At 50.4% G+C, this 138,151-nt stretch overlaps 11 protein-coding genes across 20 annotated transcripts in view; 6 read left to right on the top strand and 5 right to left on the bottom strand.

The window, feature by feature from the left end:
* Positions 1-2,216: 2,216 nt before the first annotated feature.
* On the bottom strand, positions 2,217-12,377 carry cdh15 (cadherin 15, type 1, M-cadherin (myotubule)). Its single transcript, XM_007907932.2, has 14 exons — positions 12,254-12,377; positions 10,237-10,404; positions 9,723-9,878; positions 9,112-9,256; positions 8,824-8,981; positions 8,420-8,548; positions 8,082-8,267; positions 7,340-7,593; positions 7,046-7,188; positions 5,680-5,913; positions 4,371-4,610; positions 3,966-4,093; positions 3,562-3,726; positions 2,217-3,307 (listed from the first exon to the last, which is right to left on the bottom strand). The coding sequence occupies exons 1-14, from the start codon at positions 12,302-12,304 to the stop codon at positions 3,107-3,109; spliced, it is 2,358 nt and encodes a 785-aa protein (XP_007906123.1). The 5' UTR covers positions 12,305-12,377; the 3' UTR covers positions 2,217-3,106.
* A 988-nt stretch (positions 12,378-13,365) lies between these two features.
* On the bottom strand, positions 13,366-18,300 carry acsf3 (acyl-CoA synthetase family member 3). Its single transcript, XM_007907931.2, has 10 exons — positions 18,075-18,300; positions 16,443-17,160; positions 16,199-16,354; positions 15,941-16,104; positions 15,577-15,722; positions 15,184-15,296; positions 14,816-14,942; positions 14,087-14,221; positions 13,735-13,846; positions 13,366-13,640 (listed from the first exon to the last, which is right to left on the bottom strand). The coding sequence occupies exons 2-10, from the start codon at positions 17,139-17,141 to the stop codon at positions 13,514-13,516; spliced, it is 1,779 nt and encodes a 592-aa protein (XP_007906122.1). The 5' UTR covers positions 17,142-17,160; positions 18,075-18,300; the 3' UTR covers positions 13,366-13,513.
* A 1,417-nt stretch (positions 18,301-19,717) lies between these two features.
* trappc2l (trafficking protein particle complex subunit 2L) lies at positions 19,718-22,236 on the bottom strand. The gene is given in 5 exon segments (NM_001292511.1): positions 19,718-20,583; positions 20,744-20,823; positions 21,136-21,223; positions 21,586-21,758; positions 22,183-22,236. Coding segments are annotated over 5 exon segments (420 nt in total). The 5' UTR covers positions 22,216-22,236; the 3' UTR covers positions 19,718-20,537.
* A 187-nt stretch (positions 22,237-22,423) lies between these two features.
* galns (galactosamine (N-acetyl)-6-sulfatase) lies at positions 22,424-29,568 on the top strand (the record flags this gene model as incomplete). Its single annotated transcript, XM_042340375.1, has 14 exons — positions 22,424-22,489; positions 22,581-22,704; positions 23,246-23,320; positions 23,609-23,711; positions 24,212-24,355; positions 24,584-24,650; positions 24,725-24,855; positions 24,997-25,136; positions 25,232-25,335; positions 25,950-26,089; positions 26,440-26,542; positions 27,393-27,514; positions 27,759-27,876; positions 28,114-29,568. Coding segments are annotated over 14 exons (1,524 nt in total), but the record flags the coding sequence as incomplete, so codon positions are not given.
* Positions 29,569-30,679: 1,111 nt separating this feature from the next.
* Positions 30,680-73,595, top strand: zc3h18 (zinc finger CCCH-type containing 18). Of its 5 annotated transcripts, none has more exons than XM_042340241.1 (21): positions 30,680-30,769; positions 33,507-34,246; positions 35,470-35,554; positions 38,214-38,362; positions 39,646-39,660; positions 40,717-40,809; positions 40,957-41,108; positions 41,816-41,848; positions 44,349-44,460; positions 44,961-45,214; positions 55,016-55,117; positions 59,846-60,031; positions 62,227-62,364; positions 63,938-64,063; positions 68,137-68,286; positions 68,835-68,963; positions 69,278-69,438; positions 70,181-70,356; positions 71,133-71,229; positions 71,465-71,588; positions 71,986-73,595. In XM_042340241.1, the coding sequence occupies exons 2-21, from the start codon at positions 33,527-33,529 to the stop codon at positions 72,209-72,211; spliced, it is 3,228 nt and encodes a 1,075-aa protein (XP_042196175.1). In that variant the 5' UTR covers positions 30,680-30,769; positions 33,507-33,526; the 3' UTR covers positions 72,212-73,595. The 5 variants fall into 5 exon arrangements, with proteins under 5 accessions (XP_042196175.1, XP_007906118.2, XP_042196177.1 ...); XM_007907927.2 differs by having other exon boundaries at positions 30,681-30,769; positions 71,483-71,588; XM_042340243.1 differs by lacking the exon at positions 41,816-41,848 and having other exon boundaries at positions 30,681-30,769.
* A 7,697-nt stretch (positions 73,596-81,292) lies between these two features.
* On the top strand, positions 81,293-82,400 carry il17c (interleukin 17c). Its single transcript, XM_007907924.2, has 3 exons — positions 81,293-81,313; positions 81,452-81,735; positions 82,086-82,400. Exons 1-3 carry the CDS (start codon positions 81,293-81,295, stop codon positions 82,339-82,341), a joined length of 561 nt encoding a protein of 186 aa, XP_007906115.2. The 3' UTR covers positions 82,342-82,400.
* A 14,485-nt stretch (positions 82,401-96,885) lies between these two features.
* On the top strand, positions 96,886-111,814 carry kiaa0513 (FA core complex associated protein 24). Of its 4 annotated transcripts, NM_001292489.1 has the most exon segments (7): positions 96,886-96,958; positions 97,219-97,296; positions 98,207-98,287; positions 98,960-99,054; positions 110,005-110,144; positions 110,612-110,764; positions 111,125-111,814. In NM_001292489.1, coding segments are annotated over 5 exon segments (705 nt in total). In that variant the 5' UTR covers positions 96,886-96,958; positions 97,219-97,296; positions 98,207-98,222; the 3' UTR covers positions 111,377-111,814.
* Positions 100,660-107,290, bottom strand: tinf2 (TERF1 (TRF1)-interacting nuclear factor 2). The gene is made up of 7 exons (XM_042340376.1): positions 107,119-107,290; positions 104,159-104,367; positions 103,632-103,730; positions 102,845-102,946; positions 102,394-102,501; positions 102,074-102,218; positions 100,660-101,504 (listed from the first exon to the last, which is right to left on the bottom strand). Exons 1-7 carry the CDS (start codon positions 107,222-107,224, stop codon positions 100,660-100,662), a joined length of 1,614 nt encoding a protein of 537 aa, XP_042196310.1. The 5' UTR covers positions 107,225-107,290.
* On the bottom strand, positions 111,483-117,985 carry rhpn2 (rhophilin, Rho GTPase binding protein 2). 2 transcript variants are annotated; one of them, XM_007907920.2, is made up of 15 exons: positions 117,766-117,985; positions 117,017-117,132; positions 116,491-116,619; positions 116,063-116,138; positions 115,882-115,959; positions 115,611-115,735; positions 115,155-115,321; positions 114,693-114,880; positions 114,238-114,394; positions 114,032-114,130; positions 113,284-113,466; positions 113,133-113,209; positions 112,890-113,036; positions 112,622-112,780; positions 111,483-112,273 (listed from the first exon to the last, which is right to left on the bottom strand). In XM_007907920.2, the coding sequence occupies exons 1-15, from the start codon at positions 117,814-117,816 to the stop codon at positions 112,058-112,060; spliced, it is 1,968 nt and encodes a 655-aa protein (XP_007906111.1). In that variant the 5' UTR covers positions 117,817-117,985; the 3' UTR covers positions 111,483-112,057. The 2 variants fall into 2 exon arrangements, with proteins under 2 accessions (XP_007906111.1, XP_007906112.1); XM_007907921.2 differs by lacking the exon at positions 116,491-116,619.
* A 2,777-nt stretch (positions 117,986-120,762) lies between these two features.
* On the top strand, positions 120,763-131,432 carry gpatch1 (G patch domain containing 1). 2 transcript variants are annotated; one of them, XM_042340473.1, is made up of 20 exons: positions 120,763-120,879; positions 121,501-121,632; positions 122,053-122,138; positions 122,289-122,449; positions 122,883-122,983; positions 123,439-123,497; positions 123,998-124,240; positions 124,534-124,684; positions 124,776-124,855; positions 125,348-125,552; positions 126,460-126,720; positions 127,631-127,809; positions 128,018-128,145; positions 128,311-128,459; positions 128,710-128,888; positions 129,079-129,256; positions 129,438-129,572; positions 129,856-129,989; positions 130,139-130,236; positions 130,670-131,432. In XM_042340473.1, exons 1-19 carry the CDS (start codon positions 120,798-120,800, stop codon positions 130,205-130,207), a joined length of 2,712 nt encoding a protein of 903 aa, XP_042196407.1. In that variant the 5' UTR covers positions 120,763-120,797; the 3' UTR covers positions 130,208-130,236; positions 130,670-131,432. The 2 variants fall into 2 exon arrangements, with proteins under 2 accessions (XP_042196407.1, XP_042196408.1); XM_042340474.1 differs by having other exon boundaries at positions 129,859-129,989.
* A 1,177-nt stretch (positions 131,433-132,609) lies between these two features.
* The window catches only part of LOC103188102 (WD repeat-containing protein 88), an 8,665-nt gene continuing 3,123 nt past the window's right edge, over positions 132,610-138,151 (top strand). Inside the window, exons 1-7 of the mRNA XM_007907951.2 lie at positions 132,610-132,761; positions 133,613-133,723; positions 133,954-134,042; positions 134,184-134,247; positions 136,252-136,390; positions 136,865-136,994; positions 137,944-138,125. Coding sequence (XP_007906142.2) covers positions 132,657-132,761; positions 133,613-133,723; positions 133,954-134,042; positions 134,184-134,247; positions 136,252-136,390; positions 136,865-136,994; positions 137,944-138,125 — 820 coding nt within the window. The 5' untranslated portion in view covers positions 132,610-132,656. The remainder of the gene's footprint in view (positions 132,762-133,612; positions 133,724-133,953; positions 134,043-134,183; positions 134,248-136,251; positions 136,391-136,864; positions 136,995-137,943; positions 138,126-138,151) is intronic.

Below are 138,151 nucleotides of genomic sequence, written 5' to 3' on the forward strand. Positions count from 1 at the left end.
ACACACACACTGACCCCCCCACACACTCACTGACCCCCCCACACACACTGACCCCCCCCACACACACACTGATCCCCCCCCACACACACACTGATCCCCCCCCACACACACCCTGACCCCCCACACACACCCTGACCCCCCACACACACCCCGACTCCCCCACACACTCACTGACCCTCCCCCCACACACACACTGACCCTCCCCACACACACACTGACCCCCACACACACCTCGACTCCCCCACACACTCACTGACCCCCCACACACACACTGACCCCCCACACACTCACTGACCCCCCCACACTCACTGACCCCCCCACACACACTCACTGATCCCCCCCCACACACTCACTGATCCCCCCCCACACACACCCTGACCCCCCACACACACCCTGACCCCCCACACACACCTCGACTCCCCCACACACTCACTGACCCCCCCCACACACACCCTGACCCCCCACACACACACTCACTGATCCCCCACCCACACACTCACTGACCCTCCCCCCCATATACACTGACCCTTTGCCCCCCACACACACACAGACCTTCACACACATACACACAGTGACACACACACTGACCCTCATATTGACCCGCACATACCGGACTTGTGTCTCACAATCACTCTTCACTGAAACACTGAGGAAAACACATTAAAACATTCACAGCCGCAGAATAAAACTGCGCCGCCACTCATTGGCGCACTCCTCGTTCACCTCAATCTCACTGTCAGAGTTAAAATGAATCCTTTATTATACTGTAAGTTGCTGTAATGTTCTGAGACCCTCTCTCCTGGTGTTCCCGGAGTGACGCGGTGACCGTCTGCTTTCTGGGGACCATTCGCTGTGCTGATGGGATGACGTGTGGGCAGTCGGGGCTGAGGTCCGGGAGCGGAGCGGAGCGGAGCCTTCACTTCCCCTTCGAGCCGCTCATTGCAGCGGATAAAGGCGATGGTCTGTGCGGCTCTGGAACTCTCACTCCACCTGTTGGCCACGAGCTGTAACTACACGCTGAGCAGTGACTCCACACAGAGCGGCGAGTGTGTGTGTGTGTGGAACGAATGTGCGAAGGAAACGACGAGGCAGATTATGTCGGCAAATTCAACTGCGAATTAGTTAGCTATTTTATCAAATAAATTAATAGCATGAACGACGAAGTAGTCCAGGATCGTGTTTTTTTCTAAGACCAGTTGGCCAGTTCCTATATAGATATATATGTGACCCCAGTGAGAAGGCATTTTAGACGGATTCTGACCTCCCTAACATGTCAATGTAAAACGAGTGTGTGGTATGTAGGGTACTGTGGGAGGACAGGGTGCGGCAGGTCTGCATTCTGCTGCCCTGTTGCTGGGCTGCACATTTTCCTGGGTCAAGGACTCCAGCTGTCCTACTCTGGTCCCAGTGGGATGAGTTAACACCAACATGTGCAGACAGCTGAGAGGTTCAACAATGGAGCCGCAGATACCAGAGTTCCGATGATATTTTCATGTATGTATTTGGTTTCAGCTATGGTTAAAACCGCTCCATGTGGGATGGCTCAAATCTCCATCCTCTTCTCCCAGGCAGCAAGTAACCCGGCACCATTTTACAGAATCCACTGGCTTCAAGAGAGAGCAGGAACCAGAATACATCAATGCCCCCCCTCCCCCCCACAGACCCCTTTCCAAGACACCGACCCCCCCCCCCCCCCCCCCCCCCCCCCCCCCATAGACAATCCTCCCCACACACACACACACACAAACCTTCCCGAGACTCTTTCCCCTCAGCACAGGATGTTGTTTGATCAGCCGATGACCACGTGTGGAAACCCATCACTGCTTAAGAGGATCGAACCAAACAGCATTCCATCGAGTCACGGAAAATGCTGACTAGAAATGGAATACTCACTCTCTCCCAGAGGGATGCACCCTCCTTGTTTAATTCTGGAGAGTATTTAGGTGCAGGTTTGGGACCACGGCCAAGTGTGCATTGGGGATAACTGCTGGAGTCCAAACAGTTAAAACCACATAGCTTGCCCATCGATATCGCTGTCTGGCAAGGATCCTGCTACTTGTCCAGTTAGGACTACCTTACTGTTAGGGTTAACAGGAGCCCAGTGGCAAGAGGGGCGATTGACTGGGAAACCTGGGGATGGGGGATTATTGCCTTCTGGAAGCTCCGGCCACGGTTTTAGGGGGAGCTTTTCCTCCTCACTGACTCACTGCGTGGAAAAGATTCCAGCTTTTTAATGATTAAAGTTGAATGAAACTTGCACAGAAATATCAGCAAATGTTCAAAAATCTCAATGCATTAAAAAAACTCATGAATATACACTCAGGGCTGCAAGACACTGAAATATACACTCAGAGCCTGTTACACTCTGAATATACACCAGACCCCGTTACACTCTGAACATACACCCAGACCCCGTTACACTCTGAATATACACCCAGACCCTGTTACACTCTGAATATACACCCAGACCCCGTTACACTCTGAATATACACCCAGACCCCGTTACACTCTGAATATACACCCAGACCCCGTTACACTCTGAATATACACCCAAACCCCATTACACACTGAGTATATACCTGGGCTGAAAGACACTGCATATAAACCCAGTTGGTGTGAAACATTGAATGTGTGAGTGAATTGTGCACATTCTTCCCAGTACTTTCTGCATAATTTACAACTAATATATTGTGTACATTGTGCATCTGTACACTCACATCCCCTCTTTCTCTCATTCCTCTCCATCTCCCACATTCCCCCTCTCCCACATTTCTCTTTCCATCTCCCACATTCTCTCCCATATTCCTCTTTGTCTCCCACATTCCCTTTCTCTCTTCCACATTTCTCTATCCATCTCCCACATTTCTCTCTCTCCCATATTCCTCTTTCTCTGTCTCCCACATTCCCTCTCTCTCTCTCTCCCCTGCCTATAAACAGCAAACCCCAATATCCATCCCCATAAGCCGACCCTTTAGAGCAGACACAGCCACCCACCCACCCCCCGAGCAGGCTGACTACAGTCACAAGCAGTGTCCAGGCTTGGGATAGGGTCAGAGTTCAGGATGAGAGTTTGCATTGCTATTGGGAATCAGCCCGGGAGCGGGCATTAGTGTTCTCCATACATGTCGGCCAGCTTCCTGAAGCGAGGGCCCCAGTCATTCAGGTAATCGTAATCATGCTGGTCCTCGGCGGAGGCGGAGGCGAGGGAGCTGAGGGTCCCAGCCACAGAGCCCTCACCCTCATAGTCATAGATCAGAGCCATGTCATAGGGAGGGGCGTTGGGGTCATTGTCAGCAGCATCCAATCCCTGCAGGCAACAGAACACAATGATTCGTGTTTGGGAGGACAGATTTTCTCCATTTGCATAAAAAGGCACAAATTCTAAATTTGCTGATGATGCAAAAATGATGTCACTAACGTAGAAGAAAACTTCAGGAGAACTTTAGAGAGATGGCGGATACAATTTAATATATTCCCCCTCTAACCCCTCCCCCATATTCCCCCTCCCCACATTCCCCCCCGCACACACCAGCAATCCCCACTCTCCCTCCCCACACTTACCCCATTGATGAAATCCTCTATATCGCTGGGATCAGCGGGTGGCCTGCGGGGGTACACTGCGGGGCTGTGGTTGTAGGGAGCATCCCTGCGGAGAGGGGGCTTCCCTCTAGCGGGAGCTGGGAACACTCTGTCCGGGTCCCGCAGCTGCTCCAGATTGTAGGCTTCCTGTAAAATCAAACCAAGCCCCAAGACAACACCTTACATACAATGTAACACACACCTTACACATAGCCAGAAGACAGCAGCTTACACACAGCGTCACATGTCACTTGAGGGAAAAACATGTGAAAAGCAAGAGATGGTACAGGAATGTGGGGGGGTGGTCGCTCGCTCACCGCATGATCCCCTCCCCTTGACCTCGGTGCCTGACCCCCATCCCCCATGTGGTTGCCGTGGTGACTGACCTGGTCCTCCTCGCCGCCGCCCTGCTCATCGTAGTTTAAGACATTGTCTCTGATGTCACTGTCAGAGTCGCTCAGCAACGCCTTGTGTCCCCGTCGCCCGTTCCAGCACAGGCTGACCATCACCATCACTAAGGGCACAACACAGTCACCTCGGCTCAACCCCCACCATCCCGGCTCAACCCCCCAATGGCCAGCCCCAGCCAATATGGCCAGCTCCCCCATATGGCCAGCTGCCCCCTCCATATGGCCAGCGCCCCCCACCCCATATGGCCGACCACCCCCTCCCCTTGTAGCTAAACCCCCTCTCTCCCCCTCACCCCGTGGCCAGAACCGCCCCTCAATGGCCAGAAATGCCTTCACCATGGCCTGCCCCCACCGCTCTGATACATTGCAATAGTGGCTTACAGAACAGCAGAAAGAAGCTGGTGAGGATGATGATGGCGGCCCCCAGGCTGACGCCCACATGGGAGCCATGGAAAGCGGCAGCGATGGCTTCACAGCGGCCTCTGTCCCCACAGACACACACCGTCACATTCAGGCTCTGTTCGAACTCCTGGCATGGCTCCCCCGAGTCACTGACTCTCACCCCCACCTGGTAAAACCCTTCAGGCATAGCACTCAGCATCCCCAGCACGGCGTGTGTGTCTGGAACCAGAGCAACAGCCTCAGCCACACCTACGCCAGCACTGGGATCAACCTCATCACATCCTCCACTCACCGACAAGCTCCCCCCACTTACCAACATTTCCCCCCCCCCCACTCACCGACATGCCCCCTCACCGACATGCCCCCTCACCGACATGCAACCCCCCACTCACCGACATGCAACCCCCCACTCACCGACATGCAACCCCCCACTCACCGACATGCAACCCCCCACTCACCGACATGCAACCCCCCACTCACCGACATGCAACCCCCCACTCACCGACATACATCCCCCCCTCACCGACATCCCCCCCCTCTCACCGACATCACCCCCACCGACATCACCCCCCTCTCACCGACATCCCCCCTCTCACCGACATCCCCCCCTCACCGACATCCCCCCCCCTCACCGACATCCCCCCCCCTCACCGACACCCACCCCCCCTCACCGACACCCCCCCACTGACACCCCCCCTCACTGACATCCCCCCCCTCACTGACATCCCCCCCTCACTGACAATCCCCCCTCACTGACAATCCCCCCTCACTGACACCCCCCCTCACTGACACCCTCCCCACACTGACACCCCCCCCTCACTGACACCCCCCCCCGCACTGACATCCCCCCCCGCACTGACATCCCCCCCCCGCACTGACACCCCCCCTCACTGACACCCTCCCCCGCACTGACACACCCCCGCACTGACACCTCCCCCCCCCCACTGACACCCCCCCCCTCACTGACATCCCCATCACTGATACCCCTCTCAAACTCTCAGTGTAAATCACCCCGAGATTTGGGGGAATGAATGTCAACAAATTATTTCAATCCATTTCACATCACGTGGCCCCGCCCCACGCAGACCCAGGCCCCGCCCCACGCAGACCCAGGCCCCGCCCCACGCAGACCCAGGCCCCGCCCCACGCAGACCCAGGCCCCGCCCCACACCCAGGCCCCGCCCCACGCAGACCCAGGCCCCGCCCCACGCAGACCCAGGCCCCGCCCCACGCAGACCCAGGCCCCGCCCCACGCAGACCCAGGCCCCGCCCCACGCAGTCATCCAACCGTTGAGCGCTGTGATCGTCCAGTTGTGCAGTGGTTCCGAGTCAGGAAGTAACTGGAAGTGGAAGGGCTCCGCGTGCGGCTCCTGATCCTGATCCGTGGCCCAGATCAGCATTCCAGCGCCCGCGCCAGTCCCGCGGCACAGGGTTCCCGCTCCGGGGAACAGCAGCGGCGGAAAGTCATTCACTTCGGTGATGTGTATGTTCAGAGTCCCAATCACCGTGTGCGGGGGGAAGCCTTCGGACACCGGAAAACACTCCCGTTACACCTCACACAGTGACACTCTCACACACAGTGACACTCTCACACACAGTGACACTCTCACACACACAGTGACACTCTCACACACACAGTGACACTCTCACACACACAGTCACACTCACACACACACAGTGACACTCTCACACACACAGTGACACTCTCACACACACAGTGACACTCTCACACACAGTGACACTCTCACACACACAGTGACACTCTCACACACACACAGTGACACTCTCACACACACACACAGTGACACTCTCACACACACAGTGACACTCTCACACACACAGTGACACTCTCACACACACAGTGACACTCTCACACACACAGTGACAGCTCTCACACACACAGTGACAGCTCTCACACACACAGTGACACTCACACACACACAGTGACAGCTCTCACACACACACAGTGACAGCTCACTCACACACACAGTGACAGCTCACTCACACACACAGTGACAGCTCACTCACACACACAGTGACAGCTCTCACACAAAAAACACAGTGACAGCTCTCACACACACACACAGTGACAGCTCTCACACACACACAGTGACAGCTCTCACACACACAGTGACAGCTTTCACACACACACACACACAGTGACAGCTCTCACACACACACACAGTGACGGTCTCTCACTCTCACACACACACAGTGACGGGCTCTCACACACACACACAGTGACAGCTCTCACACACACAGTGACAGCTTTCACACACACACACACAGTGACAGCTCTCACACACACAGTGACAGCTCTCACACACACACACACACACACACACACACAGTGACAGCTCTCACACACACACACAGTGACAGCTCTCACACACACACACACACAGTGACAGCTCTCACACACACACACACACACAGTGACAGCTCACACACACACAGTGACCGACACGTTACTGCTCAGACTGAGGTGACGTCCACACGAGGAGTGGCGCTGACACACAATCCGGAACATTCTGCTCTGCACTTAAATAGTGAGCATTCGATAACTCACACCCGATGAATCTGATGTCTGAGACGAAATCGAAATCACTGATACTATGTGATCCGAACAGGCGCCAGACAGCGGCACAGCTTACCGTGGTCGACGGCGGCGATGATCGCCGTGTAGCGGTTGTGCCGCAGGTACGGGGAGCTGCGCAGCACCACCTGCCGCAGAACAACTTCACCTGTCTCAGGATCAACCAGCAACCAGTCAGCCGGGTCATACTGAATACTGTAACTGCAACACAGCAAACAGTGTTACGTTGGAGACAGCACGTACCGAGATAGTGTACAGAGAGTGTGAGAGAGAGTGTGGGTACACACGGGGAGAGAGAGAGAGCATACACACACGGGGAGTAAAAAAGTGTCTTGGGAAGTGTGAAGCTGACCTGATGTTGTGCTGTTGTTCTCTGTCAGGGTCAGTCACTGTGTATACAGTCAGGACGGTTCCTGCTGTTGATCCCTCGGGGACCAGCAGGTTGCGGGGGTCGTCCTGAAAGCGGGGGGGCTCGTTTACGTCTGTGATCGTGATGATGACCCTGGCCGAGGGCTGACTTGATGGTGAGGCTCCAGCCCACAGTTCTGCCCAGTTCTGCACCGTCACAGTCAGGCTATAGTCGGCCACGGCTTCGTAATCCAGGCTCTGGGACAACGTAACCACAGAGAAACTCAATCTTACTCCACAATACCCTCATCTCAGTCATATACACAATAATAATCCTTGCATTTGATATAGCGCTTTTTACGTCTTCTAGACATCTCGAAGTGCCTCACAGAATATACTGTAAAGTGAATTGACTGTATATTTTGTGGGTAAAAACGCTGCAGCCAATTGCGCACAGCAGCGTCCCACAAACAGTCGTGGATTGAAGTGACCGATTTATTATTATTTTCTTTTCTTGAGGAATTATTAGAGAGAGTGTACACGGCAAGAGGCAGTGTACACTGGGAGAGGGAGTGTACCAGGGAGAGGGAGATTATATACAATGACAGGGCAGCTTGTAACACTGAGATTGTTAGTCAGACAGACAGAGAGACACAGTGGTATGTGTGTGTGTGTAAGGGGATGATATGGGGGTCAGGGACACGGTTCATATTTACCCAAACAATATCATCCTCAAACCCTCTCACCTTCTCCACCAAGACGATACCCTGGTTGGTGTGGGGGTCGGTGCTGATGCTGAAATGCCCATCCTGGTTGCCGCTGACGATGGTGTAGTTTGCCAGCCAGTTCCTGGTCCCAGCCTCATCCTTGTCCTCCACACTAACTCTGCCCACCTCCTGTCCCACTGTGTCCTCAGTCACTGCCACAGCAAACTGCACAGCAAAGGGAAACGTACACAGCTCCTTACTGCCAGGGTTCCACTAGCCGACAGACACACACCGTCTCCCCAGTTTGCAAGAGACACACACACACTTCCTGGTGTGCGAGACATACATAACACACACGTATACACATACACACGCACCTCGCTGGCAGTGAAGTGTGGGGCATTGTCGTTGAGGTCAGTGATGAAGATGATGGCGCTGGCTGTGTTGGCGAGGCCGACCCCAGAGAGGTCAGCGACCTGCAGCGTCAGGTTATATGTGGAGATGGTCTGCAAACACACAGCAGCAACACTATACAAACAGCAACAGTCACAGCAACTGGGTGCGGGGGTAGGTCATTAGGGGGAGGTCAATGGTCTGGGGGGAGCCAGGGCGGGGAGTGGTTCAGGTAGACGATCGGTGGGGGGGGGGTTCGGGGGGATGTTGGGTGGGGCCGGGGGAGCATCCCAGGGGGTGTCGAGGAGGCGCCTCACGGTGGGAGTCGGGGGGGCCTCACGTGGGAAGCGCCTCTCGGGGGCGGGGAGCAGACACTGCAGACACTCACCTCTCGGTCTAGCCCCACCCCCACAGTGCGGATTTCCCCAGTGACGGGGTCGATACGGAAGAGGCCTTTGCTATGGCCGAGGATGGAGAACTGCAACGCGGCGTTGTCTGTCTGAGGGTCATCAGCGTCAGAGGCAGCGATCTGCATCACCAGAGTTCCTGCAGCCACAGCACAGTCACCAGTCGCACACACACGCGCACCCCCCCCTCGGCGCGTACCATCCCCCCCCCCCCCCCCGAAGCACCATCCCCACCCCCCACACCGGCACACCTCACGCTGCCCACTCACCAGGGGGAGATCCCTCCAGGACATGGCCAATGAAGTGCTGCTGGTCAAAGACGGGCCTGTTATCGTTCTGATCAATGACAATGATCTCCAGGTCGGTGGGATCCTCAAGGGGATTCCCCGACATATTCACAGCGTAAGCTTTAATCTAAACACAGAGTGAGTCAGGTGTTGGGTCATACACTGGGGCAGACACACAGCCATCAACAAAAAACATGACATTTACACAAAGCCTTTCACTTTGGGAGGACGTGCCAAGGCACTGGGCGGTCAAGGGTTTTCACCCAAGCTGTGGGCTGGAGACAAGAGGTGAGGGGTGGTGGAGGTGGAAAGAGGACGAAAGTTGCAGTCGAAGAAGAAGGTATTGAGATGGGCCTTGAAGGAAGCGAGGGAGGGGGCGAGGCGGAGGAGCTCTGGGATGGAGTTCCAGAGGGTGGGGGCAGAGAGGCTGAAGGAACGACTGATGATGGTGGAGCACGGGTAGGTCCAGGCAGGGAGGGGCGCGTGGGGTTGGGCCAGGCGGCGGCGGGCAGCATGGAGCAGGCCAGGGGTTGGGGGAGCAGGCCGGCACCTGCCGAGAACTTGATCGAGGGGAAGCCAGGCCACGGTCCTACCTTATAACTGGATTTCTCCTCGCGATCCAGCACCGTCATCAGCAGCACCTGCCCCGAGTCAGCGTCAATGGTGAATATCCCTCTGGGCTCCTCATCTACACCAGGGCCTTTAATACTGTAAATCACCTCCCCGGGGATCAGCTGGTCTGACTTAATCTGCAGAGAAAACAATAACTGTGTGTTGGCGCCGGGGCAGGGCCACCCAGAGTGAGGTCAGGAACCTGGAGTGGGGGCGAGGAGTTGGAGAGGGTTAGTGGGGAGCAGATTAGTGGGGGGGGGAAGGGGCGGGATGAACCGGGGGTGACGGCGTGAGCCAGGGGGACGGGGATATAGCCGGTGTGGGCGGGATGAACCAGGGTAGTGAACTGGTGGGGTGGGGGGTTAGCCGGTGGGGAATAGCGGTGAGTATAGCGGGGTGGGGTTAGCCTGTGTGGGGGGGTGGGTAGTGGTAGGGGTCACACACATTCCTAGCAGACACTGCTTGGTGAGCTCAGGGCAAGGCTAGGGTAAGTACCTGCACTAAGGGGAGGGGGATCTTGCGGGTGTTCTCGGAGACGCTGATGGGGGGAATGACCCAGGCTCTCTTCACTCGCTGCAGCCCATCGCCTCTTGCCACCGGCCGCCATGGGTACATGACAGGGACCTGGGCATGCGGGGTGTCCTTCACTGGCACTTGATTACACTGGGGACCATCGGCAGCACAACCACATGGAGGGAGAACACAAACACAGCTCAGGCTACAGGCATTTCCACACTTTGTACACAGGAGGATTGTTGTGAGTCAATGAATGGAATATTCCCAAGAAAGTGTAAATATTGTCCAGCGCGTTTACCCCTCCCCCCACCTCCTGAAGGGTAGCAGCCTCCACCCCCCACTGGCGGCCTTGATGATGTGTGCACTGTGGGGATATGGTGAGGAGATAGTGAGAAACCCCTCAGAATATCCCCAGCTGTCCCACTGCCCAGTCCTGCAATATACACAGCACCTGCCACAATCCTTCCCCCTCCCCCGCTCCTTTTCCCCTCTCCCCACCCCTCCCATTCTCCTCTGCCCCTCCCCCACCCCTCTCCCCCGGTTTGTTGCCCAGGTAGAATTCTCCTCACGCTGTATGAGGAATGTGTGCAGGAGTGTGTGTGAGCAGTCTGTGTGCAAATGGGCTGCTGTGTTTGCTCAATTGCCAGCAGTTACCTGTGATGTGATAAGAAGTTTGACTGTTGTGGGCACTCTATGTGAGTGTTACATCAGACGGCAGCCCAGAGTGACAGCACCACATGCAGTGGGCAACCTCTCCTTTACACACACTCCACATTCAGGACAAGCAAAGGCTGGGGAAGAGCAGCTGAAATGCTAATTACACGGCATCTGTTACTGAGTGCAATCAGCTGTTGTATCAACTTTCTCATTTCTACAATCGAGCTTTCCCCGCGTTGTTCCTCCTCCCTTCCTGTTCAATCTGCCCGAGACACAGCCGGGGGCAGGCGGCTGATCACGGCATCAAATTAAAAGCAGATTTCAGTCCTATTTGATGGATACTAGTTACCAACAGGCTACTGTGGGAGCTGCAGCTTGTCACAGAGATTAGTTGTTTGTTTAAACAATGTGAATGAAATTTCCCTCAAGTTCAATCAAATTTCTCTTAAACAAGCCCCAACTCAAACCCTCAACCTAACCCTAAATCCAGCCCCAAACCCAATATATTGCACAAATTAAAATCCCGGTAAACCAGGTCCCCCTGAAAGGAATCCCATTCTCCAATGGGAATTTAAACCCAGCTTTTAACCCTCAATATGAGAAAAACAACATTGAAGCCGGAGGTATTTCATACACGACTGTAGCCCCTCATGTTCCCAGAACCCCCCCACCAAACCCTAGCCCGTCACAGGGGGCGCAACGACAGCAGTGATGTAACGGGGGGGGGGGACAACAACAACACATTACATTTTGTGTAGTATCGGTGGAAACAATTCTCCCAGCACCTGGGCACATCGCCACAGAGACATTCTGCACCACTTTAAACTGGTTTCACGGGTATCACTGGGGCTGAGTCGGGTCTCAGCTGTTAAGCCTCACAGTGAGTTCGTGTTGGGCTGTGAGAGAATGGCTGGGACCAGCGGCTGTTTCAGTTTAACTTACTTTTATCAAAGTGCAGCCAGCACGATCAGGACAGCAACAGCAGAACACAGGAAGCTGTATCCCAGATTACATCCACAAAGTACAGTCACTACACTTTACAGTATATCCTGTGAAGTGCTTTGAGACATCTCAATAATGTGATAAGGCACTATATCAAGGATTATTATTCTCATTATTCTGGAGCTCAGTCTGTGTCACATTCAACCCACAGCTCATGTTTTAGGGAAGTGGAGCTGGGCTGGGTGCACCAGCAAGAGTGCGACTGGGCACACCTCTAAAGCACACACCCACCCTTGCATACACACACCCTCTCACACACACACCCTCCACCCTCACACACAAACCCTAAAGCTAACACCCACCCTCACACACACACCCTCACACAAGCTTCACATACCTGTACCAGCATCACCAGGGCGAGCAAAGTGAAGATTTCTGTGTCTCTCATAGCACTGGAGAGGCAGAGAGAGAGCAGGGGCCGGGCTGGAGAGGCAACAAGAAATTAGGGGGCGAGCTGGAGCTGTGCTAGATGAAGACAGCTGCCTGTGGGACACCAATTATCTGACAGCTTATTGGTTATCATAGGGTCCGAGAATGCAAGTGACTGACTGCACATGTGCTTAAGGGAGGCAAAGTCTGAAATATCTGTCTCCTGATATAGAGCAGCAACTGTCTAGAGAGACAGCAAACAGCTGCTGCTGCTCTGGCGACCCCACTCCCCCCCACCCCGCATGGGGCAGGTCACAGGTCATGAGACAGGGTTTAGTGGCGAGAATGTGCCCCTCCTGAGCTTGTGGTCGAGAGTATCTGGGAAGTGATCCTCACCCAACAGCTGAAGTTTGGCATCTCACAGACATTACTGAGCTCCGCAGCAATGAGGAAAGTGAGACAGACTGAAGGCATCTCTCTGACAGCATCCACATCAGTGGCTGAAATGTCTTGAGTGTCAAGCCCCAGATCCAGGTTTTCATCTTAGTCTCCCCTAATGGAGAACAAGAATAGTGAAACAAAAACAGAGAGAGCTGGGAAAACTCAGCAGGTCAGGCAGAATCTATGGAGAAAGGAAAGTGAGTTAATGTTTCGGGTCCACGATCCTGTCAGAATGTTCTGACGTAGGGTCGTGGACCCGAAACGTTGACTCACTTTCCTTTCTCCATAGATTCTGCCTGACCTGCTGAGTTTTCCCGCTCTCTCTGTTTTTGTTTCAGATTTCCAGCATCTGCAGTATTTTGTGTTAAGAACAACAGTGACACTGATCCAACACCCCCAGTCCTTGGTGATGAGATAAACCCTGAATCTTGTTGGCTCAGCTGCTTGCTGGGCAGTAATTATGTGCTGTTGCATGTCGTGGACAGACAGACAGAAAGACAGAAAGACAGAGACAAATACATTGAATCAAAAGAAGTTGGGTGAGGTCTTGGTGTGAGCCAGTCGCTTGGCATCTCAGACATTGTTTCGGGCAAATGTTTTTGAGCAGATACAGGATATGTAACTCCTGGAGAGTGAGGGTTAAAGGGCAATATTCTGTTTATTAAACAAAACGTAATGTCGCTTACTCGTGGTCACAAACTCTGAGCCGTGGGATGTGCACATAACCAGGTCAGAACACATACTGGTAACCATGTCTAGTTGCTGGTAACTGCACCGGTAACCATGACTACTTGCCAGGCTGTGGGAAGAAATGTTTCAATAAATCTTTTTTGTTAACTTTTCCCATTGGGTTGCGAGGAATTTCATCCACAAGAATCAGCTCAGAGGGGATGCTGTATGGTGCCATCTGTTCCCTGTAATGACAAATCAGCCTCACCTCAGCAACTTGTTCCTGTTTCTGTCCTCAGCACATTGACTGCAGCCCCCCCCTTCCGATCCCTCACTCACCTTGCCCACCCCTTCAGCTCCCCCAGAGACAGCGAGACTCCCTCCTGTACCGTCACCACAGCCGTCACCTTCTGACCCCAGGTAACATCAGGAACACCGATCACCGCCACATCTGCAGAGCAAAGAGACCGACCAAGTCTGTAACAGCAGCGACTCAGCACTACCCTCCCCCTGGCAAAACTAGACCCACACAATGCACACAGAGAGACACACACACCCAGTGACAGGGCGAGAGAGAGACACACACACACACAGTGCCAGGGGGAGAGAGAGACACACACACAGTGCCAGGGGGAGAGACAGAAACATATTATTTCAACGTGGTTCAATATAAATTTGTTCAGTGGCTAACCTGCAATATGCGGGTGTGCCAGGAGGTGGCGCTCCACATACAGAGCACTAATCTTATAGCCACCACTTTTGATGATGTCGACAGATGTTCGTCCCAGAATCCAGTATCGGCCGTTCTTATACACCGCAGTGTCTCCTGTAACACACACACACACTCCTTATACACCGCAGTGTCTCCTGTAACACACACACACACTCCTTATACACCGCAGTGTCTCCTGTAACACACACACACACTCCTTATACACCGCAGTGTCTCCTGTAACACACACACACACTCCTTATACACCGCAGTGTCTCCTGTAACACACACACACACTCCTTATACACGCAGTGTCTCCTGTAACACACACACACACTCCTTATACACCGCAGTGTCTCCTGTAACACACACACACACTCCTTATACACCGCAGTGTCTCCTGTAACACACACACACACTCCTTATACACCGCAGTGTCTCCTGTAACACACACACACACTCCTTATACACCGCAGTGTCTCCTGTAACACACACACACACTCCTTATACACCGCAGTGTCTCCTGTAACACACACACACACTCCTTATACACCGCAGTGTCTCCTGTAACACGCACACACACTCCTTATACACCGCAGTGTCTCCTGTAACACACACACACCTTACACAGCATGGCGCCCCCTACGAGAAGGTGCTAATGGGGGTTACCGTCCAGTAAGCAGTAGATATCAGCTCTCCAGTCATTACCTGTCTTGAACCAGCCGTCGTGTGTGAATGATTCCTTGGTTTCCTCTGCTTGGTTCCAATACTTCTGAAATACTGAAGCTCCTCTGACCTGTAACTCTCCCTCTCTCCCTTCCATGCCAGGCGTGACCTGCCAACCACAACAGACATCAGGCACAGCAAGCTATAGCCACAGAACCAGTGTGTAACAGTGTGCAGTGATTCACCAATAAAAGACATTACACACCATGCAAGGTCAGAGGTCACTACAGCGGAGAACAGGAGTGATGCCAGGCTTCTCAGCTCATACAACTGTCAGCCTAGTGACGTGTATGTGTGTGTGTGCATGTGTCAGCCTCAGTGTAACTGAGTCTCTGACGGCCTGACCTTACCCTCGTCTGGTCACTGTTGCTCTCTGTGATGACGGTACAGGACGGCTGGTATCGTGAGGAGGCTTCCAGTGCGATGCGGACCTCGACCCCGGGCAGTGGGTTCCCAACCGACCCTGAGCACAGACCACACCCACCCTGAGCACAGCCACACACCTCGGCCCGGCCAAAGAGCCTCACAGAACCCATCCACACTCCAACAGAGCCACACTAAGTTCTATGTGCGCACTCGCGTCTGTGTGAGTCTGCGTGCGTGAGCCTGTGCGAGTCTATGTGTGTTTCTGTGTGTGTCTATGTGTGTGTGCTCATGGTAGTGTGTGCAGACAACTTGGGTGTGTCATGTACTGTGACGTGTACAAGACAGAGAATGTCAGTGTGTGGCACAGGATGGCGTACCTGGCACACGGCTGCCATGCAGTGGGTTGGAAAGCGCCATCCCGACCTCCGTCATCCCATAGCGCTCCAGCAACGTGTGGCCTGTCAGCTTTCTCCACATCTCCAGCATCGGCTGAGGGAGAGCGGCCGATCCTGACACCATCAACCTGCAGTCACAGCAAAGGCAGAGCCTGATCAGCCCCTCACAGCTCCAGCCCCCACCACCTCACAGCTCCCCCACTCACAGTTGCAGCAACCCCCACTACAGCAGTCCCACCTCACAGCAGGCCCGACCCCTTGCAATAGGCCCATCCCAGTCACACCCCCACATGCCACAGCCCCGCCACCAGTCCACTGTGGTTAGTCTGCTTGGCACCCACCCCACCTGATTTTGTCCTTGCACACAGCGTGGATAAAGTCCTTGACGTGGCACTGGGTGAAGTGTTTCTGGTAAAACTGGATCAGTTTGGCGTAGATGGTTGGCACGGCCATGAAGACATTAACCCGAGGCGTCCGTGAGGTGTCCGTTCTCAACAACTGCTCCCAAACCTGCAACAAAGGAATCATTAACCGGGAGTGAGCGATGCCCTGGCTGAGCCTTATCTCTATCTGCTCTGCTTTGTGCTAACTGCAGTTAAAGTACCTTCTGAGCGTTGAAGTCTGGCAGCATCACACAGGTGGCGCCCACCCAGAGCGGGCAGAGCAGTTTGTTGAGGACACCATGTAGATGGTGCAGAGGCAGCACGTGCAGAATGACATCGTCCTTGCTCCAGGCCCACAGCTCCACTAGGGAGGTAACCTGCAGACAGAAAAGCTGTCATAATTACTGAGCCACAGACAGATTGTGTTTGTGTCCATGTGGGGGGGGACTGATTACTGAAGCTAACCTGGTGCCGCAGAGTCTGGTGTGTGGTCAGGACCCCTTTGGGCCGCCCTGTAGTTCCGCTGGTGTATAATATCAGGGCGCCTCTGTCCTTCCAATCAGCAGGGAAGCCCGTGGTGGTGAGCTGTGGATGTAGGTGTGTGGAGCCTGGTGAGGGTTCCTGGGACAGGCTGCCACTCTGCAGCACCAGCCATTTAACACCGAGTCGGTCAGCGATGGAAGTCACTCTCTCCGCAAATGTCTCCTCCACAATGACCAGGCTGCTTTCACAGTCTCTCAGCGTGTACTCCAGCTCTGGTGCTGGGTGGCTTTTACACAGAGGGACACCAATCCCACCGCTCATCCAGGCGGCCCACTGCGCCACCACATAAGAGGCGTCGTTGGGGCACAAAAAGCATACTCGCTGCTGTGCGATGTCTCCGCTGGAACAGTCTAGGGCCCTCAGGATATCCCGGGACAGTGACAGGCTGATGCTGTACAGCTGCCCATAGGTGTGGTGTCCGAAGCTGTCTACAATCGCTAGTCTGTCAGCAAAGCTGGGAGCTCTGGTGAACACAAAGTGTCTGTGAGAAAGGGCTGTCAGGTACAGCACCTTCCTCAAACATTTCACAGGCCTGCGGATACCCAGCCGCCAACTGTGCCAGCATTGAACACAGCCTTGTGATGTGAAGCCAGGACTCTGTCGCAGGAGAGTGTACAGCATCCTGCAGCTGGTCCAAACCCTTCGATAATCCAGCAAAGAACAAAGGTTAGGTTTACATTAGTAACTGGGAGTCAGAATGAGAAGTTTATTAACAAGCACCTGCAACGTCAAAATGGCTGAGCACTTCACAGGTAATTGTTATCAAATATAGTCAATCTATTTGTGGAGTCCTGTAACTCAGTGGTTAGAGCACTCGCTTTGCAAGCGAGAGACCTGAGTTCAATTCCCGGCAGAGGGCGAAACCTTGGGCAAGTTTCCTTACTCCACACAGAGCCTAATAATAATCCTCCAAAACCCAAACAATAATAAATTGGTCATTTTGAATCTACGACTGTTTGTGGGACATTGCTGTGCGCAATTGGCTGCCGCGTTCACCCACAAATATACAGTCAATTCACTTTACAGTGTGTTCTGTGAAGCGCTTTGGGACGTCCTCCCGACGTGAAAAGCGCTATATCAAATGCAAGGATTATTATTATTATTATTAATGTGGGCAAACACAAGGCCAATCTGCAAACAGCAAATCCCACAACAGGGATGAGGTGAATGACCAATTGTATCTGTGGGGGATTGTTGGCCACGACACCACGAACGAGAAATTCCCTTCTCTTTTCAATGAGTGTGGAGGGTCTTATTGTCCACCTGAACAGCGCACAGACATGACCTTAGTTTTATGTCTGGAGGATGGCAACGGCTGACAATGCAGTGACAGCCTGGACTGTGAGCTCAAGTACCAACCCGAGCCCTCACCCCAGAGGGAGTGAGAGCTTCTCAGTCAGATTGACACCATTTCTTTTTTGGTCAACCATCACATACTCCAAACCAAACAGTTCCGTATAAACCGCCTATATGTAAATTCACAAGATATTTATTGCAATGGAATGCGCTCTCTCTCTCTCTCTCTCTCTCTCTGGAGGGAGACCTCCCGCTCACCTAATTCCGGAGAGTATTAGGCGCAGTGGCGAGAGCCGAGGCTCGGGGGGAGCCCAGAGTGTGCGTTGGGGTAACTGCTGGAGTCTAACCCACACAGCTTTGTCATTGGCAGCTTTCCCGCCGCTTGTCCAGTCGGGACCTGTTGGCAGATTATTATCGTTGTGCCGCTGAGGCCATTGCGGATGATTTTTATTCTCACTTTCCCGCTGTTTCAGGGACCTGTGCGGACCGGAAATGAACCTGACATCCGGTGTGTCCATCGCTAACACCCGTCCCCGGGGCCTCGGGGCAATGAACGCTGAGCTGCAGTACGTGCTCTCCACCACCAGGCGGCAGCAGTTGATTGTAGCTGCTCTCTGGCGCCATCATGTGGCGAATACTGACATTGCAGCCAAGTTGCATTACCTGCTGACCGCAGCACATAGCAATGTTGACCTCAAGACCCAACTCCTGGAGCCCAGAACCCAAACAAGTGGTGTGAGAAACTTCAGAGACAAATTCACAGCTAATTGTAATACCCCGGCCTGGCACAATTACTAGAACTCTCGCCTCAAGGTCAGGAGGTGCCTTCGGACGTCCTCCCGACGTGAAAGGCGCTCTATAAATGGAATCTTGTTGTGGTTGTTGTTGAGGTGGATTTAAATAGAAAAAAAAATTGATAAAGTACCTTTCATATCATCCTCAGTGCCTGAGGTAAGGAGGTGCTGACGGGAGACGATCAGGAGAGTCTTGGTCTTGTTGACGTTCAACTTAGCTCTTATCCAGGACTTGATGTCTGACAGACATTCAGTCAGGACAACAGTGGTCCTGAAGTCAAGGGTGGAGACAGAGAGGTACAGTTGGGTGACATCTGCATGCATGTGGAAGTTGACCCCATGTCTGCAGATGATGTCATCAAGTAGGAGCATATAGATATTGAAGAGGAGGGGACCAAGGACAGAGCCCTAAGGAACATTGCACGAGACAGTGCGGGGGCTAGAGGAGAAAGCGTTTGTGGAGATGAAGTGGAGATGATATGAGAGATACAATCTGAACCAGTCAAGGACAGAACCCTGAAGGTTGAGGTGAGAGGAGAGGCAGTGGATGAGGATAGAGTGGTCAACGGTGTCAAAAGCAGCAGAGAGGTCAAGGAGGACGAGAAGGCAGAGGGAGCCCTGGTCGCAGATGGACAAAATGTCACTTGTCATTTTGACCAAAGCTGTTTCTGTGCTATGGGTGGCATGTAAACCCGACTGGATGGGTTCGTGACAGGAGTGGTGGGAAAGGAAGGAGCAAAACTGGGAAGCAACGAGTTGTTCCAGAACCTTGGAGAGGAAAGGGAGGTTGGCGATGGGGCGGTAGTTTGAGAGCAGGTGTGGGTCCAGGTAGGATTTTTTAAGGGGATGGGAATGATACCAGTGGACAGGGAGAGGTTTATGATGTCTGTGAGTAGGGGGGGCAAGCAGGTGGAGCTGAGAGGTAAGGAGAGGGTTAGGGATGGGGTCAAAGGAGCAGGTGGCTGGTTTTGGTGGGTTATGGTAGTGGTGAGAGGAGGGGAAGGCAGGTTCGAAGGTATGGAGAGTAACACAATGTTACAGTCAGCAAGAGCTGGACGGAGGTAGTGAGAGCATTTCCTGCCAACAAACCACAACACAAATCAGCATGGAGACCCAACAGCTTTATTTAGTTACATCCATTGAGGACAAGATATACAACAGTCTAAATCACGTACATTACAAATTACAAGGTCCCTGCTCCAGGCACCCACTACAGCCGTGTGCACACACAAGCTCAGCACAGCCTGAAAAGAGCCTTGTGTAGTGGCACATAATGAGCCTAAAACCTTGATTGGATTTATCTCTAAAGCGATTTTCACAAACACAGAAGTGGAACTTGAGGATCAATGAACAGGACAATAAAAAAATCAACTGAAATAAGTGGCATTTTCATTGCATTTCAAGATTAATAAAGTTAAACCAGGAAAATGATCTGAGAGCTGTATCCTCCTCACCAGAGGCAGAATGGCATCTATTACATTTAATAAAAAATTCCACCCTTTATAGCCCCTTCTCTCCGCCCTCTGTTGTGTTTACACACCACTTCCCCATTGACTACAGTCTGATTAACAAGACTGGTGACTGTGGCAAATAAGAGTACACTCAAACCCCAAAGCCAACTTGAACCCTGATCCCAGACCAGGTGATCAGACTGAAAAAAGGCACAAGAGCTTCCTCAAACTAACCCGAAAGTAGGCAATAAACCCTGAGCAGTAACATGTGCTCAGGCCTTCAATTAACACATGGACTAAAGTCAATTCATCTGTTACAAGAAACAAGTCTATAAAATCAGAGATTTGAGGTTCACAACAACAGCAGCAGAGAGAGGCCACTGCTGGAGAGCGTGCGATGGCCATGGTTTGTCCCCAAGTCCAGCAAATATAAGAGCTTTAGACATGACCTGGAACTATCAGCAGCATGGCCAAAATCAACAGACTTGCACCATCATCCCAGAGACAAGATTGTCAAATACCCTGAAAAACAAGAAAAAATGTGTGAGAGAATGAGAAAGCACCAGAGCATGAATGACACACAGAGATAGAAACGAGTGAGATGAAGAGGGAGAGAGTGAAAGAGAAGCGTAAGCTAGAATGAAACAAACAGAATACTTCTACCCCCAACAGCCCTCCTTACGTGGACTGGATGGGCTCCCCTGGGGTGTAGAAGGGATTGCACATGATATCGGTGTAGGAATTGTGCAGCTTTCGGAACATCTGCACAGAAATAAATAAATCAGATTCAGAGTTACGAGTGCTGGACAGCCAAGCCCACCCACTCCCAAGTCAGTGACAGCACATGTTAGAGACACAGTAACGCTCCCTTACACTGTGTGTCCACACTCCCAGGTCAGGGTTAGAGACACAGTAAAGCTCCCTCTACACTGTGCGTCCACACTCCCAGGTCAGGGTTAGAGACACAGTAACGCTCCCTTACACTGTGTGTCCACACTCCCAGGTCAGAGTTAGAGACACTGTGAATGGTATTGGTCAGACTGCAGGGGCTATGTGTGGTGATCAGGTACTTACACTGCGGATCTCGTTGTCCCTCAGTGCAATGTTGGAGGAATCCACCACGATGATAAACTTGACTTTAGTGTTGGTTACATAGCCATACCTGCACCAGAGCTCAGGAAGTCACACCCAATCACAACACCAGTAAACAGCCACATTTGCCACATTAAATATCAAATGCAAGGATTATTATTCTTATTATCAAATAACGTTCACAAACGCAACCGAGTCCAGGCACCGATGTGGGCTTCCAATTACTGACCATCCACTCTCCCAAAATTGCACAGAATATGCCCCCCCCCACAGGAACGCGGTGAGAAATGAAAAGTTGCCACCTGCCTTGAGTGCGTGTGAGTTGGGAACAGGAGTTACATGGGAGTGAATGTAGGGAAGGGGTCAGAGAGGATGACTGATCACTAACTGACTATCCCTCGGCATCAGCACAAGCCACTGAGTTGAGGATACACCTTGTAATCCTCGGTGGGGTACAGCAATCCCAGGTACAGCTCTCTCTGATCCACCAGCGCTTTCCCCACCGCCGAAATCTTCTCCTCCACCACATCCAGTGACGTGTGAACCGTGTAGTGAAACTTCAACTGCTTCTCCATCGGAACAGTCTTAATGTACAACGGGTAATTCTGTACACAAACAGGTGGGATTAATGCACACCCAGTCCCGCCCCCCCCCCCACACCCCCCACACCCCCTCCCCCACACCCAGCCCCCCCCCACACCCCCTCCCCCACACCCCCTCCCCTACACCCCCTCCCCACACCCCCTCCCACACCCCCTCCCCACACCCCTCCCCTACACCCAGCCCCCCCACACCCCCTCCCCCCACCCCCTCCCCCACACCCCCCCCCACACCCCCTCCCCACACCCCCTCCCCCACACCCAGCCCCCCCCACACCCCTCCCCCACACCCCCTCCCCTACACCCAGCCCCCCCACACCCCCTCCCCCACACCCCCTCCCTACACCCAGCCCCCCCCCACACCCCCCCCCGCAGCCCCCCCCACACCCCCCCCCGCAGCCCCTCCCCCCCCCCCCACACCCCCACAGACCTGTTTGGCGATCACTGAGACACAAACCGCCATCTTGGGGGCCGCTCTGGTCATGTGACGAGTAAAGATGGCGGCGGCGGTTTCAGCTGCGCTTCTGTGTCTGAGCCTCACCCCGACCTCCGGCCTCCCCCCGGCCCGCGGGCCGCCACCGGCCCCGGCCTCCCCCGGCCCCCGGCCTCCCCCGACCTCCGGCCTCCCCCCGGCCCGCGGGCCGCCACCGGCCCCCGGCCTCCCCCCGGCCCCCGGCCTCCCCCCGGCCCCCGGCCTCCCCCCGGGCCCTAACCTCCTGCTGCTGCTCATGGATGATGTGAGTTCCCGCCCGTGTGGCCGCTGTTGACTTTCTCTCGTGTGAAATGCGCTGAATCACATGGTGTTGAGGTCGCGCTGTTTGTGTGCAGATGGGATGGGGGGACCTGGGAGTGCTCGGCCAACCCGCAGAGGAGACCCCGAACCTGGACAGGATGGCGGCAGAGGGGATGCTGTTCCCCAACTTCTACACTGCCAGTCCGCTCTGCTCCCCGGGTAGGTCACTACACAACACCCCGGGGCTGTCAGTGTGTGACACTGTGTGTGTGTGTGACACTGTGTGTGTGTGTGACACTGTGTGTGTGTGTGTGTGTGTGTGACACTGTGTGTGTGTGTGTGTGACACTGTGTGTGTGTGACACTGTGTGTGTGTGTGACTGACACTGTGTGTGTGTGTGTGACACTGTGTGTGTGTGTGTGACACTGTGTGTGTGTGACTGACACTGTGTGTGTGTGTGACTGTGTGTGTGACACTGTGTGTGTGTGTGACACTGTGTGTGTGACAGTGTGTGTGACACAGTGTGTGAATGACTGTGTGTGTGTGACACTGTGTGAATGACTGTGTGTGTGTGTGACACTGTGTGATTGACACAGTGTGTGTGAATGACAGTGTGTGACACAGTGTGACAAAGAGGGCTGCACATCACAGTGTTACAGTCCAGATTTATCAGACACTGTTATAGTGAGGGCTTTGATACAGTGAGGTGTGATACCTGGCAGACTGACTGACAGACTGATGTCTATTCTCCGTTGTGCAGCTCGGGCGTCTTTGTTGACAGGACGGTTACCCATCAGGAATGGCTTCTACACCACCAATGCTCACGCTCGCAATGGTGAGCACCTCACTTGCTCTTTGTGTCTTTCGAGAAGTTTGAAGTCTGACCTAAGCCAATGGTGGGAGAAGAGGCCAGGGTTAGCACGCCCTTCCCCCTCCCGTGCCCCGCTCTCGCCTGCCCCATGGCCCCCACCTGCCTATGACACCCCCCCCCACCCATACCCCTGACCCCCTGCCCGCCCATAGTCCAGGTTGGCGCAGGTCAAGAGAAAGTAGCACAGAACTGATACAGCGCTGAGCGGAGCTACTGCTGAATCCCCTGTTTCTCTATGTGTCCTGTCTGCAGCATATACACCACAGGAAATAGTGGGAGGGATTTCAGATGCGGAACTGCTACTACCAGAGCTCCTTAAGAAGGCTGGATACACAAACAAAATCATCGGCAAGTGGTCAGTGGGTGGGGTGTGTGTGTTGGGGGTATGGGGAGAAGGTTGAAAACATTTATTAAGATTCCAGCTGCCCACTGAATGAATCCTCTGTGACTGCCTCTAGTGAAGTCCTGTAGCTCATTGGTTACAGCACTCACCTGACAAGCAAGAGACCTGGGCTTGATTCCTTGCAGGGCGAAACCTTGGGCAAGTTTTCTTACTCCACACGCCTGTTTACTTAGCAGTAAGTAAGAACCCGGTTGTTAGTCGATTGGCGGATCGCTTTTGTGGGGATAATAATTCCTTCAAATAATAAATAGTAATAACAAATTGGTCACATCAATCCACGATTGTTTGTAGGACACTGGCAATTGGCTGCCGCGTTTCGCCCACAAAATATAGTCACTACAGTCTACAATATATTCTGTGAGAAGTCTCGAAGATGTGATAAGGTGCTATATCAAATGCAAGGATTATTATTACCCTCAATTCCAGCATCTTGTTTTCTGTTGGTTCCACAGGCACCTTGGGCACAGAGAGCACTTCCACCCCCTTAGGCACGGCTTTGATCAGTGGTTCGGGGCCCCAAACTGCCATTTCGGTCCCTACAACAACATGGTGAAACCCAACATTCCCGTGTACAACAACTCCGAGATGGTTGGCAGGTAAAACACACTGAGCACAGCATAAGCACAGATCCAGAAATCAGCCAGTGAAATGTTTCAACACTGTTGCTCAATCACTCATGGCTGTGTGTGGAACATGGCTGTGCACTAATTAGTTGCCAGGTTTGCTCACAAGTACACTGTGAAATGCTTTGGGACAGTTTGATATAAAAGGCCTCCCTCCGTTGCAGGCACTGAAGCACTGACTTGTCGTCTCTCTTCCTGTAGGTATTATGAAGAGTTTGACATAAACTTAAAAACTGGAGAGTCCAACCTCACGCAGATCTATTTACAGGTGAGGACTCTGGTGACTGCTGTGTGCTGTGTCCCTCCTGACTCCCTATAACCCTGTTTTTGTATTGCTTACAGGAAGCGCTTCAGTTCATCAGGGATCAGGCGCTGAAGAAGCTAGAGCCATTCTTCCTTTACTGGGCCATTGACGCCACTCACGCTCCCGTCTATGCCTCAAAATCCTTCCTGAAAACCAGTCAAAGAGGCTTGTGAGTACTCGACTCAGAGATTGTGGTTGTAAACTGCTTTACTGTGTCGCTAACCTGGGAGTGTGAATGAGCAATTTCAGGTTGAATGGATGTGAATTGGGAGCAGACGGGATTGTGACCCGGGTATTGATATTGCGGTAGGTATGGCGATGCTGTCCGTGAGATTGATGACAGCATTGGGAAAATACTGGCTGAGCTTCGGACACAAGGCATCGCAGAGAATACCTTTGTCTTCTTCACATCTGATAATGGCGCAGCTCTAATCTCAGCTCCCACCCAAGGTAGGTACCCGACAGTTCAGGCTCTGTGTTTGTGCGCGCATGCGTGTGTAGGGGCAGTGAATGAGCTGAGTTAACGTTGGCTTGTGCTTGTGTAGGGGGCAGTAACGGGCCTTTCCTGTGTGGAAAGCAAACAACATTCGAAGGTGGGATGCGGGAGCCGGGGATCGCCTGGTGGCCAGGACACATCGCCCCTAAACAGGTGGGTCTGCAGGGGAACAGCCCCTAAACAGTTGGGTCTCGCGGGGGAACAGCCTGTAAACAGGTGGGTCAGGGGGGACAGGGAAAGAGGAGGTGCCCTGGGCTTTAATTGGATCTGAATGAAATGGTGGGCAGGGAGGGAGATGAACATAAGAGCCTTCAAAGAGGTAGATTTGAAATGGGAGTTAAAGACAACAGGAGAGTCATGAGGATTTGGAGAGGTTTGGGGACTTTTCATCACATAATAATATAATAATAATAATCCTTGCATTTGATATAGCGCTTTTCACGTCGGGAGGACGTCCCAAAGCGTTTCACAGAACACACTGTAAAGTGAATTAACTGTATATTTGTGGGCGAACGCGGCAGCCAATTGCGCACAGCAATGTCCCACAAACAGTCGTAGATTGAAAATGACCAATTTATTATTGCTTTTGGTTTTGGAGGGATTATTATTAGGCTCTGTGTGGAGTAAGGAAACTTGCCCGAGGTTTCGCCCTCTGCCTGGAATTCAACTCAGGTCTCTCACTTGCAAAGCGAGTGCTCTAACCACTGAGCTACAGGACACATTAAATAGACTCCCAGTGCCCAGCCTGACATACCCTCTGATTGTAGGTGAGTTACCAGCTGGGCAGTGTCATGGATCTGTTCACCACCAGCCTGGCACTAGCCAGCCTGCAGCCCCCCAGTGACCGGGAAATTGACGGCATTGACCTGTCACCTGTGCTGTTGCAGAACCAGACTATTATTGAGAGGTGTGTGACCTCCCCTAGGGGAACTTTTTGCAAGATTTGCTTTAAACTCTGATGCTCTCTTTCTTATCTCCTCGTCAATATCTTATAAATAATAATCCTTGCATCTTATGTAGCACCTTTCACATCGGGGGGACGTCTTAAAACACTTCTCAGTAAAGGGTAGTGACTGTGTTTTGCAGGTGTAAGTTATCTGTTACTATTTTCCTTCTCAAACCCTCCCCTTAATGCTGAACAGTGCCATTCAATCCCTTTAACCTTCTCTGCTCCAGCATGTTGCACTATCCCAGATGTCTGTGAACTTGAAGTTGTGAGATCGAGTGTTTGCTTACTCACTCGTTCTGTACCCATAGGCCAGTGTTTTACTACAGAGGAAATGAGATGATGGCAGTGCGTGTGGGGCTGTACAAAGCACATTACTGGACATGGAGCAACTCCTGGGAGGAGTTCAAGCAGGTGAGTCATGGCAGAACGAACGAGTAAGTGGCGTGTAGCTGGTGTGGAGGGGAATCTGTAGCTTGTGGGGGGGGTCTTTATCTGGGGGTAGAGTCTATTGCTGGGGGACAAGAGAGTCTGTAGCTGGGGGTAGGGGAGTCTGTTTAGCTGGAGGGATGGGGGGGTCTAGCTAGGGGGTGGAGATCTGTAGTTGGCGGGGGATGTCTGTAGCTGCGGGGAGGAGTCAGTAGTGGGGTGGGGGGAAGGGGTGCGGTTGCCTGGCTTCTCTTCTTCCTCAGCCTTAAACACGGTGCATGTATTTCATTGGTCAATCATTTTACGTCTTTTTGTGGGATGTTGCTGCGCACACATTGGCTGCCAGATTCGCCTACAAAAACACACAGTCACTAAACTTACAGCATATCCAGTGAAGCACTATGAGATGTCCTCCCGAGGTAAAAGGCTCTGTACCAAATGCAAGGATTACTATTATTACTTCTTCTCTGTACTTGCATCTTGCTCACTGCTCCACCGCTTCTGTTCAGAATATTTGCTAGCTGCTTTGGGAAGTCCTCCCGACGTGAAAGGCGCTTGTTGTTGTTGTGTTGGTGCTGGTGTGAGCAGCCTGTTGATTGCTGTCTGTGATGGTGCGCTGGCTCTGGCTGTTGGTGCAGATGATGCAGAAAATAATGGCATCGGGGATGGGCCATGCTGCCAGACAGGGCTCCGAGGCTTTGCCACACGTGCCTGGTTTGTGAGCCCTGCTGCCGGTGAAGGACAGACCTCAGTCTGTCTCCTGTCAGTCACAACAGTGTTGCTGTATTTCCAGATGTAGGAACATTACAATAAAATGATTCTCCCCTGATTGAAGGGAATCGACTTCTGCCCTGGACAGAGTGTGCCTAATGTGACCACACATGATCAGCAAGACCACAGCTCCCAGCCCCTACTCTTCCACCTGGGCAGGGACCCTGGAGAGAAAGTTCCAATCAGGTGAGATTTCTCCCAGGTAACCCTCAGATGAGCCTTAGCCCATAAAAATGTGATGCTACAAAACAGGAAACAGACTCCCCCCCACTTCTCCCTCCCCCTCTCTCTTCCCTCCCCCCTCTCTCTTCCCCCCCACCCTCTCTATTTCCCCCCCACCTTCTCTCTTCCCCCTCCACCCTCTCTTTCCCACCCCCCCACATTCAGGCTCCATTAGTCTAACCTATTGTTCTCATTGGCTGTGTTGCAGAGAGTGGCATCGCGAGTATTCGGAGATCATGAATCTAATCCACCCAATCGTTCAGCAGCACAAATCCTCCCTGGTGCCCGGAGAGCCTCAGCTCAATGTGTGTGACTGGGGAGTAATGGTTAGTATTGTCTCAGAGACGGTCAGTATTGTTGACTGAGCAGAGACTGAATGTTTGTAGATCACCATGATGATAATCTGAACAAAGCTTGATTTGCAGTATAGTACCACCTCCTGCTGGTTCCGGCAGCCTGTCTCAGATCTCTCCACCACTCCCCTCTTCCCATGAGTGTCAAGTGTGAGTGAGTGTGCAGGAACAATGATGAATCTTATTGGTTGTTCATTTTTCTCCCATCAGAACTGGGCACCTCCAGGCTGTGCGAAGCTGGGCAAGTGCCTGAAAGGCCCTGGCTCCAATCCGTGGAAGTGTGACTGGCCACATTAATACCACCTGCATTTTGGATCCCGGAGCTTAATATGGACTGAGTTTGTTGGAGCTTGCTTAACATGTGTGTCTGAGCTGCTCTCTTCCTCTTTCTCTCATAGCAGAACATATTCATAAAGTCAACCCATTGATGGGAAAATACACAATGGTTGAAAATCATCCTAAATTGTCTGGTGGTTAAGCAGGATGCTCTGAGGCTGACTCACGAGAGCTTTCCCATTGCAGTCTTTCAACCAGAGGCAAATCAGCACATACTCAGAAAAATTGAGATAGTCAATCAGATAAACTCTTATTCCTAAGATTGGGAGGGTTACAGTAAAGGAAAAGGTATGTTGTATTTGCACTCTGGTGTCTTCATGATGCTGGCAGGCGGCATCCATTTTACACTTTGTTGAACCTTTCGAAGGTCGAGGTTCATTCTTCCAACAACAACAACTTGTATTTATATAATGTCCTTTCTCACAGGGTAGCGTCCCGGAGCGCTTCACAGTAGCAGAGTCTGATGAGCCATGTTTCCAAAACCTTAGACAAACATTATTGAGAGGTAGGAGCCTTGTGCTTCTCATTGCTAATCTCACAACTATTGATCAGTTTCTGGCTGGTCCATGTTATTCCCCATCTCCTGCAAAGGCAGTTCATTAGCTTATTCATAGCTGGCTATCGTGCACTGGCGCTCCAATGTCTCCCGAGTGTCTGTTGATGGCACTGTGGCAAGTCGTTGTTTGGAGACCATATATCGCCAGTTGGTGGCGCTGTTGTACAAACACCCACTGCAGTACCACAGACAACCTGTTGAAGACGCTATCTACCAAGGCTGTAGTACCACACACGCCTGTGCTGACATGGTTGTACCATTTAACCTAAAACATATGTCTGGAAAATTGATGGCTTTCACGAACCATTCAGTAAATCTAACTGGTCACAGACATCAAACCCTCTTGCACAACAGCTAGCTGTACAAATTTTTATTGTACTCGCCATACTCTGACATTTCCTACAGTACTTTCAAGGTCCAGTTTTTGCAGCCAGAAATTCCTGTTTGATTTTCAGCAGGAAAGTCCTGCCAGTTTGTAGGCAATGTTAATTTAGTAATGTGATTGTTGTGGGTTTACAATGAACTCTTACACAGTTGTCATATCACTTGCTTCTGCAATTTTATCTTTTGGCTCTCCCGGTTCTGTCTTGTTCTGCTCGTAGTCCTCCTCTCAGTTATGCTGATGATCACAGCATCACTTTCTTCTGTAATCAGAGTAATTGGAAATGGAACAATTTGAGCCACTGCAACCTGTGCCCCAGGCAGGGAGGCAGAATGTTTTAGATGAAGCTATTTTACTCTATTTAAATAAACTTCCAATTTTTTTTCCTGTTTATGTTTTGAATGTTTTTATGGTCAGTGCAGCCTGGCAAGAGTGGCACCTAGGCCACAGTGAACACAGATCCCTTACCTCCACTGTTCACTCTCAGGATGATTCTGGCAGTTGAGATTTTAGTGAATGGGGGAAGTTTATTCTGGAAAATGCAAGACAATTCTAAATCTGTTTGCCCATAGCAGGCCAGTAATGGATACATAACCTACTTCGAAGACTAAGCCAACTCAGCTCCTGGGAATTGTGCAGAAGCTGGGGTGCCTCTCATTGGCAGCTGGGTAGACATCTTGAATGTTGAGTGCAGATCCATCTCTGCATAATATTACAGATTGGTGCAGTACAGCACTGTACCCTCTACAACAGCAACAATAATAATAAATTACATTGATATAACACTTTTCATGGCAGGAGGACATTCCCAAGATGGTAGGCAGTTGAAACTGTAACTGCTTTGTCTGGGTGAAAGCTATTTATTGTAACTGCTTCTCCCCCATGTGATCAATTGCTAATGTCATTGCATGGATGGACAGCAAATAGGAGTGGGAACTGATTCATCTTCCCTTCTACACCTGGGCACTGAGGCTTGAGTACTATCAGCTCAATCAACAACAATAACTTACATTTATACAGCAGCCACACACACCCTCCTGTCCCCATTGTTCCTCTCTCCCCCATTGCCCCCTCAACCGCACCCTCGTATCCTCAACACCCCCTTAACCCCCATTACCTCCCCCCCATTGCGCCTTCTCCCCATTTTCCCCCTATTGCCCCCTCCCCCATTGCACCCTCAAGCTCCCCATTGCCTCCTCACCCCCATAATGCCCCTCACCACCCATATTGCCACCTTATTGTCCCCTCCCCTTTGCCCCTCCACCATTGCGCCCCTGTCCCCTCACCCCCCCATTGCCCTCTCACCCTCACCCCCCATTGCCCCCTCAATCACCTCCCTTCCCATTGCCCCTTCTCCCCGACTCGCCACCCCCGTGCCCCCTCCCCCTGTTGCCCCCTTCCCACCGGTTGCCCCCTCACACCCTCTGCCCCTGGGGGAGGAGCTGGTGTCACCTGACCGGTGCTGTCCAATGAGCGGCGGGTAATGGCGGCGGTGCTGGCCCGCTCTCGCGCTGCTGTCCGCCCGCCGCCCGCGCGCCGTTACCCTGGTTACCCGCCTCCCGCCTCCCACCCGCAGCTCCGGCCTCGGACAGGTGAGTGTCGGCAACGGGCCCGTGGGGAAGGCATTAATCTCAGTACTGACGGGGAGCCCGGGAGCCGCTCACTCCCACACCCCGGCCTCATGTCGGCCATAGGCCGCGGCCTCATGCTGGCGCCGCGTCCCTCCCGCAATCGGTCTGCCTGCGAGGGGGCCGCAGCCGCCGGTTTCCCAGCGTGTGAGCCCGACAGGAAAGGCGGGGGGGCGCTGAGGCCCCATGGCGGCCGAGGCCTCACCCGAGGGCTGAGTGTGGTGAGAATCGGGCCCCGCTCTCCGCCTCTTTCCCCCCCGAAATATCCTCAACTGTAGCCTAACTGGGCCTCAGCCTGAGCTGCAGCGGCGCCTCTTAATCCCGGGCTCAGATCACACCCTAATCTCTTCCCTTGTGACTGAGGTCATTTTCAGGCTTCGTTTCCTTCGATCACTTTGGATTCACCCTTTGCCCTGGAGGTTGGTGCAGTTTGATGTCGGTCTCGGTTGGTCCCGGTGCAAACCTGACTCCTGCTCCCAACGTGCATTGCCTCAGTTGTGCTTCTCGGACGAGTTGTCTCGTAGAGCGCTCTCTCTGCTGTGTTCATTGTTCAGCATAATGTCAGATCAGTGAGTGCTGAAAGTTAATGATTGCAACAGTCATTTATCCACCAAATACAAATGTACAGGATCTCCACAAATTAGTCCAGCTCATGTTCATCCAGATCTCTAGTTCCTTCCTCTCTTAATCTTCCCTCTAATTCCACCTCAGATTCACGGGTCTAGTTTGTCTTTGGAAGTACCGTATGGCAAACTTCTTGCAGCTTGTACAGGTAGAACCAACCAACCCATTAGAGTTTTGGCTTGCAAGGTTAACAGAAGCCGAGTGGGAAGAATCCCTGCCCTCCTGACTGCTTTACTTTGCCAAGATCTGCTGATGAGCCAGCTGGTTGGTCTGTCATCAGCAGTGCCCTGGACATTTTTTTGTTCAATCAAAAAGTGAAGTGCAACTATTAGGAGATTGGTTTTGCTGTACGGAAGCAAGGCTCCAAAGAACCTCAGGTTATTTGTTGCCAAAATCTATCTGGGTCACGTCATTGTATTGCAGTTAATGTATTGCAGTTTGCACAGAAGTTGAGCTACAAGTGAAGTTACTAAGTTGAGGAAGTGACGATCTCAGGGATGTTTCCTCTGCAGTTTCATAGACCAGTAGGTAAAGGCTGGTTTGATTCCTGGTAAGTTCTGAATTATCTAATCACCACTGGAGATCAGTTATGGTGCTAGAATTGCAATTTTGGTTAGTAAAAGACTCGATGTTTGTGTGCTTAAGTTTCTTCCTTGGTCACTGTGGCCCTGTTTAAAAGAGTGAGCCCAAGAGTTACCTGTCGCTTCCTCATGTAGAGAGCTTTCCTGTAGTTAGTGAACATCCCATATATCTTCATTGTGGAGATACACTACAGCCAGAGGGAGCAGAGACCAGGCTGTGCTGTTCCTGGGTGAGGATGATGCATGGCATTGAGGAATAGAAAACTGTCAGACTGATTTAGTGTCTTTAAGTGTAAGGGACTGTTAACACTATAAACCTTATCTGCAGATTCACTGGCGTGCTCAGCTGTTACATTTGCTAACCAGCTCTTTTGAATCGTAAGTGGATCAAGTAATATCTTGTTTCATTTATTTCAGTAGTGTGGGTAAAACCCAGCTTGCCAATGGGTCTCCCTTGTCAAATGTTGAAATGGCCACAGGTACCACATAGATGGTGCTTGAAGCTGACTCCAGACCTTAAACCAAGTTCAGTTGATCTGGCAATAAACCAGACAACAACAACAACAACTTGGACTTATATAGCGCTCTCCGTGGTGGACGGCGTCTCAGAGTGCTTCACAGTAACAGATCCTGGGGCTGAGCCAGGGGGAGGGGGAGGAAGGTGACCAAAGGTCCAGTCGAAAAGACCTGAAAATAGGAAGAGAAGGGGCGAGGCGAAGGGAGTGGGAAGGGAGTTCCAGAGCCTCGGGGCATAGTGGCTAGGCTCGGCCGCTGAGGGTGGAGCGGAGGACTCGGGGGACAAGGAGGAGACCAGACCCTGAGGAACGAAGGTAACAGGCACTATTTTGAGGAGAGAGGAGGCAGAGATGTAGGGGTGTGCGGAGGAGTGGAGGGATTTGAAGACCAGGGTGAGGATTTTGAAATCAATCCTCTCTGGGACAGGGAGCCAGCCAGTGCAGACTTCTGCACTGGAAGCACTAGTAAAAGTATTTAAAGATGAATTGTACTGACTGCACTGGGTTATAGATTAGAGCTTGCTTCTCATGCAAGGTTTTTACCAACTGTTTGCATTGGTCTGAGAAGGTACCTTAAGTATGTTAGCTCCTGTTGGGTTGGCAGACTAGTGACATCTGTCACTTATACAGCAGGGAATAGTTAAATGTAAGAATAATTTACAGACTAACTAGTTTTTCTAGCCCACTCATCCAATTCTTTGTATTCATTTAAACACAGAATCCTTTTAGTTGACAGGAAATTGTCTAGTTCTCTGAAACCTTTGCAATTCCTTGTTCCATCAACTATACTAGTAGTTTGTTCCACATAACTATCATGTTTTTAATAAAAAGTCTGCATTTTGTCATTCTCTTTTGTTACCTTCTTTTGAAGGTATGTCATCTTAGTGAATCCTGGTCTGTGGGTGAGCACGTTATTTTGTTGGGTGTAATGGGGAGCTGCTCGAGAGTTCGTAATATACTTTTGTGTATTTGTTTTTGTAGCAGGGTAACATTGGCTTCCAATGGACGTCTCCGATAGTCCTGACTGTGACCCTCATTCCCCAGAGGAACAGCTCTCTGATGATCTGTTGCTTGAGGGTGGGCATGAACAGGATGAAGAGGACGACATAGACAAACAGTCAGAACATGACGGGGAATGCCTCGATTCTGATGACAATGATCGTTGCAGTGAAAGTGCTGAGCTTGAAAGTGCTGGTGATCCTGACAATGAGGGGAGTCAGGATGAAGTGGAGACCCGTGAATCTGAGGTAGAAGAGGAGGAAAAAGTGAAAGAGGAAGGAGACTGCAGTGAGGAGAGTGGCAATGATGGCGAGAATGACGAGCTACCCAAAGACATAGACCTAGAGTCTGATCGAGAGAATCCAGCAAGTCCAAAAAGGATACGCAATGCTGAGCAAGGAGAAAATGCACTCTCTGGGAAGCAGGACTTGCAGCCTGATGAGGTTGTTAATGATTCCAAGGATGAGGCATCTTCTGTCAGTAGAGATCTGGATGAACATGAGCTGGACTATGATGAGGAGGTTCCTGAAGAGCAGCCAGGGGCTGTGACTGAGGACAGTGAGAAACACAGCACAGAGGAGAAGAATGGCGACTCACCAAATGATGGTGAGAAAGAGAAAAGCAACTTTGAAGACAGAAAGTCTGAAAGAGAGAGGAGAGATTCATTTCGTGAGAGGAAAAAGGATGAAGATGACGGGGAGCTTGATGAAGGAGAAGTTGAGGTATGAATGTAGATTGGTTTGACACTGGCAATATCAAGGGTAGTTCATCATTTCAGTTGTGCCATTGAAATGCCTTCAGAATCTGTCCAAGATTTCCTTTGTGTGGAGCCCTTTTCTAGCTGTTAGTGGCTCTCTCTCTCTCTCTCTACTCATTCACTCACTCTCACTGACACACACACACACACAAACTCACTATTCACTCACACTCACTACTCACACACACATTCACTCACTAGCCACTCACTCTATTCACTCACACACACTCACTCTACTCACTCATGCACGCACACACTCACTCACTAAAAACCTATCCCTCTCTGCAAAATCCTCCATTGTCTGAGATACAGGACTTGGTCTGTGAGGTTCTCGATAGGCAAAAGGCTGAAAAACAACAATGTCCCGGGATGGATGAACCGCAGGATACTGAGAGGGATGAGGAAGGAGATGGCACTGTCAGATATTATGATTGTCTGACAACTACATACCCATTAGTCTGTCTTTAATAATTGGGAAACTGATGGAGTCAGTCATCAGAAAAAAATAAAATATTATCTGTATAAAAATAATCTATTAAATGACTTCAGAGATTCAGTCTGACCAACCTCAGAGACTTTTGTTGAGGTGGCATGCCAGATACTAGATTTCCAAAAAGCAGTGACAAAGTACCATGTGAAACACCCTTCACAGTCACTGGACTAAGGGAGGTCAAGTGTTTGTGTGTTACCTCCTTTCCCTCCTAAATCATGCAAGACTGCTATTCCACACACCCGGTTCCCTTCCGTACCTTGTCCAAGGTAGCTATTGTGCACAAGTTCAGTTGGTGAGTAAGGCCTATGGGAGCAGCATAGTCACCTACTGAGGCCTACGGGAGCAGCATGGATAATCCCAATTTCCCATCTTTGCCTGATGAAGCATTAGGTACCAGGAACACTGGTCAATATACCGTTTCCATAGCCCAATGGTGCTGGGACTAATTACAGAACTTCTAACACAACATTGGCTGGAATCCGGGATCATACACGAACCTGCATTGTTTTGCCAAAATCATTTCAGTCTATCAAGATTTCTCCCCAAGATAAATAATTCATTTGGAATTGATGAATTATCATGGGATCTGACAGTGAAAAGGACTTCCTTTTCCCACCATAACAGCACACGACTAATTTTCCCATGCATTCTATTAACTGGAGATTCTGTAATCCTTGCTGTATTTATTTTACTAGGACGATGATCTTGAAGAAGGCGAAGTAAAGGATCCCAATGAGAGGAAGGTCCGACCAAAACCCATCTGCAGATTCTACATTAAAGGTAATAAATCATTGAGAAGGGCAGCAGCTAATTCTTTGCACTTAGCAAAGATTGAGAATTAATCAAAGGTTGCTTGAAGAGTTGAGATGTTGATGTTTTGACGTCTCTGAGAGTAAATCTGGTTAGCCTGGGTACCCTTCCAGGGATCCATAATGTTGTTTCAGCTACAATTGTATTTGCATGAAAGCTCAACTGTTATTGCGGGAATATTTGTGTTCATATGTGATGTCAATTGATAGGATTATTCCTGGGATTCTGGTAAAACCTTGCCTAATTTAAAAAAAAAAAATATTTACCGAACTCTCCCTCATTGAAAGTGCTATTTACGCCCGATGAGTCCAATCATCCCTCCTGTGTTGTGACCAACTTGGATCAGTCATTTCTAGCTCTTGGTCCAGGTTTTGTAATTAGTTGGTATCTGTTGTGGGTTATTGGCTATTGTTTTCCAGGCTAATGGACACTTCTTGAATATTGCAAAGGTAAGCAATTGAGCTAATTAGTTTATGTCATTCTTTGTGGCTACATTACTATCGATGCACTGTAAGATGAACTGTCCAGCTTGCTGTATACATAAAAAGATGGTCTTGTATTTTCACATCATTGATTACTTTTATATAGTGAGCAGGACTTCCTCTTTATAGCTGCCCCTGTTACAATGCTTCGCTACCCCCCCCCCACACACATACACACAGAAAACTGAAAGTCCTCTGCCAATGAGGGATCATCAGAAACTGTTAGCATTGCATATTAGCTGTGAAATATCACAAAAAAATGATTACTGGGTGACTTATTTGGCAGAGCTACTGAGTCCTAGATCTGCAAGCTTACCAATGGAGGTTTAGAGTTGTCATTTGATGAATAAAATGGCAAAACCTGATATAGAGTCAACATTTTAGTTATACTTCCACAGCGTTAAAAATGCAGAAAAACTTTTTAAAATTAAAATGATATACAGTAAAACTCATATAAATCATATGTTTATAAATTGTGATTCCCTAAGTCGTACATTCACCCAGGTCCCATTCAATTTCCTATCAAAACCATTTAGATTTCTTTGCACCAGTCATATTAATCACCCCCTAACTTGTAACGCCGCTCCCCGATCCTCCATTACTCCTGGACTTCCCAGCTGTATTAACGGCTGTAGTAAGCATAGCCTTAATCCGTCGACACGTGCGCAAAATAACTTCATTTCCTGCCATTCAATGCAGTTCCAATGTTTGCTCTTAGGTGCGCATGTGGCGACAGGTCACGGTGCATTGCATCATGGGAAATGTAGTCTTGACCCGTCACCACATGCGCACTTACCGTCTGCAGTGACGAACTACCGTATGTACTTACCGGCTACATTGAATTACACACATGTGGTGTAGATTATTGATTAAATCGTATTTTATATGTCATATACAGTTTGCCCACATTTTGGATTTCATGTAAATCATATTAAGTGTTATGATCCTGACTGATATGACCGGTATGACTTTTGCTGTAACAATCCTAGTGTTGCTATTTATCCTAGCTGTGTTGGAAAGAGTTAAAAGGGATAATGATAATCATAATCCTTGCATTTGATATAGCATCTTATCATGTCTTTGAGACATCTCAAAGCGCTTCATGGAATATACTGTAAAGTGAATTGACTGTATATTTGTGGGCGAAACGCGGCAGCCAATTGAGCTCAGCAGCGTCCCACAAACAGTCGTGGATTGAAGTGACAAAATTAGGGTTAGGAAGCCCCGTCCTACCTCTCTGACCCGCTGACTCCCTACCAACTTGCCCGCTCCCTCCATTCAGTGGGCTCCAATCTGCTCCATGTCTCCCGTCCAAACTGCCCTAGCATCGGTGGCCGAGCTTTCACCCTCTCTGCCCTCACACTCTGGAACTCTATCCCACGGTCACTTCGCCTCGCTTCCTCCCTTCAAGGCCGGTCTTAAGACCCTTCTCTTCGATCATGCCTTTGGTCGCCCTCCCACCTCTCTGCCTTCTCTCACCCCTACACCATCCCTCCACCATGCTCGGGACCCGACACCTGACTGTTCAGCGCTTTGGGACGTCCTCCCGACGTGAAAGGTGCTCTATAAATGTAATTTTGTTGTTGTTGTTTCGCCTTGCCGGGAATTAAAACCCAGGTCTCTCGCCTGCAAGGCGAGTGCTCTAACCACTGAGCTACAGGACTCCATCATGTATGATAATGAAATGAGTTGCAAAACAGTCCCTTCATACTTCACTTACAAACTCAATTTAGTTTAAATTGACGCTACCTAAATAAAATGCATTGGCGTAAAGTACAATCTCTACCAAATTATAGACACCTTTGACAAACATAAAAGTTAAATCAGTCATAAATAATCTAAAAGTCATGTATAATGCAGAAAGGCACAACAAGAAAATTAAAAATCTTACATTTGATCGCAGTAAAGCCAGAAGATGGCGTTGTTTCATTCATGACTAAAATGCTGGAAGTTTACAGCGCAGAAAGTCATGATTTTGATTTTCCTAGGGGAAATGTTTGATTACTTTCCGCCTTTGAAATTAAATGGCTCCTAATCCTTCAATCCTGTTTCATGTTGAAATGTAGAAGATTGCTTTTTGCTTCCACTGGATATGTTAAAAAAAAGTTCTGTCTTTAAAATGCTTTTAACAGGTTGTTGTTTTGTAGGTAACTGCACCTGGGGGAATAATTGCCGGTTTATTCATCCGGGAATAAATGATAAAGGAAACTACTCGCTGATAGCCAAACCAGATCCCTTTTCACCTAATGGAGGACATCACATAGGACCTCACCCACTGATGCAGGCTAACCCATGGGTATGTAAGCCAATTAATGTTTTAATTGCTGGACTCTGCAACGGACCGTTTTTCAGAGAAATCACTCAACATTCTACCTCCAATCAGACAACTTCCATTCTGATTTGAATTAAAATGTGTGTTTCTTAGCATGATTTTATTTTCTCTCACTTTCCATACTAATTTGGATTAAACTCTCCTGAAAGCGCTGACACCTACTGAGATGCAGTCCATGTTTGCTGATTGCTCTCTGCTGGGCCATACTGGGCATTTCCATGTGTTGCTCCAGATGTTTAATATTGATGGGCTGTTAAACCAAAAGCAAGAGGACATCACATATGAGCTGAGCCCAATCCTGCTCTCAACAGCTGCCTTCACCTGATGTCCACACAAGCGTGTTTTAGTTGGCAGTCAATGGATAGTTGTCAAGACAAAATCCCTGCCTTTTTCCTCTCTGTCTAGCTAAGACAACTTAAACACAGTTAGCATCACTGCAGCTATCATTGTTGAGATCGGCTGGCCTGCTTCATATTACACTGAGCTTTTAGAGAAGTTAACACTTCTGAATTTACTCGCCTGCTTAATTCTGTACCACATAACATTACCTTCCAGAAGATTCCTTCCTTCAGTGAATTATTTTAGTTGATATTTTGTACACAAGTGTGTGTGAGACACTGCATACTGCTGGGGTGCACAATAGGAGTACTGTGAAAGAATGCAGCAAAGACCTGTGGAAAGTTTTGAGGATGATTTACAATAATTATCATTTAGCATATTGCTTCCTCATGCCATACCAAATGCCAAGATGATTACTATATTATTTTCAGTGTCTCAATTTGTCGAGTTGAGAGACCTACTGTCTGGATTACTGAAACTTTGAAAGTAGACAAAACTCCGTCATCAAATTGACACAGTATAGAATGTGGACCTGAGGGAGCAATCCTGTTAAACATGTACATTATCCGATTGTGCCTTTGTTCCTCCGGGTCTGGCTTCCTCCTCGTTCCCCGAGTCCTCCGCTCCACTCTCGGTGGCCGTGCCTTCAGCCACTATGACCCGAGGCTCTGGAACACGCTTCCTCACTCCCTTCGCCTTGTTCCCTCCCTTCCTATTTTCAGGTCTCTGCTGAAGACTTTTTTTTGACCGCGCCTTTAGTCACCTTCCCCCCCTCCCCCTGGCTCGGTCCCGGGATCCGTCCTGTGAAGCGCTCTGAGACGCCGTCCGGCGTGGAGGGCGCTATATAAATCCAAGTTGTTGTTGTTGATTGAGCTCTTTCCTAACCTCATTTTCCTTTTTCTTTCCAGGAAACACAAATGTTGGTAAGTTAAAAGTTTGATTTATTAAAATCTTGTAGAATCGTGCTACTCTCAGTGTTTAATTTGTTGGTAGTTGGTCAGTTGTGAAGTTCAGATCCCATTACAGCCTTCCTTGTCACTGGAGGCAAGAGTTGGTGTTGGGTGTTTTAAACTTAAGCCTCAGGAAAACGTTTACAATTCCTCCTGACTGCCTGCAGGTGGCGCTCAAGGGCTCACTTACTGCACTGCAAACTCCTTCTGGCAACTGAAGCCTCTGCTGTCAGCAGAACAACTGTGTGTTCTTTTCACTGTAATATCATGTGTGACTGATAACTTAATGACAGTTGGCTATGGTGTGATTATAATCAAACGTATATTTGCCTACAAATCCAGTGACTACACTTGGCAGAAAAAACCTGTGGAGAGTTTTGAGGATGATTAATAATAATTATCATTTAACATATTGCTTCCTGATGCTATATCAAATGCCAGGATCATTATTATATGATTTTCAGTGTCTCAATTTGTGGAGTTGAGAGATCTACTGCCTGGAATACTCAAATGCACTCCTTGCCGGTCTCTCCGGCTCCACTATTCAAAAAATCCAGCTCATTCAGAACTCTGCTGCCCACATACTTACTCAGACCAAACTCTGTACCCACATTTCACCAGTTCTGGCGATTCTCCACTGGCTCCCCATCACCGAACGGATCGACTTAACTATCCTCACATTCGTATTCAAATCCATTCACTCCCTGACACTTCTCTACCTCCAACCTCCTCACTCCCCAGTCCACCATTGGAGGTCGCGCTTTCAGCCACTACACCCCGAAACTGTGGAACACTTTCCCTTAATCCCTCCGTCTTGCTGCCTCTCCCCTTTTTCAAGGCTCGCCTGAAAAGCTTTCTTTTCAACTGTGCTTAAGGTCACCACACACACACACACCAGTTTGGAGTCAGATCCTGCCACTGTTAAGCTCTCTGCATGGAGGGTGCTATATAAGTGTAAGTTGTTGTTGAGTTTAAATATTATAGTAGCAGCATTTAGACTTTTTGATGATTTACTCTATTTGTTTCCAGGGTACTCCAGTGATCGATGAATTGTTACCTCCAGTTCCAGTGGAACCTCCAGCGGAGAGTGCGTGGGAGAGAGGTCTGCGACATGCAAAAGAAGTGAGTGGCAAAATAAATAAAGTAATCTGCTTTGTGTGGGGGCGGGTGGCCATGCTCCTCTGGGGTCTGAGTTACAGTGAACCAACCCACTCTACTGTGTGCAAATAGCCTGAGGAAAACCTGGCTTTAACATTCTTCCTGTTACAGATGCTGAAAAAAGCCACCATGAGGAAGGAACAGGAGCCAGATTTTGAGGAGAAAAGGTTCAATGTGACTATTGGAGATGATGATTTTGACAAAGAAAATGATTTTTATCGGGATTGGAATTATCGAGTTGCAAGAGACGTCAGAGAGCCAGGGTATGTACAGAACTAGACACAAACTTTCATTGAAAGGAAGATAATCGGTAGTTTTATCTTCCTTTTGTATCACCAAACCATTAAACATATATGTTACATTCTGTTCAGTGAGCAAGTCAATGTCAGAACATAGAGGCAGGAAGCAGGAGTCTGAACAATATTAGATTAAGAATCCCCGTACACGTTCCTGTCTCTCTCTCTCTCTGTTGAAGTCTCTGCCGATAGTTATAGAGGGAAGTGAATATCGAATCAGAATCCGCAAATGTAAAATGTTATAAGTAAGAAGAGCTTCAGTTCTTTCCCTCGCATAAAATGTTTCTATTCTTTTGTTGAATCACAAACTGATTGTCTTGGAGGATGTGTGTGGTGTTTACCAAGCCTTCGAAACCAGACTGGAGCCTCGTGTTCTGCTAAACACTGGGGTAATGCTCAATGCACAGCCTTAGCCTGCAATATTTCTTTAATTAACATGTTGGATAGGTCTTACTATTAGATCTATCATTAGATCTCATTAACTGCTGTGTTACTTTGCTGATCACAAATGAGAGCTGCAACTATTGCTAAATCTCCGTGTCTAGTTACAGGCTTTGAAAATCACTAATTTTTAAAGTCTGTTCAAAACTTGTCCCAAACTTATTGGAATCTTTTGTTTTTTGGATAAAAACAATTCCAATTAAATGTTTCTACTTTCCTTTAAAATGCACCAGTGACTTGGAGTACAGAGACGCAATCAATTACGGGTAAGAACTCTTCACAGAATGTGACGTAGTCCTAGACATGTTGTTGTAAGCTTACTGTACATGTGCTGCCCAGACTTCGTCCTGCATGGCCTGGAGCTTGGCATGAATTCTTTCATTCCAATTTTGTTTCGGGAAAAGGGCCTGGAAGAATTTTTCATGAAAATAAAAGACAAGTTAACTCTATAAGGAGTTATTGCACAATGAAATAGCGCCACTGCATTATTAGTTTACAGCTGTGCAATACACAAGTCCAGCTGAAGAAGGTGTCCCAAGGGTCAGAGTCACATCTGAGAGCACTGTAAATTGCATTGAGTTATAGCGTAGTCCTGTGCTGGAGGCAACTGCTAATAGAATATACGGAGTAGCTAAACCAGTAGTTATGTACAATCAGACTTGATTATCTCCGCTCTACAGTCTAGCCCACACAGTTCCTTCTCCTTTATTGTTGTATAATCTCTAACCTGTTAGCTTGGTTATGTTCTCATCACTTCCACATGTATGCGGATGACACCCAACTCTATCTTTCCTCCTCTACCCTCAACTCCACGACCACCAATGTCCTGACAGCTGCCTGTCTGACATCGTGTCCTGGACGAGAGACAACTTTCTTCAGCTCAACGTGCGTAAAACCGAGGCCCTCCTGATTGGCTCACGTCAGCGCCTCCGCACCTCAGGCGCTGACAGCATTAGCTCCGCACTCTCCACCTCTCAAAGCCGGTCAGGAACCTCTTTGTTCTGTTCGACCCTGAGCTGTCCTTTCTTCCTCATATCCGCGCCACAACTGGCACCGCCTTCCATCACCTCCGGAATATCGCCAGACTACGGCACTACCTCACCCCTCACGCTGCTGAAACATTGGTCCACGCCTTTATCACCTCAAGACTGGACTATGGGAACTCTCTCCCCGCCGGCCTTCCCGGCTCCTCCCTGCACAAGCTGCAGGTCATTCAGAACTCTGCAGCTTGTGTACTGTCCCGCACCAGACTTCGCGCCCACATCACTCCCACCCTCGCTCGCCTCCACTGGCTCCCCATCCCCCAGAGGATCGAATTCAAGATCCTCATCCTCGCCTACAAGGCCATTCACGGCCTTGCTCCCTCCTACCTCTCTGACCTACTATCCCCCTACCTACCTGCCCGTACCCTCCGTGCCTGTGGCTCCGGTCTGCTCCACATCCCCAGCCCCAACCGCCCTACCATCGGTGGCCGGGCCTTCAGCCTCTCAGCCCCGAGGCTCTCGAACTCTATCCCCCAGTGCCTTCGCCGCTTCCTCCCTTTCCTCCTTCAAGGCCGGTCTCAAGACCTTTCTCTTTGAACGTGCCTTCAGCTCCCCTCTCAACTCTCTACCCCCTCCTCGCCCCTTCCCTCACCCTAACCATTTCCCCCCTCCTCGCTCCCTCCCTTCCCTCACCCTGACTATTTCCCCCCTGTTCGGGTCCTGACCCAACTGTCCAGCGCCTTGGGACGTCCTCCCGACATGAAAGGCGCTCTATAAATGGAATCTTGTTGTTGTTGCTGTTATTATAATAATAATAATAATAATCCTTGCATTTGATATAGCGCTTTTCACGTCGGGAGGACGTCCCAAAGCGTTTCACAGAACACACTGTAAAGTGAATTGACTGTATATTTGTGGGTGAACGCAGCAGCCAATTGCGCACAGCAATGTCCCACAAACGGTAGATTGAAAATGACCAATTTATTATTTATTTATTATTATTATAAATTATTATTTATTAACAATTTATTATTGTTTTTGGTTTTGTACATGAGATCAGGCACCAATTCTGTCCAGAACTCTGTTTGTCTCACTTCTCCCCCACTATTTGCAACCCCCCTCCATAAGAATTGGTGATTGCAATCTGTATTTAGGTTTTGGTTATTACAGGACGATTCTTCCAGTCCTTGTGATTAAAATGTCATTCTGTTGCATCCCTAGAAAATTCCATGCTTTTTTCTGGATGCTTTTGCCAGATCTTGCACGTGTTTTGGCAGTTTAACAGCAACTAATCAAACTACACCCACACCTGTTTATTAAGCATGCTTTTTTAAAAAAAAATGCAGCATTTCTGTCTACATTACAAATTACCTCAAAGTGTTAGTATAGGAGTGTGGCAGTTTAGTGCTGCAATGTGTCAGCCTTGCTGAGTTGTCAGCACTCTCACCTCTGGCTTTGAAGGAAGTGGGTTCAAGCCCTATGTTGGGACTCTGAACTCATCATTTAAGACAAAACTGTCCGTCTACCAGGTCAGATGGATCTTAAAGCTCTTGCAACACTATTGATAAAGAGATACCCAACACTCCTACAGTCGTGTACACAAGTACACTTAAGTATTTTGCACATCCCAGTACAAATCATTGTCTGCATCAGAGATGGGAGAGATACAAATGGGTTGTCATATGTTTTGTATTTTGGTTAGACCTGTGACAGGAGCCGTGCCTGGTAAAGAGGAAAACAAAACACAGAGGCTTAAAGAATGTGTTTAATGCTTGCTTTTCAGACCTGACACTTATACAGCTCCCTATTATGAACAAGAAGTTGATCGTTACTGGCGTGGAGGACAATATGAAAACTTTAGAGTCCAGTGGACAGAAGCAGACTATCATTACAGGGTGAGTACTGGTGCTTGTGTAATTGTGAAGTTCTGATTTGAAATTTTATTTTCCTTACAGTCCTGGATGTGATTTCTGGACCATTTTGCTTGTACATTCAACGTCAGTACAGTTGATCCAAAATGACTACCAATGTCATAGTGGGACTCAATGTGTCTGACAAATTCAACGTCCACTTCCAACAGTGGGAAACTAGGCATGCTCTTCTTACATTTTCCAATGTCCAAATACCTGTGAATACATATCACTACACTTAACAATAATTATTGTGAAGGACTTTGAGACATTTCAATGTGACAGTTGCTATATTAGATGCAAGAGTTATTATATATCATTTATAACAGATATGTGGACTCTGGCTGGGATGTGGAACAGGAAACAGACCGAAGCTGGTTTAGAATAGCTTCCAGAGGCCAGATTCAGAGCAGCATTGGGAGGCCAGCATTGGCAACACAACAGCCTTACAAAGAATAGACTTCTGTTTTCTTTCTCTCCATCAGGAAAGAGAGAGGGAAAGGGAACGAGAAAGAGAAAGAGACAGACACAGAGAGCAACGTGAGAGAGAACGCGAGAGAGAACGAGGAAACCGGATACGTGAGAGAGAAAGGGATCGAGAACGTGAACGTGACAAAGAACGCCAGAGGAGAAAAGAAGAATGGGAACGTGAGCGTGCAAAACGGGAAGAGAAGGATCGAGCCCATCGAGAACGAGAGAAGGAGAAACCAAAGCAGAGATCCCCACCTCCTGCAACAAGGTACACTTCAGCTCCAGTGGGCTCTTCTCACAACATTAGCATCGGTATAGGTGTGTACACATTCAAGACTTTATTTGTAACGAGTGACTAGAAAAACTGGGTCTGTTTTAATTAGAACAGAGAAGGTTGAGAGGAGACCTGATATAGGTGATGAAAATCAAGATGGGTTTTGATAAGGTAAATAGAGAATAAGATAATTTTTTGAAAAGAATGTAAAAAAAGAAAAGGGTATAGAAAAGAGCAGGGGAGTTGGACCAAACAGATTGCTCTTGTAATCCTCCTCAAAAGATGACGAGGAAAGGACTAGGACAAATCCTAGGACAGGATTTGTTCTAACCTATTGAATGGATTAAAATATTCTTTTAAAATTATTTGTCTGCAGATTTTGGCTATGAATACTTTGAGAGTTCCTCTAATGTTATAATTGGTGTATAAACTGTCTGCTGTGTTAGTACTGAACTAGTTGACAGGATTAGTTGAGGTACTGATGAGCCATGATCTAATTGAATTTACAAATGTAATCTTGTTGTTGTTGAATGGCGGAACAGGCTTGAAGGCTGAATAGCCTATTCCTGTTCCTATTTTCTGAGAATGGGAATGTATCAAGCTTGATGCGCTGCTCTATATGACAGATACAGGTTGCATTTATATAGGTTAATATCTCAGAGGGCTTCACAAAGACTTGGTCAGACCTCGAGAAAAGGAAAATTGAAAGGTGAGTGTAAGGGCAGTCAAAGTGGTAGGTTTACAGGTGGGATTTAAAGACTGATGAGGGTGAGATGGAGGGTAGATGTCTGGGGTTAGAGGTGTAGTTGCTGAAGTTTTGGCCAGTAATGGTAGCACAGAGAGTACTCCCGTAGGACTGTAGCTGAGTGGAGAGGGTGAGAAGAGGAATGGGGTAGGAGAAGGAAGGTGCTGGGGTGTGAAGGGATTTGTAAAATGCAAACATTTTATTTTCAAGGCAAGTGTCTTTCATAAGATTAAGATGACAAACTAAGTGAAGTATTGTAGGTGGTACCTGAGCAACATCTTCTACCGTACAAGTGTTAGTGCTCAGTTAGTAGCACAATCACCTCTGAATTAGAAAGTCCTGGGTTCAAGTCCATCAGCAATGCTTGAGCTCGTAATTTAGAATATCAGATCAAGGATGCTGCATAAAATTGGAGCTGTTGTCCTTTGGATGAGATGCTACACTAAGTTTTCTCTGCCAGTTTTGGTGGTTCAAGTGGGCATTAGGTTTCTATGGCATTATCGAAAAAGCATTAAATGCAAATAATAATTTGTCTCCCCCCCCCCCCCCACCTCTGCTGCCCGCCGCATCTCCCCCCCCACCTCTGCTGCCCGCCGCGTCTCTCCCCCCCCCGCCCCACCTTGCTCAGCTGCCCTATTTAGCATTTTTCCAGGCACAAAGCCCCAGGCAAAATGGCTTCAGTAGCCCTTGATCTATTTCCTGTTCTGCACTTTGTATAGCTTTGCCATTGAACACACACTTCCTCTATTCCCACACTAATTATTTTACACCTGGCATTGAACTGTAATGCCACCTATCAGCTCACCTAACAAAAGATTCAGAACTTTGGAATTGAATTGCATTCGCCCTCATTTATGGCTGTTATTACTGTTTATCAGACGATTACGTTCCCATTGTGGGTAAAAATCTTTGTAAAACTGTCTGTGGTGTTGCTATTATGGAGTTTTTGTCTTCTTGTGGTGTGATGTAATTGACCTGATTTCTATTCCTGTCTCTGCTTCTGCAGCCAAATTGTGTCCGGATTGTTTCAGGTGTATGCCAAATCTGCTTTTATTATTAGCAGCACACAATGCACATCAGGAAACACCTTATACTATCAGAGCGTTACCTTTGTAACATGAGGACAAGCAGGAACCAACATGAAATTTGGAAATTAACTTTTAGGGGTATTAGAGAGAGAGAGAGAGAGTGTGTGTGTGTGTGCTGAAGTGGTTATGAAATCTCACATTTTCCTCTGCCCTTTATTTGAACAGCCATTACTTAAGTGACTGCGCAACACTCAGACTATTGAATTTCTATTCAATAAAGTCAAATTGGGCTACAGTGTTGTTGTATCACATTATTGGCCTCCTGTTGTATACTGATTATAAATTGTATAAATTGGAACACAGGTAGCCACTTGGAGGAAGTGCTCATATGTTAACATTAAGCACAGCAACTGTCAGTCAGTTGCAGCTGTCCTCCCATTCATTAGTTGTCGGCCTGGCTCTGTTGGCAGCACTCTTACCTTTCATAGTTGTAGGTCAGAAGGTTGTAGATGCATGCCCCCTTTCGTGATTTGAACTCATATTCTGGACCAAGGTGGTCCAGCTGGCGGCTCATGGGGCCGCATCTGGCAAGTGGGCCAATTTCACCCGCCCCCTCCCTCCATTTCATCAGGCCTGCCCGCTCCATCCAAAACCCATAAATGTTTTGTTTCTGGGAAACAACAACAACAAGATTGCATTTATAGAGCGCCTTTCACGTCGGGAGGACGTCCCAAGGCGCTGGACAGTTGGGTCGGGACCCGAGCAGGGGGAACTGGTCAGGGTGAGGGGAGGGAAGGGGGGGAGCGAGGAGAGGGTAGAGAGTCGAGAGGGGAGGTGAAGGCACGGTTGAAGAGAAACACAAAAATATTGCTGCTGCGGCCCGCGGACGTTTCTCGAATAAGTTATCTGGCCCTCAATAGCCAAAGGATTGGATCCCCCCCCCACCCTGATCCAGACCGATGCTTCAATATGCTGCTTCAGTGCATTGCTAGAGAGTTGTCATCCTTTGGATGAGCCATTAAATTGAGATTCTGCTGCCTCTTTTTAAGATCCTGTGGTATCTCTTGAAAAGAGAAGGGAGTTTCTCCCCATGTCCTAACCAACAGTCTCCCAAAAAAATTGGTCTCTCGCTTTGTGGTTGTTTCTGGGACATTACAGTGTGCAAATCGGCTGCTGTGTTCGCCTATAAAATATAATCACTGCATTTTACAGTAAATCTTGTAAAGCGCTTTCAGATGTCCTCCTGACATGAAAGGGTCGATATCAAATTCAAGGATTATTATTATTGTCACTCTTCCAGTTGAGTTGTCTTTTACACATGCCTCTGTTTTAGCTTTAATCCTTAATTTGTGGCTCATACAAGACTCATTGCAGTCTTTGCTCTGTTTGATGAAGTCCACCATTTCCGTCGGTCGGTCGGTCAGCAAAACCACCTTATTACACTGTGCTTTCCAACACTACAAAGCCTCTGCTTTTTGTCTCTCTTAGGCTTTATCTGTCAGTAATGGTGATAGAACGTGTGCCATGTCCGTGATCTCTGTGAAAGAGAATGTTTGTTTGCTCATCCAGGTGTCTTGACACGTGCAGAAATCCATCACCATACTTAAGAGTATCCAAACCAGACTGACAGTTCCATGCATGCCATGTACACGTGGAAATTCCCATGTCAAGAATGGAAAGTGTGCTCTCTCCTTGGAGGGTCACACCTTGCTTACCTAATTCCCGTGAGCAATAGACAGTTTGTCAAGAGCCAGGACTTGGAGACCCCAGAGTACGCACTGGAGTATTGCTGAAGTTTAACCAGCTAAACCTACATAGCTTGTATCCCTGCCCACGGGGAGAAGAGAAATTGATTAAGATCAAGAATGAATATCTTTCACAGATTCCTCTCAGTTTTTAAATGTGTGTAAATGTAAATTATAAATCTGGTTTTGTTGCTTAATGTGTGAAAATTGCCTATTATAGTACTTGTATAATAGCAATGTTTATGTTTGGATGAAGCCAATAGTGAAACTAATATGGTGACGATCCCACAGAACTATAAATAGAGCAGCTATTTTTAACTCTGATGTAATTATAGAGAAAAGCTACAAATAAAGCGGAAAGAAAGCCGGCTTTGTTTCCTTTGGTATGCGATCAGCTGTTTAGATTAGGGCAGTGGAGAGTTACAGCATGAAAGCTGAGAAGCTGGTCTATCCAAGTTCTGGGGTGTAAATCACACCATTAAACCTTACCTCAGAACTGCATAATACATGAATCTCAGAATACAGTTGTTAACTGAAATAAGTCACTTAGTTCAGGTCAGCAGGGACACAATATGCCAAATAGTTGCCTTCATGTGCTGTCAATCTCTTATCTCACTGGCAGCTTTACTTATTGGGCCAGACCAGACACTTGCAGTACATTACCACAGTAAGCTGACACACTCATGCCCTTTCCAAGTTTGCCCTTTTGTCCCCTTTGGTTGACCTGTCTGATAAAATGTAATTGTTCAGAAAATGTACACCTGATCGAACAGCGCATACATGTGGTATCGTTAAGAATAACTTGATGCGCACTAGAAAACTCTAGGAAATAGTCAGTATGTAAATGGTTAGACAGCATATATTAATGAATTGGAGTGATTGTGGAACATAAATCACAATTGTTTTTGTGTGTGATTGTGCAGGGAGAGGATTGAATGACTGAGTGTGGTTGGAGCAGAGGTTCCTGGGTTATTGTCTTTATAAATGTTCTCGATCCTCACACTTCTGCCAGGCTTGTCCCATGATGTCATCCAATGATTTTGAAACAACAGCAAGAAAAATTACATTTGTATAGTGCCTTTCACGTCGGGAGGACGTCCCAAGACGCTGGACAGACAGAGTTACGGACCCTAGCTGAGGGGCAGGATGGGGAGTGGGGAGAGCAGGGGGGGAAGCAGGGGGATTGAAAGCACAGTCAAAGAGGAGGGTCTTGAGGTGGGTCTTGAAGGTGGCGAGGGAGGGTTGAGACAGAGGGACTGCAGGATGGAGTTCCAGAGGGTGGGTGCAGAGTTGTGGAAGGCCCGCCCACTGATAGTAGGGCGAGCAAGGCGGGGTATGTGAAGCAGACCCGAGCCTGCTGAGCGGAGAGAGCGAACAGAGTGATAGGGGGTTAGGAGGTTGGAGAGGTAGGGGGAAGCAAGACCGTAGGGGGCTTTGGAAGTGAGGACCAGGATCTTGAACTGTATCCTCTGTGTGATGGGAAGCCAGTGGATTCAGGTGAGGATGGGGGTGATAGGGTCACGGAGCCTGGTGCGGGAGAGGACACGGGCTGCAGAGTTCTGGATGATCTGCCGCCTGTGGAGGGAGGAGTTGGGGAGGCCAACAAGCAATGAGTTTGCATAGTCAAGCCTCGATGTAATGAAGGCGTGTATGAGAGTTTCAGCGGCCTTCGGTATCGGAGCCTGGCGACGTTGCGGAGGTGAGGGAAAGAGAAGTAAAGGGTGTCGGTAACTTGTGTACAAGTTTTTTTGATCTGTGATGGCGACACTTGCTGAACCTATAGCTTTGGTTCATCTCTTCCTAGTGTAGAGGATGAGCCAGTTCCAACCATTTGTACATCACTTGAAATGAAGTGGTTAGATTTTAGCTAATGTGAGCCATAGTCAATATTTTTATAGCTTTAAGTTTTTCTATCATGTTAAACTGCCTTTCTGATTAAATTGGCATTTAATGTCTTTCAACTTTATTGCTCTGCATGCAGTAATAGTAATAATCCTTACATTAATATAGCACATTTCATGTCAGTATGGTGTCTCAGAGAGCTTTGTGGGATTTACTATAAAGTGTAGCAACTGTGTATTTTGTAGGTGAACTGGAATTTTGAGCAATGTGGGGCACAGAGTACGGTGGGAGAATATAATTCCTCAAGATACAGAATAGCAACAATTTCAAAGGATTATGCAGGTTCAACAACAACAAATTGCATTTATATAGCCACTTCCTTTCACATCAGGAGGATGTCGCAATGTGCTAGATAGTCAAAAGGTTTGCACCCGACATGGGGGTTAGGTTCACTTCTCAGCCTTTTGGCTAAGATCAAGTGTAGTAAATTTGTGTGTAGCAGTTGGGGCTAAGTGAGATAGGAAGATGACCGAAGGTACAGTCAAAGAGGTAGGTCTTGAGACAGACCTTGAAAGAGGCAAGGGAAGGGGCAAGGCAAAGGGACTTTGGGATGGAGTTCCAGAGAGTAGGGACAGAAAGGCTGAATGCCCGGCCGCCGATGTAGAAGTGAGGACGTAAAGCAAGCCAGTGCCTGCCAAGCGGAGAGAGCAGGCAAGTTGCAAAGGCGTTTAAGAAGGTTGCAGAGAGAGGGTGGGGCAAGACCGCAGAGGGCTTTAAAAGTGAGGACGATGAAGAATCCAATCCCCTGAGCAATCTAGTTGCTGAGAATTGAATAAAGTTTAGATTATAGAATGACCCAGCCTGAGGTTGGTTTTGCACACTGGGTTGGTTTAGGGTGTAACCTGCCTGTTATGAAGTTAGATGGCACACTGGTTTGGTATATGGTGTAACTTGCCTGTTATTAGGTTGGATGGCACACTGGGATGGTATAGAGTGTAACCTGCCTGTTATTAGGTTGGATGGAACATTGGGTTGGTATATGGTGTAACTTGACTGTTATTAGATTGGATGGCAGACTGGGATGGTGTAGAGTGTAACCTGCCAGTCAGATGCTCTTTGTTTTCTTTATGTTTGTTTATTTGAAGCATGGTAATTTATTACTTAATGAGTTCACTGCAAAAGGGACCTGCGTCACAGCTCAATATTTGTGAATGGGAAATAGAGGAACAAAACAAAGTCAATGACACATTTTGTGCACGGCATTTGAGACCAGAAAAGGAACTTGGAAATGAGGCTTGAAATGAAGTAATTTCTTATCCCTTTGTTATACAGGGCGGGGAGTTTCATCAAAGGAAAAAAAATGTCAGGTTTCTCTTCCAGTCTTCTTTCCACCCGCCTGGGAAAAATGTATCATTTTGACATTGGCTTTTCAGGAATCATCAAAGTCAAATGCACAAGGCTTCAGTTGTTATTTGTAGAGCCAACAGCCACCAGCGGGACTGTCTTCACATTGCTGTTCTCCACACAGTTTCCCAGAGACCAGGTGCGAGTTTCAATAGATGTACAGTTGGTCCATGGTTGTCGCTGATCCTCTTGAAGCCTTCACAAAAGTGAAGTCTATGGCACCACAATATAGGCTGGGATATAAAGGAGATGGGATGCACGTACCCTGTCTCCTATTAAAAAGATAAACTTTAGGCTTTTTCATGCTCACCCCGCTCGATACTCCGTTTGTGATGGCATCAGGGCAAGTAAGAAGTCAGATCATTACTGAGTGGCTCGCAGTTGTGATGTGGGAAGAGTAAATGAGAGGAATTTTAGTGCCTATTTGTCGTGATGACTACAGCCATCAACTGATGAAAGCCTTTGTCCTGTAGTCAAGAACACTGTTACTATGCAGTGTATCTTGTGAAGTGTTTTAGGACAATTTCATATCTTCAAATACTACAAATATGAGCAGCTGATACACAATGAGAGAAAAGGAACCAAGTAGATGCTCACTCTGATTTTAATCCAAGGTGGTGTACCAAAGGCAAGGAGTATTATTATTATTTATTTGCATCAGTGAAAGAATAGTTGTGTAGTGACACCTCGGGTGCAGGGGTCATGTTTAGCAGCAAGTAACTACATCATGGATTGGACTTTTTACATACTCAAAACAACCTGTAAAATACACTTTAGGAATTCCAAACCAACAACTGCTTTCACAATGGCTAAACAAGCGTACTTTTTATCAATGCATTACACACCCGGTGATGCAAGGTATAAAGAGAAATAATGGCACTTCCTGGTATCACTGAAGAAAATATGTTGCATCATTGTGTGTGTGGTCAGATATTCTAACACTGGGGAAGTATGTTTATGCCTCACTGCTAATGAAGTAAAGTCTTTATCTTTTATTTTTTAAGGCTCTTAGCTATAAGGCAATGCTTCGAACTGCTCAGTGCGCTGTGTGGAGTCCTGTAGCTCAGTGGTTAGAGCACTCTCACCTCGCAAGTGAGAAATCTGCGTTTGATTCCCAACAAGGTGAAACACTGGGCAAGTTTTCTTACTCCACACGCCTCTGTTTACCTAGCAGTAAGTAGGAGCCTGGTTGTTAGTCGATTGGTGGATCGCTTTTCCAGGGGTAATGGTTGCTTCAAATTTTTTTTAAAAATACTAATAAATAAATAAATGGTCACTCAATCCACGACTGTTTGTGCAACACTGCTGTGAGCAATTGACTACCGGATTTCTCCCACAAAATATGCAGTTAATTCACTTTACAGTATATTCCGTGAAGTGCTTTGAGACGTCTCGAAGACGTGATAAGGCACTATATAAAATGCAAGGATTATTACTATTATAAACTGCTCACTGCTCTACTATAAAGAACTTTATTTTGATCTATCCCAAGGCTTGTTTGCCTGTTTTCTTGAGTACTCTGGATTAAACTCAGAGTGAGTATTTAATTGGTTCCATTTCTCCCATTGGGTATCAATGGCTCAGATTCGTAGGATTTGAAGAAGATACAAAGTCTGTTTTTCCCAGAATGTAAATAACTACCTCAGCCAGAATGACTTGTTCCCAAGCCACTTTTCTGAGGTAGTCACCTCTGATTCTTCTTTACTGTTAGCGTTTGCTTGAAAACTGAACTTGAATGTAACTATTTTGTTGGTGGACAAATCTCCTTGTAAAGCCATTGCATCAATACAAAATAAAATACAACATTTGTATAGCTCCTTTCACATCGGGAGGATGTCCCAAGGCGCTGGAATCAACTAATTGACTGCACATATATAATCCTTTTAGACTCCGGATTGTGTTTCTCTGTCTTCTGCATGAAAATGAAGACGAGGACCTCAGAAGGTCCCAAAAGCATGCTTTGATAGGTACAAGGTTTATGCGGGGGGTTCCCTTCAAATATGTTTTGTACATATGGAATTAGTCACAAGAGGTTTGGGGGTTTATTTTCATGCCATAGGTTACCACATGTAGAATACTATGGAAAACTTATCCCATTTCAGCAACATTCTTGTTAGCCAGTGATCGGTCGGTCGGTCTTTCTTGTTTGTGCTCCTGAGCTGTGTGTTGAAACACTGGTAAACCATAATCAGTTTGTTTGCTGGGAGACTTGTGATCGGACTGTTCATACCTGGGCTTACTGATTGTTCAGTGCCTTAGAACGTCCTGATGTGAAAGGCACTATACAAATGTAAGGTGGTTGTTGTTGTTTATTTAATTGGCTTTCTGTATTCTATATAATTCAGCACAGCATACCATGAGAGCGCGTGGAAGTGCATGTGGTCAATGGGAGAGGCATTTGTGTTTGGTGTGTAAGAATTCCATGACAAAAGTGTATAATTAATAATTCTTTGATATAGGCGGGGGCTTGTTTGCTCCATGTCCCCACCCTGCCCACTCCAGCATCAGCAGTCGGACCTTCAGCCTTTCTCCTCCACGCTCTGGAGCTCCATCCCAGAGCCCCTCCAGCTTGCCGCTCCCTTGCCTCCTTCAAGGCCCTTTCTCTTTAATGTTCCTTTGGACATGCTCCCACCCCTTTGCCCTTCACCCCTCTTGATTCCAACCCCCAGCTCGGATGAAAATCCTTCACTGTCCAGTGACATTGGATGTCCTCCCGACATGAAAGGCATCATATAAATGCAATTTGTTGTTGTTGCCTTGTTGAAATGCTTCAGAGTCTCAAAGCGCTTCAAGAGATTTTCTGTAAAGTGAAATTACTATTTGTAAATGAACGCAGCAGCCAATTTACCCACAGTGATGTCCTACAAATATCCATGAAATAAATAACTGCGTGAATAGCAATAGTCTGGTGGAGACTTGTTCAAATCAAAATAGTTTGGATTGAACAGGTTTGAAAACTGGAAAACGTTATTTGGACAAACTGGTATTGCTTAAAACTGGATCAGTCAGCATTGTTCTTTCTCACTCGTAGTGCCAGCGTTCCAGTGTCAGTGCAGTGGGGAGGGGAGAAGACTTTGCTGATGGCTTCAAGCCGGACTGTTGTGCCATCACAGTTGAAGGGGAAAGCAGGAAGGTAAGAATGTTAAATTGAACCAGTACAATTGGTGTGATGAGAGCTGGCATTGCAGAGACCAGGGCACTGGCAAGAGTAATGCATGCCACACAAATGGCCTCTTTCTGTGCTGCAAAATATTGTGATTCTATGAGTGACATTATTCTTGTCAATAAAGGTTCTTTTGGATTTCTTGTTTTTCTGATAGATTTTCATCTTGATGTTGGCCCCCACTTACATACGATGTCCTGAAGCTCTGCGCTGTCAGGCTTCTTGTGTGCAATCCAACTAACATTACACTGAGAGCCCCAAATTCCATAAAACCTTCCCCTTACTTACTCATAAACTGCTGTAATCAGCCCAACCACTGAACAGCCAGTGCATGCAGTGTTCTTCCAGTTACCATTGCATATTTTCACAGCAGACATGTCCTCACACTGTAATAGCACTGTTAGAAACTAAAATCAGCCATAATCCGTTTGCAACCAGATATCAGACTGTTTTATTATTATTCGTTCATTATTCCCAATATCCCAATGGGTCAGACCAAAGGCCGGTACAATCAACAGATCTTATAACAGAATGACACCACTATAGATATCTCGAGTTCAACACTGTGTCTTTACAGCACACAAGCTTGATTCTTCATGCTTTCAGTCTTCTTGCTTACAGCTTTCAATCTTCCATCTGATATCCTCAGTCTTAGTGTTTCTAACTCTCAGTCTTCCATCTCCCGTATCCTTGTCTCCGCAGCCCGGGACGGCCCCATCTCCCGTATCCTTGTCTCCGGGACGGCCCTGCTCACAAAGTTAACGGAACTCTTATACCGATGTTCGTCCAATCATGGTGTGGACATTAGATCACCTGGTCGAAATCATGCCGGGTTCACGTGAACACCTCATGGGGTGTACGTGCCTCAGCACACATACACATTGTCCTTAAGACCCCTGTTATCTGATGCTTGTTATTTTGTTAGGTGGGATCATTAGTACATTCCTTTTAAGTGACTGGTTATTTCTTATCAGTATCCCGGGATGGTACCAAGGTCCTCTAGTTTAAGCAACTCACTCGTTAGCTGCTATTCTTGAGGGTTGCCTTTTGTTGCTCTTGAGTGTTAATCATGAGTGTCAGTCCAGTTGCCCCCCACACTTAACTTAAAAGTTAACCTGTTCGCAACATCTATTATGATTCTAGCAGTATACAAAAAGTGTATATTCTAACAGCACTACATCATGGATGTGTTCTCACCTTTGCTGCCAATATGGTTATATAGACTCATACCTTTCAGGATTGCGTCTTTGAGCAAGTTCTGTAAAAGAACCAACGTATTAACTGCTTCAACAACTTGGAATCATTGGCTCTGTGTCAGGTAGACTGTTGCTTGGAGTCCTTTCTAATCAGTCAAAGTGCAGAGTATTTCAATTCCTGTGTGCACAAAACAGGCATATGTCTGAATGATAAAATCAACAGCATTTATAATTGCATTGTTTGAACTTAAAACTTCGGCACAATCAAGAAATAGATGGCATGAGTCATTGATCAGAAAGATTTTGATCCTTGGCTTGTGCTTGAAGTCATTGCCCCCATCTGACTTATGGAGTCATTTAAGCTCATATAAGCTCATGATATCTTCATGTTTTCTTTGAAATTATTCAGCAATTACTGGATCAGAAATCCCAATATATAAAGTTCTGCAATGTCAGGCTCAACTCTTACCTTCTCTTGTCAAGAATACATTAGTTGCTAGGGCATGTACATCCCTGGGAATTTCTCAAATGACAACTCCACATAAGATGGACTGTCCCAAGACAGTATTTCTATACCTTTGGTTGGATTGTTCATCGGATGCTCTCCTTCAGAAATACTCAGATGTTTGATTTACCTCAACTTTTTTGTTTCTTGAGTTTCCTGTAGAGTGAAGTGATAGTCTCAGTGATAGTCTCAGCAAGCGGCATCTCTCTGGCTCGGACCATTCCCAAGATTCTTTTGGTTCCCTAAACCTGCTGTAAATCTAGTTTTTTAAGAGTTTGTCTTTCCATTGACATGCAGTGCTACTACTTGGGAATCCTGCCAAATGAAGTCTCTCATCTTTTGTATCCCCGTCAATTACAATCTGAATATTCTAGAATAATCACCTGGCGTTTCAGGTTTCCTAAATTACTCTAGACAAGGAGCATCTAATTACAACCACTGTAGTGATTCTGGCCGGCCTACTGGCTCCGGCCTCTTCCTTGTCCCTCAAATCCTCCACTCCACCATCGTCGGCTGTGCCTTCAGCCACTGAGCCCCGAAGCTATGGAACTCCCTCCCTTAATCCCTTCACTTTGCCCCTTCTTTCCCCTTTTCAGGTCACACCTGAAGACCTTCCTCTTCGACCGCACCTACTATCACCTTCCTCCTCCCCCGGCTCGGCATCGGGGTCCACCATTGTTAAGCTCTGGGACGCCCCCCTGTGTGGAGGGTTCTATATAAATGCAAGTTGTTGTTGTCAGGGGAAGCAGTGGACGTGTTATTAAATTCTCCCGGGAAGGGAGCTATGGGGTTTCCTGTGCATGGAATAAAATATTTTAAATTGAAATGAAACCCAAGTTTATAGTGTGCACATTTCTCTCTATTTATGTGGGGTTAATCTGTTATAAAAATAAATGCAGATCCCTTCATTGGTTCCAATGGAATGCCCAGGATTATTAAATGATCAATTGGACAGGTTTTAGGCCAAAATCACTTTTATTTTCCTATAATTCCTATGACAAATGAGATAGAAAGTTAATGAATCGTCAGGAGATGGCTCTCTTGTTCACTTGTTGCGTAAGGAAGTACTGTTGGGGAAATTTGAAGATTATAATTTTGAGAGTAGGTAAGATAGGTGAAAGGGTTGCAATGTCATGACGTCTGCTATTTAATATAACCTGCAACAAAAATCCCCTAACCTTGTATTGCCGAATGGCATAGAAATGTGTGCTGGTTCAGTACTTTTCCTTGTCTTGCCTCGCCTTGCCTCGAAGCATTTGTATGCCTCTCATATTGATGCACAGACATTTGATGTTGAATTCTTATAGCCAATAAAATATGTCTTGCCAAGTTAAATTGTTAGTCAACTTTCACATTATGATTTTGTTCTTGTTTGGATGATTTTTATTTTTTTAGAAAAAGTTTTGTAATGGAAGCCAGTGGTCCCTTTGCCGATAAAACTTCCCTTTTAGATTGAAAAATATGTGTGGAGAAGTGAGGATATGCTTCAATATCATGCCAGTCATGGAACGTTTTCAACTACAGCCTGCAATTTGTTGCAGCTGTGTGTGCACTGCACAATGGTAACAGTCCTAATAAAGACTAGGTATAGGGATTGATAGAGCTTCAAATGCACTTGTACCACAATCCAGCTGTTTGTGCTGTTGGGTTGGTCATGGGAACAGTAACATGAGGAAATGTGGAGAGTTCCACAGCTGGGAGTGGCTCGATGCCCTGTTGTCTTTTCTGTCACTTGTGGGTACTGCTCTCTTCTCTGCTGGTCTTTGGGACTTTGCATTGATATTCATTCATTGCAGAGTAAGGGCAGCAGCTGACCAATGTTATGTGACTCATTTGGTTCCTGGATTTCTTGATGGATATGTTGCCCAAAGCATTTTTTGATGCCTCAGATCCTTAGAAACAATTCACCTCCTTTCTACCTCTTCCACACTACACGCAATCCATCATTAAATGTCAGTCCATCCGCATTTGGATCATTTCTGTAGTTGCTACACTTGACAGCAATTATATGTGACCTTCTTCGAGGCATTTTGATATTATGATGTGCTATAGAATACAACTTGCTTTTTTATGAATCATTGAGTGTAAAATGCAGAGTAAGAGTGCATTAAGCTCACCCCTTTCTCTGTATCTCTCAGCCATGCAATTTAACTAACTCTCCCCAGGGACCATTTTATTCTTCTTGACACGTACTGGATAAATTACTGTCCCATCAGATTAGCCATTTGGCCATTTCATCTTCTGTCAATTTACAGATACATGCTCTTTATTCAAACTAGTTCATTGACATTACACCTTTGTTCAGTCACCTGTACAGATACTGTCTGGAAAATTGGCTCCAGTAGATCTTTATACAAATTTCACTCATAAAATAAAAAACTGTTTCTTATTGAAGTGAAAGTGGGTGTGGGAGGAAGTTTTTTTTTTTTTGCTCCTCCGCCTCTTACGACTCCCTTCTCATTGAATGTGTGATCTTGGATTTGTAAAGAGTCTATATGTACAAGTCTGGCACAAGGTCCAGTTAGTTCCTTTTCTTTCTTATGAACGTTTCTTTGTGAAATGAACGTCTAAAAAGCACAAAATGTTTTTGTGTTTGTATTTCACTGTAGGCATGCACACGTTTGAGAATCCTCAGGGTTTCCAGTTTGCAGCACACAAGACCTTAGTGGTTTTAAGGAAGATGAATTTAATAATGTTAGCCACACGGCTTATCAGTACAAAGCATTGGAATATTTCATAGCACTTGTCGAGCTAGGACCGCCAGTGGATAAGGCTTGGCTTATAGAGTTTATGAGTCACAGACTGGTCAAGCCTAACGACTGGAATTATTGCAGAGCTGCTCTGCTTTGGCACGTCTGCTTAGAGCCATTAATTTCAGGGAGACCCTACTTACTGCTCAACAATACTCGATCAATTGATGATATTTCAACAAGGAATTAGACAAAATAATTGTCCTTGAGGATCTGGAGCTCTGGTGCTAACTGATCTCACTTTTAGCCGGCAAGTAGAGCCCCCCAAGAAAGAGGCAGCACCCGGTGGTGTGAAGCGGGCAGATGAGTGGAAAGACCCCTGGCGCCGATCCAAATCACCGAAAAAGAGACCTGTCTCAACCACATCGCCAAGCCGCGGGCGCCGGCGGAGGCGAGCATCGGGGTCATCTGTTTCAGGGTCTGTCTCGTCGAGGTATGTGGAGTCGTGGCTAACCTTCAGGGTGTCGTTAAGAGATTTGATCTTCAGCCAAACTTTCTCCAATGTTGTAATGTCTGTCACATGTGGAAGCATGTTTGACCTGGCTAGCTTCTCCTTTTATTCCTTCCCAAACTTTCTTTGAGGTCTTGTTTCCATTTTAATGTATAGCCACTGTCTCCTCTACAATCAGTTCCATTCTATTGCAAACCCCTGAGCATGTATTGTGAATAGCTAGTTGTTTTACAATGAGAAAAAAACAACCAATTCTTGTTGGGTGGTTGCATGCGTACTGTGTAGTGTGTATACTATCATTTTGCATTCGGTTTTGCTGCGTGTGTGTGTGTGAATACTGCAGTGGTGTGTGTGTGAACAATGCAGTGTTGTGCTTGTGTGTGTATGAACGCTGCAGTGTTGTGTGTATGCGTGTGTGAATACTACAGTGTTGTGTGCATATGTGTACTTCAGTTTTGTGTGTGTGTGTGCATATGTGTTGGGTGTGTGCATATGTGCACTGCAGTGTTGTGTGTGTGTGCATATGTGTACTGCAGTGTTGTGTGTGTGTGTGCATATGTGTACTGCAGTGTTGTGTGTGTGTGTGCATATGTGTACTGCAGTGTTGTGTGTGTGTGTGTGTGCATATGTGTACTGCAGTGTTGTGTGTGTGTGTGCATATGTGTACTGCAGTGTTGTGTGTGTGCATATGTGTACTGCAGTGGTGTGTGTGTGGGTGTACTGCAGTGGTGTGTGTGTGTGTGTGGGTGTACTGCAGTGGTGTGTGGGTGTGGGTGTACTGCAGTGGTGTGCGCGCGTGTGTACCGCAGTGGTGTGTGTACCGCAGTGGTGTGTGTGTGCGTGTGTACCGCAGTGGTGGGTGTCTGTGTGTACTGCAGTGGTGGGTGTCTGTATATGTGTACTGCAGTGGTGTGTGTCTGTATATGTGTACTGCAGTGGTGTGTGTCTGTATATGTGTACTGCAGTGGTGTGTGTGTACTGCCGTGGTGTGTGTGTACTGCCGTGGTGTGTGTGTACTTCCGTGGTGTGTGTGTACTGCCGTGGTGTGTGTGTGTGTACTGCCGTGGCGTGTGTGTGTACTGCCGTGGCGTGTGTGTGTGTACTGCCGTGGCGCGTGTGTGTGTATGAGTACTGCCGTGGCGCGTGTGAGTACTGCGGTGGTGCGCGTGTATGTGAGTACAGGGCGAAACCTTGGGCAAGTTTCCTTACTCCACACGCCTAATAATAATTTCCAAAACAATAATAAATTAGTCATTTTCACTCTACGACTGTTTGTGGGACATTGCTGTGTGCAATTGGCTGCCGCGTTCGCCCACAAATATACAGTCAATTCACTTTACAGTATATTCTGTGAAGCGCTTTGGGACGTCCTCCCGACGTGAAAAGCGCTATATCAAATGCAAGGATTATTATTATTATTACTGCCGTGGCGCGTGTGTGTGAGTACTGCAGTGTTGCATGTGTGTACTGCTATATTGGAATGGGTGGATATGTAGTGCCATTGTTGGGTCTGGTGTGCGCATGCCGCCATTCTGTGTGTGTGCGCTGCTGTGATGGACTTAAACTGAGGTCCCATCTGTTTCTGTTGAAGTGGATGTTAAAGATCCCTCAACGCTGTTGGAAAAGAGTGTTCGGGCCAATAATCATCCAAGTTGGTGGTTTACTTCATGTCTGTTTGTGGGACATTGTGTGTACATACTGGCTGCTGTGTTTGCCTATAAATACACATCACTATACAATAAATTCTGTGAAGTTCTTTGAGAGATCTTGATAACATGATAAGGCTTTATATCACATACAAAGTTTATTATTTAAATGTTTTAATATTGGGTGAATGTAGGAATTAGGGTTGAGGATGCCAGGGCCACGTCCAACTTGGGAAGAGAAGAGGGAGTGTGAGAAAGCATATTGTACATAACTGAGTAAATGCCTAGAAATATCTACTCGCTCCTGAGAGTGCTACTGACTGAGCCGAGATGACCTTTTGTGCAGCCTTGCTGTATGCAAAATGGCTGCCACTTTTGCCCACTATTATAGTCATTACATTTGCCTGCAATTACCTTTGAGAATTTTGTAACTGCTAGGTGCTATTTTGAAGGCGAGGAGTTTTGCACTATAGTGTTCTGTGTTACAATTATAAAGCGAAAGCTACATTTGCCCATGTTAATGTTTTTCAGGTCTTCATCTCGTTCTTCTTCCTACTCAGCATCTGGCTCCTCCAGGTCACGGTCGAGGTCCCACTCAAGATCTTCTTCTTATAGCTCCTACTCCAGCCATTCCTCCAGACACAGCTCCTATTCAGGCAGCAGATCAAGGTAGGACCCGAAGTTGCAGCCCCATGAGAGTACACAACACCTAGGGTATGACCTTCAGTTTGGACAGTTCTCTCCGTCCCACCTACCCTCCGTATTTTTATCCCTGCATATCTTTCTGTCGCCAATAAACCAAGTTGGTACATCCAGGAGTCCTCCGCTGGCTTCTGGATGCCCAGAATAATGTGCCTCTGAATTTCTCTTCCAACCAACTGCATAGTTCTTGTGACAAGCTTGATATGAGGCACAATATATGAGAACTGTGACTCTAAGGCACGTGTAGTAAATCAGAGTATGCGAGCTTGTCTTTTTCTCCACGTGCTGAGTTTCAGGTCTCTACTCAAACCATCTAGAGAGGAAGTGAGTGAGATGAGGTGGGGGAGGGAAATGGTTGCAGTGCCACTGCTTCATGTCCCCCACCTCGCTCGCCCCACTATTGGCAGGCGGGCCTTCTGCCACTCTGCCCCCACCCACTGGAACTCCATCCTGCAGTCCCGCCACCTCGCCCCCTCCCTTGCCACATTCAAGACCCATCTCAAGACCCTCCTCTTCGACCATGCTTTCGATCTCCCTGCTTTCCCGCCCTCTGCCCTCCCCGACCCCCAGCTCGGTCCGAAACTGTCTGTCCAGAGCCTTGGGACGTCCTCCCGACATGAAAGGCGCTTTACAAATGTAATTTTGTTTTTTATTGTAATAATTCCTCCAAAAATATTCACTCAATCCCTGTTTCTGGAACACTGTTGTGCGCAATTGACTGCCCGCCGGGTTTCACTCACAAAATATACAGTCAATTCACTTTACAATATATTCCGTGAAGCGCTTTGAGATGTCTCAGCCACATGATTAGGGCTATATTAAATAAAAGGATTATTATTATTAGGAAGGAAATTACCCAACAAAGTGACATTGCTGGACCTAGAGCTTTACTGTTAGCTTCTCGGCATAGTTTAGCTACACAAAAAGAACATAAAGATTGGTCAAACATGAGCAATTCATTTATGCAACAGTGTATGAACCAAAGCTTATTCAGTCATATTATGATAGATTTTCCACAGGTTGTAATGTAAAAGCACTTCCTGACACAATTGTGGTAAGGTACACACCTAGACTGAAAACTCCACATTGCAAAAGTGTTGTTTATACATCCTGGGGATTTGGTTTGAGTAGAATACTATTGGCTGATCAGCATCATACTCCAGGATTGGGTGGAGATGATCAATGACGTCTGCTTTTATTTTGTAAACTCGTTTTAAAAAAAAGAGGGTGGTGGAGGAAAGCACGATGGGACTTGCGTAATGTGGTTTATGTCATTGAAGAAAAGCTGCCTGAGGTCCTCTTACAGTTGTGATGGTGAAATTGTTTGCTGAGCAAGTCTGGTTTGCCTGTTGGGCTGAGCACCAGTTGTCGTACCTACGCCTGCAAAAGCCTATATATTCACTATTTGAAGCTGCAAATATCTACAGCCCTGTTTGCTGTTAGCTCTCTTCCAAATGGACGATTGTTGTAGAATGGAAATAACATGATGGGGAGTTGTTGGGATCTGAAATGCTGTATAACTGAATTACTGTTTCCTCAGGTCGAGATCCTTCTCCTCTTCACCCTCCCCAACTCCATCGCCATCCCGCGCTAAAGATGCTGCAGGAGCAAAGACCAAAGGAGGTAGCAGCAAAGGTAGCGACGCACCTGCAACTATTGCAAAAAGGTAAGCAATGTGTCCCCATTGCTCTCAGGTGAGTGGGCACTTACACAGGGTGTTTGATTGTGTTTCAAACAGCATCGATACCCAAACAAAATGCAGTCATTACACTTTACAGTGTATCCTGTGAAGCACTTTCAGATGTCCTTACAACAAGTTGCTGTATCAAATGCAAGGATTATTAATTTAGTGATCCCTGTAACTATAAGTAAGAGATCTGTCTTCTACGTTGAGAGAGCTTTCATCCAAGAATGTCAATTTATTAACTTCAGATAGGAAATCCGTTTACAATCTTTTATTTTATTTACACCCTTCATTAAATAAGAATCTCAATTATCTGTCAACTTGATTACTCGTCGGTGAAGTGTCTCCCCCACCCCCCCCCAGCCATAAACAAGGCTCCCACTGTATACAGTCAGCTTTCTGCTCTTCCCTCTTCTTTGGGAACACTGATAGCGAACAACGCCTCGGGTTCTTGCCTCTCCAGAGAGTCACAGCTGAGACAACAGTGTGGGAATCAATGAACACACAACTAGAACTAAGCACAACATGATGCTCTTCATATCTCATGCTGAAACTTCTATTTGTTTACTTAGACCATATTGTTAACAACATTGTAAGGGTAAGTGAGGCTGTAACACCAGCCAGTTTCACTGGGGTAGTTTGACATCATCTGAATTAAGATGTGTACAATCTGACACTGTTAAGCTTTGGTTGGAGTCCTGTAGCTCAGTGGTTAGAGCACTCGCTTTGCAAGTGAGAGATCTGGGTTCGATTCCCGGCAGGGCGAAACCTTGGGCAAGTTTCCTTACTCCACACAGAGCCTAATAATAATCCCTCCAAAAAAACAAAACAATAATAAAAATTGGTCATTTTCAATCCATGACTGTTTGTGGGACATTGCTGTGCGCAATTGGCTGCCGCGTTCGCCCACAAATATACAGTCAATTCACTTTACAGTGTGTTCTGTGAAGCGCTTTGGGACGTCCTCCCGACGTGAAAAGCGCTATATCAAATGCAAGGATTATTATTATTATTATTATTATAGTAGTTAATACCCTCTCCTCATCCTGACACACATAGAAATATGTACAATTGCATCACTTACCTTACGGCCATCCATAATCAAGGTTCTCAGTATCAGTTGTTTTTAAAACACTTTGTTTGTGTTATAGTGGGGCCGCACAGCTTCAGTATATGTTACATAGTCTCTGGCCATTAGCAGCAGGAACCCTGTGTGATTTACACTTTGTGACAAGCCTTTGACTCTCCTCAGGAGGTGCAAAGCACAATTTATCCTCAGCAATTGTTCATGAAAGAATTGACTGAAAGCGAATGAAAATCCCATTTGCTAATAGCTCAGTTAGCACTAAACATCTTCAAGGGGTAGAGTAACGTCACAAATGGCCATCGGCACCAATGCTGTCACCTCGTTGTTTCCACAAACGTTCATAAGCTTCTCAACCTGAAATAACGAACAGCTTATTGCTCTTTCAGAATTTGTCTCTTTCATAAGCGCTCTGGGACCCTACACTGCATTAGGGGTGCTATATAATTGCAAATTGTTGTTGTCGTTGTTCATTCAAAAAGGTTAAAAAAAGCATTCATTGTCCTTTCCATCCATCACCGTCCACCAATTTATAGAGAATGGTGGATAGGACAGGAAATGGGCTATAATCTGATTAAGTGGTGGCTCAGTTTGGAACACTTACCCTCCCTCCCCTCTTATTCCCCCCCCCTCCCCCCCGGCATGGGGTGCCAGAGACTCCTGTGTTGTCAGTCTCCTGTGGCCTCTGGCCAGAGAACTCACTCATGCCTGGTGTTCGCACTAAAATAGTAAACTTTGTGACAATTACTCGAATTTAATCATGTTATAATAATAATAATCCTTGCATTAATAATCCTTGCACATAGCACCTTATCATGTCTTTGAGGAGATTCAAAAAGCTTCACAGAATATACTATAAAGTGAATTGACTGTATTTTGGGGGTGAAACACAGCAGCCAATTATGCACAGCAGGATTTGGCAATGGAGTGGTAGTGTGAGAGATTAGAGGGATCGAGGGTGGGTTTTTGAGGAGAAGTGTGAAGACAGCGGTTTTCAAGGGGAGTGGAACAGAGTCTGAGGAGAAAGACTGGTTGACCATGTTGGCCAGCAGGGGGGAACAGAAGGGGGAGTTAAGTGACTATCAGCTGGATGGGGGTGGGGGTCAAGATAGCAGGAGGTGAACTTCATCTGGGTGATTGTGGTTGAGAGGGAGGAGGGAGAAATGGGGGCAAGGGAGTGTAAGGGGGGGTAGTGGCATGGGCTGTGGCAGAGGGAGAAGGCGGTGCGGATGATCTGGGTGGGGTGGAAGGGAACGTGGTGAGGAGGACGATGCAGCCAAGTGGATGTTTTCATTTTTTGAAGTGAAGAAGTCTAGGGGCTCTTCGCGTTTGGTGTTTGATGTGAGGATAGAGCGGGCTTGAGGGGGCGTACTGAGGAGATGATGAAAGGTAGAAAACAGTGACTTTGGATTGTTGTTGGTCTCCAGGATGACTTTGGAGTAAAAGTCATTTTTGGCCTGCGAAAGGGAGAGGCGGTGGGTATGAAGGAACTCAAGCTACAGCTGGTGGTGAATCGTGTGGGCGGATTTCTGCCATCTGCGCTCGAGCATCTGGGTTTGTGTTTTGAGTGAGCGGAGATGACTGTTGTACCTGAGGGAGTGGGTGGGTTTGGAAACAACCCAGGATTTCAGGGGTGCCGGGAATTGAAGGTTGTGGAGAGATGGTCATTCAGCAGCTTGACGGCTGCATCAGGATCGCTGCGGGCAGAGGGCAAGGACGTCTGAGGAAAAGAAGGGATTTGTGAGGGATCCGGGGAAGCTTTTTCCAGGAGCGGAAAAAAATGGTGGAGGGCTTGGAGGAGGGGAAGGGGGTGGGAGGAGAGGGAGATGAGGAAGTAGTCCGAGATGGTCTTGTCTAAGATAGACAGGTCGGAAATGTCAAGGCCATGTGTGATGACGAGGTCGAGGGAGTGGCCACAGTTGTGGTTCAGTGAGTTGATGTGGAGGGTGAGGTTTAGGGAGGAGAGGGGGTCAGTGAAATCCGAAGAGGTGATGCTAGGGGAGTTTAGGTTTATGAGCAGGTGTTCAGTGCAGAGGGACAGGGATGAGGGGAGAGCGGAGATATCAGTGAGAAGGACAGAGGGAGTAGCGGAGTGTGGGGGCTGGGAGCAGGAACATTTTCAGGGGGAGCGGGTCGGGGCGGCAGCCAAAATGCGCACGCAGAGACCGGGAGTGAGTAGTCACCAGGGAAGCATCAGCCTGCGGGCAATGGGAGACAGCCCAGGGTGGGCCGGGGGTGGAAGAGGGTGGATGGTGGTCATGGCTTAGCCGGGAGGGAAGGGAGGGCAAGAGAATAGTAGAATATACACTGTACTTTCCCTACCCTGGGGGATTGGAAAATGGCACCCAAAGTGACAACCAGCAGCAAGATTCGGGCGGGGGATTTTGAAATAGCGTCTCCGCTCCTGAAGCAGCTGAAACTTTGCCGGTTGCTCACCACCGTATGATCGTCCATCTGTGGCCTCAGAGGATCTCTTGCACTCGTTATACAGGCAGGAGATTTGAAGTTTCTCACCCCTCTGGTGCCTGCCTGCAGCCTACCTCGCATGGCTTTCGTCGACCAAAACCTTCGACTCTCCTCCCCACTTCTCCTGCTCGGTTTACCGTGGTTTCTCGAGACCCCGCTGCTCGCTGACTCACGGCAATAGCATCATAATAAGAGGATCATACTTTATGTGGGGCCTTATTTGGAAGACTAATATTAAGTTCCCAGAATAGTAATGCTGTTTTTGTCTCAGCCATTACAACACTGTGCTTAGTTGATATTGAATACAATTCCTGATGGTGTATATTATGAAGGGAAATCTGTTTTCAGGGAGGAAGGGGAAGTGTTCAATGTGCATCACTGACCCCTGAACCCAGGGGCAGGGAATGAGCACAGGCAGACACTACACCTCAGCAAGTTGCTGCAGTTAATGTGATGTGGATAGGTTTTGCCTACATTTTTCTTCCTTTTTTATCCTCCACAACAGTGATAAAACTGTGAAGAAGCTGCCCTCCCCACCTCACTCAGGGCAACTGGCCGGGGCCAAGGTCACAAAGTCGGGTACAGACGGCAACAAACCTGCCGAGAACCGAGAGGGAAGAAAGAAGGAGCGACTGCCTCGGTCCCCACTGCGGAGGTCAGACACTGCGTAAACCTGCTGTACTTTGTGGATAGGCTTGTGACAGTCTCACAATGTTTTACTGAAGTTCATAGACTTGTAGCAAGCTGCAGTAGAAGCTGCTTAAGCTGGACACTGGTTAACCCTGGACGCCAGGTAAATCGAACAAAACCGATTAAGCCAGGTCCCAATTAATTTGTATTCTGACCTATTTTAAATCTGCTGGTCAGCACAGCGTCCACTCACTCGCATCTCTGTGTCTCGAGTGGCTCCAGCCATTCACAAGCGGCTCCTCGGAGCTGCTGCTAATTAGTCCACTTCCTGTCCAGTGGGAGGAAGTAGGCCCCACTGCTGCTCCTGTGTTGGGCGGGAAGCTATGGGGTTCATGTGTTTCCAGCTTCAGCGAATCCACTGTATTTTGTTGATTTTTCTAAGAATCAAATAAATTGTAGTTTTTCGGTGTTGTTAAAGGTAAATGTATTGGGACGTCTTCCCGATGTGAAAGGCGCTCTATAAATGTAATTTTGTTGTTGTTGTTGTAAAGCACTTGTATCTTCTGTGTCCAGGCGGAACGCAAGTGGCAGTGACACTGCCAGCAGCTACACCGGGTCAAGCTCTCGTTCACGATCACATTCTCGTTCAGTGTCTCGGTCAACATCAGCTTCAGGCTCCGTGTCAGGCTCCCACCGATCCAGGTAAATATGCGCAGAGCAGCTATTCTCTGTCTCAGACTCAGCACAGCATTCAACACACACGTTGAGTCTGTGGCTACTTTTACTGTTGAGAATATAATAATAATCCTTGGATTTGATACAGAGCCTTATCACATCTTCGAGACGTCTCAAAGTGCTTCACAGGATGTACTGTAAAGTGAATTAACTGTATATTTTGTGGACAAAATATCAAGTCCTTCTGAACTGCAGCTCGATAGCAGTAACGCGCTGCATGAGCCAGTCTTCTCAATGGCCCACTTGATATGGAAGTAATTAAAGTATTGATTGTGTTGCAGATCCTTGAGTGTGAGCAGTGTGTCCTCAGTGTCAAGTGCTTCATCCAGTAGCAGCTCTGTGAGAAGTGCAGACTCTGAAAATATGTACGCTGATTTAGCCAGCCCTGTATCCTCTGCCAGCTCCCGCTCACAAACCCCTGCTCAACCCAAGAAGGAGAAGGGTGAGCAACAGCTTGAGATGTTTAGTTTTCTCCATAACTCTGCTGTTTGTGGTTTTAAACTCTCATTGTGAGAACAGATTTAAATGTCAGAAGTTACAGGGAGCGGGGCAGCCCTAGCATCTCGCACGTTCTGTGTTATTGTTCAATACCTGACAACAGTTTGAGTAAATATCGACAGCAAAGACTGAGGTCAGGTTCAGTCCAGTGTAACCTGCAGATCTTTATATGCACTGTAAATTGTACATTTCTGTGTAACATATGTAATCTACCAAAATTTAAAGGGGTAAAATCTAACCTTGTGTTTTGCATATTGTTGTTCTCTATCATGTCAACTCTCTCTTCAACTTCTCATTTCTGTCGTTGGCTCATCCTTACTACTGGGATTCAGAAAATGGAAGTTTGTTTAGTGACATACATTATACACAGCAATCTCTTGGGGAATCACAATGTAATTGAGGCTGAAGGAGTTGGTGTGTGTCAGCATGTTGTTTTGGTCCATCACCCGATGTCTGCATACCTCTGCCTTTGCTTATAATGTGGTTGGTGAGCCATTGGACGCACCTAACCACATATAATGAGGTTCCCTGATTTCATACATCTATCTGCAAGTCACCTGAGCGGTGCAGAGTCTGGTATCCGCACGTTAATAGTTTACGACAGATGTACGTCCAACTTGCTGTCAAGGTGTCATATTCCTTATATAAGTGGCATTACTGAGTGTTTCACTGTATCAATCTTTCAGCAAAACCCAAACGAGAGGAAACTCCAAGAGACAAGGAGCGCGAAGAGAGGCGGAAACGCGAGCCTCCACCCCAGCCACAGAAATCGTCCACCACAGCAAAACCAAGTCAGATCAGCAAACCCCCTCAGCTGGTGTACAGTGCACACAAGGACATCAAGCTCACTCTGTTAAACAAGGTAACCTGAAGCAAATAGCAATCTAGAAACTAGTGGGTCAATGTGTGGCTCTGCCCGGTTTCTGCCCCTTGTTTTTTGAGTAAAGACACCTCCAACCCGGCAGTGAACTGAACCCACCTCCTTCTGGGGGATCCCTGGTGACCCTCTCTGCGGCGAGAAGGCACTGTCGCTCCTGAGCAAATTCACAGCCCAGGGGGTGGAGTGGGGGCAGGCTGAGTGCCGAGTGGGGGAGCAGGCTGGGGGGTTGGGGGAAGTGGATGGACAGGGGCTCTTGGTAAAATTCCCAGTTGAAGCTTCCTGCAGCTTCTTTTATTTGAGGCCAGTTTTCTGAGATCCTCACTGCCCCTGGTGACTCCCTCCCCAGGGAAGATGTACATGGAGTCCTGTAGCTCAGTGGTTAGAGCACTCGCTTTGCAAGTGAGAGACCTGAGTTCAATTCCAGGCAGAGGGCGAAACCTTGGGCAAGTTTCCTTGCTCCACACAGAGCCTAATAATAATCCCTCCAAAACCAAAAACAATAATAAATTGGTCATTTTCAATCTACGACTGTTTGTGGGACATTGCTGTGCGCAATTGGCTGCCGCGTTCGCCCACAAATATACAGTCAATTCACTTTACAGTGTGTTCTGTGAAGCGCTTTGGGACGTCCTCCCGACGTGAAAAGCGCTATATCAAATGCAAGGATTATTATTATTATTACATGTTTGGAGACTGTTGAGTCTCACTGGGATATGTACGAAATCTCTGACAGCACGGTCTGCCTCCCCTTATTTCAGACAGCTGATAAAGGCAGCAGGAAACGCTACGAGCCCTCTGATAAAGAGAGGCCCTCCTCTCCTCCTTCCAAACGAATGGCCATGTCTCCAGAAAGAGGTAGGAAATGCATGTTTCATGTAGAATTGTGCTGCACTCAGATGTTTATGGTCAGAGGTGGGGAATGTACTAATCAGCGGCTGAATTATTGAAGCTGCTTCAGGAGGTTAGAGTGAAATAGTCCATGGAAATGGAATTTCTCAAGCACTAATGTGAGCACGTCATACTCTACACTCCTGCCAGATAAATGGTTGTGAGATCTTTACTGTGTGTATTTCTCCATGGTTATCTGTAGCCCATCTCTCTCTGTCAGGCCACCGGGAGCGCAAGTCGTTTGGACGGCCACCGTCACCAAAGGCCGATCGGCAGAGCAACCGTGGGCCTCCAGTCACCAGATCATCTCCTGCACAAGCAGACAGGTCAGTGTGCACAGTGACACCCCCTCCTCACACACCATGCGCACCCTCACACAAATGCGCACACCCTCCTCACATATACACATCCTCACACACAAGTCAGTGTGCACAGTGACAGGAACGAGGGAATGGGAGTTGGGAATGGCTTGTGGCAGTTTTCACTGATTGCTGACAGTGAGCAGTTGACAGTGAGGATGGGGTTAGCCACAGCCCAGCACTGCCTGGCACACTATCATTGTGCAAGTCACAGCGTAACCTGCTTTCATTCTGGCAGGTGATACTTTACATGAACTTGATTTCCAGTTTTCTACTTGTACTTGGTGGGAATGCTGGCGGGGTTGGGAGAGTTGGGGTTTTCCTGGTGCTCCTGACAGTTTTTAATCGTTTTTTTCTCTTTCAGAAAACGGCCGCCTTCACCTCAGACCAAGGTTTCGAGCAAAGTCACCAGTGTGTCTTCAAGCTCCGGCAAGTCACACGACACATCTACTACTGCCAGCTCAGCCTCTGCCGCCAAGTGCAGCAAGTCGAACACGCTGTCCCGCAGAGAGGAGCTGCTCAAACAGCTGAAAGCCGTGGAGGATGCCATCGCCCGCAAGCGAGCAAAGATCCCTGGGAAGGTGCAGTAAGGACTCGGATGCAGCTGTCAGTATTAGTCCATTCATTCGGGATTTGGTCTGGAAGCAGCCATGTCAGGACATCGCAGGACCTCGCCACCACTTGCCAGGGTGTGCCTGACCCCGTGGCTGTGTGCCTGACCCCTCCCCAGCTCTGCCCTGACACCTCCTCGGCTCCCTGACACCCAGGCAGTTTAGTGATCTTTCTTTTCAATTTTTTTCTTAAACTGGAGCGCTGGCTGCATTACATATTTAACACAAACTGACTGCGGTCGATGAGTTTCAAGCCGTACAGTTGATTTGTCTATAGTCATGACTGGACTGAACATGTGAAATCTGGCCCAAGAGAAGCAACCCTCCCTCACCCTCTCTCACATACATGGCTTTAGGAGTTCTCTCTCTCGCTCACTCTCTCTCTGCTTGTCCAAGCGAGAAAGCCCTGCTATAAATACTGTATTACTGGAAAGCAGATGAATGTGCTGTGAAACTGCTTTTTTCCCCCCCTCACTCCCTCCCCCCATCCCCCATTTTTGGATAAATCTCGCTTCCTCTCAAATAAATATTCATTCTATTATTTTACACTTTACCCTCTTCAGATTGTTTTAACCTCCTGATTCGCCGTCCTGTGGTTGTTTGAGATTTGGCTGAAGACTGGGAACTGTTTAACGAACAAACACAGAGATAAATATTTTTTAAAAAAAATGCAAATTCCGGCAGCCGGTGTTTGTGGTGCAGCATTTCAGGAGCTTCACATAACAGTGAGGGCGGAGGCCGCAGAGCAGGGAAATCTTACACTGAATTGTAAAACCAGGATTCTTGACTTTTTTTACATGATTTTAATAAAGGACTTATTAGTTGTCAGACTTCAGAAAGTTTTTGATTAGCTGCTTACTTGGTCTGTTTCTGCTGCACCCCAGGCACACCGATGATCTGCTTCTGTCGTGTGTTGAGGGGAAGATGCCAGGTTTCCCTGTAAAGCTGTATTTTCAGAATTCAGAGCTGTGAGTCCCAAGGGCTCTGTGAAGAGGTGTTTACCTCACTGCCAGTCTTAAGCCTGAAATCGAGGGCAGCCTTGCATAGAGTCCCACCCGAGCCCCCTGAGTGAGTGTGTCCTGCGTGTGGAAAAGGTTCCTTGAACCTCACACTGCAGAGCCGTGGTCAAAATCTCCAGCATAAGTGCCACGGTGCAAGCAGTGAAACAAATAACAAAACTTAAACTGTTCCCGAAGAGCACCGAATGTCCGAGTGATACTCGAACCTCACAAGCCGTCTTCACTGAGGAGGTCTATCAGATACCTGTACTTGTGTGTTTCTGTTGTACCAAACTTACAAACCGGGCTTTCTGTAAATCGTTAAACTGAAAATTATAAAATGGAACCAGAGCTTTTGATCTGCATTTCTTATCATTGTATTGTGACCTTCTCACTTCCTGCCACCACTGGTTTCTACCCCCATGAGCATTATTCTCCTGCACACACCACATTCGCACAGACACAACACAAAGAAACACACATCAAAAATGTTTGCACTGTTTGTATCTGTTGGTCTAGTAATGATTCAGGATCCGGCTCACTGCACTGTGTTCTCTTGACACCTTCTCAGCTCTCAAACTTTACACCTGTGAATGTTGTTAGTGATACTCTGAAGTTCACTAACTAATTTCCAGATCTGTAGCAAGCTGTTATTCCTGGGTTGATCTGTTGAAATGCTATTACATTCTCCCTGGACACATTTTTTTATTGAAGAAATTAAGCCATAATGTGTTGCAGATTTTACTGAGACAAGGATCCAGTGAAGACAAACTCTTTAGGCAACAATTCAAGAGACCTGGGTTAGTAGTGCTGTGCCTGGTGCACTAGCCTAATGTATTTAGCCTCCAATGAAGGTTGCAGAGCAGGTTGCCCCAGTCTGGCTGTTGTGGAAGTACTGAGGGAGCAGTTTGACTGCCTACCTCCACACACATGCCTTGTGTAGTCATGCAGTAACCCTAGGAAGAACAGCCATTGGATTCTCTCTATCTACCACCCCCCCCGTAAACATCACTGCTGAGCAGGCTGACGTTGAGAGTCCAGCAGGTTCTCCCACCCATCGTGCTGAGCGTGAACGTGTTCCACAATCAGCCATGAACTGAATGGCTAGTTTTTATTATTTGGGGGATTGACTTTAGGACACCAAGAGAAACTACCTCTTTTTCAGGTTATGCCACAGGATCTTTAATGTTCACCTGAACAGGCAGGTGGGTCTGATTTAACTTCTCATTGGAAGAACAGCAACTCTATGTGGTTCTCCCCCTGGAATGCAAGCATAGACTGTGAGCTCAAACTCTGTTGTGGGGCTTGAACCCACAACCTTCTGACTCGGAGGTGAGAGTACAAGCGACTGAGCCAGGCTGACACTGATAGTTCTCCACCCACTCCTTTTACACTTATGATTTAAAATGCAATTGGAAGTAAATAGCAAGCAGTCCTGTTGCTATTAATAGATTATACAGAGAAGTACAACCCCCGTGATGGTCAGGATATCAAACATTCTAATAAAGAGTTTGTCTAGCTGAGCAGTTTACTGAGTGACATTGATTACTGAGAAATAACATTCAATCAGGAACTGACGTACCATGGGTTCAGCAAAGGCAGACTACAATAATGTGCGTCAAAACAACTTGCTAATATTATCTCAGTCTCAAAAGCAAATAATTATTCTATATATAAATAGATGCTGGAATCTTATTATTGGTGGCAATAAATGCAAGAGTTAAGGAACCCTTAGTGACGTGCTAGTTTGCGGTCTGGTTCAGTGTGAGTGTACACTGCCCCCCCCCAACCAATTGACTTCTAAGTCAGTGAAGAGAAATGATGGGCCTCAACTCAGGAGGTTCTTGTCCAGGGTCAGTGCAGTGGGGTGTTGGGTTAAATACAACCCAAGTACTGTCCCTCCCACTCACAGGGCAGCCCCAGGAAGGCCTAACCCGACCAGCAGAACCACATCTAACCCTTTGTTTATGACATGAAAATAGTGCCATTATGTGGTTTGGATGTTGAGGGATATTGTGGCGCTCTTTCTACCTAAAGGTTCTAGGATTCCTGGCCCAAGTGCAACACTTCTGGGGAAATTCTTTCTGGTGTTTGGGGACTGGGGGGATATGAAACAGGCCAGTATGTGGGATTGGATGATGTTTTAGGATGTCGCGGAGCCAGGTATGACTTTCAAATCTAGTTAATAATAATCCTAACAGTTGATACAGTGACTTTCAAGTCAGCAAAGTTATTCCAATACTTGCTGTGTTTTTTCTTGAGGAAAGTGCTCCTCTTCCCCTCCCCAAATCCACACTGAATGATTAGATTTCAAGCTGCTGCTGGTCTGAGAGCAATCTCTGGTACAGGTGCTGTTGTTTCCTTCAGCCTGTTGCTCTGTGTGATGTTTATCTACATGCTCCCTCTTGGGGATGTCATCTGCAGACATGGGGTACATTTCCACATGTACGCAGACGACACCCAACTCTATTTTTCCACCTCTCTTTGCAAATCCCGGTCCCCTGATGTTCTGTCAGCCTGCCTTTCAGACCTCAGGGGCAAGATGAGCGCAAATTTCTTTCAACTGAACGTCGACAAGACAGAAGCCACACTCTTTGGCTCTCGTCAATGTCTCAAATCCCATGGCTCTCACCTCCTCCACCTACCCGACTTCCCCCTAAAACTCTCCGAACCCGTACGCAACCTTGGCGTTAGGTTGGACCCCCATTTGTCCTTCCTCCCCCACATCCGGTCCCTCACCAGCACCGCTTTCTTCCACCTCCGACACATCGCCCGTCTCCGCAAATACATCTCTCCGAAAGCCGCTGAAACTCTAGTCCATGCCTTTGTCATCTCTCAGCTGGACTACTCTAACACCGGCCTCCCCACCACTACCGTCCATAAAATCCAAATCATCCAAAACTCTGCCACCCGCACCAAACTACGTTCCCTGATTACCCCAGTCCTTGCCAGACTGCACTGGCTGTCTGTCCCAGAGAGGATCGATTTCAAGATCCTCACCACTTGTATTCAAATCTCTCCACTCCTTTGCACCCCCCGACCTCTCTGACTTCTCTCCTCAAAACAGTACCCGTTGCCTTCGATCCTCCGGGTCTGGCCTCCTCCTCATCCCCCGAGTCCTCCGCTCCACCCTTGGCGGCCGTGCCTTCAGCCACTATGCCCCAAGGCTCTGGAATTCCCTTCCTCACTCCCTTTGTCTCGCCCCCTCTCTTCCTACTTTCAGGTCCCTTCTGAAGACCTTTCTTTTCGACTGCGCCTTTGGTCACCTTCCTCCCCCTCCCGCTGGCTCGGCCCCGGGATTCATTACTGTGAAGCACTCTGAGACGCCATCCGGCATGGAGGGCGCTATAAAAATCCAAGTTGTTGTTGTTGTTATCACTATTCAACAACAACAACAACAAGATTCCATTTATAGAGCGCCTTTCACATCGGGAGGACGTCCCAAGGCGCTGGACAGTTGGGTCAGGACCCGAGCAGGGGGGAAATGGTCAGGGTGAGGGGAGGGAAGGGAGGGAGCGAGGAGGGGTAGAGAGTTGAGAGGGGAGCTGAAGTCATGGTCAAAGAGAAAGGTCTTGAGACCGGCCTTGAAGGAGGAAAGGGAGGAAGCGGCGAAGGCACTGGCGGATGGAGTTCCAGAGCCTAGGGGTTGAGAGGCTGAAGGCCCGGCCACCGATGGTAGGGCGGTTGGGGTGGGGCATGTGGGACAGACCGGAGCCAGAGGAACGGAGGGTACGGGCGGGTAGGTAAGGGGATAGCAGGTCAGAGAGATAGGAGGGAGCAAGGCCATGAATGGCCCTGCAGGCGAGGATGAGGATCTTGAATTCGATCCTCTGGGGCATGGGGAGCGAGGGTGAGGGCGAGGGTGGGAGTGATGTGGTCGCGAAGTCTGGTGCGGGACAGTACACGAGCTGCAGAGTTCTGAATGACCTGCAGCTTGTGCAGGGAGGACCGGGAAGGCCGGTGAGGAGCGAGTTCCCATAGTCCAACCTTGTGGAGTCCTGTAGCTCAGTGGTTAGAGCATTCGCTTTGCAAGCGAGAGACCTGAGTTGAATTCCAGGCAGAGGGCGAAACCTTGGGCAAGTTTCCTTACTCCACACAGAGCCTAATAATAATCCCTCCAAAACCAAAAACAATAATAAAAATATTGGTCATTTTCAATCTATGACTGTTTGTGGGACATTGCCGTGTGCAATTGGCTGCCGCGTTCACCCACAAATATACAGTCAATTCACTTTACAGTGTGTTCTGTGAAGTGCTTTGGGACATCCTCCCGACGTGAAAAGCGCTATATCAAATGCAAGGATTATTATTCTTATTGAGGTGATAAAGCGTGGACCAGAGCTTCAGCATCGTGAGGTAGTGCCGTAGTCTGGCGATATTTTGGAAGTGATAGAAGGCGTTGGCAGTTGTGGCGCGGATATGAGGAAGAAAGGACCCCGAGGTTCCTGATGGCTTTGAGAGGTGGAGAGTGCAGCCTTGGATGCTGATGCTGTCAGCGCCTGAGGTGCGGAGCCGCTGACGTGAGCCAATCAGGAGGGCCTCAGTTTTACGCACGTTGAGCTGAAGAAACTTGTCTCTCGTCCTAGACTCGATGTCAGACAGGCAGCTGTCAGGACATCGGGGGTAGAGGAGGAAAGGTAGAGTTGGGTGTCATCCACATACATGTGGAAGTTAACCCAGAGCCTAGACAGTGGGGAGATTCCCACCTGCCTACAGCAACATATCATAAGGAGGGAGGGGCTGGAATGCTGCCAACACAACTGTGTCTGAAACGGAAGTGATTACATTGCAATAATCTGTCACCACACACATTTCAAAAGGGAACTGCACAGTAACTTCACCCACCATAGGCCAAGGTTTGGGTTTTTCATAGTTTTCAAAGAACAGTCCACACATTTGTGCCAAACCATCTCAGAAGTCTACACAAGGCTGGACAGGTGGAGGTTGGAGCTGACCAAATCCAAACAGAAATTAGATTATTGATGCCTTACCTGATCAAGATAAACAAGCTCACCTGTCCACCTGTTCAGGCTCTAAGAGCCAAATTGCCCCATCTTCACACATTCAAATACCTCCATGGACTTGCCTAATCTCTGTGACCTCCTTCAGACACACTTATCCATCCATTCCCTTCGCTCAGAAAATACTGGCTCAAAGCCCTGCCCTATCCACCCACTATTGGCAGGCTGGCTTTGAGCTATTATGTCCCAGCTCACTTGAACTCCATCCTGGAGTCCCTCCAACTCCCTCCCTCCTCGTTCAAAGCATTTCTCATAGCTCTTTAACCACACTTTCAATCAGTGAAAAGTGCTATACAAATGTAATATTGTATTGTATCTTTCCCCAACCCCCTCAGTTCCCACCCCCAGTTCCAATGTCCATCCAGCATTGTCAAAAACTTTGAGACGTCCTCCAGACGTGAAAGATGGAAATAGATGTATTATTGAAGCAGACTATTGGCTCCATTTTTAAATACCACCTAAGATATTCACAATTATTCAATAATAATAAATACTTGCATTTGATATAGTACCATTCATGTTGGGAGGATGCCTCAAACCACTTCGTGGGATTTACCGTAAAGTGCAGTGACTGTGTATTTTGTAGGTGAACATGATACATAGTTTACAAACATCAACTTCCCACAAATGATCATGACTTTAATGACTACTTTATTTGGGGATTGTTGGACAGGACATCGGGAGAGAGACAAATAATAATAATAATGATCCTTGCATTTATATAGCGCTTAGAAACTCCCTTCTCATTTTGAATAGTGTCATGCGATCCTTAATGCTCATTTTAACAGACACCACATTGGAGTCTGAGGCAGGAGAAAGAACCTACTGAGCGAGGGAAGAAGGCACCGAGGAGAAACTGATGAACTGTGATGTCACTTAGCTTCTTACTAAATTTATCGAAACTAATGAACAGATTAGGAAACAGTAATAATATTGCTATATTGAGCAAAGGTGTCGACGAACAACCTGTCTCATCACAGCTTAGAAATGATTGAAATGCATTTCCTCAAAGGAAATAACTCTTCCAACTGCGGATTTCTTGGCAGTTAACAGGGACTGCGCAGTGCTGCCCTCTTGTGGCCACAGGGCGCTGCTGGTCTTTACTATTTCAAAGCAACTGCTGCTGCTGTCCATGGTTCCAGATGGCATCATGAAGTTGATTCATTCTCTGCTTTTATTCCATCAGTAACCCCATGCAAGTCAGTGCAGCAAGCTGTGGAGACCCATAATAATAATAATAATAATAATAATAATAATAATACTGACGTTTGATATAGCACCTTTGTCATAAAGAGGACGTCTCAAAGCGGTTCACAGGATTTTCTGTTAAGTGTAGTGCTTGTATTAGAAATAGAGTAATGCTCCCTCTGCACTGTGTCATTCAATAAAAAACCCTGAGAGTAGGTTACAGCCTGGGTCTGGTCGAGGGGCTGCAGTACATAGAAAACAAATACTGGAAGCCAGAAATCAATTAATCCTGGGTTTGCAATACAATCTACACTTCCACAGAACCTTTCACATAAGGAGGACATTCCAAAGCACATGACAATTCTGGAGTGGAGTCCTGTGGCTCAGTGGTTAGAGCACTCACTTTGCAAGCGAGAGGACCTGAGTTCAATTCCAGGCAGAGGGCGAAACCTTGGGCATGTTTCCTTACTCCACACAGAGCCTAATAATAATCCCTCCAAAAAAACCAAAAACAATAATAAAATTGGTCATTTTCAATCTACGATTGTTTGTGGGACATTGCTGTGCGCAATTGGCTGCCGTGTTTGCCCACAAATATACAGTCAGTTCACTTTACAGTGTATTCTGTGAAGCGCTTTGGGACGTCCTCCCGACGTGAAAAGTGCTATATCAAATGCAAGGATTATTATTATTATTAATTCTGGCTGGGGACTGGAGCTACGGGTTGAGTATGAGGAGAAATTGGAATTTATACACAATCCTGATAAGACGGGTTGGGATGAGGCCAGTGTTGACAGGAGGGTTACAGGCTGAGACAGTAACAATGGGGGGAGGGATACAAGCTGAGAGTAACAACAGGGGGAGCACAGACTCGGCTGAGAATTAACTATTCACAATCTGCAGTAAAAGCGGGGTCTCCTTGGGGCTGAACTGGCTCCAAGCTGACAAGCTTGGCAATAGAATGTGAGAATCGAGCCAGCCCTCTGTGCTGGTTTCTAGTCCAGTTCCTGAGCCAGATGGGTCCACATTATTCTAGGGCATTGCTGATGACAGCACAGCCCAGCCTGGCTGATCAGCAGAACTTGGAAGGTCAGACCAGTCACTGGGAGCAGGGAATCATCCCACTCAGCTCCTGTTAACCCTGCATGCCAAAGCCCTAATGGTACTAGCTGGACGAGCAGTGGGAAAGCTTGCCAGACAGCAATATCAATGGCAAGCTATACAGTTTTAGTTGGTTAGACTCCAGCAGGTTCCCCAACGTACAATCTGGGCTATCCCCAAGCTTTGGCTTTTGCCAACATGAGTCTATTACTTTCCAGTTTATGTAAGCAGGATGTTTCCCTCCAGGGAGTGAGTGTGCATTTTATTCCAACAATCTATCTCTGGGATTTCCAGGTGTAGGTGGGATGCATGGAAATCTCAGCTCGGTTTGGAAACTCTTAAACACAGTGATGGGTGTCAGACACACTGGTGGGCAAAACAAAAACCTGGAAAAATCCAAATCTTAAGTGAATATTTACTTTTGATTGAACACATCCTGGGGATTAATAAGTGTCAGATTTATTTGTTTGAAATAAATATTTTCCTGTAATTAGCTGCTGCAGTGCTGTTGCTGTATGCAATATCCTCTGGTCCGGGTGTCAACACACACAGGTCAGAGTGGGAGGGGCTGCCCTCTGCCTCCTTCTCAGGTATCAGGATCATTGACAACACGGAAATGGACAGGATTTTTCCCCATTGGGGTTTCCAGTGGGAAAAGACATGCATAAAAGTGCGGCTGAGCCCAGCAGACAGACACTCACCCGTCATCACAGGGAGAGCGAGCAGCCAAAGGCAATAAGCTGTCACTGGCAATGAAATCCCTGGGGCTGAAGGTAGGAATGAAACCCAAAGAACAACAGCGGCTCAAAGGCTAAACTTCAGAGAACTTTTAAACCAACAACAGCTTTGTATCCAGTCCGGCGGCTCTGTCTCTCAGCTTCTGATGTGTGTCTCTGTGTCTCTCCCACCAGCTCCTGTTCCTGACCCTCGCCCTGGCGGCGGCGATGTGTGCCGGGAGGAGGGAGAAGCGGGTCAGAGAGGATCGGTGCTGGGGCCCCGGGCAGCCGACGGAGAGAGCGCTGCGGCTGTCGGGCCGGACCGGCGCTTGGGTCCGTTTCCCTTCGGTTTACTTGGTGGAGAAGTTGGAAACTCGCGGCGGCCACAGGCGCCACCACTCAGCCCAGGACTGCCCCAAACTACTGCAACCGGGCAGCTCGGACCCCAGTCACCGCTCCATCTCTCCCTGGACATACAGGTAGGTGTCCAACAGCACAGACTGGGGTCAGGGACTCGCTCACAGCACAGCCCGAGAGGCCATACATTGGGCTCGGGGTCGGGGTGACATCCAGCGCTAATCCTTCACATAAAACCGAGCCTTCCTGGTGGGAAGCCGCTCCCGGGCGCTTCACGGCTTTAACTGTAAACTTCAGTGACTGGGTTTGTCGATCAGTGAGTGCGCGTCACTGTCCCACATACAGACATTGAGACACAGATACACACAGTGTAGAGCCCAACTCCTGCCCAGAAGTCACTGGTGGGTGTCAGAGCTCCGTCACTGCCGAGTGCTGCGGGACGTGTTGTTGACTTGTGCGGCTGTGATTGTAGGATTGACTACGACGAGAACAGATTCCCGGAGAAGTTGGCGTTTGCCGAATGTCTGTGTAAAGGCTGCATCAACACCGCGTCGGGACTCGAGGAGCATCACCTGAACTCGGTGCTTCTGGAGCAAACCATGATGGTCCTGCGGCGCCGGCCTTGCCCCCACGACCCCCACCTGTACAGCTTTCAGATGCATTACATCCGAGTGCCGGTGGGCTGTACCTGTGTACTGCCTCGCAAGCACACACTTCCCTCGGCGTGAATTCACACTCATCGGGTCTGGTTCTTATCAAACATGTCGGGATTTTATGAAAGAGTCCAACCGGGCGGCACCTGACTCAGGTGTGTGTGTGACTGTGGGTGTGTGTGAGAGAGAATATGTGTGAGATTGTGTAACTGTGTGTATGACTGTGTGTGACTGTGTGTGGGTGTGACTGTGTGTGTGTGAGACAGAGAGAATATGTGTGAGATTGTGTAACTGTGTGTGTGAGACTGTGGGTGTGTGTGGGTGGGTGTGACTGTGTGTGTGTGAGACTGTGGGTGAGACTGTGTGTGGGTGTGACTGTGTGTGTGTGAGACTGTGGGTGACTGTGTGTGTGAGACTGTGGGTGAGACTGTGTGTGGGTGTGACTGTGTGTGTGTGAGACTGTGGGTGACTGTGTGTGTGTGTGGGTGTGTGTGTGTGTGACTGGGTGTTTGACTTGCCGGAACCTGCACATCGCTGGCGTCTCCCTGATCCCCTGAATTAATAGGTGTGAAACCTATTGAAGCAGCTTATAGCAGTTGATTTACTTTATTTATAAAGTTTATTTATAAATCAGCTATTTATTTATTTATGTATTTATTGTTGTGTTTGTGGGAAGGGGGAGACCCGGGCTGTGTGTAGACACCGTTTCTCTGGGACCTGAAGCTTTGGCTGTCTGCCTGGACTCTCAATGTGTTGAATACATGTGTATTTGATATTGTATGTCATTGTGTGACTAGTGATCTGCTTAATTTTTAAAAGTTATTTATTACAAACTGTGCCATTTTCTGTCTGAGCACCTCGTGTTTCGGAAGGGAACATAATTGTATTTATGGACTGTAACTTTATTCCGTATTAAATTAGGATAACGCCTGTTATCGTCTTCATGTAATGAGTCTATGACTTGGTGATTGTCGACATGACGTTTTGTTAAAATCCATTAAAAATAAAGATATTGTATCTGGAGCAGTTTGTGGTGTGAACTTTATGATGTGGTGTGAGCCTGTGATTGCTCACAAAATACTCTACACTACACTTTACGAAGCACTTTGAGACGTCTCGAAGATGTGATGAAGCACTATATCAAATTCAAGGATTATTATTATCCTGTCCTGATGTCTGTCTGCTAGACTCAGCCGCACTTTTATGCATGTCTTTTCCCACTGGAAACCCCAATGGGGAAAAATCCTGTCCATTTCCGTGTTGTCAATGATCCTGATACCTGAGAAGGAGGCAGAGGGCAGCCCCTCCCACTCTGACCTGTGTGTGTTGACACCCGGACCAGAGGATATTACATACAGCAACAGCACTGCAGCAGCTAATTACAGGGAAATATTTTATTTGAAGCAAATAAATCTGACACTTATTAATCCCCAGGATGTGTTCAACCAAAAGTAAATATTCACTTAAGATTTTGATGTTTCCAGTGTGTGAATAGTTAATTCTGTGCTGTTACTCTCTCAGCCTGTACCCCTCGCCCCATTGTTACTCTCTCAGCCTGTACCCCTCGCCCCATTGTTACTCTCTCAGCCTGTACCCCTCGCCCCATTGTTACTCTCTCAGCCTGTACCCCTCTCTCCATTGAGACTGACTGACCTGGTCCCAACCTGTTTTACTCTCTCCTACAACCATCCCCTGAACCCAGTCTGGTCAGGTTCATGTCCTAGAGACACAGGTTTGGGAGTGGGTGCCCGGGTGGGAGTCAGATTTCTCCATCCTCTTTCTCCCCTGTTCCCCTCCCTCACTGGCTTCTGTGGCCTGGGTATTGGTGATTCCATGTGTTGGGTCCAGGCTCCACATTATACACTGCTCTCCCAGGCCACAGGGGACAATGTGGCTTTCAATCTAAACACATATGCTGGGAGGCTGGTGTTGGGGAGGGATGTGATAACTATTTTTTTTTATCGAATTTACAACCTTCATTAGCCAACAAGATGTACATCTCTGGGAAATGGTCCTTCATCATGTGTGAAACCCCAGTGAAACAAATAGGTACAGTCCCCACTTCTCCTGACCTCCCCCATCTCCCCGTTTATTCTGCCCCAGAATTCCCCCAGATGCTCTGCTCCTAGCCAGTGTGAGGACCACATGTCTCAGGCCAGGGATTAGGATACACAGAGCAACTTTGTTCTCATCCTGATCATTCCTCTCAGGGAGTTCCCAAAGGAAGGATTGGGAGCCAAGGGTTGGGATTTTCCCACTGGCTGTCATATTTGTTTCCCAACAGCTACAGGGAAGGATGAAGAGGCCAGGACACTGACCTCATCTAAAAAATGGCTTGATGCTGAGTTGGGCAGAATGTAGAGGAAATATACTGGGAAAATTAGATCAAAGAGGCTGAAAGGCCTTCTTCAAATTAACCTCTTTTGTGAAGAATATTTCTGGTTGAGTCTCTGTGTTTATATCTGTGTTTGTGTCTGAATATCTGTGTGTGTGTGTGTGTGTATATCTGTGTGTGGCTGTATCTGTGTGTGTGTTTATATATGTATGCAAGTTTGTGTGTATCTGTATATGTGTGTACTTGTATCTGTGTGTGGTCTGTTTGTGTGGAGCGGTTGGGGGCAGGAATCTGCTGTTAAGTGAGGCCATGGGTTGGTGATGCTGTGTGCTGAGCCTGTTCACTCTGGCTGAGGAGAGGCACTGACTGGGCTCATCATTGGTCTAAGTGACAGGAGGGGCAGGAGGGGAGTGTCATGGGAATTCTCAAACCTGAGCCACTATAACTTTCCACAGATGCATGGAATGAGTCAGAGCTGAAGGAATGTGTGAGACCATGACTGGGATTGGCTGCAGGATGAGCTAACACTGTAGTTAAATTCCACTTGTAGCAAAATCACAACTTCAGGCTGTGTGAGCTGCTCCAGGAAGTGGGCTCTCAGTCGCTTTTTTTCGAGACTGAGGTGGATAGATATCTGTCAGGTTAGGGTGTTAAGGGATATGGGGCAAGGGGAGGTAATTGGAGTTGAAGTACAGATCAGCCATGATCTAAAAGAACAGGCTTGAGGGGCTGAATGGCCTTCTCCTGTTCCTATGTTTCTGTATATATACAATACAAAATTGCATTTGTAAAGCACCTTTCACATCAGGATACGTCCCAAGGCACTGAACAATCAGGGATTAGGACCCGAGCTTGGGGTGGGGGGGCAGAGAGAATAAAAAGGTGGCTGAAGGCACAGTCGAAGGGGAGGGTCTTGAGGTGTGCCTTGAAGGAGTCAAGGGAGGGTGCTGGCGAAGGGAATGTGGAATGGTGTTCCAGACGGTTGGGGCAGAGAGCCTGAAGATCCAACCACCGATGGTGGGGTAGGCAGGGTGGGGGACATAGAGCAGACTGGAGCCTGCTGAGCGGAGGGACTGGACAGGTTGATAAGGGGTTAGCAGGTCGGAGAGGTAGAAGGGGGCAAGGCCACAGAGTGCTTTGAAGGCGAAGATGAGAATTTTGAACTCGATCCTCCGCGGGATGGGGAGCCGGGTGAGGGTGGGGTGATGGGTTCATGGAGCCTGGTGCGGGAGAGGACACAAGCTGCAGAGTTCTGGGTGATCTGCAGCTTGTGGGGGGAAGAGTTGAGGAAGCCGACAAGCAGGAGGTTGGCATAGTGGAGCCTGGTTGTAATGAAGGCATGTATGAGAGTTTTGGCGGCCTGAGGGGTGAGGCAGTGGCTGAGTGGGGCGATATTGCGGAGGCAGGGAAAGACAGAGCGGGTCATGGCACGGATGTGGGGGAGAAAGGACAGTTGAGGGTTGAACAAGATGCCCAGGTCCCTGACTGGCTTGGTGAGGTGGAGTGTGCATCCATGGATGCTGATGCTGCTAGTGCCTGAGGTGCAGAGGCCCTGGAGCGAGCCAATCGGGAGAGCCTTGTCTTGCTGACGTTCAACTAGAAAGTTGGTTCTCATCCAGGACTTCATGTCTGACAGGCAGTTTGTCAGGACATTAGTGCTCTTGGGGTCAAGGGTGGAGGCAGAGAGATAGAGTTGGGTGTCATCCGCGTTGGGTATCATATGTTCTCACATCCTCATGGGGATCAGGCTTTGCTGCTAAAACATTGCAGTACAATTACTCCCTAAATCACTGACTGCTGACAACTAAACACACAATAATGAGAACAGAATTAACGTCACTTTAATTCGTTGTTTCTCATCAGTAGCTTTTCTGAAACCAAAAAACGATTCCTGCACTGACAGTAGGTGGCATTGTTTATTTGCATGTCAGTATATGTTTTTATATGTGCGTGTGCATGTGTCTGTATGCTTATATATGTGCGTGTGTGTGCACAATGGGGGGAGAGAGACCTGTGGGTCAGTCTATGAGACATGGCGGTACAGTATATGTATAGATGCTGCCCCACATGCGGGGTGTGATATATATGCACTTTGTTATTGCAGTGTCCTGCTTCATATGTTAATGTGAAAGGTGATCAGTTCCAGGTGGATGTAAACGTTGTCTCAAGCAGTAGCGCTGTGTGTGTGGAACTCAGCCAAAGTGTCCAAAGGTGGATGAGTCAGTTGCTCTCAGAGAGACAGCCACAGACGCTGTAAACGTGGGCCCAGGGAAGAAATTAAACATCTTTTTTTTGATCAGCCGAGTTTTCGCATGTGTCAGACTCCTGGCTGACCCCCCAAAACTAAACATTTAATGGCAGAGACTGCTCTTTATGTGAAGCCCTGAGAGCAGAGCACAGGCAGCGGTCAGCGTCAGGGTCAGAGGGCAAAGTGACCCGCATATGGAAGTAGCATCTCAGGTAACAAGTGAATCGCTTTGAGGCGTCTGTGGACAACGTGATAAGGCGCCGTATCAAATGCAAGGATTATTATTATATCAAAGGGAAAGGATTATTATTGTTATTTCACACGGAGCAGAAAAACCTGAGGCTGTGTGTGTCTCAGATTGTTTAAATCCCACAGAAATGTGGCAAATTCACTCCTGAGGCGATCATTCATTTTCTAATTATTATTCCTTATTATTTTAATTATTATAACTATAATCCCTTCCCTAATTATTATTGTTGTTGTTGTTATTCCCGGTCCTGTGGCTCAGCGCCAGAGACACACCTCAGGCTCTGAGGTCGCTGTTTCCGGCCGCGGCCGCGAGGTGGCGGCACTGAGCCGGGCGGAGAGTCACGTGGTAGCAGCGGCTTCAGGTGACACTGCGCATGCGTCGCATTGTTGCTGGTCGGCGGTTGGAATGAGGTGAGTAGTAACTGTCCCCCCCCCCGCGGGTTACCCTGGTAACTGTCCCCCCCCCGCGGGTTACCCTGGTAACTGCCCCCCCCCCCGCGGGTTACCCTGGTAACTGTCCCCCCCCGCGGGTTACCCTGGTAACTCCCCCCCCCCGCGGGTTACCCTGGTAACTGCCCCCCCCCCCCCCCCCCCCCCGCGTGTGTGTGTGGGAGTCAGTGTGTGTGTGGGGGTCAGTGTGTAGGGGGGTCAGTGTGAGTGGGGGCAGTGTGTGTGTGGGGGTCAGTGTGCGTGGGGGGGCAGTGTGTGTGGGGGGCAGTGCGTGGGGGGCAGTGTGTGTGGGGGTCAGTGTGTGTGTGGGGGTCAGTGTGTGTGTGGGGGTCAGTGTGTGTGGGGGGGTCAGTGCGTGTGGGGGGGCAGTGTGTGTGGGGGGCAGTGTGTGTGGGGGGCAGTGTGTGTGGGGGGGCAGTGTGTGTGGGGGTCAGTGTGTGTGTGGGGGTCAGTGTGGTGGGGGGTGGGGGGCAGTGTGGTGGGGGGCAGTGTGTTGGGGGGCAGTGTGTGTGGGGGGGGCAGTGTGTGTGGGGGGCAGTGTGTGTGGGGGGCAGGCAATGTGTGTGGGGGGGCAGTGTGGTGGGGGCAGTGTGTGTGGGGGTCAGTGTGTGTGTGGGGGCAGTGTGTGTGGGGGGCAGTGTGTGGGGGGCAGTGTGTGTGGGGGGGCAGTGTGCGTGGGGGGCAGTGTGTGTGTGGGGTCAGTGTGTGGGGGGCAGTGCGTGGGGGGCAGTGTGCGTGGGGGGCAGTGTGTGTGGGGGGGTCAGTGTGTGTGTGGGGGGCAGTGTGTGTGGGGGGCAGTGTGTGTGGGGGGCAGTGTTGTGGGAGTCAGTGTGTGTGGGGGGCAGTGCGTGGGGGGCAGTGTGTGTGGGGGCAGTGTGTGTGTGGGGGGCAGTGTGTGTGGGGGGCAGTGTGTGTGGGGGGCAGTGTGTGTGGGAGTGGGGGGGCAGTGTGCGTGTGGGAGTCAGTGTGTGTGTGGGGGTCAGTGTGTGGGGGGGTCAGTGTGTGTGGGGGTCAGTGTGTGTGGGGGCAGTGTGTGTGGGGGGGGCAGTGTGTGGGGGGGGCAGTGTGTGTGGGGGCAGTGTGTGTGGGGGGGCAGTGTGTGTGGGGGGCAGTGTGTGTGGGGGCAGTGTGTGGGGGGCAGTGTGTGTGGGGGGGCAGTGTGTGGGGGGCAGTGTGTGTGGGGGGCAGTGTGTGTGTGGGGGTACAGTGTGTGGGGGGTACAGTGTGTGTGGGGGTCAGTGTGTGTGGGGGCAGTGTGTGCGGTGGTGGGGGCAGTGTGTGCGGTGGTGGGGGCAGTGTGTGTGTGGGGGCAGTGTGTGTGGGGGGCAGTGTGTGTGGGGGTCAGTGTGTGTGGGGGGGCAGTGTGTGTGGGGGGCAGTGTGTGGGGGGGCAGTGTGTGTGGGGGTCAGTGTGTGTGTGGGGGCAGTGTGTGTGGGGGTCAGTGTGTGTGGGGGTCAGTGTGTGTGGGGGGGCAGTGCGTGGGCGGCAGTGCGTGGGGGGCAGTGTGTGTGTCGGGGCAGCCTTCACTGGCTTTACTTGAAGCAGTGCTGTGGTTTGACCCTGTGTGTGTGTGTGTGTGTGTGTGTGACGGTTGCGGCTCCGCCGGGCAGTGCCCACAGGAGGCTTTATTGTCACTTTGATGCTCTTACTGTTTGTGGAATCGGGTAGTAACAGGAGTTCCGGCTAAAGTGATGATTTTCTTTAATGCTTTGGTCCATTTCTGTGATACTGAGATGTTTCGTGTTTAAACCCTGAGCCCAGGACTTGCTGACAGTGGTTTGGAGTGTTTTGTCAGCTTTTTATTGTGTTGGAATTAATTGCATTAATATTTATTGTGTCAACCATAAGGATAGGAACCTTTGATGTAGTGTCCATCACGTCAGTGTCTCAAAGTGCGTCACAGGGAATTGCTGTCATGTTTAGTAATTGTTTTGGAGGTAATCGCTGCAGTCAGGCACTAGGAGAAACTTCCATATCTTTTTCAACAATGCCATGGGATCTTTCAACATCTGTACAGTCAAACGGGATCTTGGATCAGTGTGTCACCCGAAGGATGGAACCTCTGACATTGCAGCCCTCCCCCCAGCACTGTGCTCAAATGTCAGCCTGGACTGGACAGGCTATCACTGTGCTCCTTGCGCCGCATGTTAAATGTGTAATTCCCTGTGTGTAATAGAAACATAGAGTAGGCTATTGAGCCTCTCGAGCCTGTTTCACCATTCTATAAGATCAAGGCTAATCTGTACTTCAAGTCCAGTAACCCGATCTTACCCCATATCCCCCCCCAAATAATAATAATAATCCTTGCATTTGATATAGTGCCTTATCACTTCTTTGAGACATCTCAAAGCGATTCACAGGATATATTGTGTAGTGGAGTGACTGTATTTTGTGGGCGGAACAAATTGTGGACAGACAATCACTTGGTTTTATTCCAGTAAATTGCTGTGGATGTCACTTTGTTCAACTCAACAACAACAACAACAAAATTAAATTTATAGAGCGTTGGGAGGACGTCCCAAGGCGCTGGACAATCAGGGGTCAGGCTCCTGAGCAAATGGGACCCAGCACTTTATTTTCATCAGGGAGTGTCACAGAGAAAGCTTTTGTTGTCTTCATTGAATAAGAAAAATGAATTGAGAAAATAAATTGCAGTTTAGATTTAATTTAATAATCTTAGACTCATCTTGGGGAAGTTAAAGAGTAACAACCGTGCATCATCTGCTGCATAATGTGGGAGGGTAATTACACTAATGCTGACCTCAAGGGGTTTCATGTAGAGATGAATGTCTGGTGCTATGACATGGCTGTTATTGCTCATCATGCTGCTCTTTGATAATCCTGAGCCCAATGGTCTCCTCCTGGGTATAAACTCCCATCCAATTGCAATTCTTGCATAATTCTTGCAAGGTGAAACATTGGGCAAGTTTCCTTACTCCACACGCCTCTGTGTACCTAGCAGTAAGTAGGAACTCGCTTGTTAGTCGTTGGTGGATCGCTATCTGGGGAAAATAATCCCTACAAAAATAATAATAATTTTGTCACTCAATTCATGACTGTTTGTGGGACACTTCTGTGTGCAATTGGTTGCCGTGTTTCACCCACAAAATATAGTCAATTCACTTCACAGTATATTCTGTGAAGCGCTTTGAGACGGCTAAAAGATGAGATAAAGTGCTATATAAAATGCAAGGATTATTATCATTATTATGATCATGATGCTGTGCACATAAAGTGATGGTAGCGGCAACCTGACAGTTCAGACATCGTCATTTTTGTGCAATGAAAGGATTTGGAGCACAATCTCTATTGTCAGGTAGAAAAAAGTGAGGGCTCACAGCTCAATTACATTATAAGCGACCTTTAGAGCAAGGTGCAATGGGTTGTCTTGTATGTGGAATGTTCAATAATGTGGTTGGGAGACAGAAGATGCTCCTATGTCCAGGAAGGTTTGTCTAGCACGTCTCGTGTAGTCTGACCAGGATGAGCTTTCCTTGCTTTGCTCATGCTGTACCACTCTACCATTCTCCTATTGAACTCTCCTCTCTTATCCCATCTTCGCTTGAAACGTGCAGTTCAGCACACATCATTGTGGAGTCCTGTAGCTCAGTGGTTAGAGCACTCGCTTTGCAAGCGAGACACCTGAGTTCAATTCCAGGCAGAGGGCGAAACCTTGGGCAAGTTTCCTTACTCCACACAGAGCCTAATAATAATCCCTCCAAAAACAAAACAATAATAAATTGGTCATTTTGAATCTATGACTGTTTGTGGGACATTGCTGTGTGCAATTGGCTGCCGCGTTCGCCCACAACTATACAGTCAATTCACTTTACAGTGTGTTCTGTGAAGCGCTTTGGGATGTCCTCCCGACGTGAAAAGCGCTATAACAAATGCAAGGATTATTATTATCATCCTGCAACTCCCCTCCTCTTCCTCCCTGTTTGCCACACGGATTCCAGCTCCATTCCAGTGCCTTAGACTCTAGAGCTCTCTCCAACCTCAGGCTTTCCTTCCTCCTACACTCTGATATCCCAGCCTGGTGTCACCCAGCCTCGCTGCCTGGTATCCTGCGCTGTATGTGACCTTGGCCTCTGCCTGGGTTTCCTGACAAAACAACATTTAGAAGGATGATTGGGAGTTTGAGGACATTTTGTGTTTGATTTGAAAGCTTATCCACCCCTGTTGCATCAGTTGTGGTTGCTGAGAGGAATGGGTCAGTACTTGTCTTAAACTTCTTATTTTTTTAATTGAATCAAGTTTTATTTGGCCAGGATTGGGATGTGTTCATGTACACACTTGAATTATTCGGCAAGTTAACTTTATTAAATAGCTCATTCCTTTTGGAAAATGATTTAAAAGAACATGTCACATTTCAATGAATTGATTGCATTAATCAACATTAATACACACCAGACTTTCTCAGGGTTTACATGACCCAACTGAAGTGTTCCTACTTCAGAAGAAGAGATGTAGCTTCTTAAGACATTTATTTGTGACATTTCAATGCGATGAGATGCTGGAAAAATACAAGTTTTTCTTTCTGTGACTCAAATGCTGTCTGTATGTGTTGTGTCTCAAGACCTTTCTCTTCTACCGTGCCTTCAGCTCCCCTCTCAACTCTCTAACCCCTCCTTGCTTCCTCCCTCCCCTCACCCTGACCATTTCCCCCCTGCTCGGGTCCCGACCCAATTGTCCAGCGCCTTGGGACGTCCTCCCGACGTGAAAGGTGCTCTATATATGAAATCTTGTTGTTGTGTGTGTATGTGGCTAGACTGACATTCCTGGGAAATGAGGAGTGAGCTTTAACCCTGTGCCCAGCTTCTGCAACCACTCTGTTATCTTATAAAACAATCTAATTTGCTTAGATTGAGCTGTAAACATAGGCTGCCCTTGATTCTCCTCAGACTAAAGCACAGCCTGGCCTGGCTCAGTGCAAGATCCCGTGCTTGGCCATGTGTGTGAGCTCTCAATGTGGGGATAGCAGGAATAAGAGAGAGAGAAAGCTTTCTGTTCATTGTTTATGGTTCTCATTTTCTGAAACAGGCTAATTAACCTCTCAGGCCGTCAGCAGGTATTGGGGTATGACTAAAAGGAGAATGACTAAATTAAACTAAAGGTCGGTCAGTGCTGCCGACCAACTGAGCAGTGGCTGACTTTAAAAATTGGAATCAATGTAGAAAATGTAATGTCAGAGTCAGGAACTGTAAACGTGTGCAGTGTGGAGTGGCCATCAGCCACAGAGAGTGGTGTGATTATTGATCTGTCACTGAAGATTTCCAGTCAATGTGAAGCTGCTGCCAAGAGACCTAAACAAATGGGCTAACTCTGTGCATTCAAACTCTGTATTGTTAACAGTAATCCTTACATTTGGTTTAGTGCCTTTCATGTCTGGAGAATGTCCCAGAATGCTTACTGTATGTACCAATATTTATGGTTGACCGACAAAATACATTTTTGTTTTAAAACACTGAAAACAGACTACCGAACGGACAGGGATTGACCTAGAATTGTGTGAAGATTCGGGGGCCACTTCTTGAAGGCCTCATGTGCCAATTCCGGTCCGTGGGCGACAGGTTGGAAACCACTGGGATATACTGTAAACAACAACAACAAAATTACATTTGTATAGCATCTTTCACGTCGGGAGGACGTTCCAAAATGCTGGACAATCAGTGTTTCGGTAGTCCGCGTGAAGTGGTGGTGGGGTTGTAGGTTCCTCCTGTGGTGTTCTCTCTCTGGGGGTTTAGTTGTGGCTCGAGGCAAGTGTGATTACACTTTACGAGGTTACTTCAGGGAGTCAAGTCGTGTTGAGTTGTTCAGTTCCATTTGAAGCTGAAGGTTTCCTCTGGGATTTGTGTTGAATTAAAGAGCTTGAACGTTAACAATGAGATTAATCCTGGAAAGGATCCATTACAGAGCAGCAACAGCATTCCTGTCTGACCGAGATCAGGGGTAGTAAATGGGAGGAGGGGAGGGGTGGCGAAGGAGAGTATTGAGCGAAGGGGAAGAAGAAGGTAAGGGAGCAAGAAGGTCGAGGAGTCACTTTTCTCCCCCCCCCCATTGGGGTGCTCATTCAGCTGTGTGAAATGCTAGGAGAGATCCTCCGAGCGTGAAAGGCTCTATTTAAATGTAATTGTTGTTAAGCATAGTTTTTAATGATAGATATAATAGGCTGGGGGTTGTGCAGGCCCCACTCCTCTCTCTGGTTTGTTTGTTTTCTGGGAACCTGTAGATTGTTGATTTGTCACCAGGAAGCTGCTGTTTGACAGGATAAAGCCAGACAAAGCTGATGGCTGAACTGCCCAAAGCTTGGTTTAGGGAGCGTCTCCAACAACAACAACAAAATTACATTTGTATAGCGCCTTTCACGTTGGGAGGACATCCCAAGGCGCTGGACAGAGAGTGTTTCGGACTTGAGCTGGGGGTTGGGATCGGGGAGGGTGGAGGGCAGGTAGGGAAGGAGAGTGTTCGAAGGCACGGTTGAAAAGGACGGTCTTGAGATGGGTCTTGAAGGAGGTAAGGGAGGGGACGAGGCGGAGGGATTGCAGGATGGAGTTCCAGAGGGTGGGGGTGGAGTGGCTGAAGACCTGCCTGTTAAAGACCTGTCCCGTAGAAAGACAAACACACATCGACTCCAGCTGCCTATTGCTACACTTTGGCTGGCAATGGGGGGATTTCCACATAGAAGGGCTGGAAAGAGGTGTGTGTCTGTGAAAACATTGCTGACCCTCCAGTCCAGCACTGGGAGAGCTGTTCTTCGGATGCAATGTTAAACTGAGGTCCCAAATCTCTGCCTGTTCAGGTGGACGTTAAAGATCCCGTGGCACTATCTGAAAAAAGAAGGGAGTTTTTCCCAATGCCCTGGCTGACAATGTCCAGGTGTGTGTGAGTAACTGCAGGTCTTGTGTGTGAAGTCCTCTGGGTCGCTACCCCACATGAAGGGCGCTTTGTAAATGCAAGTTGTTGTTGTTTTTGCAGGCGTGAGCAGTCGGGTTGTGCGGGGATGAGGCCAATGCTGGTGCTCATGTTGTGATGCAGTAACCTTGGCTAATGTAGAAGCGGTAGCATGGGCACCCCGGCAGCCTCCAGCCCTGCACATCAACGCCTCCACCTGCTCGGCAGTGACTCCGCCTGTGTGGCCCCAAACACCAGAGCAATGCCAGAGAGGCTGGAGCCGGATCGGAGCAGTGATAGCACAGGCAGTGAGAGCGAGAGTGAGCTAGGTGACTACCCCACTCTCCCGAGCCAGGATAACGGCACCTCCTCAGATGAATCCTTCTCTTCCCACCAGAGCAGTGAGTTGCTGGAGACGGCCGAGCGCAGGGAGTTCATGCGTAAATATGTGGAGAAGATCTTCAGTGGAGGGTAAGAGGTGGGAGGGAGGGGCCTGGGGTGTGTAGCCTTTGTCGGGCAATGGTTTCTTGCTGAATGTCTCAGCCAGTAATGCTGCTTCCTCCATCCTGATATTCAGGGAAGCAATAAACCAGGAGGAGAAGGCTCGGTTTGGGGTGCTGTGCTCCGAGCACAGTCCTGAAGGCAGAGAGTGGTTTGCGAAACATGTCAGTGCGCAGGTGAGTAGGTATGAGTAGCACAGGTGAGCGTTTGCGAAGTGGGGAGGGGGCAGTGGGCACAGTGAGCTCCGCCCTGTGCAGGGGGAGCTGTGAACCACACCAAGTTCCTGCCACTGGGGGATGATGTGTTGGCAGTGCTGTCCCCTAGTGGCCAATCCTGATACTGCAGCACCAGGCTGCTCCATCCAAAATCAAATTGCACCCACAAACCGCTCCCGCTTGTGTACATGTGATTGTGTGAGGTGAGGCTTACACAACACGCGAGATGGTTGGGTGCTGCCGTGTGTTTAGAATTTAGCAACAATTTGACTTGAAGTTGGTAACATTAGGAGGTGTGTGCGTGCGTGTGCGTGTGTGTGCGTGTGTGTGAAGCTGCTGGGTTGTGACGACATATCTCTAGCGCTGTGCATGCCATGCAGTAACACAATCTGATCTCTCTGCAGCGGTGTAATTCTAAATGTGTGTCTGAGCACACCTTCTACAGGCTTGTCCAGTCCTTTGCTGTAGTCCTGTTTGAGTGAGTATTGGTTTTGCTTTCTGAGTTAATTTGGGCTCTTGACTTTTATGGGTGGAGCCGAGGGGATGGAGCGAGGGGAGGAGCGAAGGGGGAAGTGGAGTGAGGAGGGGGGAGCTAGGGAGGAGCAGGGTGGAGTGAGGTGGGGAAGTGGAGTGAGGAGAGGGTGTGGATAGGGGCGGGAGCGAGGGAAGGGGCAGGAGCGAGGGAGGTGGGGGAAAGGGGGTGAGTGCAAGGGAGGGGAGGGGGAGCAGGAAAAACGATCCTCAATCAGGAGAGGGGAGAGAGAGAGACGATGATGTGTGTGTGATCACCTCTTGTTCCAGGTGTTTCCAGATGGATGATTACAGCCCGGCCAAGAACCTGATGACCATGTGTTTCACTTTCTATCACGTGGGTAAGTGCCACTTCACAATTAGTCAACATCACTTCAGTCTATCTCATCTCATCCCTCCAGAATAGAGGGGAGCAGAGAGGAGGAGTAGCGAACGAGCAGCTCCAGGGACAAATTCCAGCTTCATTACAGCAAATCCTGTTCATTGCCCTGAAGCCAGAGACTCCACTCCGTTCTCTGTGTGGAAGCTCCTTGTGACAATACCGTCCTCCGGTGGCATATAAAAGTACTGCAGTGTTCATCCCTCCAGTTGTATTCAGTATCTCCGCAGGATTCCCTACTTGCTGGGTCGCCCTCTGCTTGCACCACAAATCCCTCTTTATTTTCCTGCCGTTGCAGCCAAGCCTTGTGTGAGCGTCACTGACTTGAGAGAGAAACCCGCTGCACCCATCGACTCCTACCTGAGAACCGCCAACAGCTGGCTGGCAGGCAAGCGAGACCTCGCGGACAAGCTGCTGAGGAACAAGGAAAACGTCAAGGCCATCTTCGGGGGGCGGGAGACCAGGCTGAAGCAACCACAAGCCAATAGCGGGTGGGTATTGGCTGGCCTCATCCGGACCCCGAGGGTAATCGGGGCTGGTTGGTGGAACCCAGGAGAGAGTAGCAGAATGGGGGAAAAGTGGACATTTTGTGGACCAACCACTACCTTGTGTTACTCTGTGTTTCAGGAGCGCTGAGCCCCAAGCCCGGAAACGATCACGGAAAACAGGTACGTGATTCCTGACTGACCATCTGCCTCCTGGTCAGTATTAGTCACTCAGTGCCGCTGTGTCAGACCAGCGCTATTCACCTGACACCAAGGTGAGCTGTCTGACTTGTATTTTGCTGATGGAACATGTTTCTGATTGTCCTCAGTGAAACTGGGCTGTGGAGAGGAGCAGAAAGGAGAGAAAGTCTACTTGTACACACATCTGAAAACACAGCCTATCTGGTAGGCCTTCACATTGTGACATTCACTCATTGTCACGTAGAAGCAGCCGGAAGCTGCTGGATGAATGTGCAGTGTGTGTGGCCTGAACCCGCTTCCTCCCCCCTGCCTCCCCCCGGGAGCTCCCCCACGCTGTGATCAATGACATGGTGGTTGGCTGGAGAGGGGGGAAACAACACTTACTGTGTTTATAGGTGGGGGTGGTTTCGAGGCACGGTGCAACTCACAGTGACTGACTGTTATCTCTCTGCTCTTGCTGGCAGGCATACGCTCCGTTTCTGGAATGCTGCCTTCTTTGATGCTGTCCATTGTGAACGGAGGAAGCGATCGCCCACCACAAGGTACAGATTGGGGGGAGGGGGTTGTGAGGGAGGGACTATGGGAGGGAAACTCTGCAGCAGCCCGTGTACTCTTGCGCACCGGGCTCCGCGACTCCCACCCTCGCCCGACTCCACTGGCTCCCAATCCCCCAGAGGATCAAGTTCTAGATCCTTGTCCTCACTTTCAAGTCCATCCATGGCCTTGCCCACTCCGACTTCTAAGACCTGCTGACTCCCTACCAACCTACCCGCTCCCTCCGTTCAGCGGGCTCCGGCCTGCTCCATGTCTCCTGCCCGACCCACCCTACCATCGGTGACCGGGCTTTCAGCCTCTCTGCCCCCACACTCTGGAACTCCATCCCACGGTCCCTTTGCCTCACTTCCTCCCTCGCCTCATTCAAGGCCGGTCTCAAGATCCTTCTCTTCGATCATGCCTTTGGTCTCCCTCCCACCTCTCTGCCTTCCCTCATCCCAGGGAAGGACTGGGGGAGGGGGTTTGAGGGCGAGAGGGGGCAGAAGTCCGCAGGTGCAGGTTGACATGAGGATACCCAGTGACATTGACGGGTGTTTCAGATTACAATCAGTCACTGTGAGGCTGCCACTATCAGCAACTCCATCCTTTGTGTGAGATGTTAAACTGAGCTCCTGTTTGTGCAGGCGGACATTAAAGATTCACAGTGCTGTTGGAAAAGACTTACTCTCTCTTGCTGTCCCCAAATCGTATCCCAAGTACAACTGGTCATTTACTTTGTGGCTGTGTGTGGGACATTGCTGTGTGTAAAATAGCTGCTGTGTTAGACTACAAAACACACAGTCACTATATCCTGTGCTGGCCCCTCCCCACCCTGTGCTGGCCCATCCCTTGGCACCATGTGCTGACTCTTCCTCCTGGCACCCCGTGTTGGCTAACACATTACACTTGTATTGACAGGGAGCGATGGAGCCACATGACGGCTGAGGAACGAGACGACAGCCTCCGGTTCAACGAGAATATTGCGTTTGGGCAACTTGGGTAAGAGCAGGCGGGGGCAGGGGGAGCAGACGGGGGCAGGGGGAGCAGGCGGGGACATGAAGGGGGAGCAGGCGGGGGCAGGAAGGGGGAGCAGGCGGGAGCAGGCGGGGGCAGGAAGGGGGAGCAGGCGGGGCAGGAAGGGGGAGCAGGCGGGGACAGGGAGGGGATCAGGCGGGGGAAGGAAGGGGGAGCAGGCGGGGGAATGAAAGGAGCAGGCGGGGGAAGGAAGGAGGAGCAGGCGGGGGAAGGAAGGGGAGCAGGCGGGGGAAGGAAGGAGAAGCAGGCGGGGGAAGGAAGGAGAAGCAGGCGGGGGAAGGAAGGGGGAGCAGGCGGGGGAAGGAAGGGGGAGCAGGCAGGGGCAGGGGGAGCAGGCGGTGGGAGGGGACACCTTCCACATAACATCTCAAAGTTACGGGGAGGGAGTGTGGTCATAGGCTCAGGCCAAGTGCCAGGTTTTAAGGTGGGATTTAAAGCCTGATCGGGGGTGATCCCGAGTTAGCTGAGGAGCCGGGTAGGAGAGCAGAGAGATGGGGAGGTGTTCGGATCTAGATATCGATTGGGTGGAGCCTACTGAGCACTGGAGTTGGTGTGGAGTCAATGTGGAGTGGAGGCGAGGGAGGAAAAATGGTGCCAAGGTCATGTGTACGACATGATTCCCTCCATGTCCGGCAGCACCTTCACACACAACATGTTGGCCTTTGGACTGAGCCAGAAGCTGTGCAATGACTTCCTGAAGAAACAAGCAGTGATCGGCAACCTGAACGAAGGTCAGACTGGTGCTGCAGGGGAGTGGGTACTGTTTAACCCGCGCTGCCACTGAGCTGGGAGTGTGGTTGTACAGTGTAGAAGGAGCTTTACTGTGTCTCTAACCCTGACCTGGGAGTGTGGACGGACGCACAGTGTAGAGGGAGCTTTACTGTGTCTCTAGCCCAGACCTGGGAGTGTGGACTCACAATGTAGAGGGAGCTTCACTGTGTCTGTAACCCTGACCTGGGAGTGTGGACGCACAGTGTAGAGGGAGCTTTACTGTGTCTCTAACCTTGACCTGGGAGTGTGGACGCACAGTGTAGAGGGAGCTTTACTGTGTCTCTAACCCTGACCTGGGAGTATGGATACACAGTGTACAGGGAGCTTTACTACGTCTCTAACTTGGGAGGAGGGATTGGCCTGTTGTTTGTGTTCTCTATTCACCTCCTTACTGACTTCCCAACAGAACAATACCAGCTTCTGTGCAACAACATCCAACAAATGGCCGTGGAATAAATGCCAGCCAAAGCTGAGAGCTACTGTGAGGAGCTGCAGTGCCCACAGCCTCTGGACAGTGTGCCAACAATCCAGCCCAGACCCCACAGGCTAAGTGCTGTGGTCTTGCTGTGCCTCCAAGTGATGTGCTGGCAGGCATGTGCCAGGACTCCCTCCGCTAACTACATTCACTCCCGTCACTAATGTCTTAATCTGATGCTGCTCTGGTGTTAATGGTCATTGTTTCAAACACCAGCAAGAACATGAACCAGCAGAGACCCATCACTGCGGCTTTGCCATAACCAGACAGCGGTGTGAGTGAGAGTTACTGTATGTTCGTGTGTGATTGTGAGATACTGTGTGTTTGTGTGTTTTCAATGCTGTCCTGCTATCCCGCGTGAAGAGCACTGTTTAAATGCGAGTATGTTCATCCCTCATCACTTCATTTTGTCTACCAACACACTACATTTTACAGTAAATCCTGTGAAGCGCTTTGAGATGTCCTCCCAACGTGAAAGACGCTGTATCAAATGCAAGGATTGTTATTACTTCCTGGTTTTACAGCTAATCCGGCCATTGTTTCTGTGACCGGCTCATTTTAGTGAATACAGTCGAGGTCTGCGTTTCTGTGCGAGTGTGTGAGTCTGTGTGTTTGTGAGTCCGTGTGTGAGTGTGAGTCCATGTGTGTGTGCGAGTTTGTGTGTGCAAGTGTGTGTGAGAGTCCATGTGTGTGTGAGTCCATGTGTGAGTGTGTGTGTGCCTGACTGAGACCCTGCAGGTGTTTTGATATGTTACAGAAACAGTTTTAATAAATTTCCATTTCTCTCAAGTGAAGCTAATGTTAATTTGGGGGGAGAGAGAGTCCGATTCTCTGCAGTAGCCCCTCCCAATAAAACAATTGCCTAAAGCAAGTCGTGGTTGTGTGTCTGCACGAGAGTCCATGATCGTACAGACCGTGTGCTGGTGTACAGCCCTCCTATAGCTCCCAGCCCAGCCCCCTCCCACTCTGCACCAGCACTCAAACAAGAAGCTGGTATCAAACAATCTTTTCTGCTCATTTTATAATTTACTAACCTGTCACAGATACAATAATTTACATCTCAGTGTGTGTTTGTGGGGGGGGGGTGCTGTCACCAGGTGCCGGTTGTCAGCAGCACCCTGGCCGCCGCTCGGCGTTCCTGGCATCGGGAGCGTCTGACGTGCAAAGGTAACTGGCTGCAGAATGGGAAATATTCGTAATCGCTGGGGTCCGAGTGGGACGATTCCTCGCTGGAGGCTGAGGTCTGGTTGCTGGAGCCGAGCACTGAGCTGCTGTCTGCCTGGCTAGATAGCACTTCCATTGCCTTGGGAGCAGCGCTGTGTGAGGCTCTACTTGCCTGCCTCACACCACTGGCATCAGTCAGGCCCAGGGTCAGTCTAGCCACCACAACCTTTGGCTGGAAAGTGGGAGAATTCAACAGCTGCTTCTGAACCTGAGGAGAGAGCGGGGCACCGAGCAGAGAGGCCAGATCCCAGTCGTGCCCCCCGGACACCCCCCGCCCCTGGTGTACCGGCGACCCATCCAATACCCCATCCACAATCCACAGAGCCGGAGGCTGGCTGTGCCGGGTGTTGCAGACAGGCAGGGCAGAGTGTGGACCTGCAGGTGATTCACTCCTGGATTCAGTGTCCACAGTTCGGTGACACGAAGCCTGAGAGAGGAACGGATCTGGAGGTGACAGGATCGCCAGGACTGAGGTTTCCTCCGGAGAATAGTCAAAATGAAGAGCAGAAAAGGCAGGATGGTTTCCTGTGGTGGCTGCGCTCGCCAGGCAGTCACTGTGGACACTGACCGACGTTTGCCACTGTGTCCCGGTGTCGCCGGCCGGTGCCTGTTCCTCCCCACGAGTCAAACCCATCTCAACGTAGGTATGAGCACCAGAAACTGTCTGGACTGCGGCGTGGCTCCTGGTGTCCCTGTTGCTCCAGGATCCAGCTACAAAAGTCACATTTAAATACTCTGTGCACAATCTACACCATTGAGCTCAACCAGGATATAACCACCCCGGGGTCATCTGTAGTCCTGGGTTAGAGACACAGTAAAGCTCCCTCTACACTGTGTGTCCACACTCCCAGGTCAGGGTTACAGACACAGTAAAGCTCCCCCTCCACTGTGTGTCCACACTCCCAGGTCAGGGTTACAGACACAGTAAAACTCCCTCTACACTGTGCGTCTGTCCACACTCCCAGGTCAGGGTTAGAGACACAGTAAAGCTCCCTCTACACTGTGTGTCCACACTCCCAGGTCAGAGTTAGAAACACAGTAAAGCTCCTCTACACTGTGTGTCCACACTCCTAGGTCAGGGTTACAGACACAGTAAAGCTCCCCCTCCACTGTGTGTCCACACTCCCAGGTCAGGGTTACAGACACAGTAAAACTCCCTCTACACTGTGCGTCCGTCCACACTCCCAGGTCAGGGTTAGATACACAGTAAAGCTCCCTCTACTGTCAAACAATGTGATTTTAACATGGGGGGAGGCAATAGTAGAAGTTTTTGCACTCACTGCTCAGGTCTTGTTGGTGCTGATTCCGGATCCTCTCAATCAGGGCCAGGAGGATATGGGGAATGTCGGAGTGATGATTCAGGATGGACACAAGGGCTTGTTCCTCTGGTGGCAGCCGGGCCACATCCACTGTGCAGGCCAGCAGCTGTTAACATCAGCACATCAGTCATAGTGGTGGGGGGGTGGGGGGCGAGAGCAAATGCTGGGAGGGGAGGGAAGGGCAGGGGGAATGCCAGAGTCTGGACTGAGCGAGTGCCAGGTTTGGATGTGTGAGTGAGTGCTGGGCGGGGTGGGGGAGTGCCGTAGGGGGTAAGTTTTACCTGATCTATCCTGGGTTGTGGCAACGCTCTCTCCAGTCTCTCCAGATATTCCCACAGCAGTTTCTGAGCTGCTGCCGTGAACGGTGCCCCGTACTCCTCCATCTCATCCTGTGGCAATAGCAACACTTCATTTACACCTAGAGTGAGAGCTCTCTAATCCCATTCCTTGCTCTCTCTCTACCCATCGTGTCTGTGTTTGTGCTTGCTCCCCCACTGGAGCTCTCTACTCTAATCCCATTCCTTGCTTTCTCTCTCCGCATCATGTCTGTGCTGGTGCTCACTCCCCCGTTGGAGCTCTCTACTCTAATCCCATTCCTCGCTCGCTCTCTCTCCCCATCGTGTCTGTGCTGGTGCTTGCTCCCCCACTGGAGCTCTCTAACCCATTGCCCTGAGGGTACACTCTGTACAGGGGCAATGATGGCTGTGCCACCCTCTCCTGCCTCAGGCTCACCTCCAGAAACTGCTTGCGATATTGGTCATCCCGGATCAGCAACAAAACCAATTTACGAAACTGCTCGTGGCACTGCCGGACTTTGTGCCGATCTCGCCTTGACTGTCAAAAAGCAAAGCAGACGTGGACAGTCAGAGTGAGACTGATGACAGGCTGAAGTGACACACACTTTACCTCACACTGGGAGGACTCAAAGCGCTTCACACTGTTTACTGAGAAGTCCACTGACTATATATATTGAAGATGAGGCGCGGCAGCCAACTTGCACTCACCAACATTCCACCAACAGCCATGGAGTGACTGACCAATTTTATTGTGTGATTGTTGGCCAGGACACCAGGAGAGAGAAACCTTTCTCTTTTTGAATTGAGACGTGGGATCTTTAATATCTTTAACAGCTGAATGGGCAGACCAGGGCCTCCGTCAGTCTGACGTCTGATCCAAAGACGGCCTTTCCAGCACCTCCAAAGCACTGCACTGAACTGTCAGCCTGAACTGTGTGAGCTCAACGTCCTAATGTAGAGGATTGTTACCGATCGCCTTCTGTCTCAGGGGAATGTATACATTAAGGGAAATAAAGATATGACAAATTTTAGAGATTTGGGGAGAGGGGAGACCAGGTCACAACCAGACCAGTGGCTTGTATGCGGAGACTAGACTAACGCTCAGGTGGGTGGGTGATGATCCCCCAGCCATGCAGTGACGACAAATCTTAAGCTAACACATAGTGGATCTGCCACTTCCCATTCACAACAATTGAACATTTACACCAGTGTCAGCTACGTACCGCTTTCCGGTCGTTGGGAAGCTTCTTTGGGAAGTGGTTGTCTAGTGACTGAAGGATGTCCAGCAGACAGTGTCTCCGCACAAACATCTCCAGCAGCAACTGTATGGAATGGAAGCCGTGAGATTCCCTCTGATCTGACAGCAGTCAGCACTGGCCCAACAACAATTATATTACAGCAACTTGCACTTATATAGAGCCCTCCACCCAGCGTAGTGTCTCAGAGCGCTTATTTTTATAGCGCCTTTCATGTCAGGAGGACGTCCCAAGGCCCAGTGCCAAAGGGGTAAACTTTGCTGCCGAGGGCACCGTGCTTTATAATAATAATCCTTGCATTTGATGTAGCACCTTATCACTTCTTCGAGACGTCACAAAGCGCTTCACAGGATATAATGTAAAGTGAATTGATGGTGGATTTTGTGGGAGAAACAAAACAGCCAATTGCGCACAGAGGTATCGCACAAACAGTTGTGGATTAAGCTTTGTGTTAAAAGAACCTTAAATGGAAACGAGTGTGATAGAAGCTGTACCTTTGCTCTGAAAGCGAGGCAGACCTTGACGTGGTGACGATAACCGATCAGATATGGGACCTGCCGCCGCACTGTCTCCACAAAGTCCAGCACCCTGTGCGAATGGTCTGCCGATTGGTGGGTCACACTGCTCCACAATGCTGTGCTGCCCAGGCGAAGGGGCAACACCCCGTCCTGAGGGAGCTGAGCCCCGAATCCCACCAGGCAAACTACAAGATGCGTCCAAAAGCGTCATTGCATGTCCCAAGCGTTAGTCACCCTCACAAACTGTGCAGACGCACGTACCACTAAATAAATAGCTTGTGCTGCGCATCACTATCACAATCTCTCCAGGTGGATGAGCCAGGGCATTGGTTATGACGGCACCGGCCAGCCTGGCTCATGGCAGCACTTGTAAGGGCAGACCAGTCACTGGGGCAGGGAATCCTCCCACTCAGCTCCTGTTAACCCTCCAAGCCAAAGCCCTAAAGGGTAGAGCGGTCCTAGCTGGACAAGCAACAATAAAATTACATTTGTAAAGCGCCTTTCATATCTGGAGGATGTCCCAATGCACTGAGCAGTTAGGGAGCAGGACCCAAGCATGGGGGGAGGTGGGGGGGCAAGGTTGGGATGAGGGAGGGCAGAAGGGGTAGGAGGGTGGCTGAAGGCCCTCCTCAAAAAGGAGGGTCTTGAGTCGTTCCTTGAATGAGGCAAGAGAGGGAGCAAGGTGAAGGTATTGTGGGATTGAGTTCCGAAGAGTGGGGGTAGAGAGGCTGAAAGGCTGATGTGGGAGAGGACACAAGCTGTAGCTCAATGGTTAGAGCACTCGCTTTGCAAGTGAGAGACCTGAGTTCAATCCCGGCAGAGGGCGAAACCTTGGGCAAGTTTCCTTACTCCACACAGAGCCTAATAATAATCCTCCAAACCCAAAAACAATAATAAATTGGTCATTTTCAATCTACGACTGTTTGTGGGACATTGCTGTGCGCAATTGGCTGCCGCGTTCGCCCACAAATATACAGTCAATTCACTTTACAGTGTGTTCTGTGAAGCGCTTTGGGACGTCCTCCCGACGTGAAAAGCGCTATATCAAATGCAAGGATTATTAAACTGCAGAGTTCTGGATAATCTGCAGATTGTGGAGGGAATAGTTGTGGAGGCCGACAAGGAGGGAGTTTCCGTAATCGAGCCTTGAGGTGACGAATGCGTGTATCAAGGTTTTGGCGGTCTGAGGGGTGAGACAGTGGTGGAGTCGAGCAATGTTGCAGGGGAGGGGGGAGATGGCAGAGTGGGTCATGGCATGGATATGGGGGAGAAAGAACAGTTGACAAGACTCCTAGCTAAGCGGGAAAGCTTGCCAGAGAGTAATATCCATGGCAAGCTAAGTGGTTTAAGCTAGTTAGACTCCAACAGTTGCACATTCTCAGGTACAGAGTTACCTGGCGACAGGTGACCAACGTACCTGCTCTGACATCATTGAACACAGATTACATTTGTAAAGGAGGAAGGAAGGGAAACCCTGACTTTTGCAGTGACTGACCAACTGAACTTTTTTTCTTCCCCTTTTCTCTTCACCTTCTCTCTTCCTCTCTGTTTCAGAAAATGTGTCGGTGCATTTTGTTTTAATGCGATGCGAACAGTATTTTTTCTCTTTGTTTCTTTCTTTTCTTAAAGAAATCTGAACTCTTTTGCTGTGCCTTTTGTTGCAAAGGCGAATGGCAGCGTTGAGGTCAATGTCTGTAGACCATTTTCTGGCTCTGTGTATGTGTTGGTGGGGGGGGGGCGGGGAGGGGGTGGTGTTGAGTTGTGTTTGTGCATGAAAAAGAGGATTTTTTAAGATTTTTAATTTCCCTTCCCCCACCCTTGGGTCTTTCCTCATCCCCCTCCTTGCAAACTGTGTCATTTTCAGTGTTGCTAAGAGTTCATAAGAAAAAAATATCCTGGGTTTTCAGATTCAGGCTTTCGTTTACATATGTAAACATTGCTGTTTATAATAATAATCCTTGCTTTTGATATAGCGCTTTTCACGTCTTCTCGACATCTCAAAGTGCTTCACAGAATATACTGTAAAGTGAATTGACTGTATATTTGGGGGCGAAACGCGGCAGCCAATTGAACACAACAGCATTGCACAAACAGTCGTGCATTGAAGTGATCAATTTATTATTGTTTTTTTTCTTGAGGGATTATTATCAGACGTGTGGAGTCAGGAAACTTGCCCAAGGTTTCGCCCCGGCCGAGAATCAAACCCAAGCCTCTCGCTTGCGAGGCGAGTGCTCTAACCACTGAGCTACAGGACTCCACTGTTTCACTGATACAGGCTCTCCCCCCCCCCCACCATACACTGATACAGGCTCTCCCCCCACCACACACTGATACAGGCTCTCCCCCCCCCCCCACCACACACTGACACAGGCTCTCCCCCCCCCCCCCACCACACACTGACACAGGCTCTCCCCCCCCACACACACACACTGACACAGGCTCTCCCCCCCCCCACCACACACTGACACAGGCTCTCCCCCCCCCCCCCCCACCATACACTGACACAGGCTCCCCCCCCCCACCACACACTGACACAGGCTCTCCCCCCCACACACTGACACAGGCTCCCCACACACACACACTGACACAGGCTCCCCACCCCCCCCCCACACACACACACTGACACAGGCTCTCCCCCCCCCCCACCACACACTGACACAGGCTCTCCCCCCCCCCCCACCACACACTGACACAGGCTCCCCCCCCCCCCCACCACACACTGACACAGGCTCTCCCCCCCCCCACACACACACACTGACACAGGCTCTCCCCCCCCCCCCACCATACACTGACACAGGCTCTCCCCCCCCCACCACACACTGACACAGGCTCCCCCCACACCACACACTGACACAGGCTCTCCCCCCCACCACACACTGACACAGGCTCTCCCCCCCCCCACACTAGTGGTCACACGCTGTCCCCGCAGCACTGACCTCTCACAGCCTCCTCCAGGCGATGTCGGCCGCAGTAATCCAGAATCCAGCTTTTCAACTCTGGGATTTTCAGACATTCGCTAACAGCGAACTCCGGGAATTCCATTCCTTTCACTACACGAGAATAGATCTCTCCCTGTGTCTCACCCTCTCCCTGGGTGGGGGGAGCCTGTGTCAGTGTGTGTGGGGGGGGGGGCCTGTGTCAGTGTGTGTGTGTGTGGGGGGGGGGTGGGGAGCCTGTGTCAGTGTGTGTGTGGGGGGGGATTGTGTCAGTGTGTGTGTGTGTGTGTGGGGGGGGGGTGGGGAGCCTGTGTCAGTGTGTGTGTGGGGTGGGGGGAGCCTGTGTCAGTGTGTGTGTGGGGGGGGGAGCCTGTGTCAGTGTGTGTGTGTGGGGGGGTGGGGAGCCTGTGTCAGTGTGTGTGTGGGGGGGGTGGGGAGCCTGTGTCAGTGTGTGTGTGTGGGGGGGGGGGGTAGGGAGCCTGTGTCAGGTGTGTGTGTGTGTGGGGGGGGGGGGTGGGGAGCCTGTGTCAGTGTGTGTGTGTGTGTGTGGGGGGGGGGTGGGGAGCCTGTGTCTGTGTGTGGGGGGGGGGGGAGCCTGTGTCAGTGTGTGTGGGGGGGGGGGTGGGGAGCCTGTGTCAGTGTGTGTGTGGGGGGGGGGTGGGGAGCCTGTGTCAGTGTGTGTGTGTGTGTGGGGGGGGGGGTGGGGAGCCTGTGTCAGTGTGTGTGTGTGGGGGGGTGGGGAGCCTGTGTCAGTGTGTGTGTGTGTGTGTGGGGGGGGGGGTGGGGAGCCTGTGTCAGTGTGTGTGTGGGGGGGGGGTGGGGAGCCTGTGTCAGTGTGTGTGTGTGTGTGGGGGGGGGGTGGGGAGCCTGTGTCAGTGTGTGTGTGTGTGGGGGGTGGGGAGCCTGTGTCAGTGTGTGTGTGTGTGGGGGGTGGGGAGCCTGTGTCAGTGTGTGTGTGTGGGGGGGGGGGTGGGGAGCCTGTGTCAGTGTGTGTGTGTGGGGGGGGTGGGGAGCCTGTGTCAGTGTGTGTGGGGGGTGGGGGAGCCTGTGTCAGTGTGTGTGTGGGGTGGGGAGCCTGTGTCAGTGTGTGTGTGGGGGGGGGGGGGAGCCTGTGTCAGTGTGTGCGTGTGTGTGTGGGGGGGGGGGGGGGGGGGAGTCAGTCAGACAAGTCGCTACATGTTCTGAGCCTATTACAGGGCAATGTCGAGCAGCCAATCAGATGGCAGTGTGGCTAACCAATCAGAAATCCAGACTCGCGCAGCCAATCAGCGGTCAGGTGTGACCCGACTGTCCAATCAGAGCGTGTGCCCAGAGCGAGGCTTCACCAACATGGCGGCCGGGGCTCAGCGAAGCCTTTGTCAATGCAACAGTTACTGACAATTGTCTGAGTCTCTGCAGCCAATCACTGGCGCCCACTGCCCCACTGGCGCCCACTGCCGCCCACTGCCCCACTGGCGCCCACTGCCCCACTGGTGCCCACTGCCCCACTGGGAAGGCTGTGGCCTCCCTTCCGGTCAAGCTTTCCTTTCCCTGAGCACAGAGCACAATGGACCTCACATGTAGCCTCTCCCACACACCTGTCCGCCCCGGGGCCTCCTCTGTCCCTTCCGGCCACATCATTGTGAATGAGAGGTGGATGGGCTCGGAGCTGGTGTCGGGGTTGCAGGGTAAGTGTGGGTACCGTTGGGACACAGCGGCTTGTTCGACCTGACCATTTCTGCTCTGTGGAGACGCTGATTCCTGCTGGGGTGCAGTTCCATGAATATTTCTACTAACCCCCTGTTAACTCTGCAGTCAAAGCTCTCACGGGGAGGGTGGTCCAAGCCGGACAAGCAGTGAGATAGCTTGTCAGACAACAGTATCAATGACAAGCTATGTGGTTTACTTACCTGCCCGTACCCTCTGTTCCTCTGGCTCCGGTCTGCTCTCTGCTCTCAGCCCCGAGGCTCTGGAACTCTATCCCCAGTGCCTTCGCCGCTTCCTCCCTTTCCTCCTTCAGGGCCGGTCTCAAAACCTTTCTCTTTGACCTTCAGCCTTCAGCTCCCCTCTCACCCTCTCAACTCTCTACCCCCTCCTCGCTCCCTCCCTTCCCTCACCCTAGCCATTTCCTCCCTGCTCAGGTCCTGACCCAACTGTCCAGCGCCTTGGGACGTCCTCCCGACGGAAAGGCGTTCTATAAATGAAATCTTGTTGTTGTTTTAGCTGGTTAAACTCTAGCAGTTACCCCAACACACTCTCTGGGGTCCCCAAGCCTTGGCTCTTACCAACCTCTGCCTAATACTCTCTGGAATTAGATAAGTAGCGTGTGTCCCTCCAGAGAGAGAGCGCATCCACGTTCTATTGCATGTATAAGTGGCATAAATATATAGAACTCGGTCTGGGTTGACAACTCTTTAGCACCTTTACGTGTGCCAGACACCTGGCTGATGACGGTGATGGGTTTCTGTGTGTAAGACTAAAGGCAGATTCTGTGGGTGCTCTCCACGTGTTTGCTTTGACTCATCGGTTCGTACCTGAGATTTTAACCTTTCTGTTGCCCTTTATTTTATTTCAATCCTGAAATGAGTCACTGGTATCGGGGCGAGGCTGGGGGAGCACTGTGTTGTTTCCTCTTCCAGGGTACCGTATGGCAGGGATAGGTTATCAGCAATTTTAGCCATTGGGCTGAGCAGCGCTGGGATTCACCTGAGAGTCAGAAGGGCAACTTCATGACCTGCATTGTACAGCAGAGCTTTATCAGCTGATATCACTGCTGTCTGAAGCCAGCTCAGATCTGAGTGACTGGTGCTTGCCAAGGCTGATGTTGACCTCAGTGGTGCCCAGTTAGGGAGAGGTCCCATGATCACAGTCCAGCCCTGAGTGAATTTACTGTCATGTCGTTGCCAGGTTGGATTACAACTGTGTTTGAGGATGGCCTGGGATTGGTGGATTTCCACCTCTCGAAGCAGATGTGTGTGTTTTACATCTCGGAGGTGGATCTCGTGGCTGGAAACAGCTACAAAAGGAAACTGGTCCAATTCCGCAACGTGAGTCCGACCGATGAGACAGTGTGTCAGCGAGCGATTCCAGAGTAAAATGCATTCCCTGTCAACTAGTGGACTCCTGTTAGCCTCAGTCTGACTGGGCTAGGATAAGCCCCATCATTCCCACTTCTGAACTGCTGTGTTGGCCTATCCCGTACTCCACTTCACATGCAGGGCCTGTGCAACCACAACCAAGCATGTAATGAGAGTGGGGGGAGGGGGGTTCTTTTCCCCTTCAGAGACAATCAGAGCTGTTCGGTGGCTGGGAGTCGCTCTGCGCTGCGAGCTGCTGTTTTGTGTTGCTGGGTTGGGGGGTCTGCTCCTGATCTGTGCCCAGTTGCCACTGTGTGGAGAGGGGAACCAGGGAGAACAGGTGAAATAGGCGGAATAGAGGGGAGGGACGATGTGAGTTGAGAATGACCGATACACTGAGTGAGACTAAACAGGCTGGTTTCTCTTTCTCCCGTTAGGCGAGCACGCTGCACGGGGCGGTGCTGGTGGAGAGGACAGGCCTGAGCGAGCAGTACTTCGCCGGTGTGCAGAGGTTTGTGGTGCTGGAGCTGGGCCTGACGCTGCTGCCGGTGGCTGGACAGGCCCAGGCCTCCCAGCTCCTCATCCAAATGGTGAGCGTCCCATGGAGCCCAGCACTGTGTGGGTGGGGGGGAGGTTGGGTGTGTGGGAGGTGGGTATGTGTGTGTGGGGGGGTGGGTGTATGTGGGGGATGTGGCTATGTGGGGGGGGTGGGTGGGTGCGTGGTGGTGTTGGGTGGGTGGGTGAGAGGGTGTGTGGGTGGGGGGGTGTGGGAGGGGTTTGGGGGTGTGTGTGTATGTGTGTGGGAGGTTGGTATGTGGGGGGGTGGGTGGGAGATGTGGGTAGGTGGGTGGGGGATGTGGGTGGGGAGGTGTGTGTGTGAGAGGGGGTGTGGGTGTTTGGGATGGGATGGGTTCTGTCACACACAGTGAGCCGCTCTCTGCCTGTTTCAGGTGCAGGAGGTCAGTAAGGAGCCCGGACACAACCCATTCCTGAGGCGGAGCTGCTCCCGGCCGGCAGAGCCAGCGCTGCTCATCTCCGTCCAGCAAATCCCAGGAGTCGGCAAAGTCAAGGCAGCCACACTGCTGCAGCACTTCCCCAGCCTCCAGCAGCTTAGCCAGGCCTCCACCAGTGAGCTACAACCCCGGGTGGGACGGCTCATTTCTCAGCAAGTCACCAGCTTCTTCTGCCAGGACTGGCCCTGAGCTCAGCCCCAGCCTCCAGTCCTGCTGTATCTCCCGGGGGCTGTGGATGGGGAACACGCTGTGTGGAAGATGCTGGAGAAAGAATATCAAATCACAGGGCACCGGATTGGGGTAAAGTTCAGCCTTGGCAAAGTCATTTTCACTTTATTTCAATCTCATTTCCTTGATGACATACATACACAAGCTTCATATTTTTACACACCTTCATTTACCAACAGGAGCCGTTTGAGACACCCTCGTTTCTGGTCTGGTGCTGCCGGGAGCCGGGGCCGCACTAGGCGTCCTGGGCACTTATCAGTATTTACATGTCAATCAGTGTGACCAAATCATCTGCGACTCGCTTAACAACTGAGACGGGAATAAACTGTACAATAACCTTCCTTGTTACCCAACGTCCTGCGTCACACTCACAAACACACCCTGAACCAAAGTTACTTTATAAAAAAAAAGTCACAGAATCTCAGTAATATTCACAGTCACATTGCCTCTGATTATTGGTGTGTTGCGAGCATAAACAGTCTTTCTGTGGGTGGGGGTGAGTCAGGCAGGGAATCCGCTCACTCACTGACTGGTCAGACTCAGACCATTGTCCTGAGGATGGCGTCGGGGGTCCACAGCACGGACATGTCTCCATCATGTGGCCTGACGCACAACATGCTACCGTCATGGGAGGTGAACCCCTCAGTATAGGGAGCTGCCTTCGTGCATGGTGAAGTTGGGGCCGGTGGGCAGGCTGGTGGTGCTCGCACTCTGCTTGCTGTTCTTGATGCCCCAGCTCAGGAACGAGAGCTTTTTGGCCTCTTTCTTGCCCTTCCTGCCCCTGCCAGTGTCCGCTGCGAGGCAGCTCAGCGAGTATGTGTGGGGCAGCGCTCCGCTGTACGTGGCACTCTTGTTGGGCTGAGAGTTACATGAAGTCAAACAATAGTGAGAATACAACAGCTTGTACATATATAGCGCCCATGTCGCAAGGTGGTGTTACAGACATTTAATCCTCTCATTGGGCCGTGCATTGGCTCTGGAACTTGCGTCTTATAAATCTGGTTCTGTAGAGCTGTTTGTCATGTGATGGGCTGTGCAACCGGCAGTTAAGACTACAGTAAACCCCGGTATTAACAACCAGTCGATCGGCATCATAATTACACTTAGCGGGAAATTCCGGGTTGCCAGGCTACCCTGGCTCTCTTCCCCCCACCCACTTCTCCGGCAGCTGGTGTTAGTGTATGTGTGTTTGCAGGAACCACTCACCGGCTGCCCCAGCTCAGGCCCCTGAGGGCTGATCACATGAATGTCCAGTCCTTCCTCAGGCATTTCCTTCAATATCTTCATCACCTCGCTCACACCGCTCCACTTACAGTCCCCCCCGGCCAGGCTCACAAGGAAATCCCCATCCCTCAGCCCTGACAGCTAGAGAGAGTGAGAGCAACAGAGTGACAAGAGAGAGTGAATAAGTGACAGAGGGAGAGTGACAGTGAGCGCGAGTGGCTAAGTGAATATGCCAGGAGTAGTGACTCACGGCGGCTGTGCAGGTAGGGTCCAGACTGGTGACCTGCACGGGAGCCTCACCGCGGAGGGTGAAGCCCAGGTCCCCGGCCTCCTGCCGCAGGTGTACTCTCCGAGGAGCTGTCCACTTCTGCTTGGCTGAAAATACACTCAGAGGTCCCTGAGAGAGAGAACAAAAGGGAGGAAGATTGTCAATCAGGAGGTAACCTGAATCACAGCCACATATTCCTTAGCGCAGGGTGGGGGTTAGGCTCACCAGTTTGTGGAAGAAATCTGTGACTTGGATACTGGAGAACTGGGGAGTGATGGCTTGCACCGTCTGGTCAGCGTCACCTGCAGACAGTACACAGCGTCAGTGTGTGCCTGGGAGGGAGGGAGAAAGGGAGGGAGGGAGGGAGGAGACTCACCGACGATTTCGGGGGCTGGGGTCATGTCGAAGTCATCCTCGTGGTGGTGTTGGGTGTATTTTCCAAGCGAGCGGGTGTGAGCGACACGGAGAATCTCCAGCACAATCTCCGGCTTGGGGCAGCGGCCCGCGTGCCACAGAGCCTCCTCCTGCCCAGCAATCGCCCTCCGCAGGTGAGCTTCTCCTGTGGGGACAGCAGGGAGTGAGCGAGTGTCAGAGGCACAGAAGGAGGCCATTTAGCCCATTATGCCGCTCCTTTAAGAGTTCCCACTCCCCATCTCCCCTTCAAGTGCAAATCCTTTTCAGTCCATTTGCCTGTGGCCTCACCCATGGCTCCACTCCCCTCCCCACCACCACCACCAGCCCCTCGCCTCCCATGGCTCCACTCCCCTCCCCACCACCACCACCAGCCCCACTCCCCCCATCACCAGCCCCTCGCCTCCCATGGCTCCACTCCCCTCCCCACCACCACCACCAGCCCCACTCCCCCATCACCAGCCCCTCGCCTCCCATGGCCCCGCTCCCCTCCCCACCACCAGCCCCACTTCCCCCATCACCAGCCCCTCGCCTCCCATGGCCCCACTCCCCCATCACCAGCCCCAGTCCCTCTCCCATGGCCCCACTTCCACCACCAGCCCCATGGCCCCACTCCCCCATCACCAGCCCCAGTCCCTCTCCCATGGCCCCATTTCCACCACCAGCCCCATGGCCCCACCCCAACACCAGCCCCACGCCCTCTCCCCTGTTACCAAGCCGATGGCGATGCTCTTGGTCGCTTATAACAAGTGGTTCGTCCGGCAACTTCACCACAGCCCGAGCCACAGCCTCAACCTCGTCACCAGGGCTCACTGTGTGTGTGAGACAGTGAGAGAGAGGTGAGTGAAGGAGAGAGACGGGGGAGCGGGGAGAGTGCGAGACGGTGAGCAGGGAAAGGGGTGGGGCAGTGTGTACTCACACTCGTGGTCGAGCAGGGCGAGGGCGAGGAAGTAATGGCCGAGGGCCCGGTAATGCTCGTGTTTGAGGTGCAGCAGTGAGAGCCAGGCCGGCGGCGTGTGCTCCCTCACCGGTGGTTGTGACACCGACACCAGGACCACAGAGTACACATCAGCAACCTGCACCAGGCACACCAGGGAGAGAGGGAGAATGTGAGTGGGAGACAGAGAGAGGGTGAATGTGGGAGGGAACGAGACTGAAAGATAGCGAGAGGTTGAGTGAACGACAGAGAGGGTTAGTGTGAGAGACAGAGAGTGAGGGAGAGAAAAAGGGTGAGTGAGAGACAGAATGAGAGAGAGACAGAGAATGAGAGAGAGAGAGAGAGCGAGTATGAGAGTGAGAGATGGAGAGAGGGTGAGTGTGAGAGCGACTTAAAGACAAGAGAACGAGTGAGGCAGAGTGACAGGCAGGAGGTACCTTGGCTGCCCCCTGTGCTGTGAACAGGAGACTGGGGACTTGATTGGGGACACCGGGCAGGACCTGCCGCTGGAAGCCACACTCCTGTGCCTGAGCCAACAGCAGGAGGGACAGCATATGCAGCATGGCCGGGCTCAAGTCAAAGCTCGGCGTATGTGTGAACACCTCCCTCAGGTGGTTCAGCACGCCTATAACACACAATACACGCCATTAGCACACACATCGCATACAATTAACATGTAGCACACATGATTAACATGTAGAGCACACATGATTAACACGCCAGCAACATGCAAAGCACATGCCAGCAACACGTGCACTTCCCAGGTGTGGAGCAGAGTGACAGACAATGAGGGAGGGGGGTGTTGGTGCCCTCCTCACCCATCACCAGCACAGTCTCCCTGGTGCCAGTGGAAACATCTAGACCTTGTGTGAGCCGGGCCCCGCAATGCGGTGACTGACCTGCGGCGCGCTGGAAGGCGAGGATGGCAGTGTCCAGGCCTGACATGGAGCTCCGGTCACTGCGGGCACCGAGTTGTGTGTGCAGTGCTGCAATGTTAAACAATATGCTGGCCTTCTCCAGCCCCACGTGCTGCTGGCACACGGGCACGCCAGTGAAACAGTCATACCTGCCAGGCAAGCACAGCATGATGTGAATAAAGCCATAACCCACACAGACACACACGCATGCAGACATATGCAAGCATGTAGACACACTCAAATGCACGCACACACACATACCCCTGGCACAGACACCCTGGTGCACAGACACACACGCAGACACCCTGGTGCACAGACACACACGCAGACACCCTGGTGCACAGACACACACGCAGACACAGACATCCTGGTGCACAGACACCCTAGTGCACAGACACACAGACATTCTGGTGCATAGACATGCGTGTAGGCTGTTACCAGGTGAAGAAGATGCCCAGGTGACGGCTGGGGGGGAAGAGCCGGTTCTCCAGTAAGTTGAGCTGATTGTAATAGGAGATGAGCAGCTGCACCCCAGCCTCATCCCTGCTCGGGGTGCGGGTAGCCTGTGCCAGAGAGACAGAGGTCAGCCCTCCACCCCAGAGCCACCATCCAGCCCCCCAAGCCCCACGGCTTCCAGCCCCCCAGACAAGAGCCCCCATCGCCCTCCCCCAGAGCCCTGCAGCAGTCCCCCTCCACCAAGGCCACTCACCTGCCGCAGGTCCATCACATCCAGGATACTGTCTTCATATGCAGATGGCTCCTCACTGTAATGTTCCTGAATAAAATCCTGGAGACGAGGATCCATGTCAGTGTTAGTATCAGTGTCACACTGCAGCCAGAGGCTGGGGCAGGGGATGGGAGTAAAGTGATTTAAATTCATATAGACTTACTTTGAAAGGGGTCATGAAATCCACCTCCCGAGTCTCCTTCAGGCCCAATGGGATGAATGGGATTGTCAGCATCTCCCTGTAACACAGACACCCAGTGCCAGACATCAGCATCAGTGCACACGCACACAAAATCACACACACACACGGGCACACAGTGAATTGACTACATTTTGTGAGGAAAACGTGGCAGCCAGCAGTGTCCCACAAACAGTCATGGATTTTTTTAAGGGATTATTATCCCCGGAAAAGCAATCTGCCAATTGACTAATAACCAGCTTTCTACTTACTGCTGGGTAAACAGAGGCATGGGGAGCAAGAAAACTTGCCCAATATTTCGTCCTGCCCGGGAATTAAATCTAGGTCCTCTCGCTTGCGAGGCGAGCGCGCTAACCAATACACTACGGGACTCCACGATGGTGGAAACTCACTCCTGGTTCTGATAAACTTCAACGGAGCTGTTCAGCCCCTCCAGCTCCTCCTTCAGCAGCTGCAGGTCAGAGTTGACGTAGCTCAGCTCCACCAGCGCCAGGTCCCGCACCTTGGCGTTGTCCGTTGCTCTGGAGACACGCAGATCACAGGTCACACAGGTTCCAGCTCAGATCAGGATTCTCCCCATCACAAAGCTCAGCATTTTGTTGCCCCCACCCGTTCTCCTCCACTTATTGTGGGCTGGAATCCATTCCCCCCTCATCGTATCCTCCCCATTTTGATCCCCCCGTGGGCTGGCTGGTATGCAGGGAATGTATTGCTCTCGCTGCACCAGTAAAACCTGCTGCACAGCTTCCCCGCGAGTGAGCACGTCACTAGGCACAAGGTCACACTGACGTCAGTCTGTTCTTGCCTCACTATCTCTCCATCTCTGTAACCTCCACCTGTGGTCCCAACTCCAAGTCCCCAGCACCCAGCCCCTCTGCAGCACCTCAGCCCCCGCAGCCCCTCCCCATGCAGACTCACCGCAGCAGGTTCTCGGCACCCGCTCGCAGCCTCACGGCTTTGATGATTTGCTGGTTCAGAGTCACTCGTTTACTCTGGAGTTTGCTGCGTCCAGTCTGAGCGCACGGATTACAGCCCTGGAACACACAACAGTGTCAGCCCATGCACTTTCCCCTACCCGGCACAGTTAGTGAGTGGTGCCCAGGGCTTGGCACAGGTAGTGAGCAGGTGAACCACAGCGCGGGTGAAGCTGCCCCACCCTCCTAGAGAGAGACTGGAATTTTGACCTCCCCCATGTTACCAGGCGGTAACTGTCACATTACGTTTATTTACAGAGCAATTAAACACAATCTTTGCATTTGATACCAGCGCCTTATCCCATCGTTGAGACGTCTCAAAGTGCTTCACAGAATATACTGTAAATTGGAGTGACTGTGTATTTTGTGGGTGAAACAGTGAAAGATTGTGTGCACAATTGCTCAGCGCAGAGCGGTAGCTTGTGACAGTGACACACTCACAGTGACACATTCAGAGATACAGTGACATACTCAGTGTGACACACTCACAAATACAGTGACACACTCAGACACAATGACACACTCAGTGTGACACTTAGTCAGTGACACACACACACAGTGACACACATAGACACACTGACACAGTGACACACTTAGACACACACAGTGACACACTTAGACACACTGACACACAGTGACACACTTAGACACAGTGACACACTCAGTGTGACACACTCACACTCACAGACGCACCTTTCGGAAGTAGCTGTCGCTGCGGCCCGCGGGTTGGATGGTGTCGGTCATCGCGGCGCCGGGAATCGGGTAAAAAGGACGAAAAGCGCCGCCCGGACACGGGAGCCCAGATCCGGCTCTGCTCCCCCTCAAGCCCTCCTCCCGGGGTCTGGCCGACCGCTGCCCCACTCTTGGGGTGTGTGTGTAAGACAGTGCCAGACAGTGTGTGTGTGTGAGAGAGAGAGAGTGTCAGACTCCCCGTGTGGGTCTCTCTCTCTGTCTGTGTGGGTCTCAGGTGTTCTCAACCCTTCACCTGTGTGAGCGCCGCACCTGCCCAGGCCCCGCCTCCTGCACGTAACTCAATGTGTGTCGGCCCCACCCCCAGTGCACATCTCATCATCAATCATTCACCACAAATATTCTCCCCACCCGCTTACCCCCACCCCTGGCCACGAGGGGTAGAGGGCAAACAGCACCCGGACTGAGCTCACACGGTCAGACCACGCGAGTTGGGGGGTAGTGTTCTCTTATGTTTTTATTTCCCTGGTTACCTAATGGCAAGGAATAGTAGACGCAGGTTGGGAAGAGTCCAGGCTTGGGGACCCCAGAGTGTGTGTTGGTGTATTACTGGAGCTTAACCAGCTAAAACCATATCGCTTGCCATTGAAATCACTGTCAATGGGGACTACCCTGTCCATAAGGGTTTTGGCTTGCAGGGTTAGCAACAGTAACTTGCATTTATTTAGCACCCGGAGCACCTAACAGGAGCTGAGTAGGAGGATTACCTGGCCCCAGTGATTGGTATTCCTTTCCAGGTCCTGCCAATGAGCCAGGCTGGCTCTACTGTCATCAGCAGTGCCCTGGAATACGGGTTCAGAAACTGAGACCATCACAGAGGGTTGGCTCGATTCTGACATTCTGTTGCAAACATGTCAACTTGGAGCCAGTTCATCCCCGAGGTGACTTCACTGCCCCAGGATGCCATGACGATTGGTGGGAGGACGGTTGACAGGGTTGTGGAATGATGAGATACAATGAGATGGCCCACTCCAGTAGGTGGTGTCTTACTCTCCCACTGTCTCCACTTTGTCGCCACTGGAGGCTTCTCCTCCAGCCCCCATATCGTCACATGTGGTGTCCCTCAGGGCTCTGTCCTTGGTCCTCTCCTTTTCAATATCTATATGCTTCCCCCTTGGTGACATCGTCCGCAGACATGGGATCAACTTGCACATGTGTGGATGACACTTAACTCTACATCTTTGCCTCCACTCTTGATTCCAGGACCACTGCTGTCCTCACAGACTGCCTGACAGACATCAAGTCCTGGATGAGAGCTAACTTCCTGCAGTTGAATGTCAACAAGACCAAGGACCTCCTGCTTGGCTCCTGTCAACGCCACCATACCTTAGGAGTTGACAGCGTCTCCCTCCATGGATGCACACTGCATCTCACAGAGCCAATACAGAACCTCAGCATCCTGTTCGAACCTCAATTATCCTTCATACCCTACATCCATGCCATGACCCACTCCGCCTTTCCCCACTTCTGCAACATTGCTCAACTCCACCACTGTCTCACATTGTAGGCCACCAATCTACACATTCATAACATCCAGGTTCAACAACGCAAACTTCCAGCTTCTTGGCCTCCCCAACTGCTCCCTCCATAGGCTGCAAATCATCCAGAACTCTGCAGCCTGTGTCCTCTCCCGCACCAGGCTCCGCGACCCTATCACCCACATCCTAACCCGACTCCACATCACACAGAGGATTCAGTTCAAGATCTTGGTCATCATTTTCAAAGCCCTCCATGGCCTTGCTCCCCCCTACGTCTGCGACCTCCTAACCCCCTATCCACCTGCCTGCTCCCTCTGTTCAGTGGATTCCGGCCTCCTTCATGTCCCCCGCCTCCCCTGTCCCACCATTGGTGGGCCTTTAGCCACTCTGCCCCCCCCTCTGGAATTCCATCCTGCAGTCCCCCTGGCTCGGCCCCTCTCTTGCCTCCTTCAAATCTTGTCTCAAGACCCTCCTCTTCGACCGTGCCTTTGGTTAATCTCCTCCTCCCCTACCCTCCACCCAACCCCGATCCCACCCCCAGCTCGGGTCCCAAACTCTGATTGTCCAGCGCCTTGGGACGTCCTCCCGTCGTGAAAGGCGCTTTACACATGTAATTTTGTTGTTGTTGTCAGGAATTTTGTGATTCTGGAGTCCTGTAGCTCAGTGGTTAGAGCACTCGCTTTGCAAGTGAGAGACCTGAGTTCAATTCCAGGCAGAGGGCGAAACCTTGGGCAAGTTTCCTTACTCCACACAGAGCCTAATAATAATCCTCCAAAACCAATAAAAACAATAATAAATTGGTCATTTTCAATCTACGACTGTTTGTGGGACATTGCTGTGCACAATTGGCTGCCGCGTTCGCCCACAAATATACAGTCAATTCACTTTACAGTGTGTTCTGTGAAGCGCTTTGGGACGTCCTCCCGACGTGAAAAGCGCTATATCAAATGCAAGGATTATTATTATTATATTATTCTGCAACAAACGGGCAGTGAATATTGACTGAGGTTGTGAATGTGCAGAGAAGCAGCGCCCTCTGGCGGGGACGCGGGGAGCAGCGCCCTCTGGCGGGGACGCGGGGAGCAGCGCCCTCTGGCGGGGACGCGGGGAGCAGCGCCCTCTGGCGGGGACGCGGGGAGCAGCGCCCTCTGGCGGGGACTCGGGGAGCAGCGCCCTCTGGCGGGGACGCGGGGAGCAGCGCCCTCTGGCGGGGACTCGGGGAGCAGCGCCCTCTGGCGGGGACGCGGGGAGCAGCGCCCTCTGGCGGGGACTCGGGGAGCAGCGCCCTCTGGCGGGGACGCGGGGAGCAGCGCCCTCTGGCGGGGACGCGGGGAGCAGCGCCCTCTGGCGGGGACGCGGGGAGCAGCGCCCTCTGGCGGGGACGCGGGGAGCAGCGCCCTCTGGCGGGGACGCGGGGAGCAGCGCCCTCTGGCGGGGACGCGGGGAGCAGCGCCCTCTGGCGGGGACGCGGGGAGCAGAGGCCACGGTAGACCAACAATGGCGGCTCTGGACGCGGACAGTGAGGAGGAGGCGGGGGAATGGCCGCTTTGCGGGACTCCGCTGGAGCCGCTGCCAGAAGGTGGGTCACCCCGGGCCTGGGAGCCGGGCCGCCGCCTCGGAATCACGCGGGAGCCGCTCCAACTCCTGGCTCCAGGCCTCAGCCCCGCGCTTTCCCGGGGCCCGACCCCAGGCAGAAGGTCCCCGAGGCCGCGGCGCGGAGTGAGAGACTGTGGGGTGTAGTGACTGTGACTGTGTCCAGAACAGCTCCACCGGGACCTGACCCTGAACTCCGCGCCTCCATCAGCCGAGTCCTCGCCGCCTCCACCGGATCCTCTCCCGGTCCACACGCGCTCTGACACCTCTCTCTCTGACCTCCTCACTCCCCAAACCCACCGCCGCCGCCTGTGCGGCCCTCGGGCCCTCCAATCCACCATTGGTGGCCACACTTTCAGCCACTGCGCCCCAACACTCTGCAACGCTCTCCCTCAGTCCCTCCGCCTCACCCCCTCCTTCCCCCATCTTCAGGTCATAGCTCTTTGACCTATGGACACCTTCTCCGGTTCGGTACCAAACTGCTGTTCGCTCCGAGGTTCTCCCCTCCGGTGACGGGCGCTGTGTAAATGTCGGTCAATGTTGGTTGAGTGTCGCGGTGACTGTGACTGTCCGGTGACCACAGTGATGGTCTGTATTGTGTCGGCAGACGCTGTGGACAGGAAGAAGCCGCTGCAGGAGCAGACGGTGAGAGACGAACGTGGGCGTTACCAGCGTTTCCACGGAGCCTTCACCGGAGGCTTCTCTGCCGGTTATTTCAACTCCGTGGGCTCCCGAGAAGGTGAGGAATGCCAGAGGCCGGAGTCCTGCAGCTCAGTGGTTAGAGCACTCGCTTTGCGAGTGAGAGACCTGAGTTCAAGCCCAGGCAGAGGGCGAAACCTCGGGCAAGTTTCCTTACTCCACACAGAGCCTAATAATAATCCCTCCAAAACCAAAAACAATAATAAATTGGTCATTCTCAATCTACGACTGTTTGTGGGACATTGCTGTGCGCAATTGGCTGCCGCGTTCGCCCACAAATATACAGTCAATTCACTTTACAGTGTGTTCTGTGAAGCGCTTTGGGACGTCCTCCCGACGTGAAAAGCGCTATATCAAATGCAAGGATTATTATTATTATTATTATCTGTTAATTACCGTGAACACGCGGTGCAGCGCGGTGCCGGTGAGGTTGGGCGGTGACTGTACACGTTATCTTTAGGTTGGACGCCGGCAACCTTTGTGTCATCACGGCAACAGAAAGCTGAGACTCAGCAATACCGGCCGGAAGATTTCATGGACGAAGAGGTGAAAAAATCTGATCCTCAGTGAGAGCTTGTGGTGGCCCCCACTCCCCCTGGTCCCGCTCCGACTCCCCCGGCCCCGCTCCGACTCCCCCGGCCCCACCCTGACTCCCGGCCCCACCCTGCCCCGTGCTGACTGCGTTGTGTTTTGAAGGATTTGAACGAACATGGAATTGCACCAACACGGATCAGCACCAGGGAGAGCTTCGCCTCCAAGTCCACTGACAAAATCCGGGACAAGGCGCGAGCGTTGGCTGCGGTGACAGCACCAATCCCGGAAGCCACCATCCTGGACGATTTGATATCCCCGGCAAAGTGAGTGTGTTCCCGGGGCTCAGACAGCCTGCTTGCTAGGGGCCAGGCAGTGGGGAAAGCCGGGAGTGGTCTCTATGTTACATTGGGTCACAAGGCATCAATTTATAACATGGTCAGAATGCAGGAGGAGGACGATAATGATGGGTCAAAAAATCAATAACAACTTGCACTTATATAGCGCCCTCCACGCAGAGCAGCGTCTCAGAGCTTTCCAGAGGGGGAGCCTGACTCTGTGCTGGGGGGGGGGAGGTGGCCGTAAGCACGGTCGAAGAGGAAGGTTTTCAGGCGGCACTTAAAAAAGGAGAGAGAGGGGGCAAGGCGGAGGAGGTTGGAGAGGTTGGGAGGTGCCAGGGAGTGAAGGGATTTGAACACGACTGTGATGGTGGTGGTTGTTGGCAAACGTAGAGTGACAGTAATTGTAAGTGTTTTACAGGGAGACCCTGGGGGTGCAGTTACTACGCAGAATGGGCTGGAAAGAAGGTCAGGGGCTCGGGCCACGGGTGGGGAGGAAACGACATCAACGTCAAAAACTCGGTGAGGAATGCCCCCTCCGCATAATCTCCCCCCCCGCACCATCCCCCCCTCCGCACCATCCCCCCCTCCGCACCATCTCTCCCCCCGCACCATCCCCCCTCCGCACCATCCCCCCGCCCCGCACCATCTCCCCCCCCGCACCATCTCCCCCCCGCACCATCTCCCCCCCCGCACCATCTCCCCCACCGCACCATCCCCCCGCCCCGCACCATCTCCCCCCCCGCACCATCTCCCCGCCACACCATTCCCCCCGCCGCACCATCTCCCCCCCCCCCCCACACCATCTCCCCCACCCCCTGCACCCCACCCCGCACCATCTCCCCCTCCCGCACCATCTCCCCCACACCCCACTCTGCCCGCGCACACACATCCCAGCATCTCCCTCCCACCTCCACACACAGATGCACTGGGAGTTAGGCCGGGCCTTTTGCTAACCTGCTATTTCTCCGCGGCAGGTGCTATTGTGGAGATTTACGGCTGTGCGTTGCCGGCCACCGGCTCAGATGGGTCCCAGGTGAGTTCCGGGCGTGTCTGCTGCCTTCCCCACTTGCTCGTAGCATCCTGACATCCGGCGGGCTGTGTGCCTGGGATCGGGATTGGGATTTGAATGTGCTCCTGCTCACAGTGTCCTGAGCTGATTCAATCTCTCACGCTCTCACCTTCTGGTCAAAGATTGTGGGTCCAAAGCCCCAGCTTAGGGCCTTGAGCTGCAGGCCTGGCTGACACTCAATTGTCTGAAATGCTGTTGTTTGGCTGAGAGGTTAAGTGTGGTCCTGTCTGTCTGTGTATCAGCGATGCCGTGACACTATTGGAAAAGAAACAGGATTTTCTCGGGTCACCTATTTCTCCCTCATTCACTTCCTGTATGGGATGCTGATGTGAACGGATAACTGTCAGTTAGCTGCAGCCAAACACTGACTGATTACTGTGAGGTGCTCTGTGATGTGGGATACGCTGTATGAGATGGCAGGAGTTTATTGTGTACAAACTGCTAGTTCTGTGTCTGACCCCCAGGAGGAAGACGATGATCAGCCCAATAACGTGACGTTTGCCCCGAAGGATGTGATTCCGGTTGTGTTTAGTGTGAAGGATGATCGACACGGATTAGGTTACAGCGGGCTGGACCCCAGCCTCGCCCTGTACACAGCGGCCCCTCGCGGAGACCCTCACCTGCTGGACCTAGGCTCAGAGAGGGCACGCTCTCTACTGGGCGACATTCACTCCAGCAAAGGCCGGAAACTGGGCATCACCGGGCAGGTACGTGGCTGAGGTCACACAAACTGTGCGCTGTTCATGGGGTGACAACAACAACAACAACAGGTTGCATTTACGCAGCGCCTTTCACTTTGGGAGGATGTCCCAAGGCTCCTGACAGTCAGGGACTTGGACCCGAGCTGGGGGTTGGGTTCAGGAGGGGGTGGAGGGTGGGGAGGTTGGGGGTTGAAAGGTGACTGAAGGCACGGCTGAGACACGTGCGGTGTGTGTTCTCGGTGGGTGGGGGGGGCGTGGCTGCTGTGTTCTTGGGAGTGATGTGTGCTCTCTGTTCTCAGGGGTTTGGAGTGGGGGCTCTGGAGGAGGAGGATGAGGATGTTTACGGCACAGACTCCCTGGCGAGGTACGACCACGTGCTGGGGGAGGAGGAACCTGGGGACAGGCTGTATGGCTGGACGGCCCCTCGACACGACCGGGCGGCAATGAGAGGTAACCAGGGCCTGGGACACTGTGCTTATTATGGGATGGCCATCTCCAAACCACTGCTCCAGGCTAAACAACACTTGGGATTTCATTCCAGGTTCAGCTCAGAGCTCAGCATTCCTAGGGAAAGTGGTGGAGGGATTCTCTCCCACAACACAACCAGCTGCTCCCAGACAGGTCAGTCTGCCAGGGGCCGAGAGGGAGAGGCTAGCAAGGGGGAGGGGGCGATGATGGTGGGGGGGGTGGGCTAGGGTGGCCAATGCTGGTGAATGCTCTCTCCGGTGTAGGAGGGGGCAGGAAGAGGGAGGGGCTGGTAGTTAGGGAGGGGCTAACTGGGGAGGGGCTTGCAGGCCAGGGGAGGGGCTAGTGGGGGCCGTGCTGGTGGGTTATTGAATGCTCTGCTGGGGGGGGCAAGGAGAGGGTGGAGCTGGTGGTCGGAAAGGGGTGTGGGGGGGCTAGTGGGGTGGGGAGGAGCTAGCAGGACAGGGAGGTGCTAGCAGGGCGGGGGGGGTGGCGGGGGCTAGCAGGCTGTGGGGAGGGCTAGCAGGGGGGAGGGGCTAGAAGGGTGGTGGGGGCTAGCAGGCTGTGGGGAGGGCTAGAAGGGTGGTGGGGGCTAGCAGGCTGGGGGCGGTGACTGCGAGCTGCTGAATGTTCTCTCGGTCTGTACAGGTGTACGAGGCCCCTGAGCTGCCGCGGGGTTACAGCCCGTTCCATTACTTCAGGCCTGTGGTTACTTCGGGGCTCGGCAGCTCGGCCCTGGCACAGGCTCTGCAGGCGTCCAGCGGACAGCTCAGCACCGAGCCCACAGCCACCGGCCGGCACCAGCTCACCGCGGCTCACAGACAGCAGTGCCTGGGGGAGGCCCCATTGCCAGGTACCAGCCAACAACTGCCCGGCCACACCCTGTCACCCCCCACCCTCACACACCCCGTCACTCCCTCACACACCCCGTCACTCCCTCACACACCCCGTCACTCCCTCACACACCCCGTCACTCCCCCACCCCTCACACATGCCATCACCCCCCACCCCTCACACACCCCGTCACCCCCCACCCCTCACACATGCCATCACCCCCCCACCCCTCATACATGCTGTCACCGCCCCACCCCTCACACACCCTGTCACCCCCCCACCCCTCACACAACCTGTCACCCCCCCACCCCTCACACACCCTGTCACCCCCCCAACCCTCACACACCCCGTCACCCCCCACCCCTCACACACCCCCACCCCTCACACATGCCATCACCCCCCCACCCCTCATACATGCTGTCACCCCCCAACCCTCACACACCCTGTCACCCCCCCACCCCTCACACACACCTTCACCCCCCCACCCCTTACACACCCTTTCACCCCCCCCACCCCTCACACACCCCGTCACCCCCCAACCCCTCACACACCCCTTCATCCCCCCACCCCTCACATACCCCGTCACCCAGCAGTAAGTAGGAACCCATTTGTTAATTGATTGGCAGATCGCTTTTCTGGGAGTAATAATCCCTTCAAAAATAATAATATGGTCACTTAATGAACGACTGTGTGTGAGACAATCTGTACACAATTGTCTGCCACATTTCTCCCACAAAATATACAGTCCCTACACTCTTCAGTATATTCTGTGAAGCACTTTGAGATGTCTCAATGACGTGATTAGGCACTATATCAAATTTAAGGATTATTATTATTAGTGGCCGAGGTTTCAGACACTCACACGCGACTGTTGGTGTTGCTGATGAGCGCTGGGGGCCGTGACTGATCGCTGTTCCCTTCACCAGGTCCCAGCTCTGTGTTTGACCTCCTAACTGAAAAGGACAAGGAGCGACTGAAGGAGGCGCAGCAGAGAGGTGCCCAGCCCGGTGCCCGTGCTCCATTGCCTGTCCGGCCGGCACTGACGGGTCCCTGGCATACACCAGCTTCCAGCGACTCTCTGCACCTGGAGCCTGGAGTGACCGGACAGTTTAAACCCTTCGTAAAGCTGCCTGAGAAACAGAGGAGATATGAGATGTACCTAGAGAGGCTTCAGGCCGGACGCAGCGGTAAGTTACTAACAACTGCTGACAGGTGCTCTGCGCTGTGTGCTCCATGTGTACTGTCGATTAGTGATCACTTTCCCTCTCATACCCCCACCTCCCACTTGGTCACTCAATCCATGACTGTTTGTGGGACGCTGCTGTGCGCAATTGGCTGCCGTGTTTTGCCCACAAAATATAGTCAATCCACTTTACAGTATATTCTGTGAAGCGCTTTGAGATGTCTTGAAGATGTGATAAGGCGCTATATCAAATGCAAGGATTATTATTATGATTATTGTTAGGATTATTATTATTACGCCGCTGACACTATCACCATTCATGGCTTCATGTCAACACCTCACTGAGCCAATCCGAAACCTCGGTGCACTTTCGCCCCTCAGCTATCCTTCAAACCCCACATTCGTGACCCTTTCCACCTTTCCACACCTCCGCAACATTGCCTACCTCCACCACTGCCTCTCATCGCAGGCCACCGAGACCCTGATCCACGCTAACATCATGTTCCGGCTTGACTACACCAACTGCCTGCTCACTAGGCTTCCCAACTCTTTCCTCACAAACTGCAGATTATCAGAACTCTGCAGCTCGTGTCCTCTCCCACACCAGGCTCCGGGAACCTGTCGCCCCCATTCTTGCCCTGCTTTACTCATGCCTCAGAGAATCGAATACAAAACCCTCATTCTCACCTTCAAAGCCCTCCATGGTCTTGCTCCCCCCACCTCTCCGACCTCATAACCCCGAATCAGCCAGTCCACTCCTTCCGTTCAGCAGATTATTATTATGATTATTATTATGATTATTGTGATTATGGTTATAATGATTATGATTGTTGTGATTATTATGAATATTGTTATGATTATTATGATTATTATTATGACTGTTATTATGATTATTATGACTGTGCTGTGAGCAGATGCACTGGACAGCTGCCTGGATGCCAGTCAGACGGAGTGGGAAAGGGGCCGGGAACGGGAGGAGTTTGTGCGATCAGCAACTCTGTTCCAGCCGGTCAACACCGCCCTCGCCTCGCGTTTCACTCATGCCCGGGTCGAGGACAGTGTGGACACCGTGGAGGTTCCTGCGGAGCAGGAGGTAACATCGAGCCAGGGCAGTGTGGGAGCCCAATGTGTGATTAGTGTCTCTGTCTTACTAACTCTCTGTTCCACTCATTCACAGTCTGTTCTGTGTCTGCCTCACTCTCTGCCTTTCTCTCTCTCTCTCTCTCTCTCTGACTGTCTGTCTTTCTCGCTCTCTCTCTTTCTGTCTCTCTCTCTTTGACTCACTCTCTCTCTCCACACAGGGTGATGTTGATGACAAAGAGGTGGCTGTGAAGATGAAGCTATTCGGGCAGCTCACCAGGGACACGTTTGAGTGGCACCCGCACACAGTGCTGTGTAAACGCTTCAACGTCCCCGACCCCTACCCCGGGTATGTAACATCCCCGTCACACCTCCCCGTCACACACACACCCAACATACACACCCCTGTCACACCCCAGGTATCCCCCGGGAAGGACGTATCACTGTTGCATTGTGCCGTGGGGAGGTGGGGATCTGGGAGACGGGGCTGACTGTTGTGGGTTTGTCTCCGCAGGGCACCGCTGGTCGGGCTGCTCAAAGTCAAACGTGACAAGTTCTCGGTGTTTAATTTCTTGACTGTGCCCCAGAACCCCCCTGACCCGGCTGTGTCAGCCTCACCCACAGCCCCCGCCCCAGCCACCGCCCCGGCTCCAAACTGTATCCGTGAGTGTCAGCAATGTCAGGGTGTCCATGTGAGTGTCTGTGTCAGTATGTTTGTCAGTGTGGCTGTGTGTGTGTGACTGTGTGTGTGAATGTGTGTAACTGTATGACTGTATGTGTGACTGTTTGTGTGTGTGTGACGAGTGTGTGTGTGACGAGTGTGTGTGTGACTGTGTGTGAGTGAGTGTGTGTGTGACTGTGTGAGAGCATGACTCCTGCCTCCTGTAGCTGAGTCTCTGATGTCGCTCCTCAGGCTCCAATCCGAGGAGACGTTCCAGGTGGGATGTGTCAGCCGAGGAGAAGGAGAAGGAGAAAGATTCCATCAGTGAATTCTTGACGTTAGCCCGAACAGGAACACCCCCAGGACCCCATCCAAACCCACGCGGCGAGTCGGGGGTGGAGCCAGAGAGCACGGAGCCCCTCCCCAAGGAGGTGCAGTCCTGAGGCAGCTCCAGTCCATACTAATGACCTGCCGCCCCCACCCCATCACTCTGCCCCGCTCCCCCGCCCTCTCTCCACCGTTGTTCCACCCCCGTGTCACTCTGCCTCAGCTCTCTGCCGCGCCCTGTGGCACTGTGGCCCCGCCCTGTCAGTTTACATTTTCACATTTTGCTTCTTGCAGATGGACGTTGAGAGGGAACTGGAGGAGAGCAGACCATCGATAGACTTGTTCAAAGCCATCTTCGCAAGCTCGTCAGATGAAAAATCATCTTCCTCTTCCTCAGAGGACGAGGAGGAAGAGGAGGAAGCAGTCACAGAAGCTGCTGTAGCCACACCCCATCCCTGCCCAGACCCCACAGGTCAGCTCAACTGCCTGTCTCACACGGTCATTCAGCTGTACTGTGATAGCATAAAAAGGGTCTCTAACCCTGACCTGGGAGTGTGGATGCACAGTATAGAGAGAGCTTTGCTGAGATGCTGTGTAGGTGTAATGTTGAGCTGTACATTTAGACTGAAAGTTGTTGTCAATCCCACATTTAGGGAAGCAGCAAGGATGTAGGCCACAGGAAGCGGAGTCTCGGGAGGTGGGGTCCAGGCCTGTGGCGGCACCGGGTGGGGAGCAGGAAGCGGCTGAGGAGGAGTTCGGGCCTAAGCTTCCGCCAGCACATCTCTGTGGTGAGTGTCATAAAGTGTCTCCATGTTCCCAGCCTTGCCATCCACTGTGACCAGTAATACAACACATCAAAACCTCTCTCTCACGTGGAGGGACCGACTTCCTGTGTGTAGTGACTGACCGTGCAGTGACTGACCAATAGGAGTGTGTCTGGTAGGTGAATGTTATACTCAAGAGCAGGTGAGTTACATACCCGAGTGCTGCTGTCTTCCTTCCTGCCCAGGATTGACTGTGGCAGTGAGGAGCTATTGTGTGTTTGTGCTTAGGGATTGTGTGTTTCACTAGGAGCTGCAGGTGCTGCCCTGGGGAGCGAGACTCAGACACCACAACCATCGGCCTCCGTTCAGCACAAAGAGAAACAGAAAAAAAAACACAAAGAGAAGCACAGGGGAAGGAAAGACCCCAAGCACAAGAAGAAGGTTAGTGATCCATCCCCAGTCTTATCCCAGTCTGATATGACTTTGTGTGTATGTCACGTGCCTGATGTGAGGGGTGGGTGTGCGCGGGGGTGGCAGTAAGGGAGTGGATTGTGGGTCTGTGATGACTTGATATACCTTCTTTCCTCCAGAAAAAAAAGCACAAGAAAGAGCATCACCGAAGCCGGCCGAGGGAGTGGGAGCAGCTCGGGGGACAGTGAGGACCAGGGCCCTCGCTGCTGCTGAAGAAGTGAGTGAGGCTGCGCTGGTTCCAGCTCCTCCTAGTCACTCAGTGATTGCTGGAGGCCTGGAGGGAGAACTGCGGCAACCGAGTCAGCTGGAAGGGAAACCCTCTCCTCAGTTCCCTGGGACGGTACAGGTGGTAGTGTGTGTCTGCCCTGATCTAATAAACCGGTGAAACAGACTTGGTCCGGCGTGGAGGGCGCTATATAAATCCAAGTTGTTGTTGTGGTAACCTGAATGGCCTCCTGTTCGCACAAGTGTGAGCAGCTCCCGTGCACTGATTGCGTATATGTTGATTGTAATAAAAACTGAAGTCGTTGGGAACACACAGCAGATCAGGCAGCATCTATAGAGAGAGGAAAGTGAGTTAACGTTTCAAGTCAATGATCTTTCATCAGAACTGAAAAATGATATGTTGACTGTATTCTGCTTGTTCACAGATTGGAAGCTATTCCTGTGAAGCACCGAGTTTGTATCTATAGGTAGTGAGCGCTGTCTGATCGCTTTGTGAGGTTGGCTCTGCTCCTGACTCTCCTTGGCTCCCGGAGACTCTGCCACCATCCCAGGATCCAGTCACACAAGATCCCAGGCCACAGGCTTGGAAAAGAAGCAGTCCAGGAACACTTAATGCCAGCAAATCGACCCAGGGAAGCAGCCCAGGGTAGCTGGGCTCTGTTAATCATTTCAGCACTGGCTGTCCTACACTACACCAATCCGACAAATCATTTGGCCCTGGTGTGACCGGCAGGATCCTGGCCTTCAACTCCCCAAGGATTGCCGCTTGACTAATGGGTGACCATTGTTGGGTAGACATGACTTTCTGGTGAATTCCTGGGATAAATGTAACTATTTGCTGCTGTTGGATTTTATTTTGCTGCAGTGAAACTCTTACAGCACCCAAAGAGTTAATGGCACAATGGCCGGAAAACACCTGGAACAGGAGTTCACTAGTCTGCGTGTGAGAGTGTGCGCGTGTGTGTGGGTGGGTGTGTGTGTGTGGGTGGAGGGAGAGGACTTGACCCTTCTCTCCAGCTGAGTGACAGAATTCCTCCTGTTTCCGTCCCCTTTTCCCTGGGAATGACCTCTTCCTCAGAGAGGACTTGTATTTGAACAGAGAGTCTCGCCATATTGGAATATAAACCAGGATTGTGTGTACAAAGTTTTCTAGTGTCAGATGTTGCTGCAATAAATGCTTTAATTACACTGGTGCTGAATGTCTCAGAATTTAGCAGTGTCACGACTTGGTATTGGGGGGTGGGGGGGGGGGGTGGTGGGGGTGGTGGGGGGGGTGTGGGGGGGGGGGGGGGGGTGTGGGGGTGGGTGTGGGGGGGTTGGGGGTGTGGGGGGGTTGGGGTGTGGGGGGGTTGGGGTGTGGGGGGGTTGGGGGTGTGGGGGGGGGGGTTGGGGTGTGGGGGGGGTGTGGGGGGGGGGGTGGGGGGGGGGGGGGTGGGGGGGGGGTGTGGGGGGGGTTGGGGGGGGGGGGTTGGGGTGGGGGGGGGGGGGGGGGGGGGGGGGTGGGGGGTGGGGGGGGGGTTGGGGTGTGGGGGGGTGGGTGGGGGGGGGGTTGGGGGGTGGGGGGGGGTTGGGGTGGGGGGGGGGTTGGGGTGTGGGGGGGGGGGGTTGGGGTGTGGGGGGGTTGGGGTGTGGGGGGGGTTGGGGTGTGGGGGGTTGGGGTGGTGGGGGGTTGGGGTGTGGGGGTGGGGGGGGTTGGGGTGGGGGTGGGTTGGGGTGGGGGGTTGGGTATGGGTGGTGGGGGGGGGTGGGTGTGGGGGGGGTTCGGGTGTGGGGGTTGGGGTGTGGGGGGGGGTTGGGGGGGGGTTGGGGGTGTGGGGGGGGTTCGGGTGTGGGGGTTGGGGTGTGGGTGTGGGGGGGGGTTTGGGGTGTGGGGGGTTGGGGTGTGGTGTGTGGGGGGTTGGGTGTGGGGGGGGTTCGGGTGTGGGGGTTGGGGTGTGGGTGGGGGGGGTTGGGTGTGGGGGGGTTGGGGGTTGGGGTGTGGGTGTGGGGGGTGGGGTGTGGGGGGTTGGGGTGTGGGGGGGGTGGGGGGGGGTGGGGGGGGGTTGGGGGGGGGGGGGGGGGTTGGGGGTGGGGGGGGGTTGGGTGTGGGGGTGGGGTGGGGGGGTTGGGGTGTGGGGGGTTGGGGTGTGGGGGGGGTGTGGGGGGGTTGGGGTGTGGGGGGGTGGGGGGGGTGTGGGGGGGTTGGGGGTGTGGGGGGGGGTTCGGGTGTGGGGGGTGGTGTGGGGGTGTTGGGGGCTGTGAGCAGTGGCAGCGCCGCCATGTGGCGGACTGGGAACCTGAGCACGTGGGGCGGTCGCTATGGTAACGGCGGAACTCGGAGTAAACGTCAACTTCTGCTCTGCGTCACCTCTGCGCAGCCGCAGTGAGGCGGAGGCGCGTTGCTACGGCAGCGAGGACCGCGGAGCCGCCGCCATGTTGTCTCCCTGCCAACCGCACCCACTGGCTCTGGAGGAGCCGCAGGAGCCTCCGAACCCGCAGGATCCGAAAGAGGAGAGTCCGGACCAGAGCCTGGCCAAGGTTTGACCCCCCACCCTCCAGTGACCCCTCCACCCCACCCTCCAGTGACCCCTCCACCCCACCCTCCAGTGACCCCTCCACCCCACCCTCCAGTGCCCCAGGACGCCCAATCCTGTTTCTCTAATTCCACATTAGGTGCAGATTCTCAGGTTGGCAAGAGCCAAGGTTTGAGATCCCCAGGTTATGCCTTTGTGGGTAATTGTTGGAGTCTAATCAACTAAAACTGGATAGTTTGCCATTGAGAGCACTGCCTTAATAATAATAATAATAATCCTTGCGTTTGATATAGCACTCTTCACATCTTCTAGAGGTCTCAAAAGTGCATCACGGGATATACTGTAAAGTGAATTGACTGTATATATTTGTGGGCGAAATGCAGCAGCCAATTGCACACAGCAGTGTCCCACAAACAGTCATGGATTGAAAATGACAATTTATTATTGGGGTTTTTTCTTGAGGAATTATTATCAGGTGTGTGGAGTATGGAAACTTGCCCAAGGTTTCAACCTGCCGGGAATCGAACCCAGGTCTCTCACTTGCAAAGCGAATGCTCTAACCACTGAGCTACAGGACTCCAAGACTCCTTTGGACAGTCTTGCAAACTTCCTGCTGCTTGTCCAGCTAGGACCACTCTATCTGTTAGGGCTTTGGCTTGTAGGGTTAAGTGGTGGGAAGATCCTGCTTCCAGTGCCTGGTCTGCCCCTCCAAGTCCCTGCTGATGAGCCAGGCTGGCTGGTCTATCCTCAGCAGTGCCCTTGGCATCATGAGCCTGATGTGATAGACAGTGAATGAACAATGTGGGAATGACAGGGTTTGGGGATGCACAGACTCTTTACATTGTATTCCTGCAGATTCCGTACCGTATCTTCGAGGGACACACTGACGCTGTCACCAGCTGTCAGTTCTGTTTTGACAACACAAAATTTTTGACTTGTTCATTTGATAAAACAGCCAGACTGTGGGTGAGTTCAGCAAGTGCAGTACCCCAACCCCATTACACCTGAACCCCAAAACACTCCAACTCCATTACACCTGAACCCCAATACATCTGAATCCCAATACATCCCAACGCCAAAACATCCGAACCCCATAACACCCAAACCCGATAACACCTCAACTTCATTACATCTGAGATGTTATGTCTGAGACTTTGAGATATTATTTCTGAGGTTTGACGTTTGTTCTGCTCCAGGATGTGGCGAGTGGCACTACAGTTCAAGTTTATGAAGGTGATATCTCACAGCCACTCTCGGAGTGTTGCCTCAGTCCTGATGGCAAAAGGTGAGGTATTAATGCTGGTCACTGACGTTACAGATGATGTAATGCTGCCACGTTGCTACTTTAGCCAGAGTCCAGCGCCCGCTGATGCCAGCGATGTGTCGCCTGTGCCTCTCTGAACGACCTCTGTGCTTGCACCCACAGGCTTTTCACTTCCTCCTGGGACAGAACCCTGAAAGCCTGGGATGTAGAAACAGGAAAAGTTATTGTAGGTATTAAATATTCCTCCTGTAGGAGCTCGAGACTATGAATTCCTGTCCAATTGTTAAGTGTACATACTCACAGGCGTGTATTTAGGTGTGTGCATGTGTGTAGCTCTATAGCTCCTGTAGCCTAGTCTGTAGTCCTGTAGCTCAGTGGTTAGAGCACTCGCCTCACAAGCGAGAGACCTGGGCAAGTTTCCTTACTCCACGTGCCTGATAATAATCCCTCAAGTAAAAAAAACAAAAATTGGTCACTTCAAACCACGACAGTTTATGGAACACTGCTGCGCGCAATTGGTTGCAGCGTTTCACCCACAAATATACAATCAATTCACTTAACAGATAATTCTGTGAAGCGCTTTGATACGTCTAGAAGACATGAAAAGCGCTATATCAAATGCAAGGATTATTATTATTGGTATAACACTTTTCACGTCGGGAGGACGTCCCAAAGCGTCAGTGTTTCGGACCCGAGCTGGGGGTCGGGATCGGGGAGGGTGGAGGGCAGGTGGGGGAAGGAGGGTATTCAAAGGCATGATTGAAGAGGAGAGTCTTGAGATGGGTCTTGAAGGAGGAAAGGGAGGGGGGCGAGGCGGAGGGACTGCAAGATAGAGTTCCAGAGGGTGGGGCAGTGATTGAAGGCCCGTGTTTCATGTTATATATATGGGAGGGAACAGTAAATCTTTCTATGCTCCTACACAAGGAGAGAACTGAGTGCAAAGTCACTGGTGCAATGAATTATATTTCCTCCAAAAGGCTACTGTCACCAGCTGATGCCACCAGGGACCCAGACTGTGTGGTCAGAGATGTGTCCCTCCCTGGCAATGAGACTGAGGTGAGGGTAGGAGTGTACTGGTGCTGTGCTCTGCCTGGTCACTAGGAGGTGCTGGAGTTCCTGTCAATGATATACCATCTAACCCAGGAGTGGGCAAAATACGACCCGCGGGTCATATCTGTCCCGCCAAATGATTCTATCCGGCTCGTCATTGTGTCCAGCAATAAAAAAAATTATAGTTCGTTCAGTCCCAGAAAGTCGCAGAAATGTCGGATTTGAATCTGACCGGGAACATCAGCCAATCACACGGCTCATTTGTGCACACGTTCCCTTAGGTGCTGAATCAGGCTGACGCCAGAATGTACGGATCGGCAAATTTACAAACTCGAGCGCGGCAACCGCGGCAATACTTTTCACTGAGGAGGATGTTAATTCGAAATGAGTTTATGAAAGAAGCAGAAAGTGGATGCTAAAGGCCGAATATTCGACAAAGAATGGACTTCTAAATATTTTTTTTACCAGTGTGGGTGGAAAATAAAACAAATAAAATTAAAATAAATTAAAAAATAAAGTAAAGCAAGAAAATAAAAACAGTGTGCAGTTACAAAATAAAGTAAGCAATTTTGCATGTTTTTCACTGGCACTCGGAAGAGAGTTGTGATATCAAAGACACAGCCCAGTTGATAATTTTTATTCGAGGTATACCAAACATTTTGAGCTCACAGAAGAATTGGCATCAATGCAGTCAATGAAAGATACGACAACTGGAGAAGACTTTTTGGAGGCAGTAAATAAGTATTTCTTAAAATTAGGAGTGGAGTGGAAAAAATTGGTGAATGTGACCACCGATGGAAGCCCGAATCTGAAAGGCAAAAATGTTGGGTTACTGAAAATAATTCAAGATCAAGTCAAAGAAACAAATCCAGAACAGAATATTGTTTCTCTAAACTGTATTATCCTCCAAGAGGTCCTCTGTAAGAGTGTTCTAAAACTAAGTAATGTCATGGACACAGTTACGAAAATGGTCAACTACATTTGAGCAAGAGGATTAAACCACAGGCAATTTGTAACTCTGCTTGAGGAATTGGAATCCGAGCCCCAGTTGCTCTCTCTGTGATATTAGTGCAGGCAGCATAGGCAGACTGTGTGTGTGTGGCTCGGAGATGGGGGTGAGGGAGTGTGCTGATGTTACAGGTGTGTCTGTCCTCTAATCTCTCTCTCTCTCTCTATGCAGTGGTCGGTGCAGATGGGGAGCTTAGTGACGTGTTGTGATGTGTCTCAGGATGGGAAGCTTGTGGTGTCTGGCAGTGATTTAGACAACAGCGTCCTCATCAGCCATGCCCAGACGGGGGCAAAGATCGTGTATCTGCGAGGTGCCTGTTTTCTGATGAGATGCGTGAAGGTGGGGGAAAGTGGGAGGATATAGGACTGAGGTTCTCTTCGTAGCATTCTGGTCTCTGTGCAGAGTGGTGGCCACACCAGAAAGCTTTCCAAGTGTGTCAGACATCCATCTGGCAAAAAAAAATAATTCTGTGCGCATTACCAATCAAAGCCCAGCCCTGGCATGACTATTTCAAACCTAGCTACTAATTAGCTATTTACAGCACAGATAAAGGTCATTCTGTTCCAATTCTCTGGAATCTATCCATCTCCCAGCAGCCGCGGTTGGATAGATAATGGCAGGAGTGGTGAAGCTCAGCGCAGCTCATTGCAGAGAGAAAATGATAGGACTTCAGTCCTCAATTGAGTGTGTTGTGGCACACCATCCCTGGTGGCTGACCAACCCACAGGCTCCAGCTGGCTAAACACAGAGGAGAATTCTCACAGCTTCTCCCGTTCTCTCACAGAGCATCACCAGGGTTCTGTCATGAGTTGCTGCTTCGATCCGGAAATACATCACGTAGCAACCTCATCATGTGACAAGACTGTCCTCATCTGGGACCTGGTGGCTCAGAAAACAACAATCACCTTAAAGAAGTAAGACATCTTTTATACAGGGCCGTGACAACAACAACAAAATTACATTTATAGCTCTAGAGGAGGGCGTTTCCAGCCTTTCACGTCGGGAGGACGTCCCAAAGCGTTGAACAGTCAGGTGTCGGGTCCCGAGCATGGGGGAGGAGTAGTGTAGGGGTGAGAGAAGGCAGAGAATGGGAGGGCGACCGAAGGCACGATCGAAGAGAAGGGTCTTGAGATCCGCCTTGAAGGAGGCAAGGGAGGAAGCGAGGCGAAGGGACTGTGGGATGGAGGTCCAGAGTGTGGGGGCAGAGAGGCTGAAAGTCCGGCCACCGATGGTAGGATGGGTCAGGTGGGAGACATGGAGCAGGCCGGAGCCCGCTGAATGGAGGGAGTGGGCAGGTTGGTAGGGAGTCAGCAGGTCAGAGAGGTAGGAGGGAGCGAAGCCATGGATGGCCTTGAAAGTGAGGACAAGGATCTTGAATTCGATCCTCTGGGGGATGGGGAGCCAGTGGAGTTGGGCGAGGGTGGGAGTGATGGGGTCAGAGCCTGGTGCATGAGAGAACATGAGCTGCAGAGTTTTGGATGATTTGCAGCCTGTGAAAGGAAGAGTTGGGAAAGCCGATGAGGAGGGAGTTCACGTAGTCGAGCCTTGATGTGACGAATGCGTGGGTGAGGGTTTCGGTAGCCTGAGGGCTCTGACACCCCTTATATGGGGTGCTGCACCCCTTACGGATCGGGGGGCATGGGACTTTATAAAGAGGAAATTCTCCTGGCTTTTACTGACTCAGCTGATGTGGTCCCAGTTTAGGGCGGGAGGTGTAACTGGCCTCGGGATCTGGGCACGGAGACATCTTCTTGTCTGTGAGTCAGGGTGAGTCCCTCACTCAGGGCTTCCCTCCAGCTGGGAGTGGGAGGATGGAGGGAGGAGGATGGACGGAATGAACTCACGGACTTGCTCCTCCCCCAGGCACAGCAGCGTGGTGTCTGACTGCTGCTTCAGCCACAAACTGAACAGCCTATGCACCGCGTCCTGGGACAAGACCTTGCAGCTGTGGGACATCAAAACAGGCGAGTACCGGACCCGAGGGCCAATCAGCTTCATCGACGGGCATGATGGTTGCATCAGTTCCTGTGTGTTCTCACACGACGGTGAGTACCTGCTACACAACCAGTGT

The sequence above is a fragment of the Callorhinchus milii genome, unplaced genomic scaffold, assembly GCF_018977255.1.
Source record: "Callorhinchus milii isolate IMCB2004 unplaced genomic scaffold, IMCB_Cmil_1.0 Scaffold14, whole genome shotgun sequence".
NCBI lineage: Eukaryota > Metazoa > Chordata > Chondrichthyes > Chimaeriformes > Callorhinchidae > Callorhinchus > Callorhinchus milii.

What these genes read in the sequence shown, in the direction of transcription:
- rhpn2 (XM_007907920.2), bottom strand. Translation starts at nt 117,816, where the DNA reads ATGACCGACACCATCCAACCCGCGGGCCGCAGCGACAGCTACTTCCGA. An exon ending in CGCCCTGCTCGACCACGAGT is followed by an intron (nt 114,131 to 114,237) that starts GTGAGTACACAC and finishes TCACACACACAG; the next exon opens with TGAGCCCTGGTGACGAGGTT. An exon ending in CAGATTTCTTCCACAAACTG is followed by an intron (nt 113,037 to 113,132) that starts GTGAGCCTAACC and finishes TCTCTCTCTCAG; the next exon opens with GGACCTCTGAGTGTATTTTC.
- gpatch1 (XM_042340473.1), top strand. Translation starts at nt 120,798, where the DNA reads ATGGCGGCTCTGGACGCGGACAGTGAGGAGGAGGCGGGGGAATGGCCG. An exon ending in CTCCGTGGGCTCCCGAGAAG is followed by an intron (nt 121,633 to 122,052) that starts GTGAGGAATGCC and finishes CGTTATCTTTAG; the next exon opens with GTTGGACGCCGGCAACCTTT. An exon ending in AGGTTCCTGCGGAGCAGGAG is followed by an intron (nt 127,810 to 128,017) that starts GTAACATCGAGC and finishes CTCTCCACACAG; the next exon opens with GGTGATGTTGATGACAAAGA.
- tinf2 (XM_042340376.1), bottom strand. Translation starts at nt 107,224, where the DNA reads ATGGAATTCCCGGAGTTCGCTGTTAGCGAATGTCTGAAAATCCCAGAG. An exon ending in CCTGGAGGAGGCTGTGAGAG is followed by an intron (nt 104,368 to 107,118) that starts GTCAGTGCTGCG and finishes CGCATCTTGTAG; the next exon opens with TTTGCCTGGTGGGATTCGGG. An exon ending in GCACCAACAAGACCTGAGCA is followed by an intron (nt 101,505 to 102,073) that starts GTGAGTGCAAAA and finishes TGACTTTTGTAG; the next exon opens with CTGGATCCTGGAGCAACAGG.
- zc3h18 (XM_042340241.1), top strand. Translation starts at nt 33,527, where the DNA reads ATGGACGTCTCCGATAGTCCTGACTGTGACCCTCATTCCCCAGAGGAA. An exon ending in AAGCAGACTATCATTACAGG is followed by an intron (nt 44,461 to 44,960) that starts GTGAGTACTGGT and finishes TCTCTCCATCAG; the next exon opens with GAAAGAGAGAGGGAAAGGGA. An exon ending in TCCCCACCTCCTGCAACAAG is followed by an intron (nt 45,215 to 55,015) that starts GTACACTTCAGC and finishes TCTCACTCGTAG; the next exon opens with TGCCAGCGTTCCAGTGTCAG.
- il17c (XM_007907924.2), top strand. Translation starts at nt 81,293, where the DNA reads ATGAAATCCCTGGGGCTGAAG. An exon ending in TGAAATCCCTGGGGCTGAAG is followed by an intron (nt 81,314 to 81,451) that starts GTAGGAATGAAA and finishes CTCTCCCACCAG; the next exon opens with CTCCTGTTCCTGACCCTCGC. An exon ending in ATCTCTCCCTGGACATACAG is followed by an intron (nt 81,736 to 82,085) that starts GTAGGTGTCCAA and finishes CTGTGATTGTAG; the next exon opens with GATTGACTACGACGAGAACA.
- cdh15 (XM_007907932.2), bottom strand. Translation starts at nt 12,304, where the DNA reads ATGAGAGACACAGAAATCTTCACTTTGCTCGCCCTGGTGATGCTGGTA. An exon ending in TCCCCCTCCCCTTAGTGCAG is followed by an intron (nt 9,879 to 10,236) that starts GTACTTACCCTA and finishes TTTTCTCTGCAG; the next exon opens with ATTAAGTCAGACCAGCTGAT. An exon ending in CCTGGAGGGATCTCCCCCTG is followed by an intron (nt 8,982 to 9,111) that starts GTGAGTGGGCAG and finishes CTGTGGCTGCAG; the next exon opens with GAACTCTGGTGATGCAGATC.
- acsf3 (XM_007907931.2), bottom strand. Translation starts at nt 17,141, where the DNA reads ATGCTGTACACTCTCCTGCGACAGAGTCCTGGCTTCACATCACAAGGC. An exon ending in GCATGGCAGCCGTGTGCCAG is followed by an intron (nt 15,297 to 15,576) that starts GTACGCCATCCT and finishes GTCTGTGCTCAG; the next exon opens with GGTCGGTTGGGAACCCACTG. An exon ending in CGACGGCTGGTTCAAGACAG is followed by an intron (nt 14,222 to 14,815) that starts GTAATGACTGGA and finishes TGTGTGTTACAG; the next exon opens with GAGACACTGCGGTGTATAAG.
- kiaa0513 (XM_007907919.2), top strand. Translation starts at nt 108,665, where the DNA reads ATGGACCTCACATGTAGCCTCTCCCACACACCTGTCCGCCCCGGGGCC. An exon ending in AACTGGTCCAATTCCGCAAC is followed by an intron (nt 110,145 to 110,611) that starts GTGAGTCCGACC and finishes TTCTCCCGTTAG; the next exon opens with GCGAGCACGCTGCACGGGGC. An exon ending in CCCAGCTCCTCATCCAAATG is followed by an intron (nt 110,765 to 111,124) that starts GTGAGCGTCCCA and finishes TGCCTGTTTCAG; the next exon opens with GTGCAGGAGGTCAGTAAGGA.